At 36.4% G+C, this 113,106-nt stretch overlaps 1 protein-coding gene across 2 annotated transcripts; it reads left to right on the top strand.

The window, feature by feature from the left end:
• The first annotated feature begins 41,767 nt into the window (after positions 1-41,767).
• On the top strand, positions 41,768-112,470 carry UBE2W (ubiquitin conjugating enzyme E2 W). Of its 2 annotated transcripts, XM_047074047.1 has the most exons (6): positions 41,768-41,869; positions 77,896-77,987; positions 84,016-84,118; positions 94,240-94,395; positions 98,074-98,149; positions 107,092-112,470. In XM_047074047.1, the coding sequence occupies exons 1-6, from the start codon at positions 41,768-41,770 to the stop codon at positions 107,103-107,105; spliced, it is 543 nt and encodes a 180-aa protein (XP_046930003.1). In that variant the 3' UTR covers positions 107,106-112,470. The 2 variants fall into 2 exon arrangements, with proteins under 2 accessions (XP_046930003.1, XP_046930002.1); XM_047074046.1 differs by lacking the exon at positions 107,092-112,470 and having other exon boundaries at positions 98,074-98,883.
• The last annotated feature ends 636 nt before the right edge of the window (positions 112,471-113,106 follow it).

Below are 113,106 nucleotides of genomic sequence, written 5' to 3'. Positions count from 1 at the left end.
ATTGAATAGCAGGAATTTTTATTTGGTTAAATCAAAGAGATACTTTTACATAGCATTGAAATCTTAACAGTTTTCTGAGACTTGATAATTAGTTTACCTTTCAAATGGGCAAATCTCAATTTTTTTCCTGCACATAAAATATTACCGCAAAATCCTGTTTTATTCAGTCAATACTTCATTTTTGTACTAAGATGATTTTATGCTTTTTAGGTTGCTTATCTTTCATGCAATTATTGACAAATGACCGTCTCCTTACTTTTGAAATCTTGTTGATACTGAGAAATGCAGTTTACTGTAAGCAGTAAATTCACCTCATGTTAGTAGAACTACATTTAGAGACATCTTGCTACATATGGAGTGGTCATCTTAGTGTGAGCCATATTGCTAAATTTATCGACTCTTCAAAAATAGTGCAAATATTCTGAGAAATAACACAAATGTTTTTGATCTAAACCTACTGAGTAAAGGTAAGTGGCCAGGCTGGTTTAGGAAGAAAGTATATAACTAAAGGAATTAGAGTACCTTTCTCAAGTAGCCAGTAATCTGGTTCAGGTAGTATGGCATGTCACAAAACTAAGTATGAGAATGTAGCAGCATCCAGATGCCTAGGTGACTTAGTCAGTTGAGCATCCAACTCTCCATTTCAGCTCAGGTCATGATGTCATGGTTTGTGGGATCGACCCCACATCAGGCTTCATTGCTGGCAGTGTAGAGTATGCTTGAGATTTGGGATTCTCTCTCTCCCTTTCTCTGCCCCTCCCCTGCTCGCTCGCTCTCAAAATAAATAAAAACTTTAAAAAAATGTAGCAGCATCAAAGCTGTAATTCAAAGGGATTTCACAAATTTGCTTTCTTATAATGCAACACATCATCTCTTAATTTGTTCAAAGTAGACGGGGTTTAAGCATTGTGTTTCCAACATTTTGGGGTTTTTTTCCAACATCATATTGAAAGGCAATTTTCCTGTTCTGGGCAAGAATAGACTGATGAGGTACCATACCATCCTTAAACACTGAAGGTACTCTGATGAAAACCTGTTCCTAAAGAATTGAGTCCAGGAAGTTACACTGACTAATGGAATGGCTATATATACTAAAGTTATAAAAATACAAAAGCTTGTGAAACTAATGAAACAATTTAAGTTGTGTGATTTTTTTTTTTAACACAACTGTTTTCATTCTTTGCCTAGTGGCAATTTTTGCCTTATGTACATCTAAAAACTAGATGGTAAGCCAGCAGGAATGAAGGAGGAAAATTATCTTCTTAGGTGGTGTTGATTGGTTATCTTTCTTAGTGTCCAGCAGAATGCCATTACGTTGCAGGCATTCAATAAATGTTGAGTTGAATCAAACTCACTGATGTGTAAAGGTAGTGTCTCAGACATATTCCACTGCAACCCTAAAAGTTTTATGTCCTAACTACTAATATGTAAATGTTAAAAGATTAGCCTGAGCCTAATTGGAGATATCTGCACATCATCTGGTCTGCCACTTGCAGGGAAGACTAATGAATAGCAAAGGCAGGAAAGCTAGGTTCAAGGTCATTGTTAATGATCTAGCTTCTTGATGTTCTCCCTTGAAAAAAGAATAGCTGTCTCAGAATAAATGTTTCTCCAAAGAAGGTACACAAATGACCAACGATATATGCAAGTCTGCTCAAGTCATAAGTCATTAGGGAACTAGTAAGCCACAAAAAGATACCTACTTCACAACCACTAGGATAGCAATAATATTTTTTTAAAGGACAAATAATAAACACTGGCCTAGATGTATAAATTGTAAAAATTACAATTTATAAATTGCAGGTGTGAATGTAAAATGGTGCAGCTCCTGTAGAAAATAGTCTGGCACTTCAAAAAATTAAACGGGGAGGTTCCAGTTCAAGAAGGTGATGTAGGAAGACTCTGAACTCAACCTCCTCCATGGAACACCCCAAACTACAACTATTAACAAAACAATTGCTCCCGAAGAAAAACCGAGAGCTGACTGAACAGCTACTGCACAGCATAGAATAGCAAGAGAAATGGGGACATGCCACAGTTCAAAAGAGTAACCTATCCAGCTAGCCAGCAAAAGTCACTAAGTCCACATAGCCCGAGTAGAGGACATGATACGCAAGACCACTACTTAACTTTAGGAGAAGTAGCCATTTCACTTAATCCATAGGAAAAAAAACAACAACAGAAAGCCAAGCAAAATGGGGAGACAAGAGTATATTTCAAAAGAAAAAGAAAAAAACTTCAGAAAAAGAACTAAATGAAACAGGATAAGCAAAATGCATGATAAAGAATTTAATAATCACAAAGATACTGGGTTGGGGGAAAGAACTGATGACCTCAGTGAGACCTTCAAAAAAGAGATAAAAAATACTAAAAATCAATCATAGTTGAAGATTACAATAACAAGTAAAAAACACACTAGAGGGAATCAACACTAGAGGATGCAGAAGAACATATCAGGATCTGGAAAACAGGGTAATAAAAGGCACACAAACTGAGCAGCAAAAAGAGAAAAGAAATTTTTGTTTTAAGTTTATTTATTTTGGGGCACCTGGGTGGCTCAGTCAGTTAAGCATCTGACTCTTGATTTCTACTCAGGTCATGATCTAGCCCTACACCGACCTCTGCACTGACAGCATGGAGCTTGCTTCAGATCCCCTGTCTCCTTCTCTGTCCCTCCCTGCTCACGTGCTCTCTCTCTCTAAAAAATTAATAAACATTAAAAAAAAGAAAAACAGGAAAGAAAAAAATGCAGATAAAATAAAAAAAAGAAAACAATGCCCAACATTTGTTACGAGAAAGGTTATACACAAAAATGAGAAAAGTTTTTAAATTCATGAGATTATTATATAATCATACCAATAAATTTTTGAATTGTGATTGATTTACTAGGAAATTCTAAATTATGAAAATTAAACAAAGAAAAATCTAAATAGACCAATGAACCATGGAAGAAAATAAAGTAGTTGTCCATATATTTCTCCCACAGGGACATAAGACTAGATTATTTTTACAGTTAAGTGTTTTGTTTTTTTAATCTTCAAGGAACATGATTCCCACAGTAAACTGTTCTAGCACATAGAAAAAGATGGCAAATTTCCAAGTCACTCTTACAAAGCCAGGATTATCCTGATAGATAGATAGATAGATAGATAGATAGATAAATTTTAAAAAAGCAATCCACAGAGGCCGCTCTCACAGGAATATAGAGGCAACAATTCTAAATGAAATTCTGGCAAATCAAATCCAGACTATAGTCAAAGAATACTACACCACAATTGACAGTTATTCCAAGAAAGCAAAGATGGTTGAAGGCAAGAAAACGTATTGATATAAATTTACCAAAGAAAAATGTAGGATCATCTCTGTAGATATTTAAAAAACACTTGGTGGGAAACCTGGGTGGTTCAGTTGGTTAAGTGTCCAACTTCGGCTCAAGTCATGATCTCACAGTTTGTGGGTTCGAGTCTCGCGTCAGGCTGTGTGCTGACAGCTCAGAGCCTGGGGCCTCCTTCACATTCTGTGTCTCCCTCTCTGCCCCTCCCCTGCTTACGCTCTGTCTCTCTGTCTTTCAAAAATAAACATTAATTTTAAAAAATCATTTGGTAAAATATTCTTTCCACTTCTGATTTTAAACTAATACACTAGGAAAAGAATATTCCATACATTATTTTCAAACAATACCTGGGGCACTTGGGTGGCTCAGTTGGTTAGGCATCTGACTTCAGCTCAGGTCATGATCTCATGGTTTGTGAGTTCAAGCCCTGTATCAGGCTTTCTGCTGTCAGCACAGAGCCTGCTCCATATCCTCTGTCCCCCTCTCTCTCTGCCTCTCCCCTGCTTGCACTCTCTCTCTCCTTCTCTCTCAAAAAAAAAAACATTAAAAAAAATTTTAATAAAAAAATAAAACAACATCAAGCCAATAGTTACCACACTTAAAAAATATTTATCACATGCAATTTCATTTAAAATGAGGGCAAAATAACAAGTGTTGGTGAGGATTCAGAGAAAAGGGAAAATTTGTCTACTGTTGGTGGGAATGTAAGTTGGTGTGGCCACTATGGAAAATAACATGGAGGTTCCTCACAAAATTAAAAATAAAACTACTATATGATCCAGAAATCCCACTTATGGGTATTTTTCTGAAGAAAATAAAAATACTAACTCAAAGAGATATATGCCACCCTCCAACCCCATCCATGTTCATTGCAGCATTATTTATAATACCTAACATATGGAAACAATCTAAGTATTCATCAATTAATGAATGGATACAGAAAATGTCATATGTATACACACACACATATGTATATATACATATATATGTACACACAGAGAATGGAATACATTTATTTCAACCATAAAAAAAGAATAAAATCTTGCCATTTGCCACAACATGTCAGACCTTGAGAGCATTATGCTAAGTGAAATTAGAGACAGGAAGATGTGTACCGTATGATCTCAACTGTATGTGGAATCTAAAAACCAAAACAAAACAAAAACACAAATCAAGCTCATAGATACAGAGAACAGATAGATTGGTGGTTGCCAGAGGTTGGGGGGGGGGTGGTGGTGAAAGGGGTAAAAGGGATCAAAAGGTACAAACTTTCAGACTAGTAAGTCACAGGGATAAAATGTACAGCATGATGACCATAGTTAATAATAACGTGTTGCATATTTTAAAGTTGCTGAGACTTGATTTTAAAAGTTCTCATCACAAGAAAGAATTTTTTTTTCTAACTATGCATGGTGACAGATGTTAACTAGACTTACTGTGGTAATCATTTTGCAGTGTATACAAATATCAAATCATGCTGTACACCTGAAACTAATATGGTGTTTCATGTCAATTACATCTCTAAAAAACAAAAGTGAGGACCAACATACAAATACTTGCTATCAATACACTACATAGTATTTCTTGGAAATTTCCAGACAAAGTTGTAATTTTTAAAAATTAGGTGTAGGGGCACCTGGGTGGCTCTATCGGTTAAGCATCCAACTTTGGCTCAGGTCATGATTTCACCGTCTGTGGGTTCAAGCCCTGCATTGGGCTCTGTGCTGACAGCTCAGAGCCTGGAGCCTGCTTCGGATTTTGTGACTCCCTCTCTCTCTCTTCCCCTCCCCTGCTTGTTCTCTCTCTCTCTCAAAAATAAAATAAACATAAAAAATAAAATTAGGTGCAAATACTGGAACAAAACAGACAATAACATCTGCAGGCAATGTAAGGTCTCACAGAAAAATCCCCTAAGTATAAACTTGAAAATTCTGAAATCTCAAAGAAGTTGAAAATATAGTGGCCATTTTTATGGGATGTTCTGTTTGTTTACTTTGGTTTTAGCTATATATCATAATAGTCCCCATCCTGGACTTGGAAAATACCCATTATCTAAAAACAAGTGAAGATGGGGCCCCAACATCCTACTACAGAGGTAAAAAAAAGATTTCTTTTCAGCTTCCTGACTACCCATGCATTGGGACATGACCAAGGAACACTCCACATCCTTCCAATAATTGCCTTTTATTTTCTACCTAGGCTTTAGTTAAGGACTATGACTCTTACAGAAATTGATGTTAAAGGTAGGTTATAGGCAACAAACTCTCAAGATAAAGGGGGAAACTGATATACATTTTTTAATTACCTTGCCTAGCTAGGGCCAAAAGTAGTGGCAATTCCATAGAATTCATAAATGGTAATCTGGGAGTCAAGAGCTCAGGAGGATTAAATAGCTATGCGAGTTATTTCTTTCCCATTGAGGACAAGGCTTTGGATGCTTGCAAAGCATCTATCAAAGAACAAGATGGAAGATATAAAGAATTAACAGTGTGAAATTATAGCCTGAGAGGTGGAATTATAGCTTTTAATGGTACTGAATAGCTTAAAGAAAGAAGACAACCACAAATTCCTGTTTCATTTCAAGGCACAGTTAGAATCCTAGGAAATTTCTATTATGCTGTTCTTCAGCCACAGACAGCTTTTTTTTTTTTTAGATTTATTTTTAAGTAATCTCTACACCCAAAGTGGGGCTTGAGTTCACAACCCCCAGATCAAGAGTTGCACACTCTACCTATTGAGCCATCCAGGTGCATCCACAGGCAGCTTTCTGATCACTGTAAAACCAAATGTGAAGATTTATCCAATAAGTTGCTGAATTAAAATGTTAGTTGAGTTGGCAACTGGTGGTCACATGTCTACTATGTGAAATTTAAGATATTAAGAAAAGAGAAGGAACCCACAAAATTAAACAAGGATCATTTCTAATCCCTTAAGACCCTTCTCAACAGCTAAATCTACCACAGTGTTCTAGCTGTAAAGAAGTAGAGACTCCTTTAGACTTGGAGATATACTCTGGGGAGAGCTAATTCTTACCTCACCCATCATTGTTTCAGACTAGGAATATAAATTGATCCCTGGAGATTTTCTAGATCTAGCATCAATGTTAATGAAAGATTACTGCAACTACGTGAACACAGAATCACCAGGAGCTCAGATCCCCCAGGAATAAGTTTAGGGCACCCCATTGATGCCAGGAGGTTTACTGACTGAAGGCAAAGTAAATACAATAGAAGAGGGAAATCATAAAAACCTGCTTCAGCCTTACAATCAGTTGTAAAAATGACAATTACAACATCTAATTACAACTTACTCTTTCCTGCTATGTCCTATGTATATCTACATGTGTTAACTATCGTCCTTCTTTTTCCACCATCTCCTTTTTTCCCCACTATTTTATTTAGCACTTGTGGTAGTTTAACTTTATAATTAGTCCTTGAGGGGATCACAAGAGAACTGCAGGAGAAACAGACATAATGTAGAGATCTTGGATTTGTTTTTATTTTTTAAAAATGCTTATTTATTTTTGATAGAGCAGGGGAGGAGCAGAGAGAGTGGGAGAGAGAGTGAATCCCAAGCAGGCTCAACACTGTCAGCACAGAGCCCAATGCAGGGCTCAAACCCACAAACCATGAGATCATGACCTGTACCAAAATGAAGAGTCAGATGCTTAATTGACTCAGCCACCCAGGTGCCCCTCAGATTTATTTTTAAACTCAATAATTGAGATATTGTGGTGGAAGGAATTAAGATGGTGCAGTAGTAGGGGGACTCCATGCTTGCCTCATCCCTCAAACACAGCTAGATAAATATCAAATCATTCTGAACACCCAAGAAATCGATCTGTGGACTGAGAGAGCAAACTGCACAACTAGAGGAAGAAAAGAGGCCACACTGTGGAAAGTAGAAGCTATGGAGATGAGATTTGCAGAAGAAAAGAATCCCTGGTGTGGTGGAAGGGAGGGAGCCCTGATCATGGAGACAGGGGAGAGAGAGAGAGAGAGAGAGAGAGAGCAAGAGTGAGAGAGAGAGAGTGCAGCATGCAGGGACTTGCACAAGAAAAGCATTTCCCCAAAATTACTGACTGGGAAAACAAGAAAGGCTGATAATCACGAGTTTTTACAAGCAGCAGAGCTCAAAACCTGAAGTTTTGGAAGTTTGTGCCATTGCCAGCGTCAAGCCTGGCTGGCATAGCAGTGCTCATGTGGAGGAGGGCAGAGGACCAGAAGCAGAGAGCATGGTCTGAGGATGCCCTGGGTCACTTTGGGAGAGACAGTTCCCCTTCCTGGAGTGCATTTGGGAGAGGTAGTACTGCCTCTCAGGGAACAAAAGACCGTTGAGCAGCCTCATTCATTAGCATAGCAGCAGGGGCACCTGTTGAGGGCAGCTAACTTGGACACTGGGTTTTTGCTGCTTTTACCATAAACTACAAACCCCGCATGGTCATGCAACTGCTTTTCTGGGACAAACCAGCACCAGACACAGCTTGGTGACACCCTCTCCATTAGAGGATCAGTACAGGTCTGTGCCATGCAAGGTCCCTAAAATTTGGAGTTTTGAAACTCAGCCATGCTCCTGAGATAAAACACAGGAGTACTGTGCTGCCAGATGGGCCAACACTTGGACACAGACAAGGTGAAGGCAGAGATTTGACAGAAGCCTCAGACACAAGAGAGAAAATTGTTCGTTCCTCTGTGAGGGCTTCCTGAACATCAGTGGGTGCGAACTCCCCTCTCCAGGGACAAGAGAGCCAGGTGACACCATTTTTCACCCCTTCTATCAACACGCATGGACTTCAAAGAGACACAATACTCACAGTAGAGGCTTGAGCCACTTACACCAAGCCCTGTCCCCCTGCGCTCTATAGGTTTTTTGTTTGTTTTGTTTTGTTTTGTTTTGTTTTACAGAGGGCAAATGTGCCTGAGAGCCAGAACAGCAACATGCCTCTTCCTCAGAAGACCAACACAAAACCCCTGCACACACCAAGTCTAGTAGCCACAGAGTGCTCCAGAGCTCCAGCTCTAGGGGAAAAAGGATCTAGCCTTTTTTAACAAGCAAACCAAGGGGCGCCTGGGTGGCGCAGTCGGTTAAGCGTCCGACTTCAGCCAGGTCACGATCTCGCGGTCCGTGAGTTCGAGCCCCGCGTCAGGCTCTGGGCTGATGGCTCAGAGCCTGGAGCCTGTTTCCGATTCTGTGTCTCCCTCTCTCTCTGCCCCTCCCTCGTTCATGCTCTGTCTCTCTCTGTCCCAAAAATAAATAAACGTTGAAAAAAAAAAATTTAAAAAAAAACAAAAAAAAAAAAACAAGCAAACCAAAACACACAGAGTTAAAACTCACCACACACTAGACAAAGTCCAAACACTCCTCACTGCAGGCAAGGAGAAACTCTGCAGAGGACTGAATTGAGGGAAAGAGCAGCCAAAAGACAACAGCAGAGTGCACACACAAACACCAAAAACACTTCCTGAAGTGACAGGCCGTGCACAGCATGTGACCTTTTCTTAATATAGCCATTACTCTCTGAAGTAGGAAACATAACAGGCTTTCCTAACACATGGAAGACAGAGACCTAGACAAAATGCCAAGAGGAAGGAATTCATCCCAAAAGAAAGAAAAAGAAGAGGTCATGGCCAAGGATCTAGTCAAAACAGATATAGGTAATATGCCTGAACCAGAATTTAAAACAATAATCATAAGGATATTAGCTGGGCTTGAGAAAAGCATAGAAGACACCAGGGAGTCCCTTACCATACAAATAAAAGATCTAAAAACTAGTCAGGCTGAAATAAAAAAAATGTTGTAACCAAGATGCAAAATCTACTGGATGTAATGACCACAGGATGAAAGAAAGCAGAAGAATGAATAAGTGATATAGAAAATAAAATTATGTGGGGGAAAAAATGAAGCTGAAAAGAAAGGAGAAAGAAAAAGAATTGAATCACAAATGTAGAGTTAGGGAACTCAGCGACTCCATAAAGCACAAAAACACTAGTATCATAGGAGTTCCAGCAGAAGACAGGGAAAAAGGGGGCAGAAGTTTTATTTGAGCAAATTATAGGTGAAAATTTCCCTAATCTGAGGAAGGCAACAGACATCCATATCTGGGAGGTACAGAGAACTCCCATCAATATCAACAAAAGCAGGCCTATACCAAGACATATCATAGTAAAATTTGCAAAAATACAGAGATAAGGAAAATATTCTGAGAGTAGCAAGGGAAAAGAAATACCTAACTTACAAGGGAACTCCTTAAGGCTGGCTGCAGACTTATCAACAGAAACTTGGCAAGCCAGAGGGGGTGACATGATATATTCAATGTGCTGAATAGGAAAAATATGCAGTCAAGAATATTTTACCCAGCAAGGCTGTCATTCAGAATAGAAGGAGAGATAAAGAGTTTCCTAGACAAAAACAAAAAAACAAACAAAAAAAACAAAAAACAAACAACAACAACAACAACAAAAAAAAAGGAAAACAAAACTAAACTAAACTAAAGGAGTTTCTGACCACTAAACCATCCCTGTAAGAAATATTAAAGGAGACTCTTTGAGTGGGAAAGAAAGACCAAAAGCAACAAACACTAAGAAGGAGCAGAGAAACTCTCCAGAAATACCAACTTTACAATAATACAGTGGCACTAAATTCATATCTATCAATAATCACTCTGAATGTAAGTGGACTAAATGTTCCAATCACAAAACATAACATAAGGTATCAAAAAGATTAAAAAAAAAAGAAAGAGCCATCTACATGTTGCCAACAAGAGATTCATTTTAGACCTAAGACACCTCCAGACTGAAAGTGAGGGGATGGAGAACCATTTATAATGCTAATGGATGTCAAAAGAAAGCCAGAGTAGCCATACTTACTTCAGACAAACTAGATTTTAAGCCAAAGACTGTAACAAGAGATGAAGAAGGGCACTATATCATAATAAAGAGGTCTATCCAACAAGATCTAACAATTGTAAATATTTGTGCCCCAAAATTGGAGAAACTCAAATATATAAATCAATTAGTAACAAACTCATTGACAACAATACAATAATAAGGGACTTTAAAACCCCACTTATGCAATGGACAAATTATCTAAGCAGATTATCTAACAAGGAAACAATGGCTTTTGAATGACACACTGGACCAGATGAACTTAACTGAAATATTCAGACATTTCATCTAAAGCAGGAGAATACACACTCATTTCAGTGCACATGGAACATTCTCTAGAATGGATTACATACTGTGCCACAAATCAAGCCTCAACAAGTACAAAAAGACTGAGATCATACCATGCATATTTTCAGACCACAACACTATGAAACTTGAAGTCAACCACAGGAAAAAATTTGGAAATCAATAAAAACATGGAGGTTGGAGAACTTCCTACTAAATAATGAATGGGTTAACCAAGGAATTAAAGAAGAAATTAAAAAATACGTGAAAGCAAATGAAAATAAAAACATGACAGTCTAGAACCTTTGGGATGCAGCAAAGGCAGTCGTAAGAGGGAAGTATATAGCAATATAGGTCTATCTCAAGAAGCAAGAAAAGTCTCAAATACACAACCCAACCTTACACCTAAAGGAGCTAGAAAAAGAACAGCAGATAAAGTCTAAAGCCAGTAGAAGAAAGGAAATAATAAAGATTAGAACAGAAATAAGTGATATAGAAACAACAACAACAACACAGCAGAACAGATCAACAAACTTAGAGCTGGTTCTTTGAAAAAATTAATAAAATCAATAAACCCCTACCCAGACTTAACAAAAAGAAAAGAGAAAGGATCCAAATAAATGAATCTTAAATTAAAAAGGAGAGATCACAACCAACACAACGGAAACACAATAAATTATAAGAGAATATTATGAAAAATGATATGCCAACTAATTGGGCAATCTGGAAAACAATGGATAAATTCCTAAAAATATATAAACTACCAAAACTGAAACAGGAAGAGATAGAAAAATTGAATAGGCCCATAACCAGCAAAGGAATTGAATCACTAATGAAAAATCTCCCAACAAACAAAAGTCCAGGGCCAGATGGCTTCCCAGGGGAATTCTACCAGACATTTAAAGAAGAGTTAATACCTATTCTTCTCAAACTGTTCCAAAAAATAGAAATGGAAGGAAAAGTTCCAAACTCATTCTATGAGGCCAACACTACCTTGATTTGAAAACCAGACAAAGACCCCACTAAAAAGGAGAATTACAGACCAAATAACCTGAGGGACATGGATGCAAAGACCAAATTCCCTGATGAACATGGATGCAAAAATTTTTGACAAGATACTAGTTAATTGAATCCGATAGTACATTAAAAGAATAATTCACCACAATCAAGTGGGATTTATTCCTGGGAGGCAGGGGTGGTTTGATATTTGAAATCAATCAACAATGATATACCACATTAATAAAAGAAAGGATAAGAATCAGATGATCCTCTCAATAGATGCAGAAAAGCATTTTGAATACAGCATCCATTCTTGACAAAAACTCAACAAAGTAGGGAGAGAGGGAACATACCTCAACATTGTAAAGGCTATATATGAAAGACCCACAGCTAATATCCTGAATGGAGAAAAACTGAGAGCTTTTCCTGTATGGTCAGGAATAAGATAGAGATGTCCACTCTCACCATTGTTAACTAAACAGTACAGGAAGTTTTAGCCCCAGCAATCAGACAACAAAAAGAAGTAAAATGCATCCAAACTGGCAAAGAAGAAGTCAAACTTTCAGTATTCACAGACAACATGATAATCTATGCAGAAAACCCAAAAGACTCCACCAGAACATTGCTAGAACTGATACACGAATTCAGCAAAGTTGCAGGATACAAAATCAATGTATAGAAATCTGTTGCATTTCTCTACACCAATAATGAAGCAGTAGAAAGAAAAAATAAATCAATCCTATTTACAATTGCATCAAAAACCATTAGATACCTAGGAATAAACCCAACAAAGGAGATAAAATTCTGTGCTCTGAAAACTATAGAGCACTTATAGTGTTCCATACACACAAAGAAATGGAAAAACATTCCATGCTCATGGATTGGAAAGACAAAAATTGTTAAAACGTCTATACTATCCAAAGCAATCTATACATTTAATGGAATCCCTATCAAAATACCAACAGCATTTTTCACAGAGCTAGAACAAACAATCCTAAAATTTCTATGAAACCACAAAAGACCCTGAATAGCCCAAGCAATCTTGAAAAAGAAAAGCAAAGTTGGAGGCATCACAACTATATTACACTTCAAGCTATATTACACTGCTATAGTCATCGTGACAGTATGGTATTGGCACAAAAACAGACACATAGATCGATGGAGCAGAATAGGGGTGCCTGGGTGGCTCAATCAGTTGGGCGTCTGACTTTGGCTTAGGTCACGATCTCACAGCTCAGTGGGTTTGAGCCCTGTGTTGGGCTCTGTGCTGACATCTCAGAGCCTGGAGCCTGCTTCAGATTCTGTGTCTCCCTCTCTCTCTCCACACTCTGTCTCCCCTCTCTCTCCCTCCCTCACTCACACTCTGTCTGTCTCTCTCTCTCAAAAATAAATAAAATGTTAAACAAAAAAATTTTTTTAATGGAGCAGAATAGAAAACCCAGAAATGCAGCCACAACTATATGGTTAACTAATCTTTGACAAAGCAGGAAAGAATATCCAAAGCAGGAAAGAATATCCAATGGAAAAAAGACAGTCTCTTCAATAAATGGTGTTGGGAAAACTGGACAGCAACATGTAGAAGAATGAAACTGGACCACTTTATTACACCATACACATAAATAAACTCAAAATGGATGAAAGACTTAAATGCGAGACAGAAAACCATCAGAATCCTGGAGAACACAGACAGCAACCTCTTTGACATCAGCCCTAGCAACTTCTTACTAGATGTGTCTCTGGAGGCAAGGGAAACAAAAACAAAAATAAACTATTGAGACTTCATCAAGATAAAGAGCTTCTGCACAGTCAAGGAAACAATCAACAAAACTAAAAGGCAACCTACGGAATAGAAGACATTTTCAAATGACATATCTGATAATAGGTTAGTATCCAAAATCTATAAACAACTTATCAAACTCAATACCCAAAAAAGAAATAATCCAGTTAAGAAATGGGCAAAAGACATGACACACATTTTCCAAAGAAGATATATATATGGCTAACAGACACAGAACAGATGCTCAATGTTACTTATCATCAGGAAATACAAATCAAAACCACAATGAGATACCACCTCACACCTGTCAGAATGTCTAAAATTTACAACACAGATAAAAACAGATGTTGGTGAGGTTGTGGAGAAAGGGGAAACCTCCTACACTGTTGGTGAGAATACAAACTTGTTCAGCCACTCTTGAAAATAGTATGGACTTTCCTCAAAAAGTTAGAAATCAAACTACCCTATGACCCAGCCATTGCACTACTGGGTATTTACCCAAAGGATACAAAAATACTGATTCAAAGGGGCACATGCACCCTGATGTTTATAGCAGCATTATCAATAATAGCCAAATTATGGAAAGAGCCCAAGTATCCATCAACTGATGAATGGATAAAGAAGGCAATGGATTATTCAGCCATCAGAAAGAACAAAATTTGCCAATTGCAATGACATGGCTAGAGCTAGAGTATTATGCTAAGTGAAATAAGTTAGAGAAAGACAAATACCATATGATTTCACTCATGTGTGGAATTTAAGAAACAAAACAAATGAACATAGGGGAAAGGGAAAGAAAAAAAGAGAGGGAGGCAAACCATAAGAGACTCTTAACTATAGAGAACAAACTGATGGAGGTAGGTAGGCAGGGGAAGATCTAAATGGGTGATTGGCATTAAGAAGGGCACTTATTGTGATGAGCACTGGGTGTTATATGTAAGCGATGAATCACTAAATTCTACTCCTGAAACCGGTATTAACCTATGTTAACTAATCAGACTTTAAATAAAAACTTGAAAACAAAAACAAAAATAAATAAAATAAAATAAATAAATAAACTCACTAATTGATAAGACACTGAGTTTCTCCTCTTCAGGGAAGGGGTAGTGCTTTTTTTTTTTCAAATTTATTGAGATATAATTGACATAGAGGACTGTATAAGTTTATTTATCCATTCTACTGTTGATGGACATTTGGGTTGTTTCCAGTTTTGAGCTCTTAGAAATAATGCTGCTATGAACATTCTTATATATGGCTTTTGGTGTTCACATATACACATTTTGTGTAAATACCCACAGGTAAAATTGTGGAATATGCATATGTTTGGCTTTACAAATTTCTGGCTAATGGCTTCCCAAATTGTCTGTGACAATTTATGCTTTCTCCAGCAGTGTATGAGAGTTCTAATTACTCCACATCCTTACCAGCCAACACTTAGTATTGACATTTTCATTTTAGCCATTCTAGAGTAGGTATAGTGGTATTGTATTTACTTAGATACGCTCTTTTGTGAAGTGCTTCTTTTGCCCAGTTTCTACTGAGTTGCCTGTCTTCTTTATATTTTCTGTATATGCATCTTTTTTGCTGTAAGTACTGAAAATATCTTCTCTCAGTCTGTGGTTTGCCTTTCACTGTCTTAATGTTGGATTCTTATGAACAAAAGTTCTTAATTTTAATATAACCCATATTATTTTTTTCCTTTAAGGTTAATACTGTGTTAAGAAATTTCAATTACCCCCAAGGTTCTGAAGCTATTCTCTTATGTTCCCATTCACATTTAGAATTACAATCCATCTAGAATTGATATTTATATATGGTATTAGGCACAGGTCAAGATTTCTTTTTTTGCACATTAATGTCTAATTGACCCAGTATCATTGACTGAAAAGGCCATTATTTCTTCTGCTGCACTGCACAGTTGCCTTTGTTGTAAATCAAGTTACTGTGTATGTGTGGGTCTGCTTCTGGACTCTTTCTTCTATTATTATGGACTAATGAAAAACAAAGCCACTTTCTTTCATTTCCAGATGATTTTGAAATATATTTGATATCACTCCCTATACATATAAAATAAATAGTTTTCAAGGCCAACCACAGTCTGAATCCAACCTATATTTCTAACATTACCTCCTACCAGCGGCTGGCACAAGAATCTTTAGCTCTAGCTGAGTCATGCTGAGTCCCTGGTCCAATTCTGGTTAAATAATGCATTTTAAAAACTTCATCTCCATTACTTCCTGGTGACTAGAATGAACTTTGCTGCTCCCAAGCTAATATCTCATGAGTCTGGGGTATATTGATGGAATTACACCTTGACTCTTAATCTCTGACTCCATGCTTTATTGGTCTGACTTTACATTTGCCACAAGGTCCTGATTCTAATTCAATTCCCTTACCAATTATGGTGTAAACCTGGACTTCCTGCTTGACTGGGACCCAAACACCATGCCTGAATATTGCCAAAATGTTCTTAATGAGACTAAAAATGTTTCTGTGGAAACTCAAACCAAGTGGGATCTGTTTCAAATGCTTCTTGAGACTGTAATGCACCTCCATTGTTGGCTGCACTTGTGAGTTTTGCCTAGAGATCCCAGCCATGGTGTCCACTCTCTGAAGTAAGCTCCATGGGTAATCATTGCAGTCCCAGCTCATGTATCTTCTTGAAAGTTGTGATGTCAACAGATCACGACTATGAGGGCCAGCCCAGAGCCAGGCCTTTCTTGTAGTCTTTATCCTACATTTTCTCTTTTTTACTCTTTCTCTCTCACCTGCAGTTCGGCAGTCATATTCTGTCTTGCTTCATAATCAAAATCATATGTATTTCAACATCTAACCTATGTCTCTAACTTCACAAGCAGCCATGCCATCCTAATCATCACTTATAAACATTCCAACCTTACTGTCTCCATGAAAAGATGCTTATTCTTATGCCCCTCTATGTTAATTGCAGTATTATTTATGATAGCCAAGATATGGAAGAAACCCAAGTGTTCATTGATAGAGGAATGGATAAGAAAAAAGATACACACACACACACATACACACACACACACACACACACACACACACACACACACACACACGGAATATTACTCCGTCATAAAAAAAAAATCTTGCCATTTGCAACAATGTGAATAGAACTAGAGGGTATAATGCTAAGTAAAATAAGTCTGTCAGAAAAAGACAAATACCATGTAATTTCACTCATACGTGGATTTTAAGAAAAAAAACAACCAAACAAGAAAAAAAGAGACCAAAAAAAAAGGACAAAAAACCACTCTTAAATATAGGTTGTCAGGGGGGAGGTGGGTGGAGGGAGGGGTGAAATAGGTGAAGGGGATTAAGAGTACGTTCATCATGAGCAATGATGTATAGAATGTTGAATCACTATACTGTACACTGGAAACTAATATAACACTGTATGCTGTTACATTGGATTAGAAAATTAATTTTTTAAAAGATGCTTATGCTTTCCCTTCTTTTTTCACAGCTCTACCTCTCCCTTAAGACCCATCTAAAATCATCCCCTCCCAATCTCCTTTCATTTGCTTTTATTTGTATGTCTACTTCAGCATGTATCACAACTAGCCTTAGATCATAAGTAATTATATGTGTCTATATAATTCTATAATTACATTTGTCTGTTTCCCTTACAGACTGTGGAACACTGGGCAATATTTTTAATACCTATAAATCTCAGTCTTGGGCCTTGTGCATAGCAGAGTTGTAAATATTTACTGAGTTTAAGTTGTGTGGTGGAGGGGAAAAGATAGGATTGAATACTGGCTATACCACTTATCTACCTGCTACCCCACATGCCTGCTGTGTGACCTTGGCCAAGTCATTTAATTTCTTTGAGTTTCTCAGCAGCAAAATTGGGAATAATTGGGAATAAACAGCCTTGCCAGTTTATTATTAAATGACATGATATGTTTAAGTGCACTTAGCATATAGTAGTCTCATAGTAGAAACAATTTAAGTCTTATTTATTTAAGTCATCTCTCCATCCGATGTGGGGCTTGAACCCACAACCCCAAGATCAAGAGCCAGACACTCTTCTGACTGAGCCAGCCAGGCACCTCTAGTAGATTTGTTTTTAATATAAAGTTTCCTAAGTATAAAACAGAGAATAGAACTAACAGATGAAATGACGAGTTTCTCAGGAATAAGTGATTGGAAAGTTCTTATGCTAGAAATCCCATCATTTTATGTTTCGATTTAAAATTATCAAATATAGGGGCACCTGGGTGGCTCAGTAGGTTGAGCATCCAACTTCAGTTCAGGTCATGATCTCATGGCTCATGAGTTCCAGCCATACATAGGGCTCTGTGTTGACAGCTCAAAGACTGGAGCCTGCTTCGGATTCTGTCTCTTTCTCTCTCTGCCCCTCCCCCACTAGTGCTCTGTCTCTCTCTCTCTCTCTCTCTCTCTCTCAAAAATAAACATTAAAAATTTTTTTAAATAAATAAAATTATCAAATCATATTACAGTGGGGTATTTTAAGATATTAATCTCTGGTCTCACTACTTACATGCCATTACCAACAGTAAATGCTATTTCATATAATTTAGCATCAACCTGATAGGAAATTTGAAGTGACTATAAGTAAATAATTTCCATCAGGATATAATTGGATAGGCAAATTATTTCTAACCGATGAAACATTTTCCACTAACTGCTGTGGAAGCTGGATGTTCTACTACAAACAAGAGTGGGGTTGTTTTAGAGCATTCATACTACCAGACCTTAGTTCTATATCTAGGCTGGCTGTACTCTACACATAGGGGATTCTTTTTCCCTTGGCTCTTCACGTGGCTTACTGTTTCTCAGGTTTCATGTCCCAACTTGAATATCAATCACAGTTATTTCCTGTGGCTACCCTATCCAAATGAGGTACCACTCCCTGCCTAACTCTATTATTTTTTTTATATACCAGTCTCTTTGTTTCCTTCCTAGCAATTGGTAAAGTGTAATTGTTTATGTATTTGTTCAATCAGCCTGTCTCCCTCTATACACTATAAGTACCATGAAGGAAGGAACCATGTCCCTCTGGGTTACAGCTGATCACCAGAGCTAGTGCATAATAGGTACTCAGTGAATAACTAATGGACTGATTAACTTAACAATGTAAATAAACTTATTGCTCACCACTACCCTGTTACCTCAACAGCTTCTTCATTCAACTTTTAGTTGGTTGAAGAGCTCTCAGAACTAAATTCCACGAGTTTTTACTTCAATGGTTCTAAAATTTGGGGCCACATTTTCTCTTCTGCAAGGGTTTTTTTAGATATTGATCTACTGTTTTTTAGTGCCAGAATGGAGAATTCTGATGCCAAACTGATTTATTCTTCTTAATTTTGTAAGGCAATATCTATAGGAGTTTTTCTTTATGTTTAAATTCTAGTATTGTTATTAGGCTATGTGTCTTTGCTGATTGATCTGTATTACCTTTCCAAAAAATTTCATTAGAATACATTTTTAACTTTTCCCAATTTTTTATAAGAATTTCAAGCTTTGAGAAAACTTAATACTACAATGAACACCTGTATACTCTTTACTTATATTTATCAGTTAACATTTGCCACATATGCTTTATCTGTCTTTATATATATATAAAGTTTGTTTTAAAAAATTGGCTCAACCCTCAGTTTGTTCTCAGTTTTTAACAGTCTCTTATGCTTTGGCTCTCTCCCACTCTAACGTCCTTTTTTTTTTTTTTTTTTTTCCTTCCCCTCCCCCATGGGTTCCTGTTGATGGGGGGTGGGAGGGAGGGGCGGGTGGGTAATGGGTATTGAGGAGGGCACCTTTTGGGATGAGCACTGGGTGTTGTATGGAAACCAATTTATCAATAAACTTCATATATAAAAAAAAATAAAAAAAATAAAGAGACGGTATATATGCTGATAAAAAAATAAATAAATAAATTCTAGGTAGTTAACATATATGGTAAAATTGATTTCAGATGTAGAATTTAGTGATTTTGATATGGTCTACATTTAAAAAAAAAATTGGCTCATGCAGTATGGGGGCTGGCAAGTTTGAAATTTATAGGGCAGACTGGCAGACTAGATATTCAGGTAGAAATTGATGCTACAGTCTTGAGGCAAGATTTCTTCTTGAGGAAAGCCTCAGTTTTTGCTCTTAAAAGCCTTCAAGCGATCAGATGGGGTCCCACTCAGATTATCAAGGATAATATCTTCTATATAAAGTCAACAGGATTGTACATGTTTATCACATCTACAAAATACTGTTACAGCAACATTAGAATGTGATTAAATAACTGGGTACTATGTACACTAGCTGAGATGACACATGAAATTAGCTATCAAAATTATCTCTACATTTCTCTATGTAGCTATAGCTCTTTATGTAGAATACATATACATATGTGTGTGTAAAATTTGTAATTTTGACTGACCATTTGAAAATTGCAGAAATCCTGACACCTTTACCCAGGTGTCCTAAAGACTATTCTCATATATAACCACAATACAGTGAGTACAATAAAGTAACTTCAATACAGTTAAATTAAAATTTCCCCAATTGTCATATTTTAAATCTAGCATTTACTAAAGATTACTTATTGCCTTTTTTTTGTCTTTTTACTCTTCTTTCTCCCTTCCTTCCTTCCTTCCTTCCTTCCTACCTTCCTTTAAACTCTATAGTCAATGTGGGACTCAAACTCATGACTTTGAGATTAAGAGTTGCATGCTCTACTAAGCCAGCTAGGCACCTCATCATTTGACTCTTTAATTCTTGCACAATCCTCTTCTGTTACACTTGTCGCGCTGACTTTTTTTTTTATGCTGACATTTTTTTTAAGAGCCCTGGCCAACAGTGTTAATGAATGTCTTGCAATCTGGATTTGACTGATTGTTTCCTCATGATTAGATTCAGGTTAAAATTTTAGTCAAAGAACACTAAATAAGGAATGCTGTATACTTACCATTAAATCCCACTAGGAGCATATAATATCAGTTTGTCTCTTCATTGGTAATACTGTTTGGTTCATGCAGTATCAGCTAAATATCTCTATTAGCAAAGAATATGCCTTACCCTTTGAAATTTATAAGTAATCTAAGGGTTGGTCATTTGTGACTATCCTCTTCTTCAGCAACATTTTATCTAATGGTATTAGTGTCCATTGATGATCTTTGCCTGAATCAGTTATTACACTGGTAGTTACAAAATGGTGATTTTCTAATGCTCATTACTTCCTCATTTATTAGCCAACATTCTTCTATAAAAGAGAAGTTTCCCCTTTCCCTTTTCTTTTGGAGCACTGTTATGATTTGTGGATTTTTTCTAGTATTTTATGATTCATTACCATAATTATTCTTTTTTATAACCAAAATATACCAATATGACGAGTGGGAACCCTTTCAAAATAGGATACTAGTTCCTTTTTACATGTCCCCATTATTATTTTTTTTCAACGTTTATTTATTTTTGGGACAGAGAGAGACAGAGCATGAACGGGGGAGGGGCAGAGAGAGAGGGAGACACAGAATCGGAAACAGGCTCCAGGCTCTGAGCCATCAGCCCAGAGCCTGACGCGGGGCTCGAACTCACGGACCGCGAGATCGTGACCTGGCTGAAGTCGGATGCTTAACCGACTGCGCCACCCAGGCGCCCCACATGTCCCCATTATTATGTGTACACTTACTTTTTGTCACAGTGATATGTTTTTGGCTAAGCTTGAGCTTTCCGTGCCCCAAACTTCCTTTTAGTGAGTAATAATACTTGAAACCAAGTCCTGTGCTCATTGTTACTGGATTATCATTAGTTCTATGCCCTATCAGTGGGTAGAGCTAGAGTATGTATGCATGTTTGTGTGTATTTGTCTTTCCCTCCTTTTTTCATATGCATAGGATAGCATGCTGTATCCTCTACCATGCCTTGCATTTTTTCACTTAATCATTCCATGTACATTCAAAGAGATCTTTCTCATTATTTTTATAGTTACACAGTATTCCATTGTGTAATTGCACCATAGTTTATGAACTGTTCTACTATGGATAGACTCTTATATTGTTCCAATAATTTTGTAGTATAAATAATTCCACAAGTAACCTTGTAGAAATTTTATGTTGTATTTGTGGAGGGGTAAATCAGTGTGAATTTTCTGAAGCAGGAACGCTGGAACAAAGGGTAAATGCATGTTTACTGTTGCTAGATATTGCCAAATTCCCCTCCAGAGAGATTGTACCATTTTTCATTCCCAACAACAATGTATAAAAGTGCCTGTTTTCCCACACTATTTTAATTTCTACCAATCTGAGAGCTGAGAAATGGTATCTCAGTGCAGTTTTACTTTGTGTTTCTTTTCTTTTTTTTTTTTTTAATGTTTATTTATCTGTGAGAGACAGAGAGAGAGAGAGCATGAGCAGGGGAGGGGCAGGGAGAGAGGGAGACAAGAATCCGAAGCAGGCTCCAGGCTCCAGCTGTCAGCAGAGATCCCCACGCGGGGCTCAAACTCACGAACCATGAGATCATGATTTGAGCTGAAGTCAGACGCTTAGCCGAGGAGGCCACTCAGGCACCCCTGTGTTTCTTTTCTTATGAGTATAGGTGAACAGTTTCTCATGCATTGAAGGTCCTTTCTCTTTTTTTTCCGTAAGCTGTCCGTTCATGTCTTTTGACCGTTTGCCAGTCGGGTGTTTCGACTTTTTATCTCCCTTTATTTTTAAGTTATTTAGATATTAGGGACATTATTTCTTCATCTAGGATTGCCATATTTTCTCCCACTTTGTCATTTGTCTTTTGATTTTGTTCATGGTGCTTTACTTCTAGTAAATATGTGATTTCATTTTTTACATTTAGATCTTCAATTCATTTGGAAATTATTATGATATATATTGTGAGCAACAGATCCAATTTTATGTTTTTTCAAATGGCTGTCTAGTTATCTCAATACCATTTATTAAAATATCCATCTCTTCTCTGGTGGATTGAGATACCAGTTTTCACAAATTAAATTTTCATACATATTTTGGTCTCTCTGGATTTTCTACTCTGTTATACTGATTTGCCTATTCACATACCAGTACCATGCACTTAAAAAAAATGTCTATTTATTTATTTTGAGAACGCAAGCATGAGTGTGCATGCATGCAGGGGAGAAGCAGAGAGAAAGGGAGAGAGAATCCCAAGCAAGCACCACACTCAGCACGGAGCTCCATGAGGGGCTTAATCTCATGAACCATGAGATCATGACTTGAGCTGAAATCAAGAGTCAGACACTTAACCAACTGAGCCACCCAGGCTCCCCCATGTACTTTTAATTAAAGTTTTATTGTGTCTGGTAAGGCTAATCTGCCATTATTATCTTTTTCTCTTTGTGTAGCTATTCCTGCATGTGTATTTTCTCATGAATGCCCTTTAGGATCAACCTACATAGTTCCAGGGGAAAAGATTATTATTTTTATTCAAGTCACATTAAGTTTATATATTAACTTAAAGAAAACTGGGATATTTTTAAACTAATACATTTTAATTTTTTAGAGGAGCTTTGGGTCCACAGCAACACTTAGCAGAAAGTACAGAGTTCCCACACACACACCTGGCCCCACACATGTATACCTTCCTCAGTTAGTGACATCTTGCACCACATTGTACATTTACACAGTTGTACACAATGTACCACATGGGACATTTACTAAAATCAATGAACCTATATTGACACATAATTACCACACAAAGTCAATAATTTACATTAGGTTTCATTCTTGGTGTTGGACACTCTATGGGTGTTAGATAAATGTATAACGATATGTATTCACCACTGCAGTATCATACACAATAGTTTCTCTGCCCTAAAATAAGATTCTGTGCTCTGCCTATTCATTCCTCCCTCCCCCTAACCCCTGGAAACCACTGATCTTTTAACTGTCTCCATAGTTATGTCTTTTCTGGAATGTCATATAGTTGGAAGCATGCAGTATGTAGCCTTTTCAGATTAGTTTCCTTCACGTAATAATATGTGCTTGTTTCCTCCATGTCTTTTCATGACTTGATAGCTCATTTCTCTTTAGGGCTCCAATAATATTCCAGTGTTTGGATATACCACAGTTTATTCATTTACTCACTGAAGAACATCTCAGTTACTTCCAAGTTATGGCAATTATGAATAAAACTGCTATAAACACCCATGTGTAGGTTTTTGTGTGGACCTAAGTTTTCAACTCTTTTGGGTAGATATCAAGGAGCACTATTGCTGGATCATATAAGAATTAGTTTAGTTTTGTAGAAACCTCAAACTGTCTTCCAAAGCAACTCTACCATTTTGTATTCCTGCCATCAGTGAATGAAAGTTCCCATTGTTCCACATCCTCTCCAGCATTTGATATGGTTAATATTTCAAATTTTGGGTATTCTAATAGGTGTTTATGACATGTCATTGTTTTAATTTGCAATTCTCTAATGGCATGTGATGTTGAACATCTTTTCATATGCTTACTTGCCATCTGTATATCTTCTCTGGTAAGCTGTCTGTTCAGGTCTTCTGCCCATTTTTTATCTAAGTTGTCATTTTCTTATGGTTGAGTTCCTTGTATATTTGGGAAGACTGTTAAGTTTTTATCAGATGTGTCTTTTGCAAACATTTTCTCCCATGTTGTGGCTTGTCTTATCATTATCTTGAAATCATCTTTTGCAGACAGGAGTTTTAAGTTTTAATGAAGTTCAGCATATCAATTATTTATTTTGTAGATCATGGCTTTAGTGTTATGTTTAAAATGCCATTGCATGGGGCGCCTGGGTGGCGCAGTCGGTTAAGCGTCCGACCTCAGCCAGGTCACGATCTCGCAGTCTGTGAGTTCGAGCCCCGCGTCGGGCTCTGGGCTGATGGCTCAGAGCCTGGAGCCTGTTTCCGATTCTGTGTCTCCCTCTCTCTCTGCCCCTCCCCCGTTCATGCTCTGTCTCTCTCTGTCCCAAAAATAAATAAACGTTGAAAAAAAAAATTAAAAAAAAATGCCATTGCATACCCAATGTTACCTAGATTTTTCCTGTATTATCTTCTAGGAGATTTATAGCTTTGTGTTTTGGATTTAGGCTTATGATCCATTTTGAGTTAATTTTTGCAAAGGATGTAAGATCTGAGTCTTTTTTCTGTGTGGATGTCTAATTCAAGAACCATCTGTTGAAAAGATTATCTTTACTCCATTGTATTGCCTTTGCTCCTGTGTCAAAGATTTGATGACTATATGTGGATGTATTTCTGGGCTCTTTATTCTGTTCCATTTATCTATTGATTACTGTAGCTTTATAGTAAGCCTTAAAGTTGAGCTGTATCAATTCTCTGATTTTGTTCTCCTTCAATAGTTACACAACTATTCTGGATCTTTTCCTCTCCATATAAACTTTAGAATCAGTTTGTCAACAACCACAAAATAACCTGGGATTTGATTGAGATTGCATTTAATCTGTAAGTCAAATTGGGATGAAGTGACATCTTGACAATATTGAGTCTTCCTATCTATCAACATGGACTATTTCTCCATTTATTATTTCTTTGATATCTTTCATCAGTTTTTAAAAAAGATTTTTAGAACTTTTAATTTTTAATTAATCTCTACACTCAACATGGGACTTAAACTTATAAACCCAAGATCAAGAGTTGCATTCTCTACTGACTCAACCGGCAGGTGTCCCTATCTTTCATCAGTTTTGTAGTTTCCCTTACATAGGTCTTATGTTTCATTACATTTATACATAATTATTTCCTTTTGGGGGGTGCTAATGTAAATCATAATGTGTTTTTAATTTCAAATTCCACTTCCTCTTTGTTAGTATACAGGCCATCTATTTTTGCATATTAGCCTTGTATCCTGCAACCTTGCTATAAACACTAATTAGTTCTAGGAGTTTTGTCAGTTATTTTTGGGTTTTCTATATAGATGATTATTTTATCCATGAACAAAGACAGACTCGTTTCTTCCTTCCCAAACCATATATTTTTTATTTCCTTTACTCATTTTATTGCATTAGTAGGACTTCCTGTATGACACTGAAAAACAATGACAAGAAGGACATCCTTGCCTTGTTCCTGATCTTAGAGGGAAAGATTATTAGTCATCATTAAGTATGATATGAGCTATGGGTTTTTTATTTTATTTTATTTTTTAATTTACATCCAAGTTAGTTAGCATATAGTGCAACAATGATTTCAGGAGTAGATTCCTTAATGCCCCTTACCCATTTAGCCCATCCCCCCTCCCACAACCCCTCCAGTAACCCTCTGTTTGTTCTCCGTATTTAGAAGTCTCCTATGTTTTGTCCCCCTCCTGTTTTTATATTATTTTTGCTTCCCTTCCCTTGTGTTCATCTGTTCTGTGTCTTAAAGTACTCACATGAGTGCAGTCACATGATATGTCTTTCTCTGACTAATTTCGCTTAGCATAATACCCTCTAGTTCCATCCACGTGGTTACAAATGGCAAGATTTCATTCTTTTTGATTGCTGAGTAAGACTCCATTGTATATATATACCACATCTTCTTTATCCATTCATCCATAGATGGACATTTGGGCTCTTTCCATACTTTGGCTATTGTTGATAGTGCTGCTACAAACATTGGGGTGCATATGTCCCTTAGAAACAGCATACCTATATCCCTTGGATAAATACCTAGTAGTGCAATTGCTGGGTCATAGGGTAGTTCTTCTTAATTTTTTGAGGAACCTCCATACTGTTTTCCAGAGTGGCTGCACCAGTTTGCATTCCCACCAGCAGTGCAAAACAGATCCTCTTTCTCTGCATCCTCACCAACATCTGCTGTGGCCTGAGTTGTTAATGTTAACCATTCTGACAGGTATGAGGTGATATCTCATTGTGGTTTTGATTTGTATTTCCCTGATGATGAGTGATGTTGAGCATTTTTTCATGTGTCGGTTGGCCATTTGGATGTCTTCTTTGGAGAAATGTCTGTTCATATCTTTTGCCCACTTCTTCACTGGATTATTTGTTTTTTGGATGTTGAGTTTCATAAGTTCTTTATAGATTTTAGATACTAACCCTTTATCTGATATGTCATTTGCAAATATCTTCTCCTATTCCGTTGGTTGCCTTTTAGTTTTGCTGATTGTTTCCTTCGCTGTGCAGAAGCTTTTTATTTTTATTAGGTCCCAGTAGTTCATTTTTGGTTTTGTTTCCCTTGCCTCTGGAGACGTGTTGAGTAAGAAGTTGCTGCCGCCAAGATCAAAGAGGTTTTTGCCTGCTTTCTCCTCAAGGATTTTGATGGCTTCCTGTCTTACATTGAGGTCTTTCATCCATTTTGAGTTTATTTTTGAGTATGGTGTAAGAAAGTAGTCCAGGTTCATTTTTCTGCATGTCGCTGTCCAGTTTTCCCAGCACCACTTGCTGAAGAGATTGTCTTTATTCCATTGGATATCCTTTCCTGCTTTGTCAAAGATTAGTTGGCCACACGTTTGTGGGTCAATTTCTGGGTTCTCTATTCTGTCCCATTGATCCAAGTGTCCATTTTTGTGCTAGTACCATACTGTCTTGATGATTACAGCTTTGTAATATGGCTTGAAGTCCGCTAGCTATGGGTTTTTTATGAATAATTTTTATCAAGCTGAAAAAGTTCCCCTCTATTCCTACTTTAATGAGAGTTTTTATCATGAATGGGTGTTGGATTTTGTCAAGTGTTTTTTCTGTATTTATTGATATGATCATGTTATTTTTCTTTTTTAGTCTATTGATATGATGGATTACATTGATTTTGAATGTTAACAGTCTTGCAAACCTGGGAAAATTCCTACTTAATCATGGTGAATAACTCTTTATATATTGTTGGATTATACATGCTAATATTTTGTTGAGGACTTTTGCATCTATATTCACGAGAGATATTGGTTTTCTTTTCTTGTAACACCTTTGTTTGGTTTTGATATTAGGGTGATGTTGGTCTCATAGAATGAGTTAGGACATATTCCTTCTGCTTCTATCTTCTAGGAAACATTGTAAAGAGTTTGTATAATTTCTTTCTTTTTTATTTTTTATTATTTTTAAGGTTTTTAAAAAATTTATTTATTTTGAAAGATAGAGAGCAAGCAAGCAGAGGAAGAGCAGAGAGAGAATCCCAAGCAGGCTCTGTGCTGTCAGCACAGAACCCGACGTGGGGCTCAAACTCACAAAACTATGAGATCATGACCTGAGCTGAAACCAAGAGTGGGACGCTTAACTGACTGGGCCACCCAGGTGCCCCTGTATAATTTATTTCTTAAATGGTATAATTCACCAGTGAATCCATCTGGGCCCGTGCTTTTGGTTTTGTAAAGTTATTAATTATTGATTCCATTTCTTTAATAGATGGAGGACGATATTTATTTAAAGAGAGCATGTGCGAGTGGGGAAAGGGAGAGAGAATCTTAATCAGGGTCCACACCCAGTGCAGAGCCCAACGTGGGGCTCGATCTCATGTCTGTGAGATCATGACCTGAGCCAAAATCAAAAGTCAAACACTTAACCAACTGAGCCACCCAGGTGCCCCAATGTAGGACTACTTAGATGTCTATTACTTCTTGGGTGAGCTTTGGCAGAGTATGTCTTTCAAAAAATTGGTCCCTTTCATCTTGGCCCTCAAATTTGTGGGTACAGAGTTGTTCATAATAATATTCCTTTATTTTCCTTCTAATGTGCATGGGATTTGTAGTGATGTTCCTTCTTTCATTTATGGTATTAGTAATATGTGTTTCTTTTCTTAGGTAGTCTGGCTTTAGGCTTATTGATATTATTTATTTTATCAAAGAACCATATTTGGTTTTGTTGATTTTATTGATTTCTTATTTTCAATTTCATTGATTTCTGCTCTAATTTTTATTATTTCTTTCTTTTGTTTACCTTGGATTTAATTTACTTTTCTTTTTCTAGTTTCTAAAGGTGGAAAATTTTATTGAATTTAGACCTTTTTTCTTTTCTAATATGTGTATTTGATGCTGTAAATTTCTCTAAGTACTGCTTACACTGCATCCCATAAATTTTGGTAAGTTGTAGTTTCATTTAGTTCAAAATATTGTAAACATTTATCTTGCAGTTTCTTCTTTGACCCATGCATTATTCAGAATTGTGTTGATTAATCTTCAACTATTTTGAGATTTTCCAGGTATCTTTATGTTGTTTCTAGTTGTTTTTTTTTTTTTAAGTTTATTTTGAGGAAGAGAGAGAGAGGGTGCATGCATGGGTGGGGGAGGGACAGACAGGGAGAAAGAATCTCAAGCAGGCTCCACACTGACAGTGAGTAGCCTGATTCAGGGCTCTAACTCACAAACCATGAGATCATGACCTGAGCTGAGATCAAGAGTTGGACTCTTAACAGACTGAGCCACCTAGGAGCATTTTTCTTCCTAGTTTAATTCCATTGTTGTCTAAAATCAGACACTGTATGACTTCCATTCTTTCAAATTTGTTAAGGTGTGGTTTAAGGCCAAGTACATGGTCTCTCTTGGTGAATGTTCCATGTGAATTTGAGAAGAATATGTATTTAGCTGTTGTTGGATGAGATAGTCTATAAATGTTAATTCATCCAGTTGATTAGTGGTTATGTTGAATTCAACTATATCCTTAATTATTTTCTGCCTGCTGGATTTGTCCATTTCTAAGGGAAGGGTGTTGAAATCTCAAATAGTGAATTCATCTATTTCTCCTTGCAGTTCTATCAGTTTTTGCTTCACATATTTTGACGCTACTTTAAAGTGCATACACATTAAGGATTTTTATGTTCTCCTGAAGTATTGATCCTTTTATCATTATGTAATACCCCTTTTTATCCCTGATAAATTTCCTTACTCTGAAATTTGCTCTGTTTAGAATTAAACAGTTACTCCAGCTTTCTTCCGATTCGTGTTAACATGATATATCTTTCTCTATTCATTTCCGTTTAATCTATAAGTGTCTTTGTATTTAAAGTATGTTTGTTGTACATAGCATATAGTTGTATCCTGTTTTTTGATCCACCTTGATAATCTCTGTCTTATTTAAGGTGATTGTTGATAAGAGTTGGATTAAAGTCCACCATATTTTTTCACTGTTTTCTACTTGTTTCCATTCTTTGTTCCTATTTTTGTTTCCCTTGTTTATGCCTTTATGGTTTTAACTGAGCATTTTTATTATTATTATTTTTTTTAATGTTTATTTTTATTTTTGACAGAGACGGAGACAGAGCATGAGTAGGGGAGGGGCAGAGAGAGAGGGAGACACAGAATCAGAAGCAGGCTCCAGGCTCTGAGCTGTCAGCACAGAGCCCGACGCGGGGCTCGAACTCACAGACTGTAAGATCATGACCTGAGCCGAAGTCAGACACTCAACCGACTGAGCCACCCAGGCGCCCCTAACTGAGCATTTTATAGGATTCCATTTTCTTTCCTTCCTAAGCAGTGTGTGTGTGTGTGTGTGTGTGTGTGTGTGTGTAGTTTTTTAGTGATTATCCTACAGTTTGCACATTTACAACTAATCCAAGTCCACTTTCAAATAACACTATACTGAATCAAGAGTAGTGCAAGTTAATTTATAATAACAAAATAATCCTAACTCATCCCTTCCATCCTTTGTATCATTGCTGTCATTTATTTCACCTATACATAAATTTGTATAAATATATATATGCACATACATAATTGAATACATTGTTGCCATTAATTAGTTTGAACAAACTTATCTTTTAGATCAACTAAGAAAAACAAAAATGAAAGTTTACATTTTACCTTCACTTATTCCTTCGATGTCTTCTTTATGTAGTTACAAGTTTTTGATCTATATCATTTTCTTTCTCTCTGAAGAACTTCATTTAACATTTCTTGCCAGGCAGGTCTACTGGCAATAGATTCCCTTTTGTCTGAGAAAGTCTTTGTTTCTCTTTCCCTTTTGAAGGATAATTTCACAAGATACAGAATTGTAGTTTGGTCGTTTTTCCCTCTCAACAATTTAAATATTTCAGCCCATTCCCTTCTTGCTTGTATGGTTTCTGAGAAGTTGAATATAATGCTTTTCTTTGTTCCTTTATAGGCTGTCTTCCCCTTGTGGCTTCTTTTAAGATGTTTTCCTTTATCTTTGATTTTCTGCAGTTTGAATATGTTATGCCTACACTTAAATTTTTTTGTTTTTGTTTTTTTGGCATTTACCCTGCTTGGTATTCTCTGAGTTTCCTGGACCTGTGGTTTGGTGTCTAACATTAATTTGGAGACGTTCTTAGCCATTCCTGTTTCAGTATTGCTTCTGTTCCTTTCTTTCTTCCTTTTTCTTCTGGTGTTCCTATTACTTATATGCTACACCTTTTGTAGTTGTCCCACAGTTCTAGGATATTCTGTTCTGGTTTCTTTTTAGTCTTTTTTTCTCTTTGCTTTTCAGTTTTGGAAGTAAGTTTCTACTGTCATATCCTCAAGCTCAGAAGTTCTTTCCTCAGCCATGTTCAGTCCTCTCATGGGCTCCTCAAAAACATTCTTCATTTGTACAGTGTTTTTGATCATTAACCTTTCTTTTTTATTCTTTCTTAAAATTTTCATCTCTTTGCTTAATTACCATCTGTTCTTGCACGTTGTATACTTTTTCCTTTAAAGTTTTTGGTATTTAATCATATTAAAAAAAATTCCTGCTCTGACAGTCCCAACATTCCTGCCATATCTAACTCTACATCTTACATTTATTCAGTCTCTTTAAACAATTGTCCTCCTAGCACAGGAATGTGTTCACAAACCCAAAAAACTCTGTTTCTGGGGTTTTTATGGAGATATCATCATGCAGGCATGTTCAATTACTAACTCAATATTCAGTGCCTCTCACCTCTCTGGGGGTTTGGAGAGTTGGACTGGCATTCTAGGCTCCTAGTCAAGGCTTGATCTTTTTGCCCATCAGCTGCCATCCTGAATATATACAGGGGCCTGTCAAGAGTTAACATATGATGCTCTATCACTGAGAAAATTCCAAGGGACTTAGGAGCTTTGTGTCAGGAACCAGGAACAGAGGCAAAATATATATTCTTTTTTTTTTTCAACGTTTATTTATTTTTGGGACAGAGAGAGACAGAGCATGAACGGGGGAGGGGCAGAGAGAGAGGGAGACACAGAATCCGAAACAGGCTCCAGGCTCTGAGCGGTCAGCACAGAGCCCCAGGCGGGGCTCGAACTCACAGAGCGTGAGATCATGACCTGGCTGAAGTCGGACGCTTAACCGACTGCGCCACCCAGGCGCCCCTTATATATTCTTTATTGTACTACATATTTTAAAATATTTTTTGTTCCATTTTTTGCTTTTTTTCAGAAGTCATCAATTATGGCTATATATTTATATATATGAATATTTTTATGTCTTCCATATCTATCATTTCTTCTCTACTCTTTTTTTAAAATGAATATCCAGTCTGTGTTTTTTTTAAAGTTTGCTTGTTTGTTTGTTTGTTTGTTTGTTTGTTTGTTTTGAGGGTGGGGTGGGCAGGGGGGTGCAGAGAGAAAATCCCAATCAGGCTCCGTGCTATCAGGACGGAGCCCAATGTGGGGCTCAAACCCACAGCTGTGAGATCATGACCTGAGCCAAAACCAAGAGTAGGACACTTAGCCAACTGAGCCACCCAGGCACCCCCAATCTGTTTTAATTTTCTATTGTCTCAAAAATGTCTGTTTAAAACTGAGGGTGGATGGGGGGGTAGGAGGGAGGGGAGGGTGGGTGATGGGTATTGAGGAGGGCACCTTTTGGGATGAGCACTGGGTGTTGTATGGAAACCATTTTGACAATAAATTTCATATATTGAAAAAAAATGTCTGTTTATAGTTTGTTTGGATCAGGTTCTACACAAGTTTATAAAACTACATTTATTTAATATCCTCTTATCTTTCATTCTGTGAGTTTTCCTCCACTTCTCTTTTCGTTATTTATTGAAGAAATTATATCATTTGTCCTTAGAATTTTCTATAATCTGACTTTAGCTATTTGCAGCCTCATGATGCAGTTTAATAAATTCCTCTATTTTGCACCTCTCTCATTCTTATTTCCTATAAACAGAGCATGAGATATAGAGTCTTGATAAGATTTTTTTTTTTTTGGCAAGACCACTTCACATTACTTCCTACTGTATCATCTTCAAGAGGCATATACTATCTGGTTGTCCCACTATTACTGACATTAAAATTGATCGATTCATTCAGGTATATCAGTATGATCCATCCATAATAAAGTTCCATCCATAACAAAAGTTCCCTTTAACTTTTGTTCAAACTGATTCCTTTGGCACCCATTAATGATTGATGCCATGTTCCATTATTTCACTAGGGCTAGCACAATTATTCTTTTTCTTTTTTTTCATAGCTTCCATGTACAATATCTGTAATTCTTCTGTAAAGAATTCCCTTTCATCAATTATTGGGTCACCTTGAAATACAATTTATATAGGAAAGGCAGGAAAATGCTAATCTTTCCCCTCTTTCCCCAATGATTTGGTGACCTAGCAAACTCTAAAGATGACCAATGAGGGTTTTTCTTTTAGTATTGTTATGAATTTAAATTTTATGACACACAAACATACACATATATATTTCCATGTATACAATTATGTGCTTCAGTATATTACAGTCCTTACTTGTTTTGTTGCTCAAACCATCTTCTTTTTGCCAGAAGATCCCCTTCAAAGTTGGCTTCTCTGATAATTTTAAACTCTGTTCATTTTTCATTTCATTTGATAAAGCCAATTAAGCAAACAGAGCCAGCAACAGAATAAAGTGTAATATTTACCTAATGATTCTCTAAATTTTCACATAAGTAATTCTAAGTGTACCCTCAAATCCCCAGAGTCTGAAGAACATTCTGTTTTAAATAATTTACCCAACAGTAAAATTCATGCTCTAAGAGGATGTACTATATTTACCCTGTGATTTCATATACCCTATAATCATAAGATTATATTTCCCCCAGTCCTATGATATTATGATTTAAGAAGCTATTAGGAGCCTTCCTCAACATCAAATCAAATAATTATGACCAACATTGCCCTCCTTCTTCAGTTGGTAACATTTTCAAATATTTCCCACTCTATTGACTGTCTTTAGCCTACGAAATTGCTCAAATCTCTTTTTGATAACAAACAAGAAACAAAACTTTCCCCCAACTCTTCACCTGGCATTTATCTCGAGTATAGTCTCATCTCCTTCCTTCTCTTCTCAGCTAAGACTCTTGATGTCTCCATATCTTCCCTTACCAGTTCACTCAACAATTCATTCCAATGAAAAGTAATCTGATGACTATCAGTGATATACTCCACATTGCCAGTTCAGTTGAACCTTTTTTTTTTTTTTTTAATTTTTATAAGTCCTCTTGGATGAATTTACATTACTGATTACTTACTCCCTGTTCAAGACTCTTTGCCTTTTAGGCCACTCTCTCCTTAAATGTTAGTGCTCCCCTAGCCTCTGACCTCAGCAACATCTTCTTCGTAAACTCTCTCTTGGGGTAATCTCTTTATTTTCATAGTTTCAAATATAATCATTTTACTTAATGAGCTGTACTCCATGTGGTGCAGTCTCCCACTCTACTTTCAAAACTGCCCCATGAGCTTTCTTTGATGAAATCTCAGGAAAGAGCTAGAACTTCTCCAATTCCTCTGTCACAAGAACAAGCTTGTATCAGTCATTATAATTTTCAGGCCATCTAATGTTACATCACAATCTAAAACTTCACTTAAATGAAAGCTTCTCCCTACCTTCTCCCAGCTTAAGTCTGTGATGTAAGATTATCTGCTGAATATATTCCATTTAATTGTGGTAGTGACTTCTGTCCTTTTTGTCTCTCAGGCATTTCTTTTGTCATCTCCCCTCATTCTAGTATGAGAAGCTTCTTTCTTATGGGAGAGCTCATCACATGTGATTTGAGTGGGGCGGACTGCCTCCCCCCCATGCTAGGAGAGTCAGCCCAGGCCTAACCAATCAGAGTACCTCACCTCTCTCATCACTGATTTGTGAGAGATAGAGCTGATGAGAGCTAAGCTGATTGGAGGCCCTCCCAGATATTTGCTGCTAGAATTATCCACTAGGGCTAGTTAGCTGGTAGGATGAGTCTGCAGACTAGTAGCCATTTTGCTCACTACAAAGACTGACAGAAAAAGAGCCCTCCATATCAGCTGAGCCTCTGTTCTGAGGATTTTCTAGTGAATGCATTTGAGATATATTTTACAATTTCCCTAGAAAAAGGCATGACAGATGTCCTATAGTTAATTTAAAATCCTGAAGCATGTCCAAATGAATTATTTTTTTCTTCCCCTTCTACTTCCATTTCTTCTATATCTACCAATTCCCATATTTTCTAGTCAAAAAACCTGGCACTTAACTCTTTCCTTGTCCCCTTCATACAACAAATCTTAGTCCTATCTGTTACCCTGCCTAAATATCTCAAGAGCTCTTCCTTTTATTTCCCTACATGCCCTAGTCCAAGCCCACATCTTCCACTTATCAAACACTTACAATAGCCTCCTTTTATGATTTTTCTTTTCTGCTCTTACCTGACTAAATCTGTTCACTCACCAGAGAAGTCAGGGCAAAACACAAATCTGGTCTTCTACTTCCCATTTGAAAACATCTCACATTTGGCAAATGGTTTCTAAGATAAAGTCCAATCTCTTCATGAACCAACAAAGCCTTCCAAGGCCATGTTTTGCCTGCCTCTTGTCTCCCACCTCCTTCCATTAGTTTCAATTGGGCAATATCAAACTTGTTGAAAGCCAAACCTTTCAACACTAATTACATGGTTCCTGCTCCCTCTGCCCAGAATGCCTCTCTTTTACTGTTTTTCACCTCTGCAAGGTCCTTAGTTCTTCCAGAAAGTGGTCTTAAGCTCCTAGACAAGGACAAGTGCCCCCCACTTATGATCCCATAATAGCAAGTAAGTCGCTTTTTCCATATTCTATCAAAATCCTTTCATCTGTTTTCCTGATTGTAAGCAACGTGAGTATGGGGACTGTTTCTTACTCATTTTTAGATCCCCAGTGCCTGGCATTCAATATATGCTTTTCGGACAAAATTACCACAATTTTTTTATTTTGTCAAACTGTCTGAAAAGTCACAATTAGATATATTTGGGGGCATCAGATATTCTTGGTAAAATGTAAAATCCACATTGCCTATTAAATTTCATAGTTTAAAATGAATCAATTTGATTAGAGTTATTTTTATTATAAAACTCCATTGATATGGGTCCTTAAGAGAATAGATTTGGAAGGATTTTTTAAAGAATTCAATCCGTAGAGTTAGAGTTCCCAAGGTAGAATTCTGATTCTGCTATGGATAAGCATGTGACTTTGGCAAATTATTACCTAGCCTCTCTAGGCCTGTTTTCTTACCTGTAAAATGAGAATTGTTTTATGTATTTCATAGTGCTGTTTTAAAGATTAAATGATACAAGAAATACAAGTCTCTCTTGCATTGCCTATATGGCACATATAAATATTCAATCCCAAGTAGCTGGCATCATTATTATTAATAAAGGCAGGTCTGGAAGGATGCCACATGTGGGGAAGGACACTGGGTGGGGCTGGGAAAGGCAACATCCCAACCTTGAAACTTTGCTTATGGCAAGCTCAGTTCAAAGCACAGTCTGGTTCAAAGACCAGACTGCTCTATGTTCACAAGGGGTATGAAATTTGGGGATCTTGTCATAGGTATTTCTCAGTCACTGCCACACACACCCCACTTCTTATCTCTAGCCAACATGTCATCTGCCCACTGGAGAGAGAACTTGGAGTAAGTCAGAAGAAAAAGTAGGTATTGCCTGTCAACTGGATGGTGATATGCAGTTCACAAAGCTTCTTCACATTAATGATCTCACCTAACTCCACCACAAACCACGTGTTGGCATTTTTGTCCCTGTTTTACAGATGATGAAACAAGGTCCAGAAAAGTTTAAATGACCGATTCCAGGTCATGAAACTAAGAAGTAGCTGAGTTAGGATTCAAATGTAGGCCTTCTGATTCCTAGTCTAGAGCCTTTTCTGACACATGGTAAACAGAGATCAGGCAAAAGGGGGCATAAAAAAGGGATGAGAAAGTTAAGCAGGAGGGAAGGCCATAGGATGAAAAAGAACTATCTGGCAAGGACAAAATCAGTAGGGCTGCCATCCATCCTAAGCAGCAGAGAAAGGATAAATATGTTTTTGGGCAATGATGGCCTTATGAGCAGGTGAAAAGAGGGAGATATGAATTATGATGACACAGTTATGGAATTTTTTATAAGGAAAATCATTTATCTGGAAAGTTTTGAAAAAATAATTGACTCCCCATTTTACAGATGGAAAAGTCCAGACCGAGGAGATACCTACCCAGCCTTCAATCTCATATCATTAATGGGAGAGCCAGTCCAAAGACCAACCATGACTTACTGGTATGGATATATTAAAATCTTGAAGTGCTTTTATTTTTTAAAAAATAGCTTTATGGGGGAGGGGTGGGGGATGCCTGGCTGGGTCAATTCGAAGAGCCTGCGACTCTTGATCTCTGGGTCATGAGTTTGAGCCCCACGTTGGGTATAGAGATTACTTAAAAAAAAAACAATAAAAATAGAAATAAAAAGCTCTTTAGGGTATAATTTATATACCATAAACTTCACACATAATTGCTCAAAATGTTGAGTAAATTTATACACTTGGGTAACCATCATCACAATCCAGTTTCAGAACACTTCTATCACCCACCCCCCTAAAAAATAAAACACTGAAATACTTCAGTAGTGGTTAGTAAATAGCCACTTCCCTCAAACCCCCAATCAATCCTTCAATCCTCTGAATCACCCCAGATCTTCCTATAATCTAATTTCAGATACCTGGTCCACCGGGTAGGGAATATCCAGGCTCCTGCCCCAGCATTGAGCAGCTTCTGTTCTGCAGGGTTGGAACCTTTGCCACACCTGTGCCACATCTGTTGTAAAGTAACTTCAATATCACCCCTGGGAAGGATGAAGGCAAGCATATAACTCCTCTGGTTCCCAATCTGGAGCTTTTCACACAGGACCCTGCTTTTCAGAAACATAGGAAAATACACAAGTGAACAAAAGAAAGCAAATGCTATGAAATTATATCTACATAAAGGATAAACTGGTTTTGAAAGGTCAAGAGATTGAGCTGCTATCTATCATGACAGTTATCTCTTCAGTAGAGGTGTTCTTACCTTGAGGTTTATACACGTCTGCTATTGGATGAAGTTCTTCTGAAGGTCAGGTAACTCCCTGAAATACAAAATTTCACAGGTATGCGCATTTTTCTGTGGAGTGGGTCCATGGACAAAAAGGAAAAAAAAATAGGATAACTTGCTAAGAACATGTTTGATAAGAGGTTTAGGGGAGAAGCAAACCAGGAATGTGCTCAAGGAATGTAGACATGGGGAAAAGAATTCTAGCTAGAGGGACAGGTAAAGGGAAGAAAGTGAAGACGAAGTTCTCTTGATTCACAATTTTGTTTACAAACCAAATATGTATGTGAATCAACTATTTTTGACATATAGAATAAGTCATACATATTAGGTCATACATATAAACCATTTGTTATTTTGCTAATTTTCTTTGTCCTTTATTAATAGATTTCACATGAAATGACTAGTTTGGGTTACACTTTTTTTAAAAGGAAATTTCATTTATTTTTATGTTTTATTTTTGAGAGAGAGCAAGAGTGAGCATGGGCAGGGGAGAGGAGCAGAGGCTCAGCATGGAGCCCAACACAGGGCTTGATCCCATGACCCTGTGATCATGACATGAGCTGAAATCAAGAGTCAGACGCTTAACCGCCTGAGCCACCCAGGGTTATGCTTATTTTAAATTATCACTCAGGGACGCCTGGGTGGCTCAGGCAGTTAAGCATCCAACTTTGACTCAGGTCATGATCTCGTGGCTTGTGAGTTTGAGCCCTGTGAGTTCGAGCCCTGTGAGTACGAGCCCCACGTAGGGCTCTGTGCTGACAGCTCAGAGCCTGGAGCCTGCTTCAGATTCTGTCTCCTCCTCTCTCTGCCCCTCCCCTGCTCATGATCTGTCTCTCTCTGTCTCTCAATAATAAATAAATGTTAAAAAAAAATTATCTTAAAGTATCACTCTAAATTGTGAATATGGAATTTTTGCTACTTTATTAAATCCCATCTGTAGCTCAACTGGATTACACTAGCATTTTAAAATTGTTAACTAAGGCCCCCAGTATGTCTATATAAATTGCAGTGAAGTCAAATTCATTCCTAACATATTTATAAACATGATTTTTTAACTCAAAATAGTACAGCATTCCCATTGCATTTTATCTTAGACTTTTTAAGATAGTATTTTGGATATATCATTTAAATTTGATTATCTCTAGTAGGTACATGGAATTTGAAATCTGGAAGAAACCTTCAAGATTATGCAGCCAGACTTGCTCATTTTACTGATAAATAAGCCCAAAGAGATTAAGAGCCCTGATCAAGCTCACTAATGACAGAGGTAGGATAAGACTATAAGCATTGGATTCATAGCTTGGTGTCTTTTCCAACATCCAATTAACAAGCTGATGATTACTGAACTACCTACATTTCTTTGATGAGATCAGGCAGTAGGAGACTACGAATAAACCATCTGTGGAGACACAGACTCAAGTGAAAACTTCTCAATTCTACCTCTTCACACTCCAACAAGCATATTCTCATAGGACTTCTCCTAAGTCTCCAGTTTAGTGCATCACTAGAACTCAGACATTCATAAATCAGATTATATTATCAATATTGCAGTATTTGCCCCGTGATCACTTTATAGGTTCTTCAAGTTACTAGACTCTGGTTTCCCATATTTCCTCCCTTTTTCTGCCAGAAAGTCCAGCTGCTTTTAGTCCTCTGTATCACAGGCTCTGCCTTTGCCTTGGTAGGTAAGACCTCAGGCACATACATAGCTTGTGTATGTCCTCTTTTCTTTTGTCTTCCAGGGAGGTGGAGGTGGGGGTAGTTTGTGAGATGAGGGAGAATCACCTCCTTGAACATGATGGTCATTTGTAATTGACGTGGAAATCAAAAATTATCAAATACGTTTTATGTTTAAATTTCTCCAGTTGTCTCAAAAATATCTTCTTTACAGTTGGTTTGAATCAGGATTCCAACATTAAACATTTGCATTGGTTTAATACGCCTGTTGTATCTTTTATTGCAAATGGTGCCATTAAAAAGGTTCATTAAGGGTATGGGAAATCTTAATTTTATTATCGTTGAACTGTTTTCCAAAGGGATTGTACCCATTTCACTCCTATAGAGTTTATGAGAGCCTCACCTCCTCCTCCACTTTTGGTATTGTCAGACAGTTTGCCTTTTGCCTATCTGATACTAAGTCCCACACTGTAAAGAAATGATATGTGAGCCTAGTCTTCAAACACTGTATACTGAAATGTTTTAGATAAAAAGATTTCATGCTCCCTGGAAATACTATACACTTCACCCCATCTGAAAGTCATTGTTTTAGTTCCTGAGTACATCAGGATCTTTCTGTTACATATCAAAGAAAAAATGAAAAAGATAGTAAGCATATACTATTTAATATTTCCCAGGAAAGATATAGTTGGTACTGACTTATCCCTCCCATGAAGATCCTTTTTAACATACATATAACCCAAGGGACCAGATGTTGATTTTACTGTGAGGAGTGTTGTAAGGAATTCTGTAACTCCTTATTAGTATGTCATGGCAGGTTGTTGGTTCTGCTGATGTCATAATGCTTTGTTTGTGGGGGTCATCCGATGTCACTTATACTTTACGAAGACTCAGCTTTTTAATAAAATTAACTCTTGGGGTGCCTGGGTGGCTCAGTTGGTTAAGTGCCAACTTCAGTTCAGGTTATGATTCCGTGGTTCCTGGGTTCAAACCCTGCATCGGGCTCTACGCTGACAGCTTGGAGCCCACTTCAGATCTTCTGTCTCCCTCTCTCTCTCTCCCCCTCCCCTGCTCATGCTCTCTCTCTCAAAAATAAACAAACATTAAAAAAAAAAGCTAAATAAAATGAACTTTAGATGGTAAAACCTGACCTTCTGGAGAAATTTTCTGAGAACATAGGGATAAAGATTTCCAGAAGAAAATTTATCTGGAAAAGCTTTCCTCTTTCCTTGGGATATATGGGTTTTACTTACAAATGAAATGTTGACAACACAACTGAGCTGACACCAGATATGCTTCTGGATGATTCCTGGTTGCCAAGACCCTCCAAACATTCCTCAAGGACACAGTCATTTTGCACAACAAAGGGAAACCAGCCCATTTCTGGCAATAGGGTGGAATTCTAAGAGGAAAAAGCAAATCAATATAACTTCCTCTCCAGTGATGAAGAATGATTCATTTATATTATACTATAGAATAATCGGTCTTTTTAAAAGATCTTTTTCCTTTTTGAAAACACTTTAGAGAATTTCTCAGAGAACGTAATGATCTATCTTTAGGGGGAGAAGAATAACATCCTACATTGCTCTTATATTTAAAATCTTACAGAAATTTGCAAAAAGAGCCCAAGTTAATAAAATGATAGATTTTAAGCGTTCCTTCCGGTAAAGTAAAAGCATTCTATTCAATGTATCAGCCACCTAAATCTTTAAAAGAACATGAGGTACAAGCCTTTGGCTTCCATTTTCCTGTTAAAAACCAATGACATCTTCAGTCTTGGGATAGCTTTTAAAACTGTGGCTTCTGATAAATGTTGGCAGAACTGGTGCATTCCCAGAATAAATTCTGAATGCTCAGCTTTCCCTATTCAAAAACATCCCTGGGTCAAATGACTACAAAACTGCCCACCATGAAACAAGCTTTAGAGAAGTCCGGATGTGCTACAAGCTGTAAGTGTAAATTATAAAGTGCACTGGCACATTATGTCTAGGATCAAATCTCTATAAACAAATGTGAATGCCCTAACAACCCTATTACTGATACACGTGAAGTTTAAAACTGAGGGGCTGGGGTAGTGAGGAGACAACAGCACACAAACAAAAGAAAAACTTCCCTTTTCAGGCAAGTTTCAGCTCCATCCTTGCCTTTAAAATACCAAAGTGCTGTTTTGCTCTCAATTCTTGTCCCACTGTACAAAGAAATCTGTGTCTCTATCCCCCAAATTAGGAATATGAGAAGCTTTCCAGACCGTAAAGACCAGAAAGCAGCCCCGCAGGTAACTGGCCCCAAGGGTGTGAAAGCGGGCATGGTGGTGTGGAAAGCCACGCGAAAGGAAAAAAAATCTGTAAACCCTACACCTGTGGTTGAAAACAAACAAACAAGAACACCCCACGGGACTGGACATCATCAAAATCTCGGGGTATAGAGAGAAAAAAACAACCACCATGGCGAGATCAGAACCAGAGCGGCGTTTCTCAGACGACCAGGTCAGCAGGTGAGCTCGCCGGGCACGCCGGGGAGCTGGATGTGACTGAGTACCGACAGCGCCATTTACCGTGCTCTCGCCTGCCCCTCCCCCACGGAGGCCCAGCGCTCCAGCCAATCCCCTCCCGCCGTCCCCTTCCCATCGGAGGCCCCGCCCCCCGCGCCCAGGATGCTGGGCCCCCGCGGCGTGACGCGAGCACGGCAGCTCCGCCCCCTGCGTCTCTGGCCTCGCCGGCCTTGGGGGGATGGTTCCATCATGGCGTCAATGCAGGTGAGAGGAGTTTGCAGCATCTGGGCGGGCGAGGGAGCCGCCGAGAGAACGCAAGCGTTTTGTCAGGGGCGGCGTCTGGGACTCTGGGGCACCCGGGCGGGCTCGGGAGCGGCCCTGGTAGCCAGTCCTTTCCCAGCCTCAGGACGTTGGGGAGGGGTGAGAGAAGGCGAGAAGAAGGGCGGGGGAGGGGGGTCCTCGGTCGGTCGAAGCGGACACCAGCCGGCCGGGAAGTTGGGGGATAAAGAAGGCTAAGAGGGGGGGAAAGGGCGAAGTTTGGCGTTGGTTCGGCGACAGTGGTCTCGAAATCATCTGTCGTTCACACACACACACTGGCCTGTCCGCCCGCCGCAGGGATGCCTTCCTTCTTCGCGGTCCCCGGCCCAGCGGAAACAGCTGCTTTCGCCGTTGTCACTGGGGCAAGGGCGGCCCTGAGAGGGGCTGAGTGTGGGGTAGCTGAGAAGGCGGCTGGCTGCAAAGGCGCCTCGCGGCCTCTGCTCAGGCCTCCCACGCCCAGCTTCCCGGACTATTTGGCCCCTCGGCTCTCCTCTCTTTTGACTCTTAATCCTTTGCCCCGTGTATCTTCCTCTGTTAGCCTTCGCACTCTCAACGAGCATTAGTCCGGCAGCTCACTTTGTAGCTCTCCCCGAAGCTGCCCTTAGTCCATCAACATCATTTGCCGCCTAGTATGCAGTCTCCCCGAGATCTGAGTCACCAGCCCCCTTATACCTTCGGGATAGCTCGCCCTCAAAATTTTTTTTCTACGGTGCCCCACCCTTGTGATCGCGGTAAGGCTACAGCCCTTTGCCCTTCTTCCCCAGGTCTTCAGTGGAATCTTAGTTTGGTAGGAGGCGTTTATTAACCCGTGTCATAGCTACCTGAGTTAGCAGTTCATGGTTTTCTGGCTTTCCAACTTAATACATTCTTTTTTTCCCCAAGCCATGGAGTTTGGTGTTTTGTTTTGTTTTGTTTTCCAGGCAAAGATGGCAACCACAACTGCAGTTTTGTAAAGATTGACTGTGTTATCTATAGCTGCATTTAATTTTACAGTTGAAGACTAGCTCTAATGAAAGTATATAGGAAGAGAAGGTAGAACTCTTGTTTGGAGTGTCAGCTGAGTGCTTTTTAGAGTTTTGACATCATCTTAAAGAGACTGACATTTTTCTCAGAAGGATTTAGTGCTTTTGTTTCTAGAAGAATAAGCAAATCTCCCTATCCCCCCCTCTGTTTTTTCTCTCGTTTCTAGGCAAGATCACTTTTTCTTCTCTTTTCTGCATCTTCCTCTTTTGTGGACATATTTGCTTCACATTTACTTCTGTGCTTTTTCTTGTCTATTCCCTTTAAACTTATTTTCCGTGCGATATTTTTACTTTTGCTTCTCACTCTGGACTTTCCTTCAGAATAGAAAAATGTATATAACGTTCCTAGTTGAAGGGATGTCACAAAATGGTGCGGGGAAAAAAACAAGAACAATTTGAGGAAACATTATACTTTACACCAACCTCCCCAGAGACGTTAGAGAAGTTTCGTCATTTGAGGCCACAAAAGGAACTGTGGAACACTAGTTGAACAGTAGATAGGCTATATGACTAATTTAAGATTATTTGTATTAAGATTAAAAGTATTTGTTTTAAGACTAAAAATTAAGGTTAAATCCACAACACTTGTGAGATTGTATTTGACGGAGAATTATAGGGATAACTAATTGGTTAGATTTAGACTCCAGGGTTCTGGAAAAGGCAGATTTCAGTTTTTAAAAGAAAAAAGTACAGAACTGAGTCAGTACAGAACTTAATGGTGATAATCTTGGATTTTACATGGCGACTTAAGCAATAGAAAAAAAAAAATACTTGCCACTGCATTTTTCTGTGTCCCAAGTACTACCTCTGAGTATCTTATTACCCTTTATTCCTTAGTGTCTTCTGATTAGAGGAATGGAAAACTAAGGTTTCCTATTTTAGTTAAAATAAAACCTTTCCTTTTGTGTGTATTTTTGAAATACCTGATAAAGGTTTTCTGGTAGTAACTAGAAAAATAATTTTAATATAGATAAATCAAACTTCTGAAACACATTACTACTTTCAGTGTGTTTATTTTGTCTTTGGTGAACAAAATTTTTTCCTGACCATCTTAATAGCAAAAAAAGTTTTTTGTAAAGATTTTGTTTTTTTAAAGTAATCTCTACACCCAATGTGGGGCTCAAACTTAAAACCCCAAGATCATGAGTCACATGTTCTATGGACTGAACCAGCCAGGTACCCCTTAAATTTAACTCTTCAAAAAACTGAATTACATATAAGACTGCAACCAGATTATCAAATTTGTTTATTTACTTATCAATTATTTTTTAAGGGCCCACTGTGTCGGGTACTGATCAGGGTGCTGGAGATAAAGCAGATAAACCAAAGCAGATCAGGACCTCTGCCTTTGTGGATATAATAGTCTAGCTGAGGGAGACAGATAAGAACTAAATATTTAAGTTAATTGCATAGTATATTAGAAGGAAGGTGTTATTGCTTTGGAAGGAAGTTAGGAAATGGATATTTTGAGGATTTCAGTTAGGAATCCTTAGCTTAGGAAAAAAAGATACTATACACAAATGCTGCTCTGACCATGTCTTACCTAAAAAGTTTTCAGATTTCTTTATCTTACCCATACCAGGATATTATTGCTGCTGAAGAGATTACGTAAGCTGTGAGAGGAACTGTGTCTTAAAAACATAAATACTCTACAAATGTAGGATTTGATTACTTGGTAAAATGAAATAAGTCTTTAGGATCAATAACATCAAGTAGACTTTGATTTTCTCATTGGAGAATATTTTGAAGTTGAGGTTTTAACTTCTTTACTGTACCCTATCAGTGCCTCCCAGCCTTTTCTCAGGTGGTGGCATACCTAGGAAATAATTTTTGAATCAGGTACTAAGGTGGATGAAATAAAACATTGGTGATGAGTATCATCACATCTGTACAGGTCTGTACATCTGGCACCTCTGTAATGCTGGAGGTGCTGTCCGCTATCATATTGATAGAGTTGTTCTTCAGTATACAGTGCAGAATTGTGGTTTTCAAACTTATTTGAGCCTTTGAGATGTTCTTTCTCATTTTTTTTTTCTTTCCAACTGTTTCTTCCTAGAACAAAGTCACATATTACCAGGATAATGGTTAGATTATGTTTTAAGAAAACATTCTTAGAGAATGGTGGGTTTCTGGCAGTGCTTAACATTGGCAGGAGTTAGAGTAAAGAAATAGATCCACATTTAATTTTGATAGTTCTAGAAATGTTAAATTACTCTTGCAGATTTTGTGCATTTTTTCTCTCTTACCTAATGGGGACTTATTTATTAACTGTTGATTTAGCTAGATGAAGGAGATTAAGATTTAGAAACAGGTGGATTTTGAATGGGTGCTTCTTTTCAGAGGATTTAGAAAGAGTAAATTATTTTGGATTATTCACAACACTGCACTGGTCTTTACTCAAGTATCTGGCTGTAGTAATTGAGAGGTAGAATATGGGCTCTTACTGACATTTTTAGTAGTCACATTGCCTTGATGGACTCCATATAAGTATTTGTGATGTGAAGGGTTACAGCATAATCAAAGGTTAGAAAATTGACTCATCTTGGATCTTGAGGTTTACTAGGTACTGGGAACTTGGGGAGTATATATACCTAGAATTATAGTATCTGAGAAGGTTGATTGGATAATCTGGCTGGGAACAGGGCTGTCAGGGAGCTTTTAGGAGAAGCCAAGGAAAGGGGGAACAGAATAGAATTGAAGGTATTTTGTGTGAATCATAAATATAACTAGATAGTAGAGTTACTTGAGTAAAGGATAAAACTAAGGTAATCATCTTAACTTTCAAAGCAGTCATTGTGATACTTTCTTTTAGCTGTTAATCAATTACTGCTTAATGAGATGCCTTCTATTTTTATCCTAAAGTGTTTGGGTGTTTTATTTAACTTTTCAGGTCTCTTTCACTCCCATGGGCCATAGATCTCCCGAGAATAGGAAAAATACCTTTTCTCTGTCTCTTAAATGGGTGCATAGTGATTACAGCAAATGTTCATTGCTTGGCAAACCAAAAAGCGTTTCTAACTATAGCAAGTTCTGAAATAGTTTAATTCTATTTTACAGAAATCTTTTTTTTTTTTAGTTTTTAAAAATGTTTATTTTTGAGAGACAGACAGCATGAGCGGGGGAGGGGCAGAGAGAATGGGAGACACAGAATCTGAACCAGGCTCCAGGCTCCAGGCTCCAGGCTCCAGGCTCCAGGCTCTGAGCTGTCAGCATTTAACTGACTGAGCCACTCAGGCACCCCTGAGAATTTTTTTAAGCAATTCTGTAATAGTAAGGTTGAGGCCCTATAAAGGAATAATTTAAAATTCATATTTATATATATGTATTCCCCCAAAAGTTGGCTTATTTTCTTAGTTTATCTTTGCCATAATTTTTGTGTTTTGCAAAGTATACTTAACGTTCTTTCTAGATTCTTATTCCAACCTTGTAAAATGGAAATCAGATAATCCTGTTTCATTTTAGTAGAGACGAAGAGTAATCACTTATTTGGAACGTGACTTACCCCAAATTATGTAGCCACTGTGTGGTGAAGCTGTGATTAGATCTGTTAATGCTATGAAGTTGTAGGTTATTAACATATTAACAAGTTTGGCATTATAGAGAAATCATTGGGACAATTACTTAACTTTACAGTCAAGAAGTAAACATTTGCTAGAATATTTTATAGCTTCTATAGCTGAGAGGATAATATTCCCCATATTTTATAATATAAAGTTAATGCATCACATTTTAAAAAGAATTTTTTTATGCATGTACTTGTGTGCTGAGTAAAACTATGGCAAATCTTTACTGTTCAAAGATAGTTTTTTAAAAAAAATATGTTTATTTTTGGTTGAGCACAAGTGGGGTAGGAACAGAGAGAGGTAGATAGAGGACCCGAAGTGAGCTCTGTGCTGACACACTGACAAGCAGTGAGCCCAATGTAGGGCTCAAACTCCGGAACTGTGAGATCATGACCTGAGCTGAAGCTCAACCGACTGAACCACCCGGGTGTCCCAAGAGTCTTTATTAATCAAGGAGAATTTTTTAAAAATTTATTTTCAGTTTTATTCTTTTTTGAATGTTTATTTGTTTTTGAGAGAGAAACACAGCATGAGCAGGGGAGAGGCAGAGGGAGAAGGAGACACAGAGTCCGAAGCAGGCTCCAGGCTCTGAGCTGTCAGCACAGAGCTGGACACGGGCTAGAACCCATGAGCTGTGAGATCATGACCTGAGCTGAAGTTGGATGCTTAACCAACTGAGCCACCTAGGCACCCCAAGGAGAATTTTATTTTTATTTATTTAAAAAAAATTTTTTTTTTAACTTTTTATTTATTTTTGAGACAGAGAGAGACATAGCATGAACGGGGGAGGGTCAGAGAGAGGGAAACACAGAATCCGAAACAGGCTCCAGGCTCTGAGCTGTCAGCACAGAGCCCGACGCGGGGCTCAAACTCACGGACCGCGAGATCATGACCCGAGCCGAAGTCGGCCGCTTAACCCACTGAGCCACCCAGGCGCCCCAAGGAGAATGTTAAAAGTAGGGGTGATCTGGCATCTTTCTGCAAGTATAGTTTTGCATAGTATTTATCTAAATTGAACATTTGTTATGTGAATTTTATTTCTTTGTGTCATTGCTGTCTGCTTTAATTTTACCTACACAATACTTGTTCCTGTTTGTCAGGTGTTTTTAATAATTCTTCATTTGATAGCCTTTATTTGTGAATGCAGGTTTTGGGTCACCAACAAATGGTGCATGCCTTTGAGTTATTTTATTCTGATAAAAACTAACTTCAAAAAAAAAAACTAATTTCATTCAGTAGGTCTTATAAAACTTCATTAGAAAAAAATATAGGATCTGGAATCAGAAGACCTGGATTTAGGTTCTGTTTCACTACTTAATGTCTGTGTTGCACAGAAATCAGTGTGTCAAGTTAGTGGTTAAGACAAAAGCAGATTGATAGAGGTAAACATGTATGAAACTGCTTTTTTTGACTTTACTTCCCAAACCTGTTTTTTTCTCCTGTAGTATTCTTCATATTGGTACATGACAACTTTATTCATCCATTTGTTTAACCAGAAACCTTGGTTTCGTCCTATCCCATAGTCAAAACATCATCAAATTCTATCCAGCTCTACCTTCAGAATATATCCAGAATCCAACTGTTTGTCCTGTCTTCTGAATTACTTCCTGATGGAAATCCTTGTCATCCCTCATCTGGATTATATCAACAATCATAACTGATTTCCCTGCTTCTGCCCTTGTTCTCTTACTGTCTTTTCTCAGCCCATTATTTAGATTCTTTCAAAACAAAAGTCATATGTCACTGCACTCGCATCCCTGCTGTGGCTTCCCCGTTTTACTCAGAATATACAGTTGACCCTCCAACAATGCAAGGGTTAGTGGTGCTGACCCCTGCACAGTCCAAATCCATACATAACTGTTGACTCTCCAAAAACTTTACTAATAGCTTACTGTTAACTGGAAGCCTTACCGATAACATAGTTGATTAGCCTGTATTTTGAATGTTATATGCATTATATACTGTATTCTTTTTTTTTTTTTTTAAAGGCAATCTTTTAATTTTTTTTTTTCAACGTTTTTTATTTATTTTTGGGACAGAGAGAGACAGAGCATGAACGGGTGAGGGGCAGAGAGAGAGGGAGACACAGAATCGGAAACAGGCTCCAGGCTCCGAGCCATCGGCCCAGAGCCTGACGCGGGGCTCGAACTCACGGACCACGAGATCGTGACCTGGCTGAAGTCGGACGCTTAACCGACTGCGCCACCCAGGCGCCCCTATACTGTATTCTTAAAGTAAGCTAGAGAAAAAAAAGGAAAACCGTAAGGAAGAGAAAATGCATTTATATTACTCTACTGTATTTATAAAAAAAAAAAATTCATATGTAAGTGGACCTGTGCAGTTCAAACCCATGTTCAAGGGATTACACCTTAATCCAGAGTCCCTGTTAGGGCATAGAATGCCTTACATTATCTATCTTTTTCCCCTCCCTGCTCACTTACCTACAGACTCCTTTCTATTTCTACCTCAGGGCTCTTGCCTTTTTTTCTCTTCTTGGAGTCTTCACCTATTGGGATGGCTCACTTCCTTTATTTATTCTCAGATCTTTGTTCATATGTAGTTTTCTCAGAGAACCCTTCTTTTGACCACCCCAGTGTAAAATAGCTCTTCCATCCATGGCAGTCGTAATTACCCTGCTAAGTTTTTCATAGCCCTGACATACTATTTATTAATTTACTTACTGTTTTTCCTGAACATGACTCAATGCCTGGTATTTAGCAGGCCCTCAGTAAATGTTGAAGGAATAAATGAGCGTAGCTTCTGGATTCAGATAAACTTGGTTTGAATTGATTCTAGCCTTGCCACTTAATAGTTGTATAACCTTTTTTGCCCAATATGAAATAGGAATAATAAAATAATCATATGGGATAAAGTTGCAAATTACTTCATGTCATGGATCTTTAGAGGCTATAGGCCTCTTATTTTAAACTATAGTATCCCTATAAGATACTCACTTTTTAATTTTTTTTTAATGTTTGTTTATTTTTGATAGAGCGTGGGGAGGAGCAGAGAGAGAGGGAGAGACAGAATCCAAAGCAGGCTCCAGGCTCTGAGCTGTCAGCACAGAGCCCGACGCGGGGCTCAAACCCACGAACCATGAGATCATGACCTGAGCCAAAGTTGGATGCTTAACTGACTGAGCCATCCAGGCGCCCCCAGATACTCACTTTTTAAAAAAAAATTGTCTGATTCTTGCTCCTGTGTTGGCTATCAGTGGGAAAAAGCAGATTTCCTATATGATCCTGTGTCAAATGAGATCTCTCCTATTTCCACACTATAGGAGGGAGAGAAGAAGTATGGTTTCTAATTAGCATGTATGCTTGACTAATTCTCAAATTTTGAAGAGGATTAGCAAAGTAATATTTTGACTTTTTATAACAGTTTAAATGGCACATTCACATTTTTTTAAATTGAAATATAATTCACATACTATAAAACTTACCTTTAAAAAAATTTTTTTTTAATGTTTATTTATTTTTGAAACAGAGCATGAGCAGGGAAGGGGCAGAGGGGGAGACACAAAATCCAAAGCAGACTCCAGGCTGTCAGCACAGAGCCTGATGTGGGGCTCAAACTCACAAGCTGTGAGATCATGACCTCAGCCAAAGTCGGATGCTTAACTGACTGAGCCACTCAGGCGCCCCAGAACTTACCATTTTTATTAAAATGTACAATTCAGTGATTTTTAGTATATTTACAACCATCATTACTATTTAATTCATCCCCAAAAGAAACCTTTTACTTATTAGCAGTCACTCCCCATTCCTTCCCCCCTCCTCGACTCCCCTTCTCCTTCACCCCTGCCCCTCCAGATGAAAATCACTAATCTGTTTTCTGTCTCTTTTTGCCTTTTCTGGGCATTTCATATAAATGGAATCATACAATATGTGGCCTTTTGTAACTGGCTTCTTAGTATAATGTTTTTGAGGTTTATCCATATTGTTGCTTATATCAGTACTTAATTCCTTTTTATGGCTAACAGTCCATCTTATGGTTATACCACAGTTTATCCATTCATCAATTGATTGACATTTGGGTTGTTTCCTGTTTCCATTCATCAGTTAACTGGCAATTTGAATTGTTTCTACTTTTTGAATGCCACTATGAACGTTCATGTACATGTTTTTATTTGGCAGTGTTTTAATTTGTCTTAAGTATATACCTAGTAGTGGAATTGCTGGGTCATTTGGTAACTCTGTGTTTAACTTTCTAAGGAACTGCTAAGCATTTATGACAGCACCATTTTACATTCCCACCAGCAGTGTGCAAAGGTTCCAGTTTCTACACATTCTGGCCACTGTCTGTCCACTTTCTTGATTATAGCTATCGTAGTGGATGTGAAGTGATACCTCCTTGGTTTTTTGTTTGTTTGTTTGTTTTCTGTTTTTTTTTTTTTTTTTTTTTGACAGAGAGAGTGCATGTGCACACAAGCAGGGCAGGGGCAGAGGGAGAGAATCTTAAGCAGGCTCCATGCCCAGCATAGAGCCTGACTCGGGTCTCCATCCCATGAACCCTGAGATTATGACCTGAGCCAAAACCAAGAGTCAGACATTTAACCGACTGAGCACCCAGGTGCCCCTCTCCTTGTGGTTTTGATTTGCATTTCTCTAATAACTAAGGATGTTGCGCATCTTGCGTTTATTGGTAAATTTCTTGGAGAAATGTCTAGCCAAATCCTTTGCCCATTTAAAAAATAAAGTTGTCTATTCATTGAATTGTAAGCGAGTTTTTTTCTGTGTGTATTCTGAATATAAGCCCCTTATCAGATATGTGATTTGCAAACATTTTCTCCGAGTTATGTTTGCACGTTCCTGATGGTATCCATGCCAGCACAAATTTTTTTATTTTGATGAAGTCCAATTTAACTGTTTTTTTCTTTTGTCAAATTTATGCTTTTGGTGTCATATCTAAGAAATCATTACCTAATCGAAGGTCATAAAGATTTACACTTTATTACAGCTATGTTCTCTTCTGAGAGTGTTACAGTTTTAGCTCTCACATTTAGGTCTTTGATTCATTTTGAGTCCACTTTCTATATGATGAGGCATATTTAGTTTAATAGCATTAATATGGCAGCTTGTTTTTTTCTTTTTGAAGTCGCCCAAGGTGAGAGCCTGTCAGATTTGATAGTATCCTGCTGGATTCAAATTATTTTTCTAAGTCAAGTGGAGCTGTTAAGCTGTTTTTCAGATGACAATTTGTATTGCAGCCCTACTACTAAGAAATGTTGATTGTGGTCCTAATAAACTGTTACTGAGAATATTTATTCACATACCCGCTTTTATCATAATTAAAATAGGCATACCAACTTAACTTTTTACACTTAAAAAAACTTCACGCCACAGGGCATTTTAGAGGTCATCTGATTCAGCCAACATACCTTTTCTTTAAGTCATTGCTGTATTTTGTGATTAGAAGTGTTGATAAAATATAATTTGTTTACTTTTGTACTACATGAAGATATTTGAGCAAATTGAGTATACGGGTGTTTTGTTTTGTTTTGTTTTGTTTTTAATGCTTACTTATTTTTGAGAGGGGGGCACAGAGAGACCAGAGACAGAATCCAGAGTAGGCTCCATGCTGTTACCGGAAAGCCCAAAGTGGGGCTAGGCTCAAACCCACAAACTGTGAGATCATGACTTGAGCTGAAGACCCTCAACCTAGTGAGCCACTCAGGAGCCCTGAGTATATAGGCTTTTTATTTATTTTTTAATATAGATTTGATATGAGAAAAATTGTCACATTCTTAGGAAATCCAATTTAGGAGTTCTAGTGGAGAAGATTACGTAGATGAGCATATTGGTGTCATTGTTCTTGATCTTGCTTAGTGGAAACTCAAATAGAATTCATTTCTTTGTAACAATTTGAGCTACCTTGACACTTCTACAGACTATTCTCAGTATTCATGGATTCTGTATACAGGATTTGTGAACCTGCCTGCTTGGTAAAATTTATTTGTAAGCCTAAAGCCAATCCTCATGGTGCTTTTATGGTGATTTGTACACATGTGCAGAGCTGTGAAAAATCGGAGTACCTAAATATGCACGTTCCCAACTGCAGTCAAACAAGGCAACACTCTTTCATGCTGTAACTGTTTCAGCTGTCATGCTGTAAACAAGTGTCCTTTTTTTGGTCTATTTAGTACTTCATGTTTTGGGGTTTTTTTTTTTTGCATTTATGTGCTTTTCGAGATTTCACTGTTTAAAATGGTGCTCAGGCATATTATTGAAGTGCTGTCTAGTGTTCCTGACTGCAAGAAAACTGGAATGTACCTTATGTAGAAAAGGTGTGTGTTAGATAACCTTTTTTTAGGCATAAGCTCTTGGCCTTAGGTTCAATGTTAATGAATCAACAACATATATTAAGGATTCTTTAAACAAACACACAAAACCAGGTTGTTAACTGATTGGTTGAGTGTGACCAGAGGATGTAGGAACCTAACTCTCTTTCCCTTAGGAACAGTGTGGTTCAATATTTGCTAATTTAGTATTTGCTGTGATTTTATAGTCTGTAACATAACTACTGTGAATGCTGAGAATTGGCTGTTTGATTTAAATTTCAGTCTGCCTTTGATTTAAAATATATTGCAACCAGGTTAAAACTGGTAAAACTTGCTACATCTAGGTTCCTTGTTTCCTTTTTTACCTTTTTCTACTGTAGATCGATGCCTTCTAGTTTTTTTTACTTGAGTTACCCGTACAATTCAAGTTGGTGGTTTCCCACTTTGGCATTACATTGAAATCACCTGGGGAGCTCTGAAGGGGGGTGGGGGTGGGGTGGGGACCTATCCCCAGAGATTGATTTAATTGGTCTGGCATGCATCCTGGGTATTGGAATTTTTCTCAGCTCCTGGGTAATTCTAATGTGCAGTGTAAGGTGAGAACTCATCTTTACTACAGGGGGTGAACTTAGGTGTGCAAATGATGTAAATTGGATCAGGTGTAATCCATCTCCTTGGACCAGATTTAGAGTTCAGGAGATAGTAGACATTTCTTTCTTCTTCTTCTTTTTTTTTAATTAGACCTTCTTTTTTAGTGTTTATTTTTGAGAGAGCGAGTGAGAAAGAGCATGCACTGGCGCTCACAAATGAGGAAGGGACAGAAAGAGAGGGAGACAGAGGATCTGAAGTGGGCCCCGTGTTGACAGCAGAGCGCCCAAGTCAGGGCTCGAACCTGCGAGCCGCAAGATCATGACTTGAGCCAAAGTTGGACGCTTACCCGACTGAGCCATACTGGTGCCCCAATAGTAGACATTTCAAACTTGATACCTCTGGAGAGAACTTTAAGAACCAAATTTGAGACTGACAGTGTTTCTGTGTGTTCCTGGCTATCTGTATAATTACAGTTCTATCAAAGAACATCCATTTCCTATACATATCAACCAGTGTTGACTGCTTTATTAATTTTAGTGAATTCTCTTGTTTGGTGGCTATTCTATACAAAGAAAGTTTCTGCCAGGAGAGTTCTTTTGTGGAGGAGGATACTTTTGTGAACAAAATACATTCTGTGGCTGCTGTGTGGTCTTCTAGGCTCAGTTATGAGTTGAGTGATTTTTCTATGCCAATTGTGTACCTAGACAGACTTACCAATTTTATTTCATGAATCTTTGGAGTTGAACTTGAGTAATTCCAATCTCAAGTTGTTTTGTTGTTATTTTAAATAATCTTAGGGGCCCTGTATTAAAATATGAATAGTTCTTGGAATATTAGTCTTGTCTTTAGTCTTCTGGCCCTTCCTTAGGGCCATTATTATTACTGGCCCTTGCATCTCCCATTCTAAGGCCTATGCTGAACTTTTTATCAGTCCATTAAAATCCCTGAGAGTCAGGTTGTTTATATGATTCTGGGTGCTGGGTCTCTCTCCCCTGTCCATTGGTTGAAGTGGACATTACTGCAAACATGTAGATGCTGCACCCTTAACTTGCTAGGAATACTTACCAATTCTTTTTAGTCACTTTTTATATTGAACATCCATTTTGAATTCTGGGTCTTTTTTTTTTTTTTTTAAATTATGAATTCTGGGTCGTTTTGATAGCCCTCCTTCTTCTTACTGTTCCTGGGATTAAAAAAAAACAAAGTTAGCCCTTTCACTTTGTACCTGACATCATGCATGAATCCACCAAACTTAGCTTCAGTCCTCACAGTGTATGCACTTTTTCCTAACTCCTAGCACATTTTACCTCTTTCATTAGTATTTTTCATTTCTGCCTCTGTATAACTCACAGAGCAGTGTATTAGTGGTAAGCACTCAGGTGTTTTCTGAGTATTCAATTCTGTAGAACAGAGACTCAGGAAAATGCTTTTTCAACATAAGTCAGAAATGATATGAGAACATGGATTTCTTGCTATATCTCTTATTCCTTTGATGTCTCTTTTTTTGCTTCTGCCTTAGCCCAATTACACCAAAGAAATGAGGTGAATGGGAAAAAGTATATAGGATTTTAAAATCAGTGTAATATTTGTTAATTACATAAATCTCTCTCAACTAGATTAATATTTGGTTGGTAATTCTTTCACATTGGAGAGACCTTTATGAACTCAATGCAAATCTATTTTTTTTTTTCTCGTGATTAAACTTCCAGTCCATAACCCTTATGGTAACAGCAGATAATCTTAGGTCTTGCTTCATTGATACTAAAATAATGTGGTTGCATTCTCTCTAAACCAAAATATGTTGTGTCTCAGGATATTTCTCATGTCTGAAATTTATTCTTTTTCCAGATGTTTTATTCTTAGGGTGTGTCTAGGTGTGGTTTGGGTATAGATCTGTTTGTGTGTGCTTGTCGAGGTAGGAGGTTGTTTGGGGAGAGAGTGTTGTGGAATAGGGAATTTGTGATTGGTTCCTTCAGATGTTGCAGAAGACAGGACCTCTGTTGATGTCTATAAAATGCAGACTGGTTTCTGATAAGCCCTTTTATCTTTAAACGTAAAGCTTTTGCATAGTGACAGAGTTTTACTTCAGATTCTTCCAACTTAAAGTACATGGAAGAAATTGGTCAGTTTAGAATACTCCTACCAAAAACAAAACAAAAAAACAGAAAAATCAACCCTGAAAGGATAAAGAAGTTTGGCTCAATCCTGGCAAGCTTATAGTTTTCAGAAGTTTGTGCTGACAATGATAGAAGTACCAGGGGAGGCTAAGACAGTTAATGATGAAGGCTTGGAAAGCATTATCCATGATTCTAAACAGTAAAAATGGTGTCAGTAGGTACTGCTCCCTCTTTTTTTCAGCACCTAGTCTAAAATTGATAATTTTTTTGTATCAGCTTCTGACCGAAACCAGGTTTTTTAATTTAAAATATGTTGTTAATGTGTTTTATTATCGTATTTTACATTTTCATAAAGTGGCCAAAAATAAGGTAAAATTCAGCTCTAGTTTTGTAATTGAAAAAAACTTTAAGGTAAATTGATATTTTCTTAAACTGGCAACATTGGTTGCCAAAATTGATTATATAAATCAGTCATTTATACTTATCATATTTCTTTTTGTTTTTGTTAGGATGAAACTTAGTGTAAATACATTTTATGTTCTCTTTAAGTTTATTATTCAAATAGACTGTTTTACTCTCTAGAGTGTTACTGTGTTACTCTCTAGAAACAAATCAAGTTGTTGCTTTTTGTTTTAGTTAATTTTTTTTTTTTAGTAATCTCGACACACCTCGTATGCTGGAACTCATGACCCTGAGATCAAGAGTTGCATGCTCTTCCAAGTGAGCCAGCCAGGCTCCCTCAGGTTTTTAGTTAAATCTCAGTGGCCTTGTATTTCCGGAAATTTTACATACTAATGTTAAAGAAGTTGCTGACTTCTGAGTTTGCATGGAGTGAAAGAAACGTGCTAAAGGTATTCTTAGACTCTTAGAGTTATACTGTGGCTATTTTTGACAGCTGAGGCCCAAATATGTGTAAATTTGTAAGCAAAAATTATCATTAAGAAGACAGTGATTTGGGGTGCTGGCTGGCTTAGTCAGTGGAGCATGAGACTCTTGATCCTGGGGTTGTAAGTTCGAGCCCCACATTGGGTGTAGCGATTACTTAAAAGCTTTTATTAAAAAAAAAAAAGACTGGGGGGTGCCTGGGTGGCTCAGTCAGTTAAGTGTCTGACTTCGGCTCAGGTCATGATGTCATGGTTCGTGAGTTCAAGCCCCGCGTTGGGCTTTGTGCTGACTGTGAGGAGCTTGGGATTCTCTCAGTCTCTCCCCTGCTCGTGTGGGTGCATTCCTTCTTTCTCTCAAAGTAAATATATAAACTTAAAAAAAAAAATAGTAGTCTTTCTACTACTATACTATTTATACTGTTGTAGCCTTTTATAACACATTGATGTCTTTTATAAAACATAAACTGAAACTATTCTGAAAAAAAAAAAACCTTTTATTTTGATCACTTCTACATATGTACATATATATGAGACACTCTGCCATCTACCTTAAGCACCAGGTCTTAAGCATATTGCCATATTTTTCATGTTAAAAATATTCCTGTAAACATTAAATATGATTCTATTTTTCTTTTCTTTTTTTTTGATTCTTATTTGCCAAAGTTATCTAATCTTATAGAGGTTTCTGCTGTGTCAAGGGAAAGTATTGATGGAGTAAATCCCTAAAATCACAGGATAGCATAACTGAGCATGCTGAGGAAGAAAACAAACAACTGTTTATCTTCAGTGTAATAAAAAAGTTGCACAAACTATCTTTTCATTAAATGGATATTTGGGTTTGGCAAGGTAACTAACCTGGAATCTTAAGGTGAGTTGTTCACTTTATGATTTTATTCTTGCTGATGGTAATCTTTATAAATAGTGCTTAGGCATCACATTTTGTGGGCGTTTAAATGGGTAAAAGGTAACAAGGGGAGGGAGGAAAATTGTTTATACTGAGTAGCTTTTCCCCCAGTACTATTTTTTTTTAGTGTTTATTTATTTTGTGAGAGAGATGGAGCACACATGGGGGAAGGGCAGAAAGAGAGGGAGACACAGAATCCGAAGCAGGCTCCTGGCTCTGAGTCGTCAGCACAGAGCCTGATGTGGGGCTCGAACCCACATACAGTGAGATCATGACCTGAGCTGAAGTCGGACTCTTAACCAACTTAGCCACCCAGCTGGCTCCCCATACTATTTTTAATTAAAAATGGAAATTTGCTTGCTTTAGACAAGATACAAGGTAATGATAAAATGAATTATGAACCTGTTTGCTTTCATAGTGGTGATTTGTTCGTTTGGCTAACTAAAAAATTTTGTATAGTAGATTTTGTAATTAAAAGGAAATTTAGAGAGCTACAAAGAGAAAGTAGCTCTTTGTATAGTAGACTTCTCTTTATTTGCATTTTTGCCTTTGTGGACCAGAAGCAGACAGTCCTCCTTTTGACATATCGATCCTTTGACAGTATGTCAGAAGGTCACTTACACCCTAATGCTAGGTCACAGTGCCTACATCATTCACCTCACTTTGTCTCATTATGTAGGCATTTTAACATCTCACATCATCACAAGGAGGGTGAGTTCAGTATAAAAAGATTTTGAGAGAGACTACATTCACATAATTTGTTGTAGTATATTGTTATAGTTGCTGTAGTTTATTATTTTATATGATAATTTATTATAATATTTTACTGTTGTTAATGTCTTATTGTGCCTAGTCTATAAATTAAACTTTATTGTATGTATGTAGAGGAAAAAACATAGTATACATGTAGGGTTTGGCACTCTCTGTGGTTTCAGACATTCACACAGGGTCTTGTAGTGTATCTCCCTCAGGTACGGGGGCACTGCTGTATTTAGTTTTGGAACATGTTGTAAACCATTGTAGTTATGTAGAGATCTGGATATACAGAAATAACACTATGTTCACGTTAGATGAACATATTATAATATATAGGATTTACAAGATAATATACAGAAGTGCTTAAAACTTTGATGAGAATGTGTGCATCACTTGTAAAACTACAGAAAACTAATTGCGGGTAAATATTGAATCAGACTGAACAATGTCTAGAGGAAGCTGCATGTAGCTTTAACTTGTGAAAACAAGTAGAATGGGTTCTGGGATTTTTTAATTAAAAGGAAATTTAGAGATCATTTAATCTAACTTTTTTTTTAATGAAAAAATGGGCCCCAATTTGAGGTGACTTAACTTGGCTAGGTTCATACTTCTCAGATAACTCTACTTAACAGACAGAACAGATATGTTTTCAAAGAAATTGTCCATATTATCAATTTTATCTTTCCAAGATGAGTTCCATTACAAAACTAGATTTCACTCAGAACAGTAAAAATCACAATAAGAATGCAGTACATCTTTAAAAATATATGTATTTATTATATGAATGTTCTAATATTTACGCTCAGTAAGTTCCAAATCATCAGAAGTGTGTTCCTTTGGGATTAAGTCTATAAAAAGGAAAGATCTGTCCAACTAAGATCCATCAAGTTTGTGGCTTAAAAAGATCTTATAAAATCTTGTTAGTTGTAAAATTTAAAAGGTAAAGGCCCTGGAAGCTGTCTTCTGGTATAGAGAGTTGAGTGTCAGTGTTTGTTCTAACAGCCTGTCGTGATCTAAATAGTCATGTTCCTGTTGTTTCCACTTTTTCCCCCCATTATGAGCTTTCATTCTCTTCCCACCCCTCAATTTTAAATTATTCCTTAGAATAAATTTTTAAGAATAGTGTTCCTGAGACACAGAATTCAGTATTTTCTGGCTCTTGAAATACTTGATGACAGTTAATTTAAAGTCATTGGGTTGGAGCTTCCCCAAAATGGTAGAAAACTATTTTGCTTTAGGGGTACCTACAAAAAGAGTGGCCAGTAAGTAAGACATAAGCATAGCAGAAATGGGAACAGAGCCGTTTTGTATAATAGAATCAAAGGGGGTAAAGCTTTTCACGTGGAAGATTATAAGTGATAAGTCACCAAAATGGGTGACTTTGTTTTTAAGTAGGCTCCACACTCAACGTGAGGCTTGAACTCATGACCCGAAGATGAAGAGTTGCATACTATACCGACTGAACCAGCTGGGCATCCCGAACCCCAGTAGAATTTAATAAGCAAGTAGCATTGAACCTTGAGAAGTTTTGAGGGGTTGAAGCTTAAGTGAATGTATTAGAGGGGAAGTAGAGAGGCAGTGGATGTTGGCTGAGTTCAAGGAGTTGGGATAGTGAAACGAAAGGAGGAAATGGACAGAAGTAGAGGATAAAGGATGACTTTTTGCTTATTTTAAAGCTGGCAGAGACCCAGTTGATGGCTGAAGGGAAGGGATTCTGGAATGGCAAAGAGTGAAGTTATTATAAGTCAAATTATTAATTTGATCCTAGATGACTTGATAAGATCCAGTGAGAGACTGATGGGAAGATTTTGAGAAGGGAAAAGAATCTCCTTTGTCTGGGACTTCATTGAAGGACCAGAGATTGACTATAGGGACCATGTGTTTTGTTTTGTTTTTTTCTTTTAGTTTTAGCTAAAGATGAGGAAACAAGTTGTGGTTTGCATTCTTTGCATGTTTTAGCATTTTTTGCTAAGAGGAAGCTTTCCATTAATAACTTTTGGAGAACATCTGGGGCTAAATTTATAGATTGCAGCTGAGAGAAACGCTGAAGTTTGTTATTTAAAAATATTTCCCCAAAGCAAATGAAGCTGATGCATATTTTTATTTGTTCTCTAATAAAGTTGGTTAGGGAAAACTCATAATTTTAGGATAGTAATCTTTTATTTCTTTTTATTTGCCATCTTATTTTTTTTCTTTTTTGTCATCTTTGAATTTTGATACTAGTGTGTTTATTTGGAACTTACAACTTTTCAAAATAATGTTTTGTCTGTTGGACAGTCTCATTCTATCCTGTTAACAATCTGAGGTAGATATTTAATTATACAGGAATTAAGATAAAGGTTATAATTTATTCAAAGTTACATATATAATATACACTCCTGAAAACTATTAATTTTTTTCAATGAAATATATCCCTTACAGCATATTCTAATTTATACTCTTTAAGGTTTGTGCTTTGCTTACCTTTAGAACAAATAAGTGACAGAACCTACTATTCCTAAATCCTAATTCTGGTTTCTTGTGATAGATCTGCAGTTTGATTTGAAGGTCAAACCAAACTTTCCACTCTTTGAGGACAGTATTATCCATCATTTTATCCAGCATATTTATTTAAGGTTTGATGTGTGCCAAACCTTGGCTAAAATGTGCATTTTCCACTACATAGCATGTTTTATGCTTTATGACATTTTATTTTCCTGAGTAATTTCTTTATTAACACTTACCAAAGTCTCTGGATATAGCCCAGCCTGGCAAACTGGAAGGTAAAAAATTTTGAATTGTACCTTTACAGGAGAAAAAAAAAATTAATATTCTTCCGAAGTTTAAAAAGGTTAGCTTAAATGAGACCTCATTTCATTCAGGCTTAATGCTGATGACTGTTTTTCATCTACAGTGTGAAATGTAGTGATCAGAAGGAGAAAGTAGACTCAGCACTGTATTTTATTTCATCTGGAGTCAGTGTTTCTGGGTAACTTAAATATTTTATTTGGAGTTATAATTTTCAAAAACTCCAGATAATTTCTGAACTAGCTTGAGAAATTCAGGTTTGATTCTGGGGTTGTAAACTCATTGCCTTCTGAATGAAGCAAAGCTGGTTAAAGTATGTGTGATGCATGCATTGAGTTTGTAGTAGAGAGCCTACCCAGCCTAAAGAGCCTTATTTAAAAGGAGCAACTATGCTTCAACTCTGGTTGATTGACTTATTTTCATCCATCAGTCTGAATGTTCACAAGAAGCTTGAATTCCACAGGTTCAAAACTGAATTTAGTCTCAGCTGCCTCCAGCCCCAACGAGAGATCTGCCATTCCTGCCTGTTCCTCTTAACTGTATGTCTTTCAGATTAATAGCACCACCATCCATCCAAACTAACATCCTGGAGTCATTCTTTTTGCTTCTCTTCCTCCCCCCCATCCAGTTACCACTCAATCCAGTACATTCTGCATCCTAATATAGTCCTGTGATTGCTCTGGTTGTTCAGTAGTAGTGTCCCAACCCTTCTTTTTCTAGTATTCAATCTGACTTCCTGGTCTTCCTTCTGTCTTAACTTCTCCAGTGTATCTGCCCACCATTATTGGAGTTACTATTTTTACTAGAAAACTTACACACGTTTAATGTTGAAATTATAGAAAATTACAGATAGGCAAAAAGAAAAATCACTACCCCAAGAAAATCACTGATGTTAAGATTAAAGGGTATTTTAATTTGTAAATATTTTGGTTTATATCTTTCTTTCCTAGGTATACAACATTTGCCCTTGAAAAGACACTTCCCTTGTAAAATCAGTCCCTGATCCTGAACTCTAGGTCCCATCTTCTTATAGGTTTTTTTACATCAGTTATCACCTTCTGTATTTACATGTGTTTCAGTTTTTCCTTAAAAAATAAACACCTCCATCTACCACTTCTGCCAACTATCATTCTATTGCTGTCCCTTCTTTCACAACCAAACTTTTGAGAGTGGCCTAGAAAAAAAGATGATGAAATACACATACAAAAGAATTTAAAAATTGCAGGCGAATATTTAAATAATATTAATAAAATACTGAACTTAAATAAAAGTTACCATTACTTTTGAAGTTTTCTTTCTGCCCCTTCTAATTGTACCTCATGTCCTTCGCTGAGTAAATTTCTCTTCTGGTTTTTATCCCCAATTTTTTATTGTAGATTTACCTTAAAGTGTATATTGTTTTGCTTTTTTGAACATTAAATAAATGGAATCATACTGTAAGCTTTTCTGACTTTTGTTTAGCATTTTAAGATTAATTTATCTTGATGGATGTAGTACATTTTTAAGGTTAAGTAGTGTTCTTTGTTACAAATTCTATCAGTATTTATTTTACTCCCAAATTATTATGAACATTCTGCTTTAGATATACTGATACCTCTTGCCTGGTGCACACGTGTATGGTTTTCTTTAGGATATATATCTAGGAGTGGACTTACTGGGTGGTACTCTGTCTTTGTTCAGTTTTACTAAATGTCAGAAGCAGTTAAATCAGTTTATGTTTTTGCTGGTAGTATGGGAGTCCCAGGGATACCACATACTCCCTGATATTTGGTATTGTCTGAGTTAATAATTTTTGTAGGTGATATCATTGTGGTTCTGTTTTACACTTCCTTGATTATTTGTTTATGGGCCATTTTTGTTTCCTCTTGTATGAAATGCCCATTGACTGTTGTCAGTTCATTTGTCTTTTTATTGATTTATAGTTCTTTTGTATGGCTAAATTCTTTTCCCAATTCAAGATTTGTTTTTTTACTTTCACAGTGTCTTGATAAACCGTAAAGAAAATGTCAGTCTTTTCCTTTTGTTCGTATTTTTTGCATTTTGTTTAAGAAATCATTTTCTACTGTGAGGTCCTGACATTTTTCTGAAATTTGTCCTAAAATGTTATCTTCCAAAAAGTCTTATGGTTTAGCTTTTCACATATTAGTCTTTTAATCCTTATGGTTTTAGGTAGAAATCTAATTTCTTTGTTGTTGTTGTTGTATTTTTTTTTAATTTGTTTTAATGTTTGTGTTTATTTTTGAGAGAGAGAGACAGAGAGACAGAGCACAAGTAGGAGAAGGGCAGAGAGATAGGGTGACACAGAATCCCAAGCAGGATCCAGGCTCCAAGCCGTCAGCACAGAGCCCGATGTGGGGCTCGAACCCACAGACCATGAGATCTTGACCTGAGCTGAAGTCAGACGCTCAACTGACTGAGCCACCCAGTTGTTTGTTTTTTTACTCCCTATCCAGTTTGTCTCAGTTCCATTTACTAAGAACCTTTCCTGTTTGGTCATCAGTTAAGTTTCCAAATAGTATGGGTTGACATCTGGGCTCTTTCTTCTACCCTATTTGGTCTATATGTGTCCATACTTCACAGTTTATGGTGAAATCTTGATACCTGCCAGGGTGAGTCCTGCCATCTTGCAAATCTAGATATCTTTGCTTAAGGCAGACATTAAGGGAAATTTGCAAAAATATAAAATAATATCAATTGTTATAATTTCTGTATCAGAAGTAAAGTTATCTTCATAAATATTTGTATGTTGGGGTGCCTGGGTGGCTCAATTAGTTGTGCGTCTGACTCTTAATTTCAGCTTAGGTCAAGATCTCACGGTTCTGGGATCAAGCCCCGCTTCAGGCTCTGTGCTGACAACATGGAGCCTGCTTGGGTTTCTTTCTCTCCCTCTCTATCTGCCCCTCCCCCACTTGCTTACACACTCTCAAAATAAATAAACATTTTTAAAAATAATAAAAGATTTATTAAGCAATAAGTTTATTTTATTTTTAAATGAATTAACAGACTTTAAAATTTCACAATTCAGATTTCTAATACAGTAGTTATCTATGTGTCTGTTTATCTGTCTATATCTGTATATATATATTTGCCCCATATTAACAAAAGCTTTTTGGGGAACTAAAAATCTTGTAAGTATAAAAGCCTTCTAAGACGGAAAGTTTAGTCTATGGCCATACCACCCTGAATGTGCCTGATCTTGTCTAAGACCAAAAAGTTTAAGAGCCATTGCTTTAAAGTAAACATTTAAAACTATAATATAGTTTATGTTAAGTACACTTTTAACTCTATGTCATAAGTTTTATAGGTAATATTTTTGTGATAATTTCTGAATATATTTGGTCTCCACTATGGTTCCTTCTCTGATCATTGTGTGTAAAAGTGTGTTTTAAGATTTCTAAATGTATGCACTATCTCCTATTTTTGCTATGTCTAACTTACTGCATTGTGTTCAGAGGATGTGATTTGTATCATACAATTCTTTGAAATTTGTTGAACTAGATTTTATTGCTTAACACTGGTCATTCCTTAGAAATGTTTTATAAATGCTTGAAAAACTTTTTTTCTCTAGGTATTAGTGTCAGTATTTTAAATATGCTCTTATTGATCTGTGAGCAGATAGGAAAATAATAACTACTGTAGGTATTTTCAGGCAAAGAGTTTTAATGCAGGTAATTGGTTACTAGGGTGTGGTTAGGACTAGACTGGCCAAAGGGAGGGGAGAGGCGTTGAGAGGAACAAAGGAGTTTTGTTTTCTTTCTCTGTGCTGACAGCAGTGAGCCCAGTGCAGAGCTTGAACTCATGAACTGAGAGATCATGACCTGAGTTGAAGTCTGACACTCAACAGACTGAGCCACCCAGGGGCCCCTGTGACTTATTTTGAGAGACTGTAAGCAGGGGAGGGGCAGAGAGAGGAAGAGAGAATCCCAAGCAGGCCCCATGCTATTAGCATAGAGCTTGGCATGGGGTTCCATCCCCATGACCTCATCATGATCTGAGCCTCATCATCCTCATCATGACCTGAGGCAAAATCAAGAGTTGAATGCTTAGTTGATGGAGCCACCCAGGTACCCCAATATTGTTATTTTTATAAAATTCAAAAATTTCTTAATTTTGAAACACATCTGGCCGCAAGACTTTATCCATAAGGAATTGTGGGCCTATGTTTTATAGCCAGTGTTCAGATTTATAGATTTACTTATATATTTATGTATTTTTGCTCACCATTCCTTTGCATCTTAAACTTGCAATTTGGGATCCTTTTCCAGAAGGAAGTCAAGATTTATTGTTGGTTGGTTGCTATTGGTGGTAAACTCTGTTTTGTCTGAAAATACCTTTTTTTTTTTTCACTTGTGTTCCTGAAATTTAGTTTAGTTTTACCAGATATAGGAGTTAAAACTGTCCATTGTTTTCACTTACACTAAAGATAAAATTCCAGTTTTCTAAGTTCTAGTGTTATCTGACTTCCATTGTTACTTTTAGGCCATCAACCTAATTTCCATTTCTGTGTGGCTAATCTATCTTTTCTCTCTAGTTTTAGGATTAAGCTCTTTTTAAATTGATGTTCTGTACTTTAAGTTCAGAATTCTTTTTATTTCACTGTTTGGAATTCATTGAATTTCTTGACCTGAGGATTGATGTCTTCAACAATTCTGGGAAATTCTCAAGCATTATCTGTTTAAGTGTTGCCTCTTATTCTCCTTTATGTTCTTGTTTCACATTTTCATCTCCATTTCTCTGTTATATCCTGGGTAAATGCTTCAGGTTATTGTCCTAGGTACTAATTCTCTCTTCACCTATTTTAGTCTGCTACTTAATCTATCCATTGAGTTTTTAAAAGGTTTTATTTAGATAAAATTTATATGCTATAAAATTTAACCATTTAAAGTGTACAATCAGTGGTTTTTAGTATATTTACCTGGTTTTGTACCCATCCCCATAATCTAATATTAGAATATTTTCATAATCTCCAAAAGAAAACGTGTACCCACTAGCACTCACTGTTCTGACACTTCACTCCACATCCCTCAGACAGATAACTAGTCTACTTTCTGTATCTATAGACTTGCCTATCCTATTACATGAAATGTAAATAGTATCACATATACTAGTTTTTTCTGTGACTGATTTGTTTCACTTGGCATAATGTTTTTGATGTTCATCCATGTTACAGCATGTGTCAGTAGTTCATTCTTTTTTATGGCCAAATAACATTTTATTATCTGGACACATTTGCTTACCTCTTCATCAGTTAATGGGCATTTGGGTTGTTTCTTCTTTTTGGCTATTGTAAATAATGCTACTATCAATATTTGTGTACAGGTTCTTATGTGGATATGTTTTCATCATCCATTGAGCCCTTAATTTTATTTAATTTATTTTTTAATGTTTCATTCATTTTTTGAGAGAGAGTGAGCGAGCAGGCATGGGGGAGGGGCAGAGAGAGAGGGAGACACAGAATCCAAAGCAAGCTTCAGGCTCTGAACTGTCAGCTCGGAGCCCAACAGGGGGCTTGAACCCATGAACTGTGAGATCATGACCTGAGCCAAAGTCGGATGCTTAACCAACTGAGCCACCTACGTGCCCTTCATGTTTACATTCTTATTGTAAAAGAGTCATAGTATAAAAGTATATAGTGCAAATAGAGGTGTCTTCTTTCTCCTCCATTTCCACTGCTAGTAGGGTACTACTGTAAAATAGTTGGATATGCGTTCTTTGGACCTCTTTTGTATACATTTATATAACATTTGTACAATCTGTTGCTTTTGTTTTAACATAAAGGAATTCTATGTATTTTGAGACTTGCTTTTTCTTTTTTTTTTATAAATTTTTTTTAAACATTTATTTATTTTTGAGACAGAAAGAGAGCATGAGTGGGGGGAGGGGCAGAGAGAGAGGGAGACACAGAATCCGAAGCAGGCTCCAGACTCTGAGCTGTCAGCACAGAGCCCGCTGCGGGTCTCGAACTCTCAGACTGCGAGATCGTGACCTAAGCCTAAGTCAGATGCTCAACCAACTGAGCCACCCAGGTGCCCCTAGACTTGCTTTTTCTTCATCAGTATATTTTGAGGTTCTTTTGTTAGTACACATAATTCTTAATGGTTGCATAGTTTTATTTCTATATGCCATAATTTGTGTAAGTTAGCTATTGATAGACACATATATTTTTTTCTGGATTTTGCCCTTGCAAATAGTGAATTGGTCAACACCCTTATTAATTTTTTAGACATGTACTAAGGCAAAAACCATTATGTGCCAGGCACAGTTTTGAATGCTAGAAATACACAGAAATAGACACAATCTGTGCCTTAGATTTGCTTACAGTTATATAAATCCTATAAGGACATAATTGGGGGATCTGGTACTATTCTGAATGCAAGAGAAGATAGATTTTTATCACAGTGGGTATTGAATGCTATTGTCTTCTGAATAAGTTCTCATTTGGTCCTTATTAATTTTTAATTTATCTTTCTAGATTCTGATAAATGAAATTGTTGCCTCCAAAGGATAAAACTTCTTTTCCTCTAGGGTTTATATTTGCTTCTGCCAGTTGCCTGGGCATTACTTCTTGGACTACTTTGATTAAATTCTTGTCTAAGGTTGTAGGAATTCATACTGAAAATCCACGTGGGTGTCCACTTGAGGTTAAGACATTTCATGGAAGAATTTTTTCTTCCTCCGCCCATTGCTGAGTTCAAAACAGGCAAATTTCTATGCCCTTTCTCTTACTCTTACACTGAAGAGTCATAGTCTTCTGTTAGAAGCCTCACTTTCTGGCCTTGCCCTCCTTGGGTTTGGTAGAAATCCCCAAGGCGAAATCCAACCATGATCCTTTTATTTCAGGATTCCTACACTCACTTTTTGTTTTGTTTTGTTTTGTTTATAGAATTATTCAGAGTCTCTATTCTGCCATTGTGCTGAAAATGAAATTGTTTAGTTTTTGTAACACATTCTTCCTTTGGTTTTCAGTTTATCATGATCGTGGTTTTTTTCTGTGCCCACTCCTCTCCTTTCAGGCACTGCTGTACCCTGAAAGCATGTAGAAGCATGAAAGCATGCAGTTTTTGTTTTTTTTTTTTAGACTGTGGCCTCTTTGTAAGAAGAGGAATCTTTAAGTCTTGTCGCTTTTTGCATTCCAATCTAATTTTTGAAAATGTTAGTTTAAAATAAAGAATGAATACCTCTATTTGTTGGAGGCTTTCCATTTCTGAAAAGGGGCAAGAGTTTCAACAAATACCTATTAGGAACTAAGTCTGTAGAAGTGTATTTAGAATTCAGTAGGAAAGGAAATGTTTCCTTAATTTGCATGAATCAAATTCTGCTTCATTTTACAATAAGGTAAAATCATTTCATTGCTTAGCCTCTCACCCTGAAAGAAGAGAGATAGCTATTGTTATAATTGTTTAATGTTGTTGGGGGGAAAAATAGTAGTTGTTTGATAGTGTAATGATACTAATGTGTATAGTAATCTTATTTTTATTCCATTGTGTTCCCCTATTGTTAACCTTCCACCTGTTGGTTGTTGGATGAAATGAGAGAAAAACAGTGTTGGCCATTTCATGTACAGTTGCATTGGCATCCACTGACATTTATTTCTACATTTTTTTAAATGTTTATTTATTTTTGAGAGAGAGAGAGACAGAGCATGAGAAGGAGAGGGGCAGAGAGAGAGGGAGACACAGAATCCGAAGCAGGCTCCCGGCTCTGAGCTTTCAGCACAGAGCTGGATGTGGGGCTTGAATTCAAGAACCGTGAGATCATGACCTGAGCTGAAGTGGGACACTTAACTGACTGAGCCACCCAGGTGCCCCTATTTCTACATTTTTAATGTTTTCCTGTCTTTATATTTTTCCCTACCCTAAATAAGGTTTTTTTAAATTTAAAACCTTTTTAAATAAGGTTTTTTTAATCCTTTATTTTTTAAAATATTTTGAGAGAGAGGGCACGTGTGAGTGAGGGGCAGAGAGAGAATCCCAAGCAGGCTCTGTGCTGCCAGCTCAGAGCCCAGCGCAGGGCTTGATCACATGAGCCGTGAGATCATAACCTGAACCAAAACCGAGTCTAGACACCTAACCAAGAGTCTAGAGCCACCCAGGTGCCCCTAATTTTACCCATTAGAATATAGGCATACCTCAGAGATCCTGTGGGTTTGGTTCAGACCATCACAATAAAACAAATATCACAGTAAAATGAGTCAGATGTATGTTTTGGTTTCCCAGTGTATATAAAAGTTGTATTTACACTATGTTATAGTCTGTTATATGTGCGGTAGCATCGTGTCTGAAAAAACAATGTGCATAGCTTAATTGAAAAACTGCTAAAAATGCTAACCTCCATTGAGCTATTAGTGAATTGTAATCTGTTTTGCTTGTGGAGCTTCTTGCCTGGATGTTGATGGTCATTGACTGATCAGGGTGGTGGTTGCTGAAGGTTGGGGTGGCTGTGGCAATTATATGAAATCAGACAATGAAATTTGCAGCATTGATCAACTCTTCCTTTCAGGAATGATATCTCTGTAGCATTTGATGCTGTTTGACAGCATCTGAACCACAGTAGAACTTCTTTTAAAGTTGGCGTCAGTCCTCAAACCCTGCCACTGCTTTATCAACTGAGTTTATGTAATACTCTAAGTCCTTTCTTGTCATTTCAGAAAGTGACAGCATTTTTCCCAGGAATGGATTCCAACTGAAAAAACCACTTTCTTTGCTCATCCATATGGTGCTATCATGAGATTCCAACAATTCAGTCACATCTTTAGGGTCCACTTCTAGACCTTGCTGTTTCCACCACATCTGCAGTTACTTCCTGCACTGAAGTCTTGAACCCCTCAAAGTCATCCATGAGGGCTGGAATCCATTTTTTCTACACTTCTGTCAATGTTAATATTTCGACTTCTTTCCGTGAATCATACAGGGTTTTTTTTGTTTTTTGTGTTTTTTTTTTTTTGAGAGAGAGAGAGACAGACAGACAGACAGACTCCCAAGCAGGTTCTGCACTGTCAGCACAGAGCTTTATGTGGGGCTCAAATCCATGAGCCGTGAGATCATGACCCAAGCTGAAATCAAGAGTTGGCTGCTTAACTTAGTGAGCCACCCAGGTGCCCCAAATCACACATGTTTTTAATGGCATCTAGAATGGTGAATCTTTTCCAGAAGGTTTTCAGTTTACTTTGTCCAGATGCATCAGAAGAATCACTGTCTATGGCAGCTGTGTATTTCTTAAGTAAAGACTTGAAAGTCACAATTACTTCTCGATCCTTGGGCTGCAGAATGGATTTTGTTTGCTGGCATGAAAACATTAATCTTGTTGCACGTCTCCATAAGAACTCTTGGGTGATCAAGTACATTGTCAGTGAGTAGTATTATTTTGAAAGGAAGCTTTTTTTCCCTGAGTAGTAGGTCTCAAAGTAGGCTTAAAATATTCAGTAAGCCATGTTGTAAACAGATGTGCTGTCATCTAGGCTTTGTTGTTCCATTTACATTGCACAGGAAGAGTACATTTAACGTGATTCTGAAGGGCTCTAGGATTTTTGGAATGGCCAATGAGCACTGCCTTCAACTTAAAGTCACTAGCTGCATTAGCCCCTTACAAGAGACAGCCTGTTCTTTGACTCTTTGAAGCCAGGCATTGACTTCTCTCTAGCTGTGAAAGTCTTAGATGGCCTCTTCTTCCAATAGAAGGCTGTTTCATTTCCACTCAAAATCTGTTGTTTAGTGTAGCCACCCTTGTTAATTACCTTAACTACATCTTCTGGATAACTTGCTGCAGTTTTATATCTCTTACTGTTTCACCTTGCACTTTCATGTTAGACGGCTTCTTTCTTAAAACCTCATGAACCAATCTCTGCTAACTTCAAATCTTTCTTCTCAGTTTCTTCACTTTCTCAGACTTTACAGATTTGAAGAGAGTTAGAACCTTGTTCTGGATTAGGCTTTGGCTTATGGGAATTTTGTGGCTGGTTTGATCTTCTATCCAGACCACTCAGACTTTGTCCATATCAGCAATAAAAGGCTGTTTTGTTTTCTTACCACTCAAGTGTTCACTGGAGTAGCACTTTTAATTTCCTTTAAGAACTTTTTATGTTGCATTTACAACTTGGCTAACTGGTACATTTCATTTGATGATGTATTCTTCAGATTAAACAGTAATGTTCACTACAAAATGACCATAATAGTAACTTTTTTTTTTTAAATGCAGTCATACTCATCATCCTTAGCTGTGTGAAGAAAGACTGGAATTAATATATGACTGTGGGCATTGATGAAAATGACAATAGCTGAAGAGGCAGAGATCACATCATTGGGATGAAACTCCATGGTTTAGCACTGTGCTACACAGAGTATGATCTGTAGATGTTACTGGGCCATGCTTTTCATTTAATGAGGACTTGCAGAAATTACTCCTAATTTCTGTTTCAGTGAGACAGTATATTATGGTTTAAGAGCATGTGAAGGAATAAATGTTTGCCACTGTTAATGCTAGCCCTGAAGATGAGTATCGTTAAACAAAAATAAAGTGATATATTCAACAAAATAAATAAACTCTTTTGCTAGGTAATGCAGGGTGGCTTGCGGAGAGGGAAACAGCAGATGAAGGAGAGAAAAGAGGAGAAAGGAAACTAAGATGTCAGTGAGTAGAAGTTAGGTATTGCGATAAGTTATTGGCAATGAAAAAGCAGATGACAGTAAAAAAAAAAAAGTGGAAAACAGGGATATCAGACTATCACAATTTGCTGCAGAGTTGGTTGGGCTTATAGATCTCATTGTTATTTAAGGCTGTCACAATAATGCAGTCATTGTTAGGCTAAATTATGTTCAGTACACAATGGCAGGGCTCTTTTAGGATAGAGTTTTGCCACACTTAAAAAGTTTTTTGGACTTCTGAGATTTTATGTTTATATGTATTTTATGTCTATATAATTTGTTTCAAGTTTTTATTTTAATTCAATTAACATAGTATTTTATTACTTTCAAGTGTATAAGATAGTAATTCAGCACTTCCATACATCATTCTGTGTCCATCATAAGTACACTCCTCAATCGCTGTCACCTATATAACCATCCCCTCAGTCCCCACATTAATTTAAAAATTTTTAGTGTTTAAAAGTGTTAGTCTTTGTATTTATCCATTATCTCATATCTTGATTATGCCAGGGAGGCATATGGCATATTCAAGCTTGATTTAACATTATGAGTGTATATTTGGATAGCTTTGATATTTTGAGTTGGGGGAAATGGAATAGAACTGTTAGAATACAGTGATTACAGTTTTAAAGTGATTATCTTTTAAATTGCTTTTTTCTCTTTTGTATACAAACTGGCTTGAGCCTTCCAAGGGCTTTACATCTCGTGAAGTTAAGAGTAATAATAAATGTGTCTATTCTTCACTGTGTTGACTGTTTTGTGTTTCCACAGTTCACCTTTGGTGTGAAGCAGCTTACTGTAGTAATTCTTGGAGAAGTAATAGTGGAGAGAGGGTATGTTAAGCTCCAGAGCAGCCTTTTAATACTATATTAATTTCTTTCTTCAACCCAGTACTGTAGTAATAAGCCCCAGTCATAGGGGAGAGTAAATCTCAAGAATAATCCCTCACACGCATTGAGTTGGAAAACATTTTAGGAACTGAACTGGTGTCACTGTAAGTACAGGGTTACAAGTCCTAGGCTGTTGTAATCTAGAGCAGAGATTCCCAGCTGTGGTGTTATGACATACTGGAGTGTCCTTCAGTTTTGTGGTGTGCTCCAATACCTTGTCATTGATGATAGTTGCAAAATTTGTCAGTGGTTTTCTTAATACTCCCCACCCCCAAAGGTAATAAATTAGAATGGATTCATATCACTTTGAACCATTTGCTTTTGTGAGGAAGGAAAGAAAAGGAGGTGCTGGCTGGACTACTGAAGCCAGAGCCACTGAACAGCCAAATCAGTTTGTTGTTTTGTTTTGTTTTAAGTAGGTTTCATGCCCAGCATGGGGCTTGAACTCACAACCCTGAGATCAAGAGTTGCATGCTCTATTTGCTGAGCCAGCCAGGTACCCCAAGCCAAACCAGTTCTGAAAATGTTTAATCATTTCTCTCTCAAGGTATTTAGATGTATCAGGATCTTTCTTACTGATTATGTAAATCCATCTGGATCTCTTCAGAGCTCAGATTCTTGTGTGTTTTTCAGACTTGAGCCAACATAAGATGATGGCTTAGTTGGGAGTTTTTCAGGTTTACTCTAGATTTGTGGTGCTTCCAAACATTTAGATTCTAGACCTGACCATTTTTGATGAATGAGGTGAGAAAAAGAAATTCTTTTGCTAGTAGCTTTAGGCCTTTTTGTCTGGGAGGACAAGATGTCGGTGCACTTTTATGCAAATTCTGGAAAGAAAATGTATGTTTAAAGAGTGACTGAAATCATGTATTTTTGGTTAGGTATTAAATATTGAGATAAGAATCATTTTCGGCATATTAAATTTATTCAGCAACTTAATTTTTATTTTTCAAGTAATTCTGGTATTTAAGTATTAGGAAAATTAAACTTTTATTAATACAATATTCATAGATTTTTAAATGCAGTTTTTTCATATTTAATCCAAAATGAAGATATGTCTTACCAGTGGTGTGTTACTATTCAGTTGGTAGTAGTCTTCTTTTTCCAGGGTTATATAAAATAATGGTGCATCTTAAGACTGATGATGTTTCTTAGATTCAGAAAATGATGATACATTTGCAATATATGTAATTAGTTTTTCCATATCCTCACCAATTTAGGTACAGACAAGGGTTGATATTTGGCCAAGAACCATTGCAAATTTCTTGACTTCTTCCCCTCCCAGTGGTTTCAGGGTAGTTCTGCTTCTCTGGTTACAGCCGTTACCTTCTGCAATTAGTTTCTATTATCTTCAGTTATTTTAGTCTGTAGCTGCCGTTTTCAGCACTGTATGGGAAAGCTGGCCATGTTGCCATAATGGTTTTCACAGCTGGTGGTATCATCACTTTTGCTAGTGTTTCTCATCCACTTTCATAATACTTTGTCTTCAATGATAGGAGGAGCTGAATGCTTTCCTCATGTGATAATAGCTTTCTGTTGATTGATACTACATGGTGTGATCTCTAAATAGATCACTAGCTCTTTACATCCTCAAGTAAGTATGAATTCTTGTTTATTTTTACATCAAATTTTTAGGTCCTTCTCTTTTAGCTTCTGTGTCCGTGTTCAAGAAACTTAGGGCTAGTTTCTTTGTTGTTGCTTTGTTTTGTTTTGTTTTGTTTTGTTTTGTTTTGTTTTGTTTTGGAGTATACCTCATTAGAACCAATTTCTTAGATGATCCAAAGGACCCTTGAGGGGACTGACTGCTTATTTAAAGACGTGTTCTGCCTTCTCCAATGAATTATTGTTCTGAGAATACACCAAAGGATAAATTCCCTGTTTTGTGAACCATCCAAATAGACAAACCATTTGACCTTCCATTCTTTGTATGTTTTTTTTTTTATGTTTTGATTTTAAGTGCATGGGTGAATTATTACTTTTATTAGTGGGCTTAGTAAATATGCATTAGCCCCCAAAAGGTTGGTCATGCTTTATCTCTTTATTGGAGGCGATGTGGATGTGTGCAAAGTAGTTTAAGGCCTAGTAGCTAAGACATTAAGGGGCTGGCATGAATTGTCTTTTTATGTAGTGACTCACCTGCTCAGTAAAAAAAAAACTTTTTATGTAGTGACTCACCCCCTCAGAATGTTTTAGATTCTGACCTGTGATATTGAAATGGAAAGTGGGTTGTAGATTATAACCCCTTTTCATGAGGGGAGTTTGGAGCAGAGATCTGCATTATCTGTTGCTATATAACAAATTATCTCCAAATTTAGTAATTTAAAAGAACAAACCTTTATAATCCCATGTCGCCCAAAGGGTCTGGAATCAGAGGCTTAGCTGGATGGTTCTGGCTTAGAGTCTCTCTTGAGTTTGTAAGCAAGATATTGGCCTGGGCTGCAGTCATCTGAAAGACTGGCTTAGGGTTGGAGAATATGCTTCCAAATCATACATGGTTATTAGCAGGAGGCCAGTAATCTTAGCATGCAGGCTTCTGAATTAGGCTGTTCACAATACGGCAAGTGATTCTAAAGAGAATGACCAAGATGTAAACCATATTGTTTTATAACCTAATCTTGGGAGTGACATACCATCATTTCAGCTATGTTCTGTTAGTCACACTGTTGAATTTTGGTACAGTGTGGGAAGGAACTACACGAAGATGGGAATACAAGAAAGCAGAGTTAATTGCAGATTCTCTTGGGAGTTTGGTCATCACAGGTCTTTTTCTTTGTGGACATGTAAGAATTAGTGTCAGGTGAGGAAAGCATTTCTTTTTTCATAGCACTCTTAATCATTATGTTCAGGAGACATAAGGGATAATGATACCAATAAAACTCTTCTTAACTTCCCTTTATATCCTTATGTTTCAGTTAGTACCTGTGCAAATTGCCTTATATATCCTTGATTTGATAACAGGGCTTGCGCTCCCTGTTTTAGTAAAGTTCTCAAGATCTGCAGAATTTCTACAGCAGTGTTACCCAAAATGTGATTATTGAAACAAGACTTTTCAGAGATGCTCTACACTAATGGGTTTCCATTACTTTTGGAAACTTCTTTGTTATCTTCTTCTCCTTGGAGAATCAATGTAGAAGTCTCTGAGAAGTCCCGCATTGAAGATACCAGTTTTTCGTTGTTGCACCCAGTGTTCTTAATTCACTTGAGGGGCACCTGGGTGGCTCAGTTGGTTAAGCATCCACCTTAGGCTCAGGTCATGATCTTACAGTGGTTCATGAGTTTGAGCCCTGCATCAGGCGCTCTGCTGTCAACACGGAGCCCATTTCAGATCCTCTGTCCCCTTTTCTCTGCCCTTTCCCCACTTGTGCGTGCGCTTGCTCTCTCTCTCTCTCTCTCTTTCAAAAGTAAACATTTAAAAAAATAGTAAAATAAAATAATAAAAATTTACTTGATCAGGGCACTTGGGTGGCTCAGTTAAGTGTCTGACTTCAGCTCAGGTCATGATCTCGTGGTTTGTGAGTTTGAGCCCCGCATCACATTGGGCTCTTTGCTGTCAGCCAGAGCCCGCTTTGGATCCTCTGTCCCCCTCTGTCTCTGCACCTCCCCCTCTTCCCTTCTCCCCATCGCACGTGTGCATGCTCTCTGTCTCTGTCTCAAAAATAAACATTAAAAAAATTTACTTGATCATTGAATCACTGTATTATATACCTGAAACAAATAATAACACTGTATGTTAAATACACTGGAATTAAAATTTAAAAACTTGAAAAAAAATATACTTGATCATATAACCTACATTTGTTAACATAAGAGGAATAAATTAAAAACTTTGTTCTAACATAGAACTTTATCACAAATATATTTCTTTATTCAAAACAAGTCACTTAGGCAGCTTTATTTCTGTATTTTAGATACTTAAAATTTTTCTTAACTGATTTTCAATTTGTAATTATTTTGCATTTTGGAAGGCAGCTGAGATCAGAAATTGCAAGTAGTTGATACCTTATTTTCATTTTACTAGCAATTATGATACTGCAGGATCTAAGGAAAGATTTCATTCTTGGCCACTTTAAGAGCCATTTAGGAATTTAGAATTTTTTTTTTTTAACATTTAGTGATTTATTATCGATGTTTTTCAGCATATTCTAGACCCTGGGGATGCTGTGATCAAAAACATAGTCTGTTCTTATTGTGAGGCGAGAGCCAAACAAATGTAGGAGGTAATTGCAGAAAGGCCACAGAGACCAAAGTAAAGGTGTGGTAGTCCACAGATACCTGCTTGTGGGCCAAGTGTGTGTGCCTATTAATAAGTTCTTTTCCAGTGATTCTCAACAGAGAAGGCAGGAGGTTTTTTTGTTTGTTTGTTTGTTTTTTATTTCTTTATTTTGAGAGAGAGAGAGAGAGAGAGAGAGAGAGAATATGAATCCCAAGTAGGCTCTGCACTATCAGCACACAGCCAGACGTGGGGCTCAAACTCATGAACGGTGAGATCATGACCTGAGCCAAAATCAAGAGTTGGTCGCTTAACCGACTGAGCCACCTAAGTGCCCCGAGAAGGGAGGATTTTTCCAATCTGTAGTGGTATTGGATGCTGTTAAATTTACTTAAAGGCGTCATAAACTGAAAAGGTCTAGAAATATTTGTTAGTGATACTTGATTGTCCAGCAACAGCACAAACTAGCTTTTAAGTAGAGAATTGTTGAGTTCTGAACAGATACCCATTTTGGTCTACTTTATTCCAAGAAAAGATGCTCATTAAGAGTATTTATAATGTTACATGAAATAATTTCTAATAACATGGGTTATTTGATTTTTAAACCCATAAGTTGCAGGCTTCTATGGTTTTTGTTTTGCTTTGTTGTATACTGATAAAGAATGTCCACTAGTGATAACAGAAGAGTTGAACAGTAAAAACTTATAAACAAGAATGTAAATACATAGTCATTTGGGTTATGTGGAAAAATAACTGCGTATCTTGGGCCCAGATATGTTATATTCTGATATTGATAGTTTAAATTATGTGCAGATACCCTATTTAAGAAAACAAATATGGGCTGTAAATTGTAAATTAAATTATTTAAAATGTTTTCAAAAGGCTTTTTGCATGAATGGTTACTTGTATAGTTTCTCTGAAAAGCTTGCATGTCTGAAATGACACCTTTTTTAAGGATGATGGAGAACTGTGGTTTTTACAATTGGAAAGCAGTAAAGGAAACAGTGCTGAAACTTTTAAGCATTTAAAACCTAGGCTGAGATCTTGTAACCCCGATGGAGTAACAGTGAAGTTTTGTAGGTAGCTGGCTGCTCTTCATAACCACTTTACAGCATCAATGTTTTCAAATATATTTGGAAATCTTTTGATTGTGAATTATGGGACAAGCAATTAAAACTTTGAGAGTGAGGCATACATACAAGGTGTAAGGGACTTGAAAAGATATGAGCCTATGGAGGAAATTTAATCAAGGATTTCATTCTGTGTAGAAGGATATTTACATTGTCATTTTTCTTAAAGTACAAATTATTATTGATACTCTTTTCTAGAAACGATTGCAGAAAGAACTGTTGGCTTTGCAAAATGACCCACCTCCCGGAATGACTTTAAATGAAAAGAGTGTTCAAAATTCAATTACACAGTAAGTAGTTAATTTATTATTATTATTATTATTATTATTATTATTACTTAATGTTTACTTATTTTTGAAAGAAAGAGGGCACACGAGCCGGGGAGGGGCAGAGAGAGAAGGGGACGGAGGATGTGAAGTGGGCCGACAGTCAGTGTGGGGCTTAACCTCATGAATCATAAGATCATGACCTGAGCCCGAGCTGAAGTCAGATGCTTAACCTACTGAGCCACCCAGGTGTCCTGGTAGTTAATTTTTGAAGTACTTCCGTGTTTCATTTATTATTAGTGTAATGTATGAATATATACTTACTTTTTTAATGTAGAATTTTCATATTTAATTCCACTCTCTTCTATCAAGAGATAAACAAATAGATCTTACTCTATGCATTTATATATACAATTTGGTGTTATGTAATATCATATACATTATATATAATGTATGATTTGTAACCCTTTGTTTTTTAAAACCATATGTTTGATTACTAATTTTTTTTTTTTTTTTTTTTTTAGTGTTTATTTTTGAGAGAGGGGCAGAGTGCGAGCAGGGCAGGGGCAGAGAGAGAGAGGGAGACAGAGAATCAGAAGCAGACTCTGGGCTGTGAGCTGTCAGCACAGAGCCCAACACAGGGCTCAAACTCATGAACCATGAGATCATGACCTGGGCCGAAGTCAGACGCTTAAAACAACTGAACCACCCAGGTGCCCCTGATTAGTAGTTTTTAAAATGTCTCTTGCTAAGAAGGCAGCATTTAAAAACTTAGGTCTGTCTTCATTTATGAAATGATCTTCATCTTAAATAACACAATTTGGCATGAAGTTGTTTATCACAGTTTTCAAAACCACATGTAAAGGTTTAAAGAGAGTAACAGTCAAGAGGTGTCTCCATCCCATGAACACAGTAGTTGCCCTGTACAGAAGGGTAAATAAATGAATGTCAGACCCTCAACAACCTCTTTTAATAGATAAGAAACTCCTTCATGAGGATGAAAAAGTGAAGCATGAAAGGAAGACACAGAAATATTCTAATTCCCCTCCTTCCTTGGGAGTAAAGAAGTGAAAAATTTTCTCAGATACAATACCAAGAAGGGTAGAGAGATATGTGTCCTCTTGCATAAAAATGAGCATTTGAATTAGTTTGAAACATTTTCAAGGGTATCACTTTAAGTCTCCAACCCTGTGTAGTCTATTTTTTACCACTCCTTTGATTTAATATTTTATTAGACAAGGGTAAATGTTCTGAAATTGGGGGAGGGGTGGGTAGTGGTGGAATTTAAAATAATGAACCCTCTTCTTAAAAAAAAAAAAACTCCAAAAACATAAAAGGGATAGGAGGCAACAAGATAAAAGTATACTGTAGACCAAGTTGTAGGGCAAATACTTAGTGATAGTCTAGGTCCAGAGAGCAAAAGTGACCAAAATTCGTGGACTAGGGCATCTGTATGGCTCGGTCAGCCAAGTGTCTAACTCTTGATTTCAGCTCAGGTCATGATCTCATGGTTCATGGGACCACTGTCAGCACAGAGCCTGCTTGGGATTCTCTCCTTTCTCTCTCCCCCTCTTTCTCAAACAAACATGTAAAAGAAAAAAATTCATGGGCATATTTATCTTTTTAGAGAAACAGTTTTGGTTACCTTTGACTTTGATACTTGAGTCAGTACTTAAGACAGAAGTCAAGCCTTTTAAGAACAGGGATATGAAGAATGGATCTACTGATGGTTGGATGGATATTGATGTTTGAAAATGTAGTGTAGATTTCTATCTCTATAACAGTCATTTTAAAACATTGCTGGGTTCTTAAGTATTTTTAGGTTCCCTGCAAAACTGAGCAGAAGATACAGAGATTTCTCATATATCCTCTGCTCTCACAAACGCAGTCTCCCCCATTATCAACATCTTGCCCCCAGAGTGGTATATTGGTTATAATTGATGAATTATGATTGACACATCATAATTACGCAGAGTCTGTAGTTTACATTGTAATTCATTCTTGATGTTTCTAAGGATTTGGGCAAATGTACAGTGACCTGTATTATCATTATGGTATCATACAGAATGTTTTCATTGGCCTAAAAATCCCCTGTGCTCCAGCTATTCATCACCTCCCCCAACCACTGATCTTCTTACTTTCTCTGTAGTTTTCCCTTTCTCAGAATGTCATATAGTTGGAACCATACAGTAAGTAGCCTTTCAGATCTCTTTTACTTAGTAATATGCATTTAAGGTTCTTCCATTTCTTTTTGTAACTCTCAATTGATTTTTCATTTCCATCAAACAAAATTTGAAAATGGAATGTATGGCATTTGTTCTGTATAATTATGTGATTTTTTTTTTTTGTTCTGTATAATTAAACAGAATATATTCCATTTTCATTGGTAATAAGTGCTTCCTCTTTCAGTCTTTTTTTGGTGGGGCAGGAGGACTACACAACACAATGATTTATAAAATGTTAATGGAATGTTCTGCATTAAAAAAAAATTTTTTTTTAATGTTTATTTATTTTCAAGAAACAGAGTGCAAGTGGGGGAGGGGCAGAGAGAGAAGGAGACGCAGAATCTGAAACAGGCTCCAGGCTCTGAGCTGTCAGCACAGAGCCTGACGCGGGGCTCAAACTCTTGAATCATGAGATCCTGACCTGAGCCGAAGTCAGACCCTCAACTGACTGAGCCACCCAGGCGCCCCTGTTTTACATTTTTATAAATGGAAACATTTGTATCAAGTAATTATACCATATTATATTATAACTACCAAAACAGCAGTGTCTTTGTTGCAGGATAAACCTGTCAGTTAGAGAGGTTTGTCAGGCAGGTTTTTTTTTTAAATAATTTATTGTAAATCAATCACAAAAGTTTTATATCTTTATCTTCCAGGATCTATAAATACTCTTAAAAAATTCTATCTTAAAATATGTGTTTAAATGGGATAAGAATTATAATGAAAGCACATTAAGCTTTCTGGAAGACAGTTTGGTGGCATATATTAAGATATTTAAAAATGAGAGTGTCATATCCTTTGACCTAAGAAATAAACCCATGCTGTCTTAAGGAAGGAACAGAGATACAGAAAGATTAGCCCAGGGGCACCTGGTTGGCTCATTCAGTAGAACATGCCACTCTTGATCTCTGGGTTATGAGTTTGAGCCCCATGTTGGTGGACATAGAGCTTATTTAAAAAAACAAAATTAACTTAGAACTAACTATACTTCTTTCAACATTACTATTTCTGGGGACAATTTGGAAACAATGTAAATATCTATAATTGGGAAATGGTTTCTCAGTGAAATGGCATCCCCTGAGTTACAGCTGATAGCATGAAACACAAAAATTTTGTATAGTCCTAATTACCTGTGAAAATCCTTAGAGAGGCAATATTGGTATGTATCCTGTCTTAATATATCCAACAGAGCTGGTTTTTCCTCCAGAAGGGAATAGTTGGTTGTTTTTTTTGTTAGTAGGAGCTATGAATGCATGAAAAATACCTGTCTAAACATTAGAATCCTAGAACAATAGTTATTCACAGGAAGTTAAGAACTGAAACTTCTCCCATATTCATCCTCAGAGGCATGTACCCATAATTGGAATCATAAACACTGGTGATTTGAATGTATATAATTTCAGTGTGCACATAATTCAACTATTAGATGTCAATATCATAGATAAAGAAACTACAAAATGACTAGAATGAAATGTACCCAAAAAATTTCAACAGTGATTATCTTTGGGCGACTTTTGTTTATACCTTTCTAAATTTTCTGTGAACAAACATGCATTACTTTTTTAATTAGCAAAAGTTATTTAAAATTACCCTGTACAGTGGTGAAAATTATGCCTTCTTCGACCAATCTCACCCAGGTATTGGAAGGATTACTGAGATATTTGCTTAGCTATTATTTAAAAGCTGTGTTTGGGGGCGCCTGGGTGGCGCAGTCGGTTAAACGTCCGACTTCAGCCAGGTCACGATCTCGCGGTCCGTGAGTTCGAGCCCCGCGTCGGGCTCTGGGCTGATGGCTCAGAGGCTGGAGCCTGTTTCCGATTCTGTGTCTCCCTCTCTCTCTGCCCCTCCCCCGTTCATGCTCTGTCTCTCTCTGTCCCAAAAATAAATAAACGTTGAAAGAAAAAAAAAATTTTAAAAGCTGTGTTTGGATAGATCACATGTAAATTTGTGGTACATTATATCCTAAAATTTGCCTTTAAACAGAAAGAAAGGGCACCAGGAAGTCCTCTGATTTTTCCTTGGAATAACCACTGCATAGTAGATGTCAAGATAGCTAGAAAGGACCCAGTTTTTAAAGAGAATAGATTTTTGTTTTTAATGCAGTTTATGCATTATACATTTTCTGAACGTTTTTATTCATTTTTGAGACACGGAGTGTGAGTGGGGGAGGGGCACAGAGAGAGACAGACACAGACACACACACACACACACACACACACACACACACACACACACACACACAATCTGAAGCAGGCTCCAGGCTCTGAGCTGTCAGCACAGAGCCCGACTTGGAGTGGGGTGGGGGGGCTCGAACTCACGAACCATGAGATCATGACCTGAGCCGAAGTCAGACGCTTAACTGACTGAGCCACCCAGGTATCCCTGCATTATATTTAATTTACTGTGTACTGGTTCTAATATCAGGAAAGTGCTATGCGATTTATCTTTCCAACACTTTGAGATGAATATCTATTTTCAATGAAATTTTAACTTGTTTTTAATACCAATTTTACAATTGAAATAGTTCAAACAAGAGAGGTAAAACAGCTTACTCATGGCCACACAGCTAAAGGACAGACCTGTGTAATTTCATGATAAAATATTGGCTCTTGGCTTATATTTTTTATTGCCATGTATAGTATTCAACACGCATTCTGAAAATGAATAGCTATGTTCTTAAGGGCCTGTATGTGTTAGCTGATTGCTTTCAGAGAGTAGACACATTTATTATTTTACATACTTTAAAGTCCATAGTATATGGAATCGTGACTAGAACCCCAACCCTGTATTCTCAATATTACTTCCTTTTGTTTCCCTGTACTTAAAGTAATACATTTTTATACCTAAAAAATTTAAGAGGAAAGGAATTGGCCAGAGAGATAATTAGGAATTCATTCTTATGACTGGTCCATTTTTGCTTCGCAATGTGACCCTATCATCTTTGCCACCATAACCCTTGTTCTACTCCTGTTCCTCCTTTTTTTTGTAAAAGAGCAAGAGGTAGGTGTCTGACTGGCTTGGTCTGTAGAGCATGCGACTCTTGATCTCAGGGTTTTAAGTTTGAGCACTATGTTGGGTGTAGAGATTACTGAAAAATAAATTAAAAGAGCAAGAGATAAGTGTACAGACTATAATTATAAACAGATTTGTATTCATGATTGTTATATGTGGAAACAAAGTATGCTTGTAAAGAGGCCATAGAAATCTCTTCTAAGTTTTATTAAACAACTGAAACATAGGACGCAAAGGAAAGGCATATAGAGCCTTGAATAGCCATCGGAGTAAGTGGACTGATGTCAGCTTAGCTTCTTTTTCCTGTTTAGTCTTCTCTAGAGTACTGATGAGAAGATGTGTCTAACGGCCATGATTCTCTAGTTGTTGTTGATATCTACTTCCACCATTGTTTCTAAAATGACATCAGAAAGGCAGTTCATTTGTTTCATGTTATCTATAAAATCTTTTCAGTCATTGCAGAAATAGTGTTTCTGCATGTAATAAATAGTGTTATAAAAATAGTGTTCCTGTATATAATAATTTCTGCATAAAATAGGCTTTAATGTCAGCACACTTGAGTTGGGTTTTATTTTGTGTTTTTAGACCTCGGTTAAAATTTGGCCCTGTCCTCTGCTAGTTGTCTGACTTTGATCTGGTTAAATAACCCTTGAGTGTCAGAGAAGGGAATAGGGCGAGGGAGTTAATGTGCAGTAGGATGAAACGTGCTGTTGCAAGCTAATGCCTGGCATAGAGGAAGTCTTCAGTGTTCCTTTTCTCTTTCTCATCCCAATTCCTCTTACCTGAAGTTTTTAAATTTTTTTTTCCTGTTCTAGGTGGATTGTAGACATGGAAGGTGCACCAGGTACCTTATATGAAGGAGAAAAATTTCAACTTCTATTTAAGTTTAGTAGTCGATACCCTTTTGACTCTCCTCAGGTAACTGCCTTGCTTTTTAACATTTTATTGTGTTTTTAGATTATAGCAAAATACTAAATTAGTGACTTTTTACTAAATACAAACTTAAAAAAAGAAATCCATTATAATTATGTAAATAGATTTGTTCCTTTTTCTTATTTGTAATATAATCAAGATCTTAGGAACATTTACTTTATTGAGATTTGGACTTTGCTTTTGTACTTCCAAGAAGTTAACACTGTTCTTATTCATAGATGTTAGTGGAAAAGGGTTTGGAAATCTAACCCAGGCCCAGGGGTTGTGGGAGAATTTAACATTTTGGAATACCTGGAGGCACTTATTCCTAAATAAGATGATAGAATAATTGTGAGGAGGCAGTGCTTTGTTGAAAGGAACACTTTCTTGATTTTGCATTAACATGCTGTCTTTGTAGGCTTTTAGTACTGTAAAGATAGAACATATTACAAGATGTTGAATATCTAAACATAAGCCCTAAATCTGATTATTATAATTTGAGGCACAGTTAGTTTAGGTAATGGGTTAATACTTAGACAAATGATAATGGTGATAGAACTTTTTTGAGAGCTGTTTAACTGGTGAATGATTAATCCTTGGAAGTTAGAGAAAAGGAGACTCTAGGATGGCGTCCACATTGCTGGCTTGGAAGATGGGTGAATGAGTTACTAGTGGCAAAATGTTAAGACTTAATGCCAACTGTGTCTCATATTGCTGGATAATGAGGTTATGGATAATGAAATTTCCCAAATACCTAAAATTCAACATTTGAAGTGCTAAAGTATGTTATTTTTGAGGAAAATCATATTTTATTGCCACTTTAAATAGAATATACCTAACAGTGCTCTTGGCCATGTAGGGGTACAGATGGAAGCCAGTTATTGTATTGTGCTATAAATAAAGAGGTCATTGTTTTAAGGCACAGAATTAAATGGAACTGGACTCCTTGAGTGCTACAGTTTTTTAATGTGAGCAGAAAATTAAGATAAGCTTATTTTTATTATTTCATAAAAATAAAGCCAAGGATAATGACCTTTAGGCCTCTATAATAAGCACCTGTAGACTATGATCAGAAACCAAAGCAAACATCTTCTTTCTCTCTAGAAAACCATCTTCACCTTTTGTTGCCTTTTGGCTTATTCAGATTGTTAATGCTTAAAGGCAGTGTGGTCTCAGGTATTCCCTTCTCACCTTCAACCTGTTCTACTTCACTTCAGCTAAGTTTGTGGAAGGTATATGAAGGAAGAATGTGATTTATGAACTCCAAAATGTTGACTAGAGGGATATTGGAGAAGGCTTACTCCAGGAGCCCACAGATTGTTTTATCATGTTTTATCAGAGGAAGATAATATTTCTGTAAATAGGAACCAAGGCAAAAGTGTCCTCTAAACTCTCTCCTTAGCATTTAATTCTAAATCAAATATCACTCTGCAGCATCATTTGAATTTCATCTTGAATATTTCTGTAAGTTAGAACATATATAATGAATTCTATCATATCTCAAAAATTTTTTTTGTCCTTCCCTGGTTTGACTTCTGCCCACTTTTCTGATTCTTCTGATTTGGGATTCTTTATTCACTACCCCCGATACTTCTCACTCTTTTCTGTAATGTCTTCAACCATCTCAAGCGGCTGACTCCCAGATCTACAGTTATGTGTACAACCTCTTCCTGAGGTTTAATTTCACACCCTTGTTGGATATTGCTACTTAAGTACCTCCAGATGTCTCAAATTTAACACTTCTAAACTCAATCTTTTCCAATAATAAAATAAGAAAAAAATTTTTTTTCCTTGGGTTATTGTCCATCTGTCTGCTTTTGTTGAAATTCTTTTCTTCACCATTAAATGCAGCTTTTGAGGTCCTTTTGCAGTGCTTAAGTCAGTCCCTTCTTATCTTACAGTCAGTGGTGTACTCCCAAGTTTCCATCTTTCATGCGGGCTATTATGTAATAGCCTCTAGTTCTTTCCACCCCCCACCATCCTTTGACAGTGCTGCTAGATTTCTCTGAAGGCGCAGTTACCTCATTGGTTTGCACAGACACACAACACTACCACCACTACTACAACAATCCCTATCCTCCTCCATAAAACTTCTAATGCTTCTTTATTTTCTGTGAAGTCAAGTCTGAAAACTCTTTAGCTTAGTGTTCAAGTACAAACTTAACCATTTCAGCCTCACATTTACCTCCATGACTTCTATGTAGTAATATTTGTATCATATTTTCTACTGTAAATTCCATTCTGATTTTGTCTTGTAACAGCTCTAATGAAGTGGTTAGGGAAGATGGATTCATTCTCGTAAGTGAAGAAAGTGAAGTCTATAGAAGTAAAATGTCTTGTTCATGGTTTAAAAGCTAACTTGTAGGATAGTCAAGACTTAAAACCCAAGTTACCTCTTTCCATGCTGCCAATTAGGTCTGAGTACCAGAATGGGGAAAATGCCTATTTATCTAGACAGTAATATTATCTCTAAAAGTGAAGGATTATATATAGAATGATAACTTTGAAAGCTCTGGGCAGTTGTTCCCAGTCTTTTGGACTGTGGGGATTCCTTTTTTTCTTTTTTTTTCCCCACTCTTCTCATGGTTTTTATTCAACATTGATTTATTCAACGTGTGTGTGTGTGTATGTTTTTTAATCCAAGTTAGTTAACATATAGCATAATACTGGTTTCAGGAATAGAATTTAGTGATTCATCACTTACATACAACACCCAGTGCTCATCACAAGTGCCCTCCTTAATGCCTATTACCCATTTAGCCCATCCTCCCACCCAGCACCCCTCCAGCAACCCCTAGTTTGTTCTCTGTATTTAAGAGTCTCTTTTTGCCTCCCTCTCTGTTTTTATCTTATTTTTCCTTCCCTTCCCCTATGTTCATCTGTTGAGTTTGTGAAATTCCACATATGAGTGAAATCATATGTCTTGACTGATTTATTTCGCCTAGCGTAGTATACTCTAGTTTATCCACGTTGTCGCAAATGGCAAGGTTTCGTTCTTTTTGGTTGCAGAGTAGTATTCCATTGTGTATATATACACCACATCTTCTTTGAGGATTCCTTTTTAAACATCACTCCACAGAAGCTGTGTATTCTAGTATCCATGATTGAGAAGAGCTGCTCTAAGTCTAGTAATACTTTAAAATTATTTTTTTAGTTTTTATTAATCACATCGTCTATATGATTACAAAATAATTATAATGGTCTAACAGTCAGTTGCTTGATGTGCATATCAACTTTGAGGTTTTCCAATAACTGAAACTTTCCATTGGTCTATTGCCCTGGGGAAGTGATTAGAACCACTCCAGGGCAGTAAAATTCCTCATTCACCACAGATTTTATTTGATGAGACCCAGAAACACTGGCACTTGCTGGAAAATTAGTTTTTGATCTTCCTGTGCAATAATTAGTACTGAATATACCACTACTTACAAAAGTAGAATTTGGGAAAATAAACCTAAAATAAGCCAGTCTGTTGTGAGCTTAGTACTTTTGCATCTGTAAGTTAGATCTTTAAGACTGTATTAACTTTATAGTCTTTTGTGTTTTCTTTCCCTACTAGTTGTAGTTAATTTCTCATATATCTCGCTTTATAGTGAAAAAGCTGCCTGTCTAAACAGGTGTTTGGCCCGGTCATTTGCTTTAAAAGAAACAATAATGACAACAAAACCTTTTTATATTGGGAGCAGAGATGAGGCACTTTTCCATCACTGTTTTCTGCTAATGTGCACTTACCATCAGCCATACAGAAAATAAAATATCTTTCTGTATTATATTGTTTTTCTGTGCTAGGATCCAGGTAAGTGATTGGTTGGTTTTGAATTAATGGGTATTTAAACATGAATTATGTGCCAAATACTGTGCTCTGTACTTGAGAGATAAAAAAGAGTACAGAAATTAAAAGGCATCGGGCCTGCCTTTAATAATTGGTTAGGTATGTGGATAGTCAGACACAGATTAATTCATTCTGTAAGGGGTGGAGGGCATAGGTATGAGAGATAATTTGGGCTGGAGGATCCATCATAAATGGTGTAGGACATTTATATCCCATTGTAAGAATTTTGACTTTTACTCAGAATGAGTTGAAAAATCTTTGAATATTTTGAGCAGAGGAATGACATCCTACTTAAAAGGAAAAATGTGGCACATTGATTGTTGGGTGTACAAGAGTACAGGGAGACCAGACCACTATTGCATTAATCCAGGTGAGAAGTGATGGTGGCTTGCACCAGAAGGGTAGCAGTGGAGACTATGGAAGGTGGCCATATTTTGGACCTTTAAAGGTTGAGCCAACAGGATTTGCTCATGAATTGAGGAATATGAATGAGGGAAAGGAGACAGAGAAGACTTCCACAACTTTTGACCTAGGCAACTAGATGGACCATAAATTGAAGTATGAATTGTATGCTTTGGGGGCAAAAGAGAAAGCAGTGACCAATTTAGATTAAGATGAGGAGACAGAAAAACCTGTTTGTACTGGGACTTAAAGTACAGGAAGAATTTATGTCAAAAGTGGAGCAAGTCACAAGAAGACGTGGCCTCTTCTGAGATTTGTGAGCAAATATAGTTTTATGTATAGATGCTGGAGGGCTGTGGGAGAAGATGAAAAAGGAAGGATGTTTTGGGGTTTATCCAAGAGAGTCTTGCAGTATGAAGGATTTGGAGATTTATCTCGAAGGAATTGGGAGGTATGGTCACCTCTCCATCCAAACTGTGAAGTCCTCAAGTTTAGTGTCTAGTGTTTTGCTTCTTTTCCTTTCTACTTCGTCACATTAGCAGTCCTTCTGTTCCAAATATCTATGATCTTATACCGTCTTTCTCTGTCAAAACATCCCATTTGAATGCAATGAAACTGAAACACATCTATATTATCTTGCAAATGTCCTGGTTATACCTTGTTTTTAATTAAGCTTTTCAACTCTAATTTTTGTTGAAGAAATTTTAGGCATTTTAGAAATAGGTGGGGAAGTATTTTTTTAGGGGGAAGAGAACACTGTACTTGGTCCTGAAACCATACTGATGCTAAAAGTGGTGCTGGAAATATACTTGCCTTGATTACAAAGCTTTAGAAACACTGGGGCAGGTCACTTTCTCCTTATCCTTATCCCCCTTCCTATTCATGCCCCCTCAACATGGACCCTTTTGTTCTGTTGCTCAATACTCCTTCATTGAAAAGATCCAGAAACTATTTTCATAGTGTTCTCATAGTGTGATTCTCCTTGTTCTTTCATGTGAAGGGGGTTAAGCTTTCCAAAGTTTTAAATAACCATTTTTATTGCTTTAAGTTGTCTAGCATCTAGGATACCTGATGAGGAAAAAGTGAACAGTGAACCCTATTTGTTGAAGTCTGGTAAAGCAGAGGGAAGATAAATGGAGAGGACTGGTAGGCTAGAAGAACACAGCTTGTAAAGGAGAGAGAATGTACCATCCAGGGAACCCAAGTTTAGTTTCATTGTATCCAGGAATTTTGTCTGTGTAATACTTGAACTACTTGATGCTACTAATACATATTAAATGACTAAAAGGGGAGCATTGAATTAAAAACTATGCTAAAACTCCAAATCTCCAGTTATTTTTGTCAGATATTTACCATTTGTGCTAGCCTGCCTATATCATACATTATGAATAATTACATATCTGATTCCAACAAACTTTGCTTTTATGTTCAATTTCTGTAGTTGCCCATTGAGTCTTGTCATCTACTTACAGTTTTAATAAGAGAAAACATTTCCTTATATTGTTCCTAGGGAAATCTTTGTATCCATTTTGTAGATTGGCTTTGATATTTTATAGCCTGTTTTGTACTGCTTATTCTGGTCATGTGTTTTGACCTAGTTTGACACTATATTAGGTTACTCACTTTCTAATTAGTTGCAGAACATTAGTGTGAACTCAGTAGTATATGCCTTCCTTGTGGTCAGATCTCAGTATTTGTGGGCTCATTCAGTATCAACTTGATGTTTGGAAATCCTAATGTACTAGTACCATGAATTTCATATTAGAAACAGTTACCTAATTTCCATTCTTTATTTTGTCACTGTCAGTGGCTTTCATTCTCAGATTAGTAGTTTTATGAAAGACACTAATTTGGTACCAAAAGTTACCCAGGGGTTGGCTTGCTTAAAACTTTAGGTTAGATGTGCTTACTTAACCTCCAAAATTATGCGGATTCTGAGCATAGTTTTCTTAGATCGCACCTACTGTGGAAAATACACCATAATGATAGATGTTTGGAAATTTAGAGATGTCTGAGGACTGTTTCTCATGCAGACTCAGAACTTCAGATGTGATTCACGTGCATTAGATTTAAAATCATTAGATCTAAAATCATGGCTTTTTTCCCATAAAACAGCTTATTCTTTAAAATCTGTACTTCCATTTGATTGTTTGGTTTATGCAGTAGGGAGTGTGTGCAGTCTCTGTTAACTGTTTATATGCTAAATTTGAATTTGAATAAATTATTTAAAAAATAAATAACTTTTAAAATAAAGAAATACGCAATGTTCTTATTCCCTTTTGTTTCAAATTCATTGTATTCAGTTGTCTTCTTAAATCTGTTTTGGTTTTGTCAGTTACTTGGGATTCCCCTCAAAAAGTTTTTTTAATTCTGAAAACAGCTCTTCATCTCTTAAATGTTCAGAACTTGCTTGGCTGCAGTTAAATAACTGAAATGTCCATTTCCTCCTTTGGATTGTACTGTGTGTTAAATAAATGAAGATGGTTAAGAGCATGATCTAAAAGAAATTCAGCCTTGGTTACTTTCCCCATCACATGCAAAGAACCAGAATCGCAGAGTTTCAAACTGTCTGTGGAAGCTGCTTACCAGCCTTTTTACATGAATAAGCTGTTGAAAAAAGTTTTTTCTTTTATTTCAGGGGTTCATCCTGGAATGCCAGTTACATCTGGCATGTAAACTCAGCCTTTCCGTGTTTAGGCAAACTTCTAAAATTCTGTATCTGGCAGGTTAGGTCCTAGGGGCTATCTTAATATGTGCAGCTTATTGATTCCACTGTTTTAGGCTGGCTGCATTGGCCCTGCATGCAGCATGTTAAAAAGCCCCAGCTTTTTTTTTTTTTTTTTAAAGGTTTATTGAGATCTGATTAAGTTTATTACTTCAGTTCCCTTAGAGTTCAGAGCTGTTTCTGTCTTGATTTCTGGCTCTCCTCTGTGCTTGTCAGGGTCTGCTGCTCCTGCTGTAGGTGTCTTCTGCATTTCATCCCTTCTCTCCTGATTTCCTTGTTCATGGGTCCTTCTTGGCTCTCAGGCCAAGTGATTTAGTTTGTAATCCGTTCTAAGAGAAATACTCCTTTCCTTCTGCCTTGTGAATTGGCTATTCGAAGCATGTTGTGATAACCTTTGTATTTTGCTGTGTATTTTCCTTGATGGTCGCTGATGCATGCAAAGAAGATATCTTAGCAGTTCTTCATTTTTTGGTACTTTCAGAGCACTATTCTGTGTGACTTTTTAAAAAGGAGACCTTACTAGAAAAGAACTATCCTTTAAAATATATTTCGTGGCCAGGGGATAAGGTCTTGCTTGGGCACTGTTTGTGTTATTACTGAAAATACCCTACTGGCCAAACGGGATTTTGTGGCAGAATGAATCCCCCAGGGCAGATGCATATTCTGTGAGATTATAAACTCCCACTCAAGAAATCTACAACACATTGTGGGAATATCAAATGCATATAATAAACTACATGTTTATAAAAAATAGAATTTAAAATAATCGTGGGTAGACTCAAAAAGTATGGAGCTGCAAGACCATTTAAGCAGTCATTTCCTTTTAGGGTAGCACTTTTTTAGCAAAAAAGTGAATGAAAAGGGTAATAACACTGATAGATAAAATTGAGATAAATAATATGCTTTAAACACAGCTGTGCCAGAGTCAGGGATTGGGTGGTCTTCTACAATCAGGCAGAGCAAGTAACTTGATATCTCTTATTTTGAGACTTATTTTTAGTTTTCAGCTTTACTTTAGCTCTTTTCAGTGGAAATGGAGGGTGCATGACCAGAATTTAAAGAAATAAAAATATGCAAATGTGCAAAGTTATTCCTTTGAGAAGAAAATTCCTTTTGTTGTCTTATATTAGCTTCAGCCCAGGCAATGAGTTCCATATGTTAGTAGTATATTTGAAGTGTTAGAGGACTCCTGCTTATGAAAGAGTGCTTTGTTAAAATGTAAATATTTGTGAAATTATAATAAAGTCAGAATTGTTAGATAGATATTTTAAAAGCAAAAACCCAGCTTATGATAACTTTCCATAACATCCCATATTAAATAATGACATACCTTACCCTAGCCATACTTATTTCACTGGCTTTCTATAAAAGGGAAAATAAGTTATGCCTAGAATAACAAATACTTCATCAGTTTCTGACATAACTGAAGGTAGGGTTTTTTACTAAGATTTTGCTGTATTCAAGTGTGAGGCAGTTTGTAGGGCTGAGAGAGATTACCGTAAGTCTCTTTTGGGAAGTACTGGTTTATATTTGATGAGCTTTATAAAAATCTCATCATACCTATTGAATCTGTATCTATGAAAGTGGGACTCTTGAATTCTTATTTTTTAACCAAACCTTCGGTGATTTTTTTTTTTTAAGGTCAGGTCAGAAATTAGTAATTACTACTAAACAACAGAATAAAAATGGTACATCTTACTGCAGCATAAAATTAATGTAAAGATTGGTGGATTAATTTTTATATCAAAATAAGTAATTTTTTATGAAGTAACATATATAAGCATTCTTAAATATTAGACTTCTGCTTTCTTTGTCCTACTTTGGACTGTGCTTACAGATTCACCAGAATGTATGAATTCATTCTCTTGCCCATTCAGATGTTTAGTGTACATAGGGGTTTTGTTTTTAAATATGGAGTTATGTGTTTATTTTTGTTTTTTTTAAATACATTTATTATGTATGTATTTATTCCTTCATTCATTCTTTTTTTTGAGAGAGAGAGAGAATGTACACATGAGTGTAGGAGGGGCAGAGAGAGGATCATAAGCAGGCTTTACACTCAGGGTGGAGCCCCAACGGGGCTGGATCCCACAACCCTGGGATCATGACCTGAGCCAAAATCAAGAGTCGGACGCTCAACCAACTGAGCCACCCAGGTGTCCCAGTGTAGATACATTTAAGAAGCACTAGGGGCGCCTGGGTGGCGCAGTCGGTTAAGTGTCCGACTTCAGCCAGGTCACGATCTCGCGGTCCGTGAGTTCGAGCCCCGCGTCGGGCTCTGGGCTGATGGCTCAGAGCCTGGAGCCTGTTTCCGATTCTGTGTCTCCCTCTCTCTCTGCCCCTCCCCCGTTCATGCTCTGTCTCTCTCTGTCCCAAAAATAAATAAACGTTGAAAAAAAAAAAAAAAGAAGCACTAACAGGATTCTTAATGAATTATTAGGGCAAGGGAGGGAATAATAGATCTATTACCTTTCAAAAAACAGTGCTGAGGCAAGGAAAGTTGGAGAAAGGAAAAATTGTTAGAAGAATTGAGTAGAAGAGGCAGAAAAAAACAAGTAATTGGGAGACTCATTCAACCATTGTTTGTGTGTGTGTGTGTGTGTGTGTGTGTGTGTGTGTGTAGGCACATAGTTATTTGCTGATGAATAAATAGTAATTTGTATCCATCATAATGGACGAGTGAGTTTAGAGCAGGTGTTATATATAGCACTCATTTCCTTTTGCATGTAGTACCTTAGGTGATAGCATTGTTACAGGTGGAAGGGGTGCTCCTATCATCTAGAATTCATGTTGTCCCCAAATTGAATACTTTCATATGATTTCTATATGCAGAGAGCAATGAGTAGAATTTGAAAAAGCATTCTTATAAATATAGTAGTCTTTTGCTAGGCTAAAAATGCATGATTAATTTATGAATTTTTAAAAGGAATTTGTGAAAAATAGTTGAAATAAAAAATAGATGATCTGGGCTTTTTCCCTATATGTACCATTCCCTACGTGCTCATTCATACAGTGAAACCAGTTCTTCGTGAATTGATGAGAATAAACAATGAGCAGTTATTTTTTAGTTGCTTAGTTGGTTTTTAGAATAATAAGTTCTGTGGAGAATATTTTATTTCTTGATAACACAGAATATTTGGGTGTTAATGGAATTTTATTCTTTCTTAGGTCATGTTTACTGGTGAAAATATTCCTGTTCATCCTCATGTTTATAGCAATGGTCATATCTGTTTATCCATTCTAACAGAAGACTGGTCCCCAGCGCTCTCAGTCCAATCAGTTTGTCTTAGCATTATTAGCATGCTTTCCAGCTGCAAAGAAAAGGTAGGACTTTTCAGAATTATTCCAAGTAATATCTGTTCTTTTAGTTTGGGTAAGAAACTATTTTAATATATGATTTATTTGAAAGACTTAATGCCTTTTATTATGAAGTTATAGGTAATATCATGTTTAGTAATAGATTGGAAAATTACTGTGATAATTTTTCATTCCATGTAGAAGTCAGACATTGTTTTATATTTCTTAAACAGAAAAGTTCTGCAGATTTCTTAAATAATCTGAATTTTATTTCTGTAAGCATACACAGGGCAAATGTGTACAAGAAATTCTTGCTTCTGGATTTCACAATGGAAAGCCCCAGGAACAAGTTTTCATAGCTCCCTTCTCCACTCTGTTGGCTCCCACCCTATCATCCTCTTTTAGGGAATTTCCCAGGAGCCAGAGCTTTCCTATCATTATGATCATCATAATGACTAGGTTGAAGGAGGAGGATTAGATTACCAGTAGAATTTTCAGGACTTCCCTCTAATTCTCCTTTACTAATCCACAGATCCTGTGTCTGATGGAAAGGCAAAAATTACCAGAAACAAAAATCAAATGAGTCAAACTTAGGATACCCTTTTAAAGTATCTAAATCCTGTGTGCATTTCTGATCTTCTTGTCATTTCTGCCTGAGGGTTAGTGTAGCACAATATTCATATAATTCTATATTTTAAAGACTCTCTTTCATAAGGGTTTCCTTTTGTATTCGGTTTAAAGGAGAAACAAATTTACCTTATGTATTAGGGGGTCTGTGGGGTTATTTCAGCATTTTTTTTCCTGTGTTCTCCAAATTCAACTATCATTTTTACTAAATTAGTGTTTAGAGAACTTGAAGGTTAGTAACTCTGAAACACCAAGACACTGTTTGCAAAGTAAGTTTCTTGGAATGTTAGTTCCATAAGATGTTTCTTGGTGTTAGTTTTAAAAAAACAAATAGGTTTTTTTTGTTCAAAGAAGTATGGGAGATAATGGTTTAAATTGTATTTTCTAAAAATATGGCATTATAAGCCCTTAACGTACAGTTTTATATACCTAATATAAGAAAGAAAAAAACTTCCGGTGGTAAACTATTACACCATTAGTTAGAAGGTATATATCCCCATTCAGGAATATTAAAATGTGCAGAAAAATGTACACTTTAGAATAGAGGAAATAAGGTACATACTATCTAATTGTGGTATGACTTTTTAATTTAAGTTTCCTCTTTCCCTGTGAGCTTTTTCACATTGCATATAAAGGCTACGCTTGAGCTTTTGTTAACCCCAAGGGCTTTGGAAACAACTCTTACTCCTTTATTGCTTCCATATTTTCTCATCCCCCACACTTCCAATCCCAGCATACATAAAAATTTTTAGGTGTAGAGCAGAGCAGTTTGCAGTTACAAAGACTTCTGTGCCCGTGTTGATGTTTAATGTCTTCAGAAAGGTGAGGCAGTTAAGTATAAAATTTAATAAGAAAAATTGAGACAAACACCAGTGATGTGTGCACGTAACTCTTGCATGTGCCTTGAATTAATTAGCACTTTTTTACATTTTAATGTAATTTAAAATACGTGTAATGATTTACTCTTAAAAGCTAGAAATGACTATATTCTTTACCTCCTGTATCCTTTTCTAATCCTCACTATTCACATTTCAGTTTTCTAGTTTTCTTGCGTAGTTAGTAAATGACTAATTATTCCATTTAAATTATTGGCAAGCTATGTTATATAATATAAACTTCATTATATTTAAACAAGATAATAATCTGGAAGGTAGAATTCTGGCCACATTAGTTCTGTGAAATATGAGGAAAATTCAGCAAACATTTCGTAGGTACCTACTAGGTGCTGTTTTTACTGTGTTAAGTACAGGTTACAAACATGAAGAGGAAACTTGGTTTGAAACTGAGGGGATCTAGCTCCAAACAAGCTTTTAAAAATCTTTTAACTACTCACCAAAAGCTCTTCTTTTAAAAGAGGTGAATTTTACTCTGTGGCCAATGTGGTGCTGTGAGTTTCACTTTAATATTTGAGTTGAATACAAATTTTAATTTTTACTATAAGCATTTGGGAACTTTGATTTAGTCATAATTCTTTCACTCCAGTTTTCTTTTTCACAGGCAAGAATGGTTCCCTAAACTGAGGGCATTTAAATCCATTATGTCAGTAGATTTCAGTAGTTAAAAATAATTTCTGATATTGAGAGGGCTTTCAGTAATCTACCATTTATTCTCAGTGCCCTTGTAATATAGATTATCCAAACTTTCCAGCTTGTATTCAGTTCCTAAAACAATTTTGGTAATCCATCTTTTTGTATAGTTACTTTATTTTTCTAAGAACCATGTCTCTGTGATCACTTAGTATTTTGGTTGTATTCTTGACTTAAGCAAATAGAATGAGTGTATTTTCTTCCTTAAACGTGTGTGTGTGTGTGTGTGTGTGTGTGTGTGTGTGTGTGTGTGTGTGTGTATATGTATTTTGAAGATTGGGTTCTAATCAATATACAGAGAAAATGAGTTTATGAAATTTGTTGCAGTGGTAGCAGTTTATTCCACATGAACACAGATTATGACTTTGCAGGACAAACAGCAACAGACCATCTATTCTTTGAGGTAGCCAGGCATCTCATTTCATAATACTAATTTTTCAGGTATTTTCTTAATCTGTGTCAGCAGGGTAATCTTGGGATAGCTGTTTAACATCTTATACTCTACTCTTCCCTTTTGTTAAATCACTATTAACATTGACTTATAAGAGCGTTATAAGGCTCAACTAAGATCAGAGTTCTGTACCTGAGTTATAGAAGTGCCAAGTGGACTGCCTGTCTCCCTTCCTGTTGTCTAAGGCAGTCCTGCTCGCCATTAGTTGTTGGTTGGACCTATCATATTACCTACTAACCTGCCCTCAATGGCTTTAGTACAAACTTGACATGTTTCCAAATTTTTGTAGAGAGTCACATATTTGTTTTATGTAACCAGTATCCAACATTTTCAGCGAAATTCCCTTCCATAATCTGTCGTCAGTGTTGTTGGCATCACTTTTCCTGCTATAGCTCCCTTGGAGAGCTGCCATATGTTTCTAATATTATGCTAGTCGGGACATATGTATAGCAGAAATGCCAACATAGCTTTTCCCCTTTTTTCTTTTTATATATTGTTTGGAAACTGAATCTTTTAGTTTGTCCTTGGTGGTACTATCTTACAGGAAAACCATAATTCTTTGTGGAGGTCTATAAGTTGCTGTTAGTTTCTCAGACAAACCTAGTAAAGTAGACTTCTCTGCCTTTTTTTTCTTTTTTTTTTTTTAATTAGTTTCTAGAAGTAATTACTAAATTATTTCTAGGGAGATAAATGAAAGCAAAATTCTTTAAAACCTAATGCTACCACTTTGGGTTAATAGTTGGAACCTAATCCAAATCACACATGCATACCTTTTATTTTATTTTATTTTTATTTTATTTTATTTTATTTTATTTTATTTTATTTTATTTTATTTTATTTTATTTTATTTTATTTTATTTTATTTTTTAATTTCGGTGTCAAGACTCTACTTTTCCTGGAATATATTCATTTGTGCCACATAAACATTTGTATTTTTTATGCTGTCTGTAATAATTCTGCTAAAGCTTTTATTAAAACTGCCTCCTTAAATCTTCTTCTATTTTATAACTTCTTATCTATTTAAATTCTTTTTGGTTTCAGAGACGACCACCAGATAATTCTTTTTATGTTCGAACATGTAACAAGAATCCAAAGAAAACAAAATGGTGGTATCATGGTAAGCAGTTTTATTTTAGCATTTTGGTTTGAAAGATTATATATCTGTTTGGGGAAAAGAAGGGAATATATAACTGATGTAATTTTGTAATATAGAGAAGAGTCTTTAAAATATTTAAGACATTTAATGGATACGTTGGACTAGATTTTTAATGCGGCACATAAAATCATACCTATCATGTAAGTAAAATCTAAAATCACTTTAACATTCTAAAATGCTACCATTTTATCACTAAAAAAGAGTCTTTAATAATCTTTAAGTGAAATTGATATTAGTTATTGGAAACCTGTTAACTTAAAATAGAAATTTTGATGTCTTTTGTAATTACTTAATTCTGGTACTGTTCTTAGTGGCAGGAGGGGGAATCACATTGTAAGAGATGATCCATTAAATAAAGCTCTTCCTATTCTAATAGTTAGCCCTCAAAAATTTGTGGTTTTTCTGATTGTAGCTGTATGAATACAGTACTCTCCCTGATTTTGTTTTACTGATTCTGTTGGGAGAGTGCTGGTAGCTTTTTAATTGAAAACTGCCAGTCTTTTCTAAACTGACCTCACCTCTTCCTTAAAGAGGTATATTTGAAATTCACAACAAAAATTTTATACTCTTCAGTGTACTTTTTGAAGGGAGTGAACAAAACCACCCTGATGTATTCATCAGAGCATTTCCTTTATTTTTCTTTTTTTAAATGTTAGCCTAATAAAAAATGAGAACTGGGGCGCTTGGGTGGCTCAGTCGGTTGAGCGGCCGACTTCAGCTCAGGTCATGATCTCGCGTTTTGTGAGTTCGAGCCCCGTGTCGGGCTCTGTGCTGACAGCTTAGAGCCTGGAGCCTGTTTCCGATTCTGTGTCTCCCTCACTCTGACCCTCCCCCATTCATGCTCTGTCTCTCTCTGTCTCAAAAATAAATTTTAAAAAACGTTAAAAAAAAAATTAAAAAAAAAAAAAGAAATGAGAACTGACAGCTAATTAGTAAGAATATGATCTTCCCCCCCTTATCTTTCTATCAATTGTGAAACCTTCTGTTACCTGAGTTAATTTGAGTCAATTAAAAACTTTTTAAATTATAAAGTTCTGTAGGTGTTGAGATAAGTGATGGTTAGAATCAATACAATAGCACTATGCCAGCAGTTACATGTTAGAAAGCATAGTGAAAGAGGAATGCCCCTAAGAACCATGGAAAGGTAAATACTCATGTTAATGACAGTTATAGATGACCTAGAAGAAAAAATGACAAAACTTGTAAGAGCTATCAAAAAATAGAGATATTTGATGACAAACTAGTATTATATAATTTTCAAATTATAGGTTTAATATAATTTAGTAAAAATCCAGTGGAATGATGGGTGAGTGCTTGAAAGTTGGAAAAAAATAATAGGTGAGAAGAGCAGTTTGGATTTTGGACTAAAGGATAATGAAAGAGAATTGGTCTACTAAATACCAAAACATATTAATGCAAGAATAGACATCAAAATAGAATTACTCTTTCCTAGGCCTTTTTATATATAAGATTTGAATATATGGTGAATTAGGTGTCACAAATCAGAAGGCAAAAAATTATTTAGTAAGTTAACCTGTTAGAAAGTTGGTAATCATTTTGGGAAAGAAAAATTTACATTTTTACTTCATATATAAAATATTTCCTGTGGATTGAAGTAAGTACTTTTTTTTAAACAAGGGAAAATATTTTCTTAAAGTTCAGGATCATCTCTAGAGGAAGGAAGAATTTCTGAAATCAAAAGGAATCACAAATGTTAAATATTAAAGAGTTGTATGAAAATTTAAACCTTTTAGAAAAACCTCAAAGCACAGCCAACCTTTATTTTAAAAATGTGAAAAACACTTACAGTTTATTAAAAATAAAGACCATTTGGGGCGCCTGGGTGGCGCAGTCGGTTAAGTCCGACTTCAGCCAGGTCACGATCTCGCGGTCCGTGAGTTCGAGCCCCGCATCAGGCTCTGGGCTGATGGCTCAGAGCCTGGAGCCTGTTTCCCATTCTGGGTCTCCCTCTCTCTCTCTGCCCCTCCCCCGTTCATGCTCTGTCTCTCTCTGTCCCAAAAATAAATAAACGTTGAGAAAAAAAAAAAAAATTTAAAAAAAAGACCATTTATGAGAGTTGCTTAACATAATAAATACAATTAATAAAAAACATTGGCCAAAAACTTCACAGTAAAATAATTACAGATTTAATATTTTGAAATTATTTTTGAATTGGCAGAGTTGTATAAAATGAGTGCAATCTTGGAAAAGAATAAAGAGTAGAAAAAAAATAGTGCTTTCGTATTTGTTGATGGTATAGCAAGTTCAGCAATATTTAACAAAGTTTAAGATCAAGACTTTTGTCTGAGTTACCAACTTCTGAGAATCCATCCTAAGAAAATCATCTTTTAATTTTTTTTAAATATTTATTTATTTTTGAGAGAGACAAAGACAGAGGGTGAGCAAGGGAGGCGCAGAGAGAGAGGGGGAGACAGAATCCGAAACAGGCTCCAGGCTCTGAGCTGTCAGCACAGAGCCTGATGCGGGGCTTGAACTCACGAACTGTGAGACCATGACTTGAGCCCAAGTCGGATGTTTAACTGACTAAGCCACCTAGGTGCCCCAATCCTAAGAAAATCATTTTTAAAACAGGAAGTGTTTTATACATGGAATGTTCAGTGGAGGATTATTTATAATACACACTATTTGTTATCTTATGTACTATTTGCCTGGATTCATTCCAGGCACAGACATGCACACAAACACACCTACCTCAACGAATCCTTCCACTACACACACCCTCAGGAACTCCTTCAGCAAAGTCTTGTTGATTGCTTTCTCTTTTAAAGAATTTAATAAACTTTATTACTGTGCCTAGAATGCTGGTTTTGTTTTAGTCTTTAAGGTATCCCCAGATAATTCTGATAGAGCTTGACGCTTGAGGACTACCGTTACAGGGATTCTGAGATATAAAAGGACAGGTTTCCATATAAAATGAATTAATAAGCAGACTTAAGGAATTCTTTCTGAGCACTGAAAGTCTACTAAAACATTTAAGACCCTACTTTAAGTAAACAGCCCTTTAATTCAATTTACACTGCTGGCTTGTCATTCTTTTTCATCCTCTTGCCTAGGACCAAACACCAAACTACCTCTTCCTTCCAAAAAAAAAAAAATTCTTGAGTGTCACAGACCCTGTATCTTAGCATAGAAAGTCCCAGATTCATCAAAAATTCAGATTAGTCAATCAATATTGACAAACACACTAAATCAAACATGTTTTAAAGTGTCAAAGTTCTAAAGATAGTATAGTCCTTCTGTTTCAAACTCCACTAATCATAAAAAAATGCCCCGTTGTCTTTTCCATAGATTTTAAGCCACTTGTGTTTTCTAATAAAACTTGAGAGGAAATTGTCTTGGAGTGATGAATTTTAAAAATACATATAATTTGAACGTATAAACTGCTATCTTGCCTCAGTGTGTTCATACATTTTCCCTTCCTTACTCCCTGGTAGGGAAATTTCAGAAAGATACAGTCTTTCAGGCCCTCTGATGCTGCCTTATATAGATAAAAGGACTTATGAGAAGTCCTTTATCCAAGAATATTCCCAGAATTTCTCATTACGTGCTGTTGAATAAGAAATGGAGAGGGGCGCTTGGGTGCCTCAGTTCGTTAAGCATCCAATCTTGGTTTTGGCTCAGGTCATGATCTCACGGTCATGGAATTGAGCCCCATGTCCAGCTCTATGCTGACTGTGGAGCCTGCTTGGGATTCTCCTTCTCCCTCTTCTCTCTGCCCCTCCCCTACTCTCTGTCTTTCAAAATAAATAAATAAACTTTAAAAAAAAAAGAGATGGAGAAAAGTCCCATAGTGAAACTAGAAATATAAAATTAATTATTTAAAACAAAATACACTTCATAGAAGTTATTTTTCATAGTTAATAGTTTTTATCTGTTAACTGAGAAATTTATACTTTCGTAACTAAAATAGAAAAAGTCTTTTAATAGGTTGGACTATTACATTCTCCACCTTAGCCAAAAAGTACTAAGAAAAGAGAGGCTTTTCAAAGTCAATTAGCTTCTTAGTGTCCAGGAGTTCATTTTACCAATAAACAGACTAAAAGTGTCTCTCCCCCTTCCTGCCCCCAAAATACAAATTAGCCATCTTTAAAGGACTGGATTGTATTTCAACTAAATTATGACTATTCTAGCTCAGTTTCCAGTCCCAGGTACAGATACATTTTTTTTTCCTTTACAGATAATTCTGTTTAAAACATTCTCAGATTATTGATTTACAGTGACTGTTCTTAACTCAGTATGTTTTGTACTCATGCTTGAACCCTGCATACCTGAATCATTCCCCTCCCAGAATCTCTTTAAATCGACAGTTTGCTTCATGAGTGACCATCATATGAAATCAAGAAAGGGTAATACTAGTTATGCTTTGAGATGATAGAGCAGCTGCTCTTTCATAAAGGTGAGTGGGTATAGACAGTCTTCCTTGAACTTTTCCTTCATCTTTAAAAACTAAAGCATTTCAGCTGTGTAGCATATATTATCTCTGCCTTTATACATTTCAGAGTGACAGTTATAAGCAATGTGAGAAATAGCTCACCTTGACCTTACAGCTGAATTTGAAAAATCTTATCAAAAAGGTAATCATACTCTCACTCATAAAGCAGAATACGTCAGCTTTGTTTTGAGTTTTCCAGATGTCAGCTTATATGTTTTTCTGTTTAGCTGGGTTAGTTCCAAAAGATCTTCATTGATCAATCATGTTCTCCTTATAACACCAAATTACCAAGAAATATGGACTCTTGTTATTTCTTAGCATCATCTAATTCTGAAAGGGCTACAAGGTCAGGCCAGTGTCCTGACATGACCTACAAACTTAAACAAAAAGATCCAGAGACTAAAGAAAGACTTGCTTGGAATTGGATGAACTTACTGAAACACTTAACATTTCAGTTTCTAGAAGAAATTGAATTCTGCCCAAGCAGAATTGTGGGCCTCAGGTATAGGCTCCACAGTCCTTGGGTCAACGTGGGTCAGAGTGTTCGTCAGTGTTTGTAATCAAAAGAGACAAGGAAGGTTTGGGTTTAGTTTCATAATATCTATGCACTTGAGAGGGCTTCCTGGCTGCAGGATGAATGCCACTATTAATGAAAAACAATAATTCAGCAGTTCAGAAGATCTCCTGGATTTGGAAGAGTAGGTTTCTGCTGATACACCAGACTTGAGCTGCCAGATAGATACCAGTGTTGGGTGCTTGAAAAAAAAGCCTCTTTCAACTTAAATCTGTGATCTTCCACGTTGTTAGTATACTTTGAAAATGTAGGACAGTCACTACTACCCTACTGTTACTCTCTTTGTAGTATCATATCTTCTGCATTTCTTTCTGCATTTCTTTTGAGATTCTTCTCTAGCTCCGTAATATTAAAGTGCAAAAATTTCCTGAGATGTGAACACACATTCCTTACTGTTACTTACTTGAAGTTTACTATCAACCTGTTTTCCAGAATTCTTTGATAGTTTCTTTTCACTAAAGAATTAAGGCCATTGGGATACAAATATTCTGTGTTGCAAATTAAGGCCAGGGGTCCATATGCTTTGAAAAATTGGTTAAATGGAGAGAATAGGGTTAAAAAAATAAAGGGAACTAACCAAAATAGGTATTTGAGTAGACAACTCATTTCCGCATAAATAAGGGGAATTTACCTATAATTCAGGGCTAAGATGGTAGCCAGTTTAGTGCACAAATGTATCCAGTTTAGCACACAAATGAATGAATGAGCCTAAAGTTCAGTATCAAAACAGACATAATTGTTCTTGAAAAAGAGAAAAAGTATCTTTTTATGGAATCATAAAAATATTTCAAGAAGATAGCCAATAGAATCCATTAATAATATGATCCATCTGTTTCCTGGGATCCATATTGAATGTATATAACTTAGTTTCATAATGATTGCTTTTCACAAATGGCAGTACTGATCTGGTTCTTGAAGCATTTTCCTTAAGGTGATAAGAGAATTGAGCAGTATAGCTTAAGACTGTTATTGAGTATTGGCTTCAGAAAACTAGGCTTACAGGAAACAGATTGGCATAATGTTTAGATGTTATGTCCAGTAAACTGTTGAGTTTATAAGTTTGGGGAGGAGTAGAAGAATACCTTGCTCTCTTTTTTTTTTAATTTATTTTTTATTTTTTTTACAAAACTTTAAACTACATTCTGGTTCCATTCAGCTGGACCTGTAAAATTTTAAGGATTATAAGGGGATAGGAACATAAAATTGTCTCAGACTAGTATTGATAAACTCTTTTTCTTCCTGTCTTATAGCTGTCTATAGAACTATAGTACTTATAGAGTCTATAGAACTTATAGTAGTCTATAGAACTACTTATGTTAGGTGTAAACCTTTTTATTTGCACTACCTTACAAAATCATTTTCTAAATTCCTAAGTCCAAATGTTTACGCAGCTTAACAGCCTTTTCCCTTTATTTCCTGCTAGATAACAGTTCTGTTGTCTGTTGTGAAATCTTTCTTGAACTGGTTCATCAAAGTAAAATTTTAATTCCCTAAACTGTTAAGACACAAACCTAACTGTAAAGATTTATTTTTGTCTTTCTTAGAATTCGGATCCCACTTCATATCTACTGACTTATTACTGTGTTCCTTTTGTCCCTGGGAATATCCAGGGAGGTGGTTTCCAATATAACATGATGGTTGTGGTGTCCATTATAATGGGATGGTTCTTATACTCGGGAGAACTAAATGACATGCTTCTAATATAGTTCTCTTCCACTCATATTTCCCAGAAGCCTAGTGAAGTTAGCCATGGTAGATGTCACTTCTTTGGAAGTGGTGATTTGTGTATTATATTTGAGGGTATAGTTTTAATAAGCGCTTACACAGTTCCAGAAAAAAAGTTTAAGGGATTAATCTAAGATTTTTTTTCCAGGCCTTCATTTTGCTACAAATACTTTATTCAAGAGGTTATATATATTGTGTTATTTGACCATGTTTTATAGACCTATATTTGTCTTGATCTTATTAACAACCTTTTTTTGTAGGTCATCCTGGTATTCAGTAATCTTTTTCATCTAGTTAGGAAACTGTGTTCCTTTTGCTAACAAATGAGTTTTTTGCTTCTTAGTGATGGCCTTTTTTTCCTAGGAAAAAGTTTGCCTGGCTTTGGCTCATACTTGTCTCCATACTTAAGTATTTGCTCATAGACTCTTTGGTTATTTACAGCCATGATGGATTTGTAATGTTAAATCCATGTGTCCTTGTGGGTCCAGCTATCAGAGATCATGGAACTCTATTTTCAAAACTTACTTAGTACATTTATTTCTCTAAAGATAGAGTATTTAAGGCAGGGAGTATCATATTCGTCCTCTAATTTTTTTTTTTTTTTAACTTCTGATCCAGAGTGGAGATTAGGGTAGGGAGAATAGCTTTGTATGGATTTCTTACTCATTTTGGTGGATTGTAGCACATTCTACAGCAGCCCACTATACTGAAAAACTTCCAAAATGAACAACCTGATGCAGATACATTTACAGTATCACCTATCAGAGATGATATCTTTGGAAATAAAAGCTTATTTTTGGCAGTTAACTAGGTATATGATGTTCAAATTGAATTTTGTCTCACCTTTTTATTTTATACATTGTCATATGGTATGATACTTAAAGTTTGACCTATCAGAATTTAGTGCAGTCCCTTAGCTTAGAGATCTAAGGGCGGTTAGTTTGAGTATTAATTTCAAGGACCCTAATATTATAAATTACTCTGTTGGAAAAGTGCTGTTTTAACATTTTTTATATTCTGCATCCATGACATCTGTATCTCCTCTGTATTCCAAGTTCCACAGTAATTGAGGAAACATACTTTCATGTGACACTTAGAAACTATAAACTGTCCATTTACTTCCTTCTTAAAGATATTATTTCTTCAAAGAATTCTAATGATTTAGGTAAGATTTATTTTAAAAATCCAATATATTTCACCCTTTAGATCACCCTTAATGTACAGGGGATGGAATATTCCACGAGTTTGCCTAGCAGAGAATTCAGATATACTGGTTTTTAGCTCTCATTGAATCATTGGGAATGGGGATTTTATTAACAGTGTATTGATCCTAACATGGATATTTTATAAAGTATTTTAGCCAATTTTTCAGAAATGTTTTAGAGAGCTTTCACAATTCTTGGGTAGTTGTTACTAGTCTTCCTTCTAAAGCCTCTTTCTGAAGAGTAACCAGTCCTCAAAATAAATCCTTCAGATATGTCTTGTGAAATAAAATTTGTAAAATAAGTTATGAATCCCCAAATTTCATGTCTTACATAAATATGATGTGTTGAGGCTACCAGAAGTCATTACTAAATTATTTTAGTTTTTTAAACCTCATTTGCATATGTATCTATACTTGCTGAAAAATGTATTTTTAAATGTATTTTCCATAGAGAAATTAATAACATTGACTATGTATTAATTGATTTGGAGATCATACCTTATTTGTGAAGTTATTTCCTTCATAGGCTAAAGGCACAACTTGTATTATCCTGTGTTAAATAGTAGGACACTGTTGGTCAGGAGTTTGCTTCCTGTCTCATTATAATTTAAAATTGTGGCCCTTAAAACAACTCTTGAGAGATAAATCCTGAATATGTACTAACATATATCAATTTATTATTTTAAGGAGCACTAACACACTAATTAATGCATCAGTTAAGATCTATGTGAACTACATTTCCATGAAAGAATTGAATTTAATGTGTTTGTCACTATATAATTGAACACAAATTGGACTTTTTATTTGCAAGGATTGGGGGAGGCAAGTCAGACAAATAAATCATGTTCTTCTTGCTACTTGAAATTATTTCTATGTTAGGCTAGCTTGTGGATTTTACTTATGCAGGCTTGACTTTTTTAATTATCTTTTTTCTCCTTTTCTTAAAGATGATACTTGTTGATGCCACTGTTATCATCCTCCTAGCAGAAGATAGTCCTACTGAGAAAATGAGCACTTTGATCATTCAGTCTTTGAACTTTAACCTTTGACTGGAAGTGACCTATAGGCAATGAAGACTACTTCCTTTTACTGCATTTTTACTCGTGTGCATTCTGGGCGCATGTTGATCGCTGGTTCAGTCCAGGCAACTGACATGCTTTTATTAGTCATACAGTATTAATGCAGGTGTCAGGAAATGTCAAATATAATTCCATTTTTTATTTTTATTTTTTTAAGCTTTTGGAAAAGTTCCAGGTCCTCATGTATTGTGCAATAACAATGACTTCCTTGGCGGTTTTGGGACGTTCATTGCCGGCAATGGACGTTTAACAGGAAAAATTTTCATTAACTCCTGCCACCCAATGATTAATGCATGATAGGGCCTATGAAATGAACTTATTGGTTATAGTGGGATTATAAATAAAGTGAGGGATCCAACATTACCTTGAAAGTCACCCCAACTGTTTATATTTGGATTCTATGCACTGTGATCCTAAGGTTAACGGCATGAATTAACATGCGTCTTTAAAGGACTGTAATGAAAGATCATTGCGTATTTATTGAATTGTTTATATCTGCTGTCAAATTGTTTTGACATGGAAGGTTTTCAAGTAACATTGGCAGAGAGGTACAATATGTTATCCCTATGGTGAAAATAAATTCATTTGTTGTATATAGTTCCTCAATATCTGAAGTAAAGGTATGAGTAATATAGGGTATGAATGGTTTAATCAAGGCTTTATTTTGGAAGTAAGAAAAATGGCAGTGATGATTCAACTGCTGCAGTCCATAATTTGGGCTTATTTGTACATTAACAGTTTTTCCAAGTAGATTACACTCTGTTACTTCCTGCTAGCCATCAGCATGAGCCCTACTGCCTAAACACTATTTCATTTATTTATGTTTGGAAAATCCATAAACAGTTTTTGTTTGCAATTTTGTTTCTTTTGTTATGTTTTAAGTCAAGATTGAATGTTACAGTACTTCAATTGGAAAATTTTTGTCAAGTTTTTTCCTGTAAATTTTCTTTACTTGTAAGTATCATTATGTCCTTTAATCCTGTACCCTAAAATAAGAAATACATTTTTGACAGAGGCTTAATGTTTTAACAAAAGAGTGTGGACATTTTTATTTTAAAATTTAGGCAAAAGTACACTATAGAATGGTATGTTTGCTTATTTGTCTCACACAACCATACAGTTTTTCCTGGAGGGATTAGTTTTGTTTTCTTGTTGTTTAAAAGACTTTGCTTACAGCTAGATAAAGTTTTCTATAGAAAAAAATTGTTGAAACGTCCAATTCTCAGTACCATGTAAGTTAATGATACTGCAACTAGGTTCTCTTTTTAAAAAGCGATTATGTATTTTATAAATTACCTTTTCACATATGCAAAAATCTGTTTCTACTACAATGTTATTTTTACTAATGCCTGTTGTTGCACTCTTTTTGACATATCCTGCAGTGAATAAATATATGAATCAATTTGGGCTTAAAAGTAAAAGCCAATTGGCTGAAAGGTTTGAAGTATGTACCCCAGCAAAACCATCCAATCAATAATTGGCGAGGAGTATTTTCAAAATTGTTTTTAATCTCTGTATAGATGACATTTTGTAGCTTTGTACATGTTGTTAATTAAGGGCATATAATTTTACACTCTAAAAGTATAATTGCTGAACTCAGGGGTGGGTAGACTTCAAAAATATGTCTGCTGTAGAAATAACTTGAAAAACAAATTAAAACTATGGCCAGCCACCAAATTGTGGACACTGTTTATACTATAGTTAGCAACTACCACTTTTTGAAATTAAACACATTTTTGCTCTTTCTTCACTAGATACACCTAAGTTCTCACAGTAGTTTCTATCAGTCTTATTAGTTGCCCTGTTTAACCAAGACAAAAAATGTTTTTGGGAATGCTTGAGCTACTCTTAGTTTTTAACTGCTTTTTAATATGAAAATTGCAGTGACAAATTATATATTTTTCATATTTTACACAACTCCAAACTGATTGACTTGATCATTTGTGGGGGTGGGGGAGTCTTTCTCCATAATGCTGGTCCTCTTACTAAAATTCTTTTATAAAGAAATGACCTGTGACATTTATTCACCAAAGGAATTAATATACCAGGTCAAAGATGAACAATGCTGTCCTGTAGATTAATAGGTGGTATATAGCCTCAGTTGAGTTTTGTAAAATAAAAATAGCAGTATTTTAAGATACCTCTCTCTCTACCTAGAGATATCATAAAATAAATTAAAATGAAGCAGAGGAAAGTAAAGGAAACCAAATAATTTCAGTACACTTTACGGTTTAAAGAGAAGGTGAAATATCCTAAAATATAGAAATACCAATCATTCAAAATTTGCAATAAGATAACACTTTATTCGTTACATTACTCCCTTGAACTTAGGAATTATTGGAAACTCCTTTGCACTTAGATTTAATTAAGTTGATTTTAAATGTAAGTTACATTATTAAAAGACATAAGATGTTTACTTAAGTCATTGATCTAGAGAGCAAAATTAATGACTTTGTAATAATAAACTATTTCTCTGTAACACGTTGTTGAACGACAACCAGAATACCAAGAAAATGTACATAGGAATATGCTACTTCCCTCTTCCCTTGCTCTATGGGGCACTGTCTGCTACATAGGCCTACAGAATTATACTTTCATATTTAGACAATATGTACTCTCTATTTATTTATTTATTTATTTATTTTAAGGCCATTCTTCTGGTTTGCCAAATTCTGTTAAGGCAGTGATACATTCATTTCCTTATTTTGCATGTTTATATCATGAACTTGGTGCCCTTTCAAAAAAAAAAAAATATTATGTCAAGTAGGTATTAATGCCATAGATTTTAATGAGAGAAATGGTTTTCAGTTTTTTAAGATAAATTTTTTAAAATACATTTTATGGCTGTTCTCTTAAGGAATTTAATATTCACCTCTAAAGGACTCACTTGTAGTGTATGAATTCCTCCTTTTAGCTAGCAGGGACATAAAGCTTTTTTTAATCCCCAAAAGAAAATGCTAAAAAACAGCTTTTATATACGGTTCATCTGGAGAAAGACCTTAATCCTTATTTGTTTTGACTAGGTATATAAATATTTGGTATAAAATAACTAGAATAGTTTATTACTTTTTCCCTTCTGAAATTTTAAATATATGCAAATATATATCATTAGATTCCTGTGGTGAATAATAATTTCTTCAGATTCTAAAACAGGTATCTAGTGACTGCTTAATTATTTCCAGATTGCATCAAAGATGAATTGACAAATAATGGAAATGAGTAGTGATATGAAAATGGTATGTAACCACATATTACTTGTTTCTGGTAATCAAATCTTATTTTTTAAAAAGCCTATTGTTTTTGAGAATTGAGATATTTAAACTTGTTACAACTTCTTCCTAAAAATAGAAGAGAAGAGGAGGTACTGTGTGTTCAAAAATTTTTTTAAATAAAGAATTCAGTGTCACTAGTTCTAAGCCTTTATGGTCACTGCTGCTTATATTTCTTGATCTCACTTTTATTTAATTTTTTTGTACATATTCGAGATGAATGCTTAGGATTATTAAGTGTATATAAATTGGTTTTCTAAAAGAACTGAGGCTTACCCATATCTTCTCTAAGGATTCACTGTTACCAAAATCAGCTACTGCACGATTCTGTGTTATGCTAATGCCTTTGCATGATTAAGATCTGTGAAGGTGTCTTTTAATCTGCACCACTTGGCCCAATCCTCTTTGCAGTCTTGTTTTTTCTCTCTCTTCTTTCTTCCTGTCTTCTCACTGATGTCCACTATGTCGGTCTTCAGCAGTTTCCAGAAGTTTTCCTCTCCCTCTCCCTTCCTTCCTTCTTTCCTCCTTCCTTTTCTTGAGGTTAGGGAATCCAGAGAAGGAAGACTATTGAAATTACATCAGAAATTTTTCTTAAATAAGAGGACTCCTTCCTACAGATAAAATATGTAGAATTTCTGATACTTTATTTCAGTTCAAGAGTAGGTGGCTAAATTTATTGAATAATTGACTACTTGATAAATGAGCTGTTAATTGTAATTTAGTTCTTAAATACTAATATTAAGGGAGTTTTGCTTACTTTTTGGATGGTGACTCTCCCAAAGTCTAATTATTGCCCAAATGAATTGAATTAATTGTTTTGGTAAAAGTGTTTTTTCCATTTAAGTTTCTAAGCCATTTTGAGATTTGGAACTTTTTTTCTTTTTTTTTAATAATTTGTGGGAGACTTTAATTTTCTCAGCATGAACTGCATTAAAGACAGGCTTGTATGCATCATTATCATTAGAGGCCCGTGGAGTCTACACATGTACTTCAAACTTTAGATCTTTATCTTTAAAGTTGAAGTTCTGGTTCTGACTATCGTCCTGATGATTGAGGTGTTCTCTGTGACTTTAATTCTCAAAAGTTACTGGGACTGATAGTTGAGGATGAATCTCCAGAATGGTTATATGACTGTTTTATCAAAAAATTGTTTATAAAACAATATAATATCTGAAGACATTTTTGAATATGTGGAAGGAAAGCTTGACTAGAAGCTGGTATGTTTTACCATACCTCAAGAACTGCAGTTGTGCAAGTTGAGTGCAGTTGACAGGGAGAAAGAGAAACTGTTCTTGTTCTATTTCTTGGTGCATACTTTGTCAGGGTTTTGTCAAAAGTTTGCTTCTGCAGTAATTCTAAGCAGTTTTCTCAAAGGCAAAGCATGGTTCTGGGCTTTGGCTTGTTAGGTGTGGCCGCACTTGTCAAATTTCCTGGTAAATGGAAAGATTGAATAATCCCACCTCTCTAATTCTAAAGCCTGAAACAAGACTAGTGAGGAATGTGGTAGAATGTCAGATACCATGAATATAAATGCGAGTCTCTTAATAGTTAACCACAGATTATTTACATAAATGCAAATTGATTGTCATTCTCGGGGTAAAATCATTAATGGAACAGATTATCATGTCAGTTATCTGGTAGCCAAGAATTAAGTCCATGTTCAAGTTAAAGTGGATTTGTTGTTTTTAGTTGGTACCATTTTTCTCTCAATATTCAGAAATACAGACTGTGCATTTTATTAATAGGAATGGAAGCTCATGCTTGAGGATTTGAATAGGGTGGATGTATATATTTTATAAATTCAAGTTGTAAAATATGTAAAGCTGCTGCTTTTTGAATAGAATATAAATGTTAAGACATAAATCTATATATTATATATTTTTAAATACATGTACCAAACTTTTGTTAGTTGAATATAAATTACATTGTGTGCTTTATGGAATTCAGTAACTTTTAATAATAAAGCAGTTGTCATTGATTTTTTTTTTATGTAGACTTGAATATTAAATTGGATAATTAAATCTCTTTGTAGTTTATAATAATGTAAAAATTTACTTATGTACTAGTTTCTCATTACAGAGGACTGCGATCTTCAAAGGTTTGTGGAAACAGTGACATGTCCATTTCCAAAAATAGGTGCAACAGCACGAAGATAGTCCCTAACGCCACTTGTTTATTTAATGGATCATGTTCACTTAGCAGTGTAGCCTAGTATATTTTAGTGGTTCTTCATGCTTTAATTGAAGAAGTCCTGATTGAAACACAGGCATCTTCAGAAAAGGTGGAAATTGAGACCCAAGCACTTGCTTAGAGTTCCACCATGAGTCTAGGGTTGCTGAACTTTAAGTTCTATTAGATTAATAAGGACATACCATAGAGACCTTTGGAATACTTTCCTGAGTATACACATAGATCAACTAACTTATGTAGATGAGTGACTCGTGAAACTATGAGAAAAGCAGAGGAGAGGCTGAAGAATCAGGATACCTGTCTGCATCTCAGTTATTCACAGCAGGAAGAATGCTCTGCTGATATTCTAAGTTCTCTATCCAGGGGGGCCCTGCTTGCCCCAGGAGCACCTCACTCCTCACAGGGGCATGAAACTGCCTTACCT

The sequence above is a fragment of the Lynx rufus genome, unplaced genomic scaffold (assembly GCF_022079265.1).
Source record: "Lynx rufus isolate CCGP_SWC_20201006 ecotype Redwood Valley unplaced genomic scaffold, mLynRuf1.p SCAF_12, whole genome shotgun sequence".
NCBI lineage: Eukaryota > Metazoa > Chordata > Mammalia > Carnivora > Felidae > Lynx > Lynx rufus.
Note: the sequence above shows the minus strand (reverse complement) of the source record. Positions and strands in the feature narration are given on the sequence as shown.

Bases quoted from the DNA above. Each gene is read 5' to 3' on its own strand.
- UBE2W (XM_047074046.1), top strand. From the start codon at position 41,768: ATGCTGGGCCCCCGCGGCGTGACGCGAGCACGGCAGCTCCGCCCCCTG. The intron at 77,988-84,015 runs GTAAGTAGTTAA...TTCCTGTTCTAG, and splicing joins GTTCAAAATTCAATTACACA to GTGGATTGTAGACATGGAAG. The intron at 94,396-98,073 runs GTAGGACTTTTC...TTTTGGTTTCAG, and splicing joins TTTCCAGCTGCAAAGAAAAG to AGACGACCACCAGATAATTC.